Source organism: Leptopilina boulardi, unplaced genomic scaffold (genome assembly GCF_019393585.1).
Source record: "Leptopilina boulardi isolate dan_hultmark-lab unplaced genomic scaffold, ZJU_Lbou_2.1 LbouV2_122, whole genome shotgun sequence".
In the NCBI taxonomy this organism is placed as follows: Eukaryota; Metazoa; Arthropoda; class Insecta; order Hymenoptera; family Figitidae; genus Leptopilina; species Leptopilina boulardi.
The window spans coordinates 2993224-3118113 of NW_026137666.1; the positions used below are offsets into that span (position 1 = coordinate 2993224).

Here is a 124890-nt window from a genome sequence, read left to right on the forward strand (position 1 = left end):
GTGTTTCGTACCACAAGTGGCACGAAGTCCGTCCAACTTGTGGCAAGTTCGTTTGTTCGTGCCACTTGTTGGACAGACTCCGTGCCACTTGTGGAAAGTGGATTTTTTGAAGGGTCATTCACAAATATGACAATTCCGTTGGATCCTGTTGCCGTCTATTTCGTCAGTGCTTTTTATTTCAAGTATTGGGATGTCGGTTACTGTGAAGCGCTCTCTGTTGGAAAAATTTTTAACCCTTGAAAGTAGGATGTTTGTCAATTTTTGTCCAGTTTAAACCAATCAGAGTAACTTTCAGACATAGTGGTGAAAAATAGTACTACTGAACGTAGGATAAAATGCTAAGCCACGCCCCCAGCGGAATTTCATCCGGGCAAGTCCGTTTAATGTCTTTGAATAAAAATGAATTTGTTATTTTTTAATTGAAAATACATGTAAAAGATTACATTTCAGTGTAAACAAATGATATTGAAATCTTTATTAATCTTAAATATTCATAAAAATATACTTTTGATTTTAAGAAATAAAATCCTCTTCATGTATTTTAAATTAAAAAATGACAACATAACCAAAAAATCTTATTTTTATTCTAAACTAAGAAAAATTAAAAAAAACTAAGAAAAAACTTCCGCTTAATTCTTAGTGGAATCCTTAGTTTATTAATATGTACATTTACGTTTGGAAGGAGTATTTATGTGTGAACTATAAAAAGTTTGTTCGATGACATTTACGAACTAACGAACTTGCCACAAGTTGGACGGACTTCGTACCACTTGTGGTACGAAACACCACCACTTGCGTCCGAGACGCTCGTGAGCCGCACAGGCTTCCGTAGGAATGCTGTCTGCCATTGAAAGTCGCAAACCGAAAGAGAGGTCTGATTTTTGTATTCCCCTCTTTGTCGGTACAGGTCCATTAGAAAATATTTAACAGTATGTATACGTGAATAAGACATAACACAGTTAACAGTTAGTAACATTTAGGATCGTATTGTACTACGCCTGCGCAGTTTAGCAAGAGAAGGAGAGGGATACATAAATCAGCCCTCTCTCTCTCTCTCTGCTCGCGACCATTAGGCTGTGTCAGTTCATCGAGATATTTCGAGTTCAAGATATGACGTCAGAGGCTTGGAGGGACAACAAACAGACGACACAATTTTATTCTTATGGGAAAGAAAATTTGTTCCCACTCTTATAAATTTTATTCATATTTTAAACATGAAAAACGCTTGTTGACATATAATAAAATTAAAATGTGTCTTTGTAATTAATTTGTTATATATTTCATTCAATTGCATTGATAGATTCTCTCAATTCGTGATAAAATATAAATTTTTAGGTTAGGGGTGTTTGTTTACTAATCACATTTTACATTTTAACAACATTATTAAACAATATCCAGTATGCATGTTATTAAAAAAGATATAAAATATATATTTTAAGTGGGAATTACCGCAGCAGTAAAAGATTTCAAGTTAGTAAACAAACACCCCTAACCTGAAAATTTATATTTTATCACGAATTCAGAGAATCTATCAATGCAATTGAATCAAATATATAACAAAATTAATTATCAACACACATTTTAATTTTATTATATGTCAACAAGCGTTTTCCATGTTTAAAGTATGAATAAAATTAATGAGAGTGGAAACTAATTTTGTTCCCCATAAGAATAACATTGTGTCGTCTGTTTGTTGTCCCTCCAGGCCTCTGAGGTCCCACCTAGAATCGACTCTGATGTCACAAGTGACAGAGCCTAATCAATGACAGAGAGCATTCCAGATATATAGGCCTTTCTCCAATATGTTTGTAAATGTTTGCGTTGCGTGACTGACGGGTTGGTTCGCAAGCGCAGTGACGTCATCAAGGCCTTTCTCCAATAAGGCCTTTCTCCAATAGGATCCTAAACTCTTGCGTTGCGTATGCATTGCGTCGGTTGCTATTGGCAACCAATGCTAAAATCAACGCGTCAGTTACGCAACGCAAAAGTTTAGGTTCCTATTGGAGAAAGGCCTATAGGATCCTAAACTCTTGCGTTGCGTATGCATTGCGTCGGTTGCTATTGGCAACCAATGCTAAAATCAACGCGTCAGTCACGCAACGCAAAAGTTTAGGTTCCTATTGGAGAAAGGCCTTCAAAGCATTGATACCAATCGCGAACAAAAAGTTTGGTTTACATTCCTCTTATCGCTTTGTTCCAACTTTACAATTTTTAATGCATATGTTTCTCGACGGCTTTTAATAATTTTAATTATTTAAGATTTATAATTAAAAAATTCAGTGTCTTAAAATCATAAAACAAACTTTTTTTAATTTTTTAATTATAAATATTAAATAATTAAAATTATTAAAAGCCGTCCAGAAACATTTGCATTTAAAATTGTAATGTTGGAAAACAGGGATAAAAGGAACATAAACCAAACTTTTTGTTCGTGATTGGTATCAATGCTTTGATGACGTCACTGCACTTGCGAACCAACGTATCAGTCACGTAACGCAAACATTTAGAAACATATTGGAGAAAGGCCTTTATAGAGTTCAGTGGTCTACATTGGTACACATACATATCTGTATTTGTAACATATTATATTAATAAACTATATTTTAATATAATAATATTATTATCATATATCACACTTATAAATGTGAACGCGTGACGTCACAATGTTATTAAGGCCTTTCTCCAATAGGTTTCCTAAATGTTCGCGTTGCGTACACGTCGCATTGGTTCCCATGTAGTTTAGCGTTGGTGACGTCATACGTCTACGTTTACGAATGCTCTTAGGTTCCTATTGGAGACGCTCCATGAATGGGGATGCGTCTGCGTTTCCATTCTGGAATCGACCCCAGAATACGGGTCGGCGCGATGAAGGTACGGTCACACGACTTTTGGAAAAACCATTCTTGTCTTTCTCTCTCCTAAGACAGAGACATAAGATTGTCTCACTCTGCATTTTCTTACATTTCCCAAAGACGGAAAACGCAGAGTGAGACAAACTTATGCGTCTGTCTTAGGAGAGAGATAGACAAGAATGGTTTTTCCAAAAGTCGTGTGACCGTACCCTGATAGCGACGAGTCGGTCTTATGGGACATCAATGGGAGAGACAAAGATAGAATGATACGTCGACGTTCAGAAACCACTTATTCTGGACTCTCCCTCAAGGCCTTTCTCCAATAGGTTTATATATAGAGTTCAGTGACGCGTGTACTTAGTGTTTTAAAATTCTCGGTAAAATTGAAACCTGAGAATGTAAGAAAGAAAATTGCGGTAAATTACCGAAAAAAAGAGAATTTATGAGAATATTCATTTAAGTGATTGATAATTGCCTTTTTTAAATTTAAATATGTATTTTTATAGTATGTAAGTTATAAATAAACGACCGACATGTTATTAAATGAATAATTTGAACAATGAATATAATAGACTGTAAGGGTGCAGTCCCATGGAGCAGATTAGCAGAATAGATTTCAGCCAATCAAAAGTTAGTCTCTCGCGGCAAATTTTGCATTTCCGTTAGAGACTGTTTTTTTATTGGTCAACGTCTAATCTGCTAATCTGCTCCATGGGACTGCACCCTAATTTTCTCTGTGTTCTTACTGACAAGATGACAGTCGGGTATATATGCCTGCACTTTTATCATTGTCTAACACGTGCGTCGTCATGGCAACATGTGTGTTAGACAAGGATAAAAGTGCAGGCATATAAATGTACCTGATTCAATATAATAATGTAATATTATATCAATATTAATATATTAATATATATATTATATATTGTAACAAAGATATTTTTCATTATAATAATAATTGTACAGTCAGGAACATATGTCTGTACTTTTATCCTCGTCATACACGTTGTCATGACAACGCACGTGTCAGACAAGGATAAAAGTACAAGTAAAAATTCTCATAAATTCTCAGAGAAAAAACGATCCGGTAATTTACCGGTAAATTACCGTAATCTTCTTTCTCTTCTTGACGTAATTTACTGTCTTTAGAACACTACGTGTACTTTCAGTAGTAATTTTCAAATTTTTATCAATTTTTAATTTTGAATCCTAATTCCCCAAAAAAGGTTACTAGAAACGGACGCCAGCCGTCACAGCTGTTTTGGGACTGCGGCCTGAGAATTTATTATGCGTTAGCCTTAACTTGCAAGTATGCAGAAACTCCCAATTCGGAAACGGACAACATTTGTTTTCTGTGTATACGTCTGATGGTAGACCAATAACGTGAAACCACGATTGCAATGATATTAAAAGACGATGTGGATGATGGTTGTTTACAATTTTACACAACTGTTCAATTTTCGACGTCAAGATAGATTTCACTTCTAATTGTGAATTTTCTTCAAAATTTTGGATTTTAGTATCACTTGTTAGTTCTATCGCTAAATTTTTTTTTGAAGGAAGATATGTTTTACTGTGCTATATTGTTAATTTTATTAGATATAGTTTTTGATGGTTTGTATTATTAACCTTTTTAAGATTATACAATAATTAACGAAAAATATATGTTATAATGTTTATCAGTATAAGGCAATGCATTATTTTTTAAAAGACCTAAATAAATTAGATATATTCAGGAATAAAAAATTGCAATTTGTTTTATTATTTTATTATAGTTTGAAATAGTGACGTTTAAAATTTTAGCACACAAATTCAGTAATTAAATTAAAATGTAGTCATTAATTGATAAACTGGCTACTGTATACAGAGGTGTACATTTTTTAATATTTTTTATAATTATGGTGTTATAAGTCACTATTTTTCTGATATATTTTTTTATCTTAGCTGTTGGTGGAGTAAGTCAGTCGGAAGTTGATAAGCATTCAGATCTCGGTAAAGAATTTCTTGCTCAAGGAAAACTACAAGAGGCTCTTACATATTACCATGCAGCCGTAGGTATGTTCGTTTGCATATAGCATTTCTATTAATATTTATTGTTAAAAGTAGTAAAAAAATTTAAGCTTTATTTTCATTTTTATGTTATACACTCGATAAATTGAATTTCAAGGGGATTCAAAAAAAGTTCAAGTTTTATTTATCGACAGTTTTAATTTTCGAGAGAAAGGCAAGAAAAATTCAAATGAACAAGTTCTACACCTAAAGAAAATATATATATATTAAATTTTAATAAGTACAGTAAAAATTTTAGTAAATAATTTTCAATTTTCGTATGTTAACACTTTTTCCCGAAATTGAAAAATATTTACTATACTTATTAAAACTTAATATATATTTTCTTACAGTGTAAATAAAAAAGTCAGTCCAAATAGCACTTAATATTCGTGCAATGTTGCCAATGTTGCAGTGTAATATTACTGCAATATTGCAGCAATGTTTAAATGTCTTGTTTGCTGAAATATTTCGTGACAATGTTGCTGCAATATTTCTTGGTAATATTTAAGGAACATTGCGTAATTTTTCAGTAATATTTCTGCAATGTTAAAATAATTTTTTAGGCCTTTGAATCGAAGTTATAAAAATAAATTTAAAATTATAATCCAATGCATAATATTTTGAAATACCTACATTTAAAGCAATGTGAAAAATAAAAAGTTGTTTTATTCAGGAAATGCATTAAAATTTTTTAATATATAAAAAAAAAAAAACTTTTTTAATTTCTAACTTCATATTCAACAAATTTACTTTTCTGGAACCTAATATTGCGAAGACAATTTTGAAAACAAATTGAAGGGACCGGGGATAGAACCCGGACACCGCGCGCCGAAGATACACTACCGTCCGAAATTGTGCGAACGCTTACACCGCGAGTCATTGAAAAACATACTCGCGAGAAAATAAAGATAACTCTGAGAGAAATTAACGTAAAGACTTTTCCCTTATAGCGTTGGAAAGCTTATAAAATTTCGAAAAAAAATGATACCTATTTGAATGAGATTGCTTAAATAGGTTTAAATATATCATGTTATAAAGTTGAAAAAATAATTGTAATTTTTTGCTTATTTCCTACCTTGACTTTAACCTCTTGCATGGTCCAGGAAAATCGACGAAAAAAATTGTCCTTTAACATAATTATTCCTTGAAATCTAAGCTTTCCATTGACTCCAAGAACAATAAAAAATGTTGACGGGTTTGCCAGTAATTGAAAAAAAGGACGAGCGTGCACGAAAAAAAATTCGACCGTCAATCGCTCGATTTTCCCGTCTCGCTGCCTCTTTCGTTCGTGCGCCAGGGCCGAAACAGAGAATTTTGATTAGGCGCTTTCCGGGCACCATTAATTTCATTATTTTTGCCTTTTTGTGAACATAAATTATTTGTATAACGCGAAAGATATCATAATTGTGTTATAAGATAATTATACAGTTATTAAAATTAAATAAATGTAATAAAACTTATATATTTCATTATTAAAAAATTCAATTTGACCAACGAGGTTTTTGATTCTTAATAATAAATTGTTTAATGATTATAACTATATATTAATTCTTACAAAACTTTAATTGTATAATTATTTTATTATGAGTGATTAAAAAATTAATATCTTTATGTATGTGAAATATTTTAAAAATGAAATATATAAGTTTTATTACATTTATTTAATTTTAATAACTGTATGATTAACTTATAACACAATTATGATATCTTTCGCGTTATACAAATAATTTATGTTCACAAAAAGGCAAAAATAATGAAATTAATGGTGCCCGGAAAGCGCCTAATCAAAATTCTCTGTTTCGGCCCTGGCGCACGAACGAAAGAGGCAGCGAGACGGGAAAATCGAGCGATTGACGGTCGAATTTTTTTTCGTGCACGCTCGTCCTTTTTTTCAATTACTGGCAAACCCGTCAACATTTTTTATTGTTCTTGGAATCAATGGAAAGCTTAGATTTCAAGGAATAATTATGTTAAAGGACAATTTTTTTCGTCGATTTTCCTGGACCATGCAAGAGGTTAAAGTCAAGGTAGGAAATAAGCAAAAAATTACAATTATTTTTTCAACTTTATAACATGATATATTTAAACCTATTTAAGCAATCTCATTCAAATAGGTATCATTTTTTTCGAAATTTTATAAGCTTTCCAACGCTATAAGGGAAAAGTCTTTACGTTAATTTCTCTCAGAGTTATCTTTATTTTCACGCGAGTATGTTTTTCAATGACTCGCGGTGTAAGCGTTCGCACAATTTCGGACGGTAGTGTACAGGGTAAGTGTATCAATTACTGCTGGTGCTTCAATTACTGCGATTTCTATAAAATTAGTAAAATTTACAGTCAATTAGTCAACCTAACCTCTAGTAATTGGTGCATACGATGCGCAGTGATTCATGCAAACTTGCAGTAATACCTGCATATGCCATTTTTAAAAAAGTTAATATTTTTAATAATATATTTGTTTTTTTAAAAGTTTAAAGTATCGTTTCTATTTCAATAGACATTAAAGTGATTTAACAAAAAGATATAATTCATTATTTCATTTACACTTCTATTATTTTATCATTAAAGTCGGTTTTAGATTGTACATCACAGTAGTTGGGACATTTACCCTAAACGAAGCAACCTAACCAACTAACTTAAACAACGAACTGCAAATGATAATTTAAATTTGATTTTACATTTTATGTAACATATTTATTATATTTTGCTTGTTTATAATATAGTTATCGTTTTATTTTAATTTCACTTTTATAAATATTTATACTCGTTATATATTTTTATATATTTGTTGAAATGACGAGCGATTATTTAAAGTAATATATTAACCTCTTCAGTGTGTGAGAAAAATATATTATGGTCCTAAAATGTTTAAGTAATTGTGGTTGACGAATTTTACAATTGTTATATTAACAATAATTAATAAATATTTAATTAATTATTGCAATAATGGGTTTTAAATAATAAATTGTCATTATATTTGTTTTACACGATTGTATTGAATAAAATATTAAATACAGATTACACAGGCCAACAAAATTTGATTCAATTTACTTTCCAAGAATCAAACAATACTTTTCCGAGGGCTTTCGACGTGCTGATTCCGAATCCGGCCTCAGAATTCACTCTGCACGTCAGGTTCTCGAGATATTCTAACCTTAATGTGCAAAAAACCAGTTTTTTAACTGCATTTGAGGTCATGCAACATCAAGAGATAATTTTTTTCCCAAAAGATCAATATGGCATCTGAAAGTGCTATTCTTCCCCTTTAAAACCCATTTTGAAAATTTAAAAAACTTCATTTGTCTCTGAGTAATCGTTCATTCAATTTTCTGAGTATGGCGCCCTACTGAAAATCCCTGTACAAGATCTTGTACAATTTCCTGTACAGGATGAGCAACTGAACTTGTACAAGTTCTGACCAGTTCCTGTACAGGAAAATGCATACGAATTTGGAACAAGTTCATGTGTGAGATCTTGTACAAGATCTGGTGCAAGATCTTGTACAAGAAAGATGCTTGCACAAGAAAATGTTCATGTACAATTTCATGTATAAGTACTTGTACATGAACACGTCCATGTTCTTGCACATGTTAATTCATGTTTTTCTTTACTAAAAATTAAAAACTTCAAAGGCTGCGCAATAGTTTACTTTAACCTTTACAGCTGCGCAATAGTTTTTAGCATGCATGAGTTACGAATCTTAGTGGTTAAAAATTATCAAAATCTCAAATTTTATTAAAAAAAAAAATTTTACAACTATTTCATGTGCAAGAACATGAACGTGTTCATGTACAAGTACTTATACATGAAATTGTACAAGATCATGTACATTATCTTGTACAAGTATCTTTCTTGTACAAGATCTTGCACCAGATCTTGTACAAGATCTCACACATGAACTTGTTCCAAATTCGTATGCATTTTCCTGTACAGGAACTGGTCAGAACTTGTACAAGTTCAGTTGCTGATCCTGTACAGGAAATTGTACAAGATCTTGTACAGGGATTTTCAGTAGGGCGAATTCTTCGATATTTAAAAAAATCGTTCGCCATATTGAATCCATTATGAATTTTGAAAATCTGTCATCGAATTTCTGTTCAGCGACCCCAAAAACCCTCGAGTAACAAATTACGAGCAAATACAATCGATTTTCAAAAAATCATCATATTAGATCCGCAATTTTGAATTTTGAAATTCTGACATCGAATTCGTGTTCAGTTATACCGAAAATGTGCAGAACTATTTGAAAGTTAGATGTTTGTAGTAATATTCTTATGTATTATCGAAGTTTTATATGTTCCTATTCAGTTTTTAAATATCGAAGAATTCGACATTCTCAGAAAATTGAATGAACGATTACTCAGAGACAAATGAAGTTTTTTAAATTTTCAAATTGGGTTTTAAAGGGGAAGAATAGCACTTTCAGATGCCATATTTATCTTTTGGAAAAAAATTATCTCTTGATGTTGCATGCCCTCAAATGCAGTTAAAAAACTGATTTTTTGCACATTAAGGTTAGAATATCTCGAGAACCTGACGCACAGAATCAATTCTAAGGACGGATTCGGATTCAGCACGTCGAAAGCCTTCGGAAAAGTATTGTCTGATTCTTGGAAAGTAAATCTTGTTGGCCTGTGTTATAAGAAGATTTTAAGAACGATAAAAAATTATATTTTAATTATCGGAAAAAGATCAGAAGGTTATGTTTTGAGGTTAGTTTTGTATTAATTAGTTTTGAAGAATAAAGAAAATTTCTTACCATTTCAAAATTAAAAACATATATTATTAAAAGCATTTTTTTTCTTTTAAGGACAAATTTTTAATTGATTTTTCAATTTAATTAAAGAAACAATTTTTTGGAAACACATTTTTCGAAAGAAATGTGTTTCTGTTGACAGAAAAATTAGTCAAATAGGTTGGGTTGTGTAGTGAAATGGATTGCTTAGTGGGTTGCCGGTAAAGTAAGTAAAGAAGGAATTTACAAGCATCACAGTTAGTCCCCTTTTTTGGTGATTTGTCCCCGTTTTTACCTTTTTGTGATTAAAAATAAAGAAATTTTTTTTTAAAATCCCACACAGCACAACATCTTGCTGTAAGCTTTCCATGAGTTTAAACCTAAGATTCGTTAGCTTACAGCGTAAACTTGTGGTGAGGTTAAGGTAAGCTGCAAATGTCCTCTCTACCGTAATCTGCAGTGTAAGATTGTAGTTAGCTTACAGTTAAGCTTACTATAACCTTACTGTAAGCTTCCTGTAAACTTACTGTAAGTTTCATGTAGTCTTAATGTAAGCATCAATGTAAGTTTACTGTAAGCCTCATGTAAACTTCCTTTAAGCTTACACTACTGTTAAATAACTACTGTTAATAAATATTATTTATTAATATTTAACTATTTTTTTCACACCAGATGATATATATTGTGATGTAGGATATACAATCCTAACGGGAATAATTGATTAAAATCTACTACACAACCGTAAAAGATATAATAAACTAATGCACATAAAAAATTGTTTAATTTATTTATTAACATTTATTAATAATAACGTAAATTTTAAATTTAGTTTTAATTAGAACTTATTAGAATAAATTAGAATAAATAAATAAATTTATTAGAATAAATTCAAAATAATATAAATTCCTTCTTTACCTACTTTACCTGCAACCCATTTCACTACACAACCCAACCTATTTGACTAATTTTTCTGTCAACAGAAACACATTTCTTTCGAAAAATGTGTTTCCAAAAAATTGTTTCTATAATTAAATTAAAAAATCAATTAAAAATTTGTCCTAAAAAGAAAAAAAATGCTTTTAATAATATATGCTTTTAATTTTAAAATGATAAGAAATTTTCTTTATTCTTCAAAATTAATTAATACAAAACTAACCTCAAAACATAACCTTCTGATCTTTTTCCAGATAATTAAAATATAATTTTTTATCCTTCTTGAAATCTTCTTATAATCTGTCCAATCAACGGACAATGTCTGTATAATTTTCAAATTACAATTTATCCCCTGAAGAGGAACTATAATGTTCAAAACTAGTTGGGATTTCTAATAAAAAAATATATAAATCCAAAAAACCGTACTTAGGCCTTTTCATTACAAAAATTATTAATAATTAATACGGTCAATTACAAAAATCAAATTCTTTTCTTTTGTAAAAAAATATGTATTATTTTACTAATAATTTGTAGTGAATAATTATTTATTCAAATTAAGAAGACAGTATTAAGGGGTGTTTCTCATGGAAAAGGCGAATAATCAACAGTTTCGTTTTTTTGCAATATTTTTTTTATTTTTTAAAATATCGGTCTAAATCTTTTTACATATTAAAATTAAAGTATTTTTAAAACAAAAAAATATGTTTACATTTAAATTATTGAATTAAATGTTATAGTATGCTGAAGTTGACTCCAAAAAAAAGCGTTTTGTATTAATTCTTATGCTTAAGGGGACTTAAGCAATTTCTTAGCTGTAGGGTGATGTCTTCTAAAAGGTGCCTTTTTTGGTACAGGTGATTGCGGACAACCTGTAATAAACCATTTCAAATTTTAAACGCGAATTTCTTCATAAGGGTTTATTCTAGACAACAAACCTAAAAAACAATTTTTTATGAAAATTTTTCTTAAAAATTCGAAAAAACACCATGTTTTTGGGGCAACTGACCCCCTTATAAAAAACAGGGGGTAGAAAAATGAAGTTTCAAAGATTTATTCCCTAGTTTTTTAACTAAGGAATCGAATGGTTTTTAGTTTTTTAAAATCGGTTCAGTAGATTTCGAGAAAAGCCGTGTACCAGTTTGACAAATGTGTTTTCGAGAAAAACGCGTTTAAAGTTTTCATAACATAATACATTGAGCCAGGACTATCAAACAATTTTGATTACAACTTTTGTTTATTACATATTTTTTAAAAAACGTTTTGGGACAGTAATTTTATAATACTAAGGAACATTTTCAAGCAAAAAAATAGTATATTTCGATACAAGGGGCCAAACGAGCGTTTTGCTCATTACACGAGTAATGGGCATACGCTCGTGAGGCAACGAGTATCGAACCATATTTTTCTTTATAAGTGCAGGCATAACCTCGTTTAACAGCTACTTGCAGCTATTCAAAATGGCCGACTCCCTCATTGTGCGCGCGGACGATGAGCAAAATGTTTTGGCCACCGCTTAACGGTGAGCAAAATACTTTGCTCATCGTCCGTGCGTACAGTGAGGGATTCGACTATTTTGGATAGCTGAAAGTGGTTGCCAAACGAGGTTTTTGCATGCACGTATAAAGAAAAAATTATTTTTTTGGAATTGTAAACCAGAAAGTCCCCTTAAGTTTTAAGTCTGATTAAGCAAAAGACTTAAGACTAAATTTGTTTAAAAATGATTGTAAATATTGAAAATGACCCATTAGAAGCCACGAAACCCCATGATGTAGGCGCTTTGCGCCTGCTTCTCGTACTGATTTTTTCATTTAATTTCACGGGTTTTTTAAAGTATATAACTAACTTTAAATCTTTTTTTCTTTTTTTAAGATTGAAAGATTCAGTGGAAACCCTATAAAATTTGAACATTAACGTTTTAATAATAAATATTTATAGTGTGTTTGATATAATAATTTAGAGAAGTTTAATGAGTGTTGAATTAAAGATGTGATACAATTTTTTAAAGTACAATCAAATTTTTAAAAGTTCAAATTACCAAAAGATCGAATTTCTAAAATTTCAAATTTTTATTTGATGGAATTTACCAATTGTTTGATCTTTTGATACTTGAAATTTTCAAATGTTCATATTACCAAAAGATGGAATTTCTCCAATTTCAAATTTTTATTTGATCGAATTTCCAGATTGTTTGATCTTTTGGTAATTCAAATTTTTAAATGTTAAAAATACCAAAAAATGGAATTTCTAAAAGAACAAATTAAAAAAAATTAAATTTTTAAAATTAGAATTATTGTAAAATTGAAATTTCTTAAAGATTAAATTAACAAAAGATCGTATTTCAGATATTCGATCTTTTCCTAATTTGAATATTTAAAAATTAAATTAAATACAAGAAATGTTTCTTATTAAACGTTTTATTTATGTAGATAAAGACAAAAATAACTTAATAAAAATGTGAACAGAATTTTAATAAATTATAAGCAGTTCTAAATTATAGGTCGGTAATCCTGGAAGTACCACTTCCACAAAAAGAGTTTTTACATATGCCCACATTTAGGGCTCAATCAGGGCTAATTTAGTACCACATGTAAAAATTTAGGGCCCTTTACCTATTTAAAATAACCTTTGGTACTGCTAGCTTGACGTCAAGCTGGAAGTACCACACTACAGAACCTAAATATTTTTGAAAATTTCTTCCATAGGAATTTAGGGCTCTCAACTGGGACTATTTAAAATTTTCAAAAATCAACCCCTAAGTACAAAAAAACATCCCCAATTATTTAAACTCGATTTAATCAAACAATAATCATATATAGGAATTAAGAGCTAAATTAGGGTTCTTCAATATGTTTTTTTATAAAAAACATTCATTCATATTCTTCAATATGAACTATTTCGGATGAACGGATTTTTAATTAATAATAAATAATAATAATTATTTAAATAATTAATAACATTTAAAAGAGTGATGATAAAGAGTTAATTTTTTTTATTTTGAAGATCGTCTAATTGTGTGTCAAATAAAACCATTGCAAATAGCATTTTTAACAATATAAATTATTAACAGATGATTATTGAAAATCGCTTTTTAAGCACTCCACGGCACAACTTGGCGTAGGTTTCCTACCAGCTCGGCACGGTATTTTTCGGTCTTTCTCTAAATAACATTTTAGAATTAATTTTCGATTCTTAATAATACTTAATATTCTTTTCATGACACGGAATCAGATGATCTTCCAAACAAAAAAAAATTAACTGTTTATCGTCCCTCTTTCAAATGTTATTAATTATTTAAATAATTATTATTTATTATTAATTTAATATCCGTTCATCCGAAATAGTTCATATAGGGCTCATTGGATGCGGATTTTGATAAGCATTAAAGTGGCGTTTTTAAAATTATTCTAATTTTATTTGTTTGTAAAATATTTCATTTTTTATTAATTTTTGTTAATTAATTAATTATTATCTCAAAAACAAAAAATAGGGCATCTCGCCAAATTTGGCACATGTCTTTGGCTCATATTAAGGAATGTTCATGAATTTTTTCAGCTTAAACGGAGCCCGATAACAAGTTTAAAAATTAAAAACAAATTTAATTTTTTAAATAAATAAATTTAAAAAATTTAATTTTTTAAAATTAATTTTTTTTCTTAAACTTTAATATTTTCTGAGCAAAAACGTATAAGAAACTTTTTGCTATGACTAAAAGTGAAAAAGTTATGAATAATTAAAAAAAAGTTGCACTAATTGTTTAATGCAAATATCTCGAAAAATAATAAATATTTTTTTTCAAAATTGTTTTTACTCAATTAGACCCATAACCTCTACCCAAAAATGTAGTATAGAAGAAATCGGAGGATAGACCCCTCAATCTCACGTGGAATTGCTCAACTACATTGGGTGATCAAAAATGATGCAGCAACTTTAAAAACTGCCGCGGAGTAGTTCAAAATTATTTTTTTTAAAAAACAAGTACTTAGAAATTTAGGGCTTATTCAGGGCTTATAAGTGGAACTACATTATGTGTTCAGAAATGATACACCAACTTCAAAAACTACCACGGAGTAGTTTAACCCATTAACGCCCAAAAACTGAAAATTCTTTGTACACATTCAGGTTACGTTATTTTAAATAAATCGGTCAACATTTTCTACGAGAGGTACATTTCCTATAGGTCTTGAGTGTGCTCTTTCCGATTCCGGTATCAAAAATTAATTTCGTCTAAGCCGAAATTAAATATGGCGGTTTAAATATCAAAAAACACAAAAAAAGTTTCATTTTTTCAGTTTGACATTTTTTTTCAATCGGAAAAAATGTAAGAATAAAATTAAATTGTCAACCATAGGTGCATAAAAGTTGTGTACTTTCGAGAAACGTAAAGTAGAATAAAAAATTTCAAGATGGCGGACCAAATATGGCGTCAAAATCATTGTAAAATGTGAAAATTTTGTGCAATATTGGTCAAATTGACAAAATGTAACTGGATTTGCCTGAATTTTGTTACTCGGGGGTTTTTGGGGTCGCTGATTAAGAATCTGAAGTCGGTTTTCAAAAATGCAAAATGGCCGATCCAATATGGCGGATGAAATTTTAAAAATGCATTCATTTGGTCTGAATTTTCATACTCGGGGGTTTTCCGGGTTGCTGATTACGAATTTGAACTTCATTTTTAAAAATTAAAAATGGCGGATCCAATATGGCGGATGAAAATTTTAAAAATGCATTCAATTGGTCTGAATTTTCATACTCGAAGGTTTTCGGGGGGTTGCTGATTACGAATTTGAACTTCATTTTTAAAAATTCTAAATGGCGGATCCAATATGGCGGATAAAAATTTTAAAAATGTATTTATTTGGTCTAAATTTTTATACTCGGGGGTTTTCCGGGTTGCTGTTTACGAATTCGAACTTCATTTTTAAAAATTAAAAATGGCGGATCCAATATGGCGGATTTTGAAAAAAATCCATCGTATTTACATGAAATCAGTTTCTCGGGGGTTTTTGGGGTTGCTGATTAAGAATCTGAAGTCGGGTTTGTAAAATACAAAATGGCGGATCCATAACCACTATCTCCATAAAATCCAATGTTTACGCATGCGCACAGAAAAAGTTGATGAATTCGTTGAAAAAGTTTAAAAATTTACTAACTTCGTGCCCATCAAGAAGATAATATCTAGTTCATGAAAGTTTTACTAACTATTTCTTTCTGTGTGTATGTCACTAGAAATATTCAGAAATGTGAATAAATAAATTTTTAATTCAGTATTAATAATTAACTCTAAAATAAACAAATTATATTTAAAAAAATAAAAAAAAATAACATTCTTAATTTTGTCTACCTCCACGTGGTAAGAATTGGTAAACGCCTAAATGGGCTGCTAAAAAAAAACTGAAAACCCCTTCAGGCTATTTGAACGGATTTTTACATTTTTCATTTGTCATATTGGATCCGCCATATTGTATTTTTGAAAACCGACTTCAGATTATTAATCAGCGACCCCAAAAACCCCCGAGTAACTGATTTCATGTAAATACGATGAATTGTTTTTTTTAGTCCGCCATATTTGATCCGCCATTTAGAATTTTTAAAAATGAAGTTCAAATTCGAAATCAGCAATCCCGAAAACCTTCGAGTATGAAAATTCAGACCAAATGAATGCATTTTTAAAATTTTCATCCGCCATATTGGATCCGCCATTTTTAATTTTTAAAAATGAAGTTCAAATTCGTAATCAGCAACCCGGAAAACCCCCGAGTATGAAAATTCAAACCAAATGAATGCATTTTAAAAATTTTTCATCCGCCATATTGGATCCGCCATTTTGAATTTTTAAAAAAGAAGTTCAAATTCGTAATCTGCAACCCCGAAAACCTCCGAGTATGAAAATTCAGACCAATTGAATGCATTTTTAAAATTTCATCCGCCATATTGGATCGGCCATTTTGCATTTTTGAAAACCGACTTCAGATTCTTAATCAGCGACCCCAAAAACCCCCGAGTAACAAAATTCAGGCAAATCCAGTTACATTTTGTCAATTTGACCAATATTGCACAAAATTTTCACATTTTACAATGATTTTGACGCCATATTTGGTCCGCCATCTTGAAATTTTTTATTCTACTTTACGTTTCTCGAAAGTACACAACTTTTATGCACCTATGGTTGACAATTTAATTTTATTCTTACATTTTTTCCGATTGAAAAAAAATGTCAAACTGAAAAAAATGAAACTTTTTTTGTGTTTTTTGATATTTAAACCGCCATATTTAATTTCGGCTTAGACGAAATTAATTTTTGATACCGGAATCGGAAAGAGCACACTCAAGACCTATAGGAAATGTACCTCTCGTAGAAAATGTTGACCGATTTATTTAAAATAACGTAACCTGAATGTGTACAAAGAATTTTCAGTTTTTGGGCGTTAATGGGTTAAACTTAATTTTTTTAAGGGATAGTTTTAAAACTAGTGGATCATTTTTGATCAATTTTATTCAGTGCTATTTAAGAGCCCTAAAATAGCCCTAAATTTCTAAGTACTTGTTTTTTGAAAAAAATGAGTTTATAATCTACTCAGGGATAGTTTTGGAATTAGTGGATCATTTTTGAACATTTAATTTTTCTAAGTACTTGTTCACCGAAAAAAAATTCTTTTGTTTCAAGAGGATTCCTCTTATTTCAATGCATATTTTCTTCTAGTATATGCTGCAAAAGGATGTCCTCTAGGTTTAAGAGGATTGGCCTCTATGTCAAATTATTCCTCTTAATTTAAGAGGATACTCTTATTTTAAGAGGAAAATATCTTCTTAAAAAAGAAGTCTGAAATAATAAAAATGCAATCATCTAGTTTGTATGTCATAGATATAATCTATAAAATTAAAAGGAATAAAATCTATTATTACATGATTTACATCTATTTGAGTATAAATAAATTGAAATTGATTTTAATTTTTTTGAATAAATCAACTAAATCTATTTTTAATAATATTTTTATGCGCAAAACATATAATTCTTTAAATTTGAAAGTTTATTTTAAATAAATTTTAAATAAAATTAAAATAAATAAAAATCGTAATAAAATAAAATTTTAAATAGCATAACCTCAAAATTATTTAAATTTTCTTAAAAATTACTTTTAAAAATTTCTTATACCTTCAAAAATAGGCACGTATTGTGTAAGTTGCAACTCTATCAAGATATTTGAAAGATTATTATCCATTTTGATTTATCCCTCTTTTTTCACACAGAAACTAAAACTTTTTCACGCAAGATATGCGATTTATGACACGACGTAAATGATATGACGCAATCATCTTTGCGCATGAGCGATTTTCTATGGGAAATCCTCTAAGAATTTAGAGGAATATTCTTAAACATAGAAGATTATTCTAAATTCTAAGAGTATTATTTTTATTTTAAAAAGAATGTTCTGGATATAAGAGGAATGCTCTAGAATAGTCCTTTTGTTTCGATCCTTTTGAAATTGGAGGAAAATTTTGGAATTAATGGATCATTTTTGAACATTTAATTTAGTGCTATTTAAGAGCCCTAAATTAGCCCTAAGTTCCTAAGTATTTGTTTCTTTAAAAAATTATGTTTGAACTACTCCGCGGTAGTTTTTGAAAGTTGGTGCATCATTTTTGAACACCCAATGTAGTTCCATTTAAGAGCCCTAAATTCCTAAATATTTGTTTTTTTAAAATTAAGTTTGAACTACTCCACGGTAGTTTTGGAAGTTGGTGTATCATTTTTGAATAACCAATTTAATTATATTTTAGAGCCCTAAATTAACCTTAAATGCATATGTGTTGGTTTTTGAAAACATTGAGTTCTAACTAGTTGAGGGTAGTTTTTGTGGTTGAGTATCTATCAGTTACTTGGCTGGGGTGGTTGGGATGCACTTTTAAAAAGTGAATTTAGTGCTATTGAAGAACCCTAATTTAGCTCTTAATTCCTATATGATTATTGTTTGATTAAATCGAGTTTAAATAATTGGGAATGTTTTTTGTACGTAGGGGTGGTTTTTGAAAATTTTAAATAGTCCCAGTTGAGAGCCCTAAATTCCTATGGAAGAAATTTTGAAAAATATTTAGGTTCTGTAGTGTGGTACTTCCAGCTTGACGTCAAGCTAGCAGTACCAAAGGTTATTTTAAATAGGTAAAGGGCCCTAAATTTTTACATGTGGTACTAAATTAGCCCTGATTGAGCCCTAAATGTGGGCATATATACAAACTTTTTTTGTGGAAGTGGTACTTCCAGGACCTACTCTTTTTCCCGAAAGAGCCTGGGCAAGCCCCATGCAAAAAATGCCCCTTTTTCGTACCTCGAATTTTGAAACTTTCTTTATGTCTAATGGTAACATAATATGATGACGCAATAATCCCTGCAAAATTTCAAAATGAGCAAATGCCCCCTTTCGGAAATACAGGGAGTCAAAGGGGGCCATGTCAAAAAAAACGTGCAATATTATCGAATAATAATGTTAAAAAAATCAGACGAAATGGTTTCCGCAAGATTTTCGTCTGCTGGTAAAGATTTTGTCTGTAGGGTAAATGTGGGTGTTACCGCGATTTTGATGAATACCAGAGTTTGATAAAAAAAATAAAAACACATTTTACAAGATATTTGTGTAATTTTTTTTTAAATTGATCATTGAGTATACTTTGTGTTAATAAAAAATTAATAATGTCATTAATGGTATATTTTATTAAATAAAATGCATTTTAAAAGTTAATGCAAGTGCATACATTACCGCGATGCCAAAACCTTTATGACCCAAATGCCGTGTGCCAAATGCCGCGATGATTTTTGTAGAAATATCTTTTTTCGATCTAGAATTTACTGCTTTCTTTGGCCTTCTTTTGGTATTTCCCATATTTTTGTTGCTTATATTTAAATTATATTAAAAACTTTTTAAAGTTTTGTTATGATGACAGTGAGTAATCAATGTTATGTGTCGACAATTTATAGGTTAGGTGTACATGCATGTTTGCATGAGAAAGGAATAGCGGCATTTGACGTGCCTTTTAAAAACGTGTGCATATTACCGCATTACAAATCTAAAAAGGAAAAAAAAGTCGGATCTTTATTAGCTAAGGTGTTTTAATAAAAAAACTTTACTTTATCGAATAAAAAAAGAATAACAAAATTTGGAGCATAAATATCAATATAAAAGACGTTTTTTGGACAACCTTTTGGTCACAATGCGATGTAGTCCAGGCCCGCTGTAAGAAAAAGACCATTTTTGTGCCAATTAATTCGCCTGTTTAAACAATAAATCATTTGTTAGTAAATATGATTTATAATAACACTATGACATTTTCACCACTTTTCCCCATGAGATTTAATTGTCATAAATCTTTAAAATTGCAAAAAACCAACTTTTTGAGATTTTTTTGAGGATTGTTGCTTCCAGTGAATTTTTATGAAAAAAAGCTTCAAATAAAAGTTGTAGAGCTTGGAAAGACGGATAAAATGACTGGTCGAACGATATTTTTCAGTCATTTGTTTACGAATTATCGAATTAAAACCATTTAAAAAATCGTTTTTTAATGTTTAAATAATTCGTTTAATTTTTAATGAATCGGTCTTAAACTCGGTAAAAATGTTACATTCAGGACCCTTAATAAGTGTACAAAATTTGAGCCCGATTGGATTGATAGTTTTTGAACAATCCAATTGTTAATTAATAAACTATTTTTTTTATTTCTGATGTAAGATTCCGGGACCCTAAAAAAAATTAATTTTAAGGTGTCATTTTACTCTTAAGGACCTATATTATCGATAACGAGTGCCGCAGAATTAAAAAAAAAATTTAATGCCCGAAAATGACGGTTAAAAAACGATAGATTTTTTCACTATAAACAATTGACTCTATCTTAGCGAATTTTTTATTTGAGACATTGGCATAAATGCTATTCGATTCCTGTTATTTTTCTGAAAATTTAAAAAAAAATCATCAATCTAGCTCAAAGGGGAGGGGAGATAGCTTTTTTTCAAATAAGTGCAGATAATTTGTTTATTAATATTTTTAAACTTTTTTTATGGCAATCGAAAGATAATTACTGACTTTTACGGAAAATACTGACCAAGTTCGCGCCATGTATTATAAATTTACGATTGGTAGAGAGTTTTCCCAATGACATTTTTTTCCCACTGGACGTTTTTCCCAATAACCATTTTCCCAATAATAAGTCGTTTTTCACAATGGTTTTTTTTCCAAAAAAAGTGCGTGTTGATAAAGGAAAGAATAAGGGTGAAATAAATAATTTATTATTACTACATTCAAAATATTATAAAATTTATGCCAAAAACAGTTGTTCGTAATTTATTTAATACTGACGATTTTAAATTTCGACAAGAATTTAGAATTTAATATGATGGCGATTCTACAGGTCCCTTAATAAGACTTAAATTTTCTGAGTCGCCCGATGTTGTTGCTCGAGCACAACATTCACCTTTTCGTTTACAATTCCAATAAGTTCGATTTAGTTTATTATTTGACGAATGTTTGTAATATAAAAATCCGTTGATGTTTAATATGAAACTTTTATTAGTCTGAATTAATTCCAAATTTGATTCAGCCATTTTTTTACTTAAAATTTACAGGGAATTTTTTTACTTGAAATTTTGAAATACCAAATGTCAAATGAATTTAAATGGTTATGAATAACAAATGATTTATTTGCTATATTACATTGAAGTTAGTTACGTACATCAATATAAATTGTTTTTTCACTCCAAACAAAATATAATTGGGAAAACTGCCCATTGGGAAAAAAAAAATTTTGGAAAATATGACCATTGGGAAAAATATTTATTGGGAAAAAAATCCATTGGGAAAAAAACTTATTGGGAAATACGGATTGGGAAAACTGTCCCCCTACCAAATTTACGCCTGCATATGAGTCTCAACAAATAACCAGTATTACTTCTCTAGTATAGAGCGACTTTTTATCCCTGCAAGTCAGTCAGTTTAGACCAGTATAAATTATTTATTTATTTGTTATTATTATTATTATTATTATTGTAAGTTTTTTTTGTATCTTCCATCTACTTCAAATTAAATTAAATTTATTTTAAATATTTATTATATTTCAAATAATAGTAAGGATAACCACAATAGTAACGACATTAAATTTATCCTAAATAATAATCGAGCAAAGACAAATTTTTTTAACAAGAGCATTACGTTTTTGTTCTCATCATATTCAGTCAATTTCTAATCCATTTAGTTTTTTCTTTTATAAAATTTGTAGATATTTTAATTTATTAGATTTAAGATTTGAGATGAATCCTGCTATTGACTTATGCAGTTGGAGTTTTATCTTCTAATCGCTTTCTTGTAACTTCATTTAATTCATCAAGGGAGGAGCTAGTAGCACCAGGCTTAATCCATCTGAAAATTTGGAAAGTTAAACTGAGAATTCGACTGGTCACTAACTATGGGTTTTACAAAGGAACCACTGTATCCAGGAGGGACAAATCTGGGTTGATGCAATAATATATTATGAGTTAGTTTATCACTTGACCTTGAACGCGTGCAACCTCTAATATTTTCATTTTCTATTTAAGTGTTATCGAGATCTGAAAATTGAGACTGATCTTCCTCTTTTTCTTGAAAAGAATCATGTGAACTACTCGAATTAATCGATAAATCTATAGGATGAGAAGATTCAGTGTTGAAAGGGTAATTACAATATCTAATTGTTTGTTCCTTGCATATCCGATTCAGTTTCCGATAACTGTTCGTTATATTTAGCTTCCGGCTCCTGATAACCTATACCATGATCTAGGCGAATCTGCATTATTTTCTTTTCTTTAATATATTTCGGACACTCAACCGAGGCAGCAGAATGAGGGCCTTTACAAATAGTCGATCTAAATTTGTTATGACATTCCTTGGATTCATGAGATTCAAGACAAAATTCACAGCGAAAGTATCTTGCTCTACCTTGAGTTTCCACATGTCTATACCTCTGGCATTTAAAACAACGAACCAGGCGAGAAACAATCGGGACAACAGGGAATTCACTCTCTAAATCTGAATAAGTGAAATTTCACTTAAAATGTGTCAAAAGTCTTCCACGTAGAAAAATAAGTGTATATGCACTTAAAAATAAGTGAAACTTCACTTATTTTTGAGTGAAAACCACTTATTTAAAAGTGCATATACACTTATTTTTCTACGTGGAAGACTTTTGACACATTTTAAGTGAAATTTCACTTATTCAGATTTAGAGAGCAAACTAAGTAAGCTGAATTATCGATGGCAGTGTTAAACCTAGATAAGTCAATTCAATCTTATTGAGAATATATGATTGTTAAAGTTGATACTCTTCAAGACCTTCCTGGTTTCATTTTTGGATGCAAACCCTGTATTTATTCTCAGTAACTTTTGGAGAACCAAGCAACGCATTAGCGTATTTCAAACTCTTGCAAGTAATCTTGACACTATTGATGCCACTTCTGTTGGTTAGTTTCTTTCCTTTAACGACACTATGTACCAAATCGGCTACAGCTATGGGATTGAGTTTATCAATATTGAGGGATTGATTCAAGCTTTCCATCAGAACAATGAAAGACGACAGTGAATTCGGTGGAAAAAGTGGGGAGGATGGATTCTCCGGGATGTTCCATATAAGAAACTTATCACCAAAAACAATCTGTTCTCCTTCATTTTGCCTGGAATTTTGTATTTGACTTTCCATATTTTGAGTATTAAATTAAATAAATTAAATTAACTCCTTAAAACTAATTCCCTAGGCATAAAATTAACTCGTAAAGCATTAACTCCAAAAGGGTGGGACTTTTATAGCATCCCCTAGGGAATTGAAATTCAACTCCCTTTTTAACAGTGTAGATTCTAAAAATTCGATGATTCGTTTTCAATATTTCAACGATATTTTTAAGTTATTAAAGAAAGTTAACTAAAATTCTACGGAAAAAGTGTCCCGTCTCAAAGTGATAGACTAGTCTTTTAATGATTGACGAACTTATTTTTTCGAACTTGATTTTTTGATGTATCCTTATGTGTTTCGATCTCAGAAATACAAAAATCACATTTTTAAAAAATGTCGTTCGCTTGTGTGTGTATACGCTACATTTTCTTAAATATCTCGAATACTATTAGAACTAAAGAAATAATTTTTTTTAAATTGTCAGTCTCTCTGGCGGACAAATAATGAGAGTACTTTGAGCAATATTAATAAAGATTAACTATTATTTTATTGCATTTTAAAATTTTTGAAAAATTGTTTTTTGCCCATAACTTAAAAAAATGTATTGACACCAATAGATATTTATCTCTAGTTTTGTAGAGTTTTTTAAGACGCATCTTTTGACATATTAGCGAATATCCTACTGTTATTTTATTCAGAGTTATTAACATTTTGAAATTAAAAATTTTAAGAATAAATAAAACTACGTAGTCATAGTTGGAAACCCCCCCCCCTCCCCTTCATAGTTTACCGTAGAATTTCACTGAACCCCCCTTCCCTTAAACTAACTACGTGGTTTATGGACAGCCCCTATTCAAAACAATTGGAATATACAATTTGTTAAAGTATTTGTGTGCATTTTTTAATATTTTAAACATCTCATTCATAAGTTCCTTGATTTTTAAATTAAATATTCGACCAATATTTTTAATTTAGTATAATAAATTTTAATATCTGAACTTTGGTTTTGAGACCAAAAATTTGTTTAAAAATTAAAGATTATGTTTTTTTTTAAGAAAAAATTTGGTTCTTGAAAGGCTTACAGCGATATATTAAAAATATGCTACCTTTAATTTTTTTTCATTTTTTCACCAAATATTTGAACAATATTGACAAAAATTTTCAATTTTACAATGGATTTGACACTATATTATGTCTGCCATCTTGAAACTTTTAATTTTACTTTGTTTGTCGAAAGTATATAATTATTATGCATCTATGCTTGACAATAGAATTTTTTCCTAGTATAAAAAAATATAAAACCTAAAAAAATGAATTTTTATTGTATTTTTTGACATGTAAACCAGACGAAACTGATTTTTGACACCGGAATAGATAAAAACACTGAATTTATTTTCTACGCTAATAATAAATATTTGTCACTTTGGAATATATATGAATATGATTTTTTTTTACAGATAGTGATCCGAACAATTACTTAACATATTTTAAACGAGGAACTGTACACTTAGCATTAGGGAAAGCTAAATTTGCTTTACTTGATTTTGAAATACTTTTAGAACTTAAACCTGATTTTATCGTTGCGAGATTGCAGCATGGTAATATTTTATTGAAGCAAGCCTTATTTGATAAAGCAGAATTAGACTTTGCAAACGTGGTAAGTATTTTTATTTTATTAAGTTTTAAAATAATTTTAATTTTTAAGGCTTAGGGTAAGTTAGGGGTGATTAGAAAACATTTTGTTTTATGACTCTAAAATTTGTAATATTATATTTATTGATAAATATAATATGAAGGATGCGCTGTAAGAAAGCTGTATCCGCCAAAACAGCACTTACACTTTTGGAGCTAAAAATTAACTACCCAGGTGCGAGTTGGCGGTCGGCCCACCTTGGGCAGCCAGAGGACAGGACAACTAGTGAATTGATAACGTCAACCGACCTAGGGTCGACTTGGTTGCCCCAACTATGGGTACCCAAGTCGGGCCAACTGTGGCTGCCCTAGTTGGGCCAACCATGGGAGACGACGGTCGGCAGCCATAGTTGAGCCCACTATGGTAAAGATTGTCGGCCCAACTGTGGCTGCCAAAGGTTGGGCGATCAATAAAAAATAAAATATAAGAATTTGTTATACGAATAACATATATTAGTAATTATTCTAAATTCATCATACAAAAACACTAAACGCAATCTTATACACACATACATACATTTTAAAAATATTTATCGTTCGCAAGAATCGAACCCGCAACCTAACGCACCGAAATCTAACACGCTATCCATTACCCTACGCTTAAATGAGAGTCTAAGGAAAAATAAGTCTCATAAGTTGCATCTTTAAAGAAATTTAGCCGACCGTCGGCCCGACTTGAGCCGACCATTAAGAAGTGGGTTTCTTAATATTTTGGCTGCCACAGTTTTATTAATCACCATTTTGTTTAAAGTATATCCCAACTGTGATTGCTAAATCACAAGTCATGTCAACCGACTATCCCATAGTCGGCCAAACTAGGGCGACCAAGGTTGGTCCAACTGTGGCTGCCCAAGTCATGCCGACCATTATCCCCCACAGTCGGCCCAACTATGGGAACCATAGTCGGACCACCTTTGGGTGACAATATTTACCATTGTCGGTCCAACTTGGGCGACCGACTCTCGTGCAGCCCTAGTTGGGCCGACCATGGGCCAAGCAACCATCTCTGGCGGCCGACCGAAATTCGCACCTGGGTATTGATATTAATTAATCAATGAAAATTTATCGATAAATTGTTAAAAAATGATATAAAAATGAAAAATAAAAGTAAATTAGTGTTTATCTACCTATATTACAAAAAGATATCGCCGCCAACGTCGCCGCCGCCGCTGTTCCAAGACTCTGAATATAGCCGCAAGTCAAGAGAAGGGGGGTAGGAGAGAAGGGAGGGGGGGACTTGCGGCTATATTCAGAGTCTTGAAACGATCTTAACCTTTAAATTTAGGGTGGGGGGAGGGGAAGAGAGGAGGGGGGATGGGGGTTGGCGCGCGAAGCCGCTGCCGCCGCTGTTCCAAGACTCTGAATATAGCCGCAAGTCAAGAGAAGGGGGTAGAAGAAAAGGGAGGGGGGACTTACGGCTATATTCAGAGTTTTGAAACGATCTTAACCTTTAAATTTGGGGTGGGGGGAGGGGAAGAGAGGAGGGGGGATGGGGTTGGCGCGCGATGCGCGCAGGGGGCGTAGCCCCCTAGTATATATATATATATATATATATATGATTTTTGGAAAAATTGTGATAACCCTGGCGGATTGTATGCGATCGATGCGAATGCTCCACGAAATTTAAAGAAAATTCATGCAACACGTGGTTGAAATTGAAATTCTGTCTAAAATGTATAAAAAATGATGAAATTGATAGTATAATTATTAAAGTCAATAAATTTTATGCATATAAATATGATTACTGTTAAATAATTATACAAATTTAATGTATTTATTAATTTCAATCTATCACAGTTAATTATCAAAATTTGTCAATGAAATCAATAGAGACACGCTTTTTAGCAGGTATAGATGGCAGCACTCTTTTTTTCTTTTAAAATTTTTTCTGTATTTTTCTTATCAAAAGCAAAACTCTTATTTATTAAACAGAAATATTGGTAAATAAATATATTATTTTATCAAAAAAATTAATATTTTAATAAAAAATATTGGTGAAAAAATGAATTTTTTATTAAAAAAAAAGTTGAAAAAAATTAATTTTATACGGAAATAATGGTGGAAAAAATGTACCATTTTATCAAAAAAATTAATAATATATCAAAAATATTGGTAAAAAAACAATTTTTTATCAAAAATTTTTTGAAAAATATGGTTAAAGAAAGATTAATTTTTAAAGAAAATATTGATGAAAAAAATTATTGTTTTATTTATTTTTTTTTTTTACTTAAAGAAAATTGTAGCCCATAATTACAAAATTATTTAAGGGCAATAAATGCCTATACAATAATATAATATTAAATATTAATAATATAAGACCTAGAAAAAGAAAAAGAGAAATTATTAATTTCTAATTGAAAAAAGCGTCTTTTAAAATATTATTTACAAAAATATGTCTGAAAAAAATTAATTTTTTTAATTAAAAAAGTATGGGTGAATGAAATTAATTTTTTTATCAAAAAAAGGTTACAGATATTAAATTTAAACGGAAATATTGGTAAAAAAAATTTATTATTTAAACAATCTTAATGGTGAGAAATTTATTTTTTTATCAAAAATATTGTTGGAAAAAATGAATTATTTTTTCAAAAATATGTCTGAAAAACATTATTTTTTAAAGGAAATATTCATGAAAAAAAATTGTTTTATCAAAAATAATAATTTTTTTCATAAAATAATAGGGTCAGTTGGGGTAACTGGGGACAAGAAATTTGGAGCTTAATTTACAGTTTTTAAATTAAGTTCAACGTCAATATTTTAACCTCAGATCACCTGCAAGAGGTTTTGAGTTTTGCCAAGCTTTTATCTTGACAATTGGCAGCAAGATGAAAAAGTTATCGCTCAATGCATAAAGACTTGAAAATCAAAGTCAAACTGTTTCAGTATTTTGTCTCGCATTTCAAAGAAAACAGACTTCAAAATCATACCAAATTTTTTTCCAGTTTTTTCATCCCTTAATACAGTAATATACTTAAAGAAACTTTTTTCTTAAAACTTTCTTAAAAATTTTGCTGTCCCCATTTACACCAAATTTTATGAAATTTTCTAAATTTTGGGGTAAATGGAGACAGTCAGTTTCATGCGTTTAAAGTTTATCTAAATTTTTTTCTGCCGCATAAAATTAATCCTGGGAACATAAATAACAACTTAAAAGAAAATATACCCGCATATATTACCTTTTAAAGGAAGAAACTTACGTAATTTGTGAAAAATAGCGATTTTGTCCCCATTTACCCCACCTAACCATATTTTATCAAAAAATTTATATTTTCATAAAAAATATTGATGAAAAAAGTGAATTTCTTTATCAAAAATATTGTTAAAAAAATTAATTTTAAATGGAAATATCGGTGAAAAAAGATTTATTATTTAATCAAAAATATTGATGAAAATTTATATTTTTTATCAAAAATATGGGTGACAAAAATTAGTTTGGGGGACAAAATCGCTATTTTTCACAAATTACTCAAGTTTCTTCCTTTAAAAGGTAATATTTGCGGGTTTATTTTTTTTAAGTTGTTATTTATGTTCCCAGGATTAATTTTATGCGGCAGAAAAAAATTTAGATAAACTTTAAACGCATGACACTGACTGTCTCCATTTACCCCAAAATTTAGAAAATTTCATAAAATTTGGGGTAAATGGGGACAGCATAGTTTCTAAGAAAGTTTTAAGAAAAAAGTTTCCTTAAGTATATGACTGTATTAAGGGATGAAAAAACTTGAAAAAAATTTGTAGTAGATATATAATAGTTTAACCAATTGAAATTTTTTTATTTTTTTTATTTCAGTATTTTGTCTCGAATTTGAAAAAAACAGACTTAAAAATCATACCAAATTTTTTTCTTATTCCTTATGACTCCCTTAACAGAAATTTACTTGAATTTTTGATTTTTGTTAATTTGGTTAATAATGACAAGCTGTCCCCATTTACCCCAAAAATTTGAAAACTCAGTGTAAATGGGGACCGCTTGTTTATTAATTTTATATTAATTAACCAAATTGACAAAAATCAAAAATTCAAGTGAATTTCTGTTATAGGAGTCATAAGGAATAAGAAAAAAATTTGGTATGATTTTGAAGTCTGTTTTCTTTGAAATGCGAGACAAAATACTGAAACTGTTGAGTTTGATTTTCAAGTTTTTATGCATTGAGCGATAACTTTTTTTATCTTGCTGCCAATTGTCAACATAAAAGCTTCGTAATACTCAAAACCTATTGCAGGTGATCTGAGGTTAAAATAATGACGTTGAACTTAATTTTCAAACTGTAAGTTAAGCTCGAAAACCTCTTGTCCCCATTTACCCCAACTGACCCTAATACATTTTTTTACCAATATTTCCGTTTAATAAATAAGAGTTTTGCTTTTGATAAAAATAAATACAGAAAAAATTTAAAAAGAAAAAAAGAGTGCTGCCATGATAAACTGTAATAGATTGAAATTAATAAATACATTAAATTTTTATAATTATTTAACAAAAATCATATTAAAATGCATAAAACTTATTAATTTTATAATAATTATACTATCAATTTTATCATTTTTTATACAGTTTAGATATAATTTCAATCTCAACCTCGTGTTTCATTAATTTCCCGCGAATTTCGTGGAGCATTCGCATCGCATACAATCCGCCAGGGTTGTCACAATTTTCCGAAAATCATATATATAAACACTGATTTACCTTTATTTTTCATTTTTATATAATTTTTTTTAACAATTTATCGATAAATTTTCACTCTAAGCGAAAACGCTCAAAATCCGCTTTAACCAATCCGCCAGGGTAATTCATACTTTGAATGTTTATTGAAATTTCAAGAATTGTTACACGTGGAACTACACCTGTAATCGATACTTTGATATTTCTCGAATATTTTATCAACTTTTACACGTGTAATTCATATTTTGAAACTTTTTTGAAATTTCAAGAATTCGTTACACGTGGAACTACACGTGTAATCGATACTTTAAAACTTTTTCGAAAATTTAAGAATTGTTACGTATGTAATTACAGTGAATACAGATGTAAAAATTCTCATTTCACTGAAGAACAATATTTAAATTTCATAAAACATTATAATTATTCTTAAATAATGCAAATTAAAAATAGAAAGTGCATATTAGGATTAAAAATCCGGCAGCCCCCTGCGGGGGCGGCCACATTCTCATCACGCGCTTCGCGCGTAGGGGCTCGCTTCGCTCGCTAGTTTGAGCGCGCCCCGGGGCGCGCGAAGGATGTTCGTCCCGCTTCGCGGTCCGATATTGATACACGCTTCGCGCGCATTGTTTAAGCATCGCGTTACGCGCTTTGTTTGTTTATTACAATTCAAAACCTAGTAGCATTAATTACTTTTTAACTACACTGTGTAATTAAAAAATTTTTCAATTACATTCAAAAATTGTATTAATTATACTACCAGAAAGTAGTTGAATGACCCAAGAATCCATTTGGTAGAATGAGATTTTGTAGTTGTTTCAGACTTTGTAGTTGATTTAATTAATTTTGAAGTAAAATGTCAAGAAGAAAGAAATTATTTTTATTAATTTTATTAAAAAGAGTAAAATTAATTACACACAGAGTTAAAATAAGTACAAAAGTAGTTATTTTAAAAGGGGAGCTTCATATAATCGACTTGTTTTGAAAAATTTATTAGAAACAACTCATAGTCTTTATTAAAATGCGTTAAATTAAATTCTACAAATAGGTAAGTTTTAAAGGTATTAGAATACATTTTTTATCGAGCAAAAAAAAGAGAATAGCGGCACTGCAGCTGTTCAAACTTAGTTCCTTAATTTTGCGCCGTTGATTGGCCAGGTCTTTGTAATTAACGAAAATCGACAAATCAAATTATTTACTAAAATAAGATATTCCGCTTTGAACTAATTTCAATTGAGTAAAAGAAAAAATTATTTGAAAATTTAAAAACATTAAAAAAAAGAACTTTAAAGTAAATGCATTTTTAAATCAGCAAATTTATTATATGAGGTTTTGCCCTCATGTTTTTATTCATAAAAATTTTTTTGTACAATTTATATAAGTGAAATTTTTGGTTTTTATAAATTAAATTTCATTTTCTTAAAGTACTTTGACTTTAAGGATAACATTCTCATCACGACACTCGCGTTTCACGCTCGAAAATTAGAAACATACAATAGGAAAAGTAGGCATGCATTAACCCATTAATAAAATTTTTACAGGTAATTTGAAGCTATATCAAATAGTGTACTAAAAGAACCGAAAAATTTTAAATAAACAATTTACAAGCATTTTGAATATTTAAAAACTAACTTCAGAATCGTAATGAGCGAACTAAAAAACCAAGGAGTAGAAAGATTTATTTGAATTTGTTAAAAGATTGTTGAAAAATGAATTTTCTCTTAAAAAATAGCAATGTTTATACTTAGTTAAATTATAATTCTTTATAATTTTGCCTGCTACACTTATTATTTTTGTTTTATAATATTAACTTTATATTCTTTAATATTAACTTAATATAATATTAATTAATTAATATTAACTTTAATATTAACTTCACAATGCTTTCGTTATAGTGAAAAAATGTTTTATGAATACTGCTTCAAAAACTTTAAATCTATAGAGAGGAAAGTTGCTAAAAGAAAAGGTGTCAAAATAGGTTAAAACTGTGCCGCAAAAAATTAATGAGTAAAATAACACATCGAAAAAAATTAAAAATTTTTGTTACCTTAAACGTAATAGAACATAACTTTTTTAACTTTTTTGTTTTAATCTGTATCGAAAAGGGTTAAAGAAAAAAAAGTTTACTTTTGGGAGTATTTTAAGAGAAAATTAAAAAAAAAAAATTTTCAAGAAGAATTGAATTTTTTAAAAATTTAAAATTTTCAAGAAGAATTGAATTTTTTAAAAATTTAAAATTTGAATAATTTTTGAATTTTTGGGCGGATTAGTCTGTCCAACGAACTCAGGCTTCATTTTTACATGTTGAAAGCGTGTACCAAATATCAAAGCGATTCGTTAAGATATGTTCAAGTTATCGTGGGGACAAAATGAGTCCACAGACAGACTACAGACAACAAACAGACGGACAGGATTTCAAAACATACTTTTTTGGCATCAAGAGGTCTCAAAACGTACAGATTCACTAAAATTTGAAAAAAGTCAAAATCGACCAAAATGAATACTTTCTAACTTATGATGAGAATTTAAAAAATCTACAAATAAATGAATTTAAACTAATTCAAAAGTAAATAATCGAAAAAATACGAAATTGTGGTATAAACAACGCAATATAAACTATTTTAAAATAGAGGAATTTTTGAAAACAATGGCAATGTTTGGAAATGGAAAACAACAGTTGGAGTTATAAAAAAAAACGTCGAGATTCACTGGAATTAGAGAATACTCAAAATCGCCCAAATGTAATTCCTTCTCATTATGATGAGAATGTAAAAAAACCACTGCAAAGTTGAAGTTTACTTCCTAAACACTTGTAATAAAACCTTAGTCTTGAATTTTGAAACATACTTACAATTAGTTAAAAATTCCTGTACACGGAAAGAAAGTTTGTAGCAATATTTGATATTATGGTGTTACTTTTTAGTATATTTGGTTACAATTGCGGAACATTTTGGCATGATAACGATTTTCGATACTATTTTTAAGAATGATTGAGATTAAAATAAGAATATTTAATATAGTTGGAAAGAAAATTTGATATAATATTTACGAAATCTGAAATCTTTTTATTGAAACACAAAAATGTCAAATTTTAATAAGCTCTTTATCAATTTTTCTAACCAAATATTTCAAATTTCGTAATTAGAATTGTATAAAATGATATAATTATTTCAGATTTTGATATATTTGATATGAAAATTGAAAAAGAAATATCAAAGTTAACGAGATTCGACGAAATTTGCCGAAGTTGAACGTTCGGAATTGCCCGATCCTCACCGAGTGGTAACGAAGACAGACTAAGCTCTTTAGACAAGCCCCTTTTTACTATTATCTTGATACAGACCTGAATTTCTTTTATATAATTAATTTCGAATATTTTACAATAAATCAGTAAAAAAAATTGTTCTTCAAAAAATAATAAAATATTTAATTATTTCCCAATAAATAATGATTTTTATTTATATTTTTAAACATGTTTTGATATAATTTCACCTTTCTCATAAGCGGTGAAAAATATGTCTGGTTAGTATATAAGAATGGTCACATCAGTTTTTCACATGAGCGTAAATTTGTATATGAAGCGTTATTCTGCGAATGTTATACGTATTATCGTTAGTATAGGTTAGGAATAAAAATAAGCCAATCGATGTAAAACATTGCGGTGTATATGTGTGTGTGCATTTAAAAGTTCATATCCTCGTCTATCCTCGAGATGAGAAAGAGATAAAACTTTGGCGTAGAATCTGTTGGTGTTTCTGTTGTCATCTGTCACGACTGAACCACTTCGAATTTTTAGTATAGTTTTAACAAATTTCGAAATAATCTTTCCAAATTTTCATATAAATTTATCAATTTACGAAATAATAATTTCAATTTCTGGAATATATTTACTAAAAAGACTATTGGTAAAAATATACCGATTTTCGTTATCAAACCCAAATGTTCCGCGTTTGAAAAAGAGAATACTAAAATTTCCTATCAGATTTATCAAATATTGCTACTAAATTTCTTTCCGTGTATATAATCCTTAAAGGATTTCTAGAGGTTACTATATAGGATTCTTATAGGTTCCCTGAGGAATCCTGTTAAGAATTCTACACATGATCACACTAGGATCACTTGCAGGATATTGGAACAGGGGTGGGCTGTGGGCTCAAAACGGACTAAAAAAAAGTTTCCACAGAAATATCATATAATTGTATTAAAAGTTTTTGGGGTCATTGAATCCAAAAAAGTCAGATATAAAAAAATCTAAAATAGCGGACCTAATATGGCTACCCAATATGATGGAAAAATTTAAAATTGATTCCATTCATTCAAAATGCGGTGCTAGGGAGTTTTTGGGGTCGTTGAATCAAATTTAGGGATAGATTTAACAGATTCAAAATTTGGATTCATAGACGCCAAAAAACCACCAGTACCGAATTTTGAACGAATCGAATCAATTTTAAAATTTCCTCCATATTGGTTTGCAATTTTGAAATTTTTAAATTTTACCTCAAATTTGTATTCAGCGACCCCAAAAATTCCCGAGTACAAAATTTTAAACGAAACAAATCAATTTAAAATTATTCTGACATATTGGGTCCGCCATTTTGAAATTTTTTAATCTGAACTCAAATTCTGATTCCGCGAGTTAGTAATCGAAAACATAAGAAATTCTGGTATAAACAGCGCAATATAAACTATTTTGGAATAGAGGATTTTTTATAAAACAATTGCAATGTTTGGAAATGGATAACAATGGTTGGACTTATAAAAAAAAAAAAAAAAAAAAAATTATAATTTTATGAGTAAGTTACTGTAATTTGTGTTAATTTAAGGTGGTTTAAACAGAGATAATACATAGTTGCTCATATTTTCTCAAAATAAAGTAATTTCGCCCTGCATTTTACCCATTTTTCATCCGTTTTTGTCATTTTTTGTCTTTTTTTAAAAAAGTGGTATAACTTTTTTGTTTTAATCGCTATTAAAAATTGTCAAATGAAAAAAGTGTTTATTTTTAGTCGTAATTTTCGAAAAAAAATAGAAAAAATTTTTTTTCTGAAAAATGCGAATTTTAGGAATTTTTAAAAACTCAAAATTTGATTAATTTAGTTGTTTTTTGACGAAATTGTCTGCCCAACGAACTCAGGCGAGATTTTGGTGCACTTAAACTGCAAACCAATTTTGAGGTCGATTTATTAAAATTTGCTCAAGTTATCGTCGAGACAACTTTTTTGTCTACAGACATACAGACATACATACATACATACATACATACATACATACATACATACATACATACATACATACATACATACATACAGACAAACATTTTTTTAAAACCTATTTTTTTGACATCAGGAAGTCTTGAAACGTGGAGATTCACAAGAATTAGAGATTGGTCAAAATCGGGCAAATGTAATACTTTCTCATTTTGATGAGAATGTAAAAACTGTTAAATGTGATGTGAAGGACAACATTGTGATCACTTTGAAAAAATTAGTGGAAATGACCTAAACATAAAGAGACAAAAAAAATTTTTAGAAAAAAATTTTAAATCACTATTGGTAAAGACACGAAAATTGCTTCCATAGATAACGGATACCACTTAAAAAGTTAGTCCTTAACGAGAAAAGAATATGACAATAGTTGAAATTTGTCATATTAATTGCAGTAATAAAAAATTAAGGTGGAGCACGACTCTTCACGAGGCACAACTCCCCACTGTCCCCTAAATAAAAAATAAATCCTTTTAAAAAATCGTTTTTTAGGTTTATAGTCTAGAATAAATCTTTATGAGGAGATTTCTGTTTGAATTTATATATTACTAATTGTTCGGAATCAAGTGCACCAAATAAGGTACCATTTGAAAGACGCTACCTACAGTTACAAAATACACTCAAACATTTTTTTTTAATTTTCTTTTCGTGATGTGCAACAATGTACAAGAAGAATTTTTGAAATTTCTTTAGATGGTTAGTACCACATCTTTTTTCAAGAAAATCGATTTTCTAAAAACTGCATATTCTTGTAGTAGATACATATAGAAATGCTGTGGAAACTATTATTTTAATTGGAAACTTCGGTAACATATCGAAAAACGGGGTACAATGTAAAAGTCACGCGCTCATGGAGCGTACTCTTCGCGAGTACAATGTATGTTTTTATAAATATATATCAAATTACACATATATGTACCCACATAGCACCACTTTTTTCAAGAAGTTTCCAGAAAGTTTTCATTGGAAAGTTTGCATGTTTCCAGTGGAAACTTCCTGCGAATTATAAATGTCATCACTGTTTAAAGTTCATGTAGTAAACTTCCTGGAAGTTTCTGATATAAATTTGTTGTAATATTGCACTGGAAATGTTTTGCAATATTAAAGTGTATACTTCCAGGAATGTTATTTCTTATAATTTTCTAGGAAATTACAAGGAAATTTCCCTCAAAATTAATTTAACCTATAAATACATTTTATATGCATAATAATATTAATTATTTTAATATTAATATTATAATTAATTACAATGTTAATAATAATAATAATAATGAAAAAAATAATAATAATTATTATTATTATGTTTGAAATTAGTATTGATTAATAAACAAAATTTAAAAAATTATATTTTTAAAAAATGAAAAAAATCAATTCAATTCAATCATAAATTTGGAGACTTGAACATTTGATCACAGCAATTTTTAGTGGCCTACCCTACCGAAGTCAATTTTGAAAATTAATTTGGGGGGATTGGGGATCGAACGCTGGTCCGAAAAACGCAAACGCAATACCTAACTTTTTTTTTTTAAAGTTTATTGAGGAAAACAACATTAAAATATTTACATATGATGCAACAAACCAACATCGTAATAACAATAATTTAGAATAATATTTTTCTTTGTCGTTGAAACGATCCCAGCGGGATAACTCGTCACCACTCGCTTTCAATCATTATTTCAATCATTCTCTAATACATCTTTGTTTGTTTTTTTTTATCGGCGAGATAAGAGTCATATGAGACCGAGTTATAAAAAAGAATACGAGAGTCGTCGTACCAATAAGGACAAGAGTTCAACCACACACAAAAAAACACTATTTGGTCTAAATGAGTCTCCATGTACCTATCATTTCATAGTAAGAATACAATTTATTGTTTTCAGTATGCTACAATCAGTCTTTTAATCCATACACGCATACACCCCAGACATGTTCACACAGAGCGGTGTAGGGGGAATACAATAAAGACACGTTTTCCGGATTTCACACTATTACAATAACCAGTTGTACTTGTACGCAAGGGTCCTATAACTTGTGATTCTGTTCTTCGCAGGCAGGCTCGTGGAGGAGTTTAAATTTATAATATCGTCATTTTGTACGTCATCGTCATTATACAGTAATCTCCTGTCATACGCATGCCTATGAATGTGATAGATTATCGGAATATTGTTATTGTTTTGAATATATTTGTACCTGTCCAAATATGGAAATGTCTCGGGGGGGAGGTAACCATTGAAGACGAGATATTTGAGGGTCTCCTCATCCCTCGCGAAGGGAGCCGACAATGAGTGACTATACACCGCAGTGAGAAGAGAAACATTCTCATGCGAAAGTGAGAAACTTTTCTTCTCTATGAGTGAGTAAAATCAAGGTTGCCAACCTAGGAGACGTGTTGGTAAGGTAGGTATTGAATAGTTTCTCAAGAAAAAGTTAAATACCTACCTTACCAACACGTCTTCTAGGTTGGCAACCTTGATTCTACTCACTCATAGAGGAGAAAAGTTTCTCACTTTCGCATGAGAATGTTTCTCTTCTTACTGCGGTGTATAGTCACTCAATAGGGGATTAGGATGTTCCTTCCGCGTCCTCACGATATGATTTCGTGTTAGGCGCAGGGTGAACACATCCAATCTTTTATGATTTATAGATTTGTTTATTTTATAATATACTTTAAAGTCTCTCCATACTTCTTTGTATTTGTTATTCAAATCATCCACTAACGGCCTGAAAAGGACAGTCTCACATTTATCAAAATTGCAGTTCAATCTCCAGGTCGCAAAATATTTACATATATTAACAAATAACTCCTGTAGTTCTCTTTGTGCCTCATGCATACATTTTTTTTTACATATATGATTAGGTCATCGGCAAAGCCGATGGCGCTTTTATCAAGACCTTTGTTTAAATCGTATGCAGAAAGCAATTCATAAATATATATGTTGAATAGCAATGGTGAATTTACTGCGCCCTGCTGTAATCCGTTATGCAATTCATATTGCTTGCTATTATCTTTATTAGAAAGAGATACAAACATTTTTCTGTCCGTTAACATTGACCAGATTATTTTGATCAGATAATTAGGAAATTTTTTTTTTATCAATTTGAACAGTAATCCCTCCAGCTAGACGGAGTCAAAGGCCTTCTCGAGATCAATCAAACACGCCGCCATAAATTCTTTTTTAGCCAGTGTTTCGCTCGCGTCAGAGATCAGTTTGGTGATTGCGTGGACCGTTGATACTTTATATTTGAAGCCAAATTGTTCAGATGGTACAATTTGATTTTCATTGACATGCTTTTGAATTGGTAAATTTATTATGATTTCGAATAATTTTCGCAGGTTAGGGAGAAGGCTAATTGGTCTATAGCTACTGATTTTAGACGGGTTCTTCTCCTTTTTTAGTAAAGGGATAACCTTAGCCATCTTCCATGATTTGGGAAAATATCCATTATTTAACATATTACTAAATAAGATTGTGAGTTTAATTATTATAAGGTTAGGTAACTTTTTTGTGCTAAATTTGGAATTTTGTCGAATCCAGAAGATTTTTTATTATTTAATTTTTTTATTAATAAATTTACCAGTTCGACATTACAAAAGAAATGATTGTCTTCGAAGACCGGTCTTTGTTTTGTAAGATTTTTATTTCCTCATTCAAATATCTCTTGATCGTATCTGATTTCGTAATGACTGGTGTTTTTTTATATAATTCGTCAGCGATACGCAATACCTAACCGATCGAGCTAAACGAGCAACTACGGTTGGAAAAAAAATTTTGCCTTTAACTTACAAGTATTTTTATTGATTGACGGAAAAGCGCGCGCTCTATGTGAAATATTAAAATTCAATTTAATAAAAAATTTCATTATTAATAAATTAATATATAAAGTTTCAGTTATTTTATCATTCAAGAAAGGAAATATTAATAACATTAATCAAGTTTCATTTCAAAAAAAATATATGTATATTATATAAAAAATATATAAAATTTCTAATATAAAAGTACCTATATATTTTATTATTTTTTAATGTAAAAAAAGTAATGCAAAATTAAAAATAATAATAATAAATAAAAGTATAAAAAGCATAAGCAAAAACAACTAACTTCAAAAGTGTTTACGGACTGAAAGAATATGAAAATTATTATTGTAATAATAAAATAGTTGTCTGAAAAATGATATTTACACCAATCTAAAAATTAGGAACAACATTGCCGATATAAAACAGTCAATAACGATCAGCATTTTGCACATTAAATAAATAAATAAAATACAATGTTGATTTTAAGAACATTAATTAATAATAAAAGTAAAGCTGATTTATATGTCTTGATATTGTATACGCATCCTGCAATGGAATTTAGGTTGAGAACCTCTTGTCGCCTCAAGGCGTTATAGGGCTTGTTTCTCGTAAACACCCATCAATGTATCAAATACACGTGTAATTACACGTGGAGTTTCATTGGAAAATTTTAATTTAAATCAAAGTATGAATTGTTCATGTAATTACACGTGTAAAAAGGTCATAAAATTGTCGAGAAGTATCAAAGAATCAAATACACGTGTAATTACAGGAGTAAACAAGTTAGATGTCAGATGTTTACTACATGAACATTTTGCTTCCTCTTTACAATCAGCAAAAAAATTTGCTTCCTTGTGGAGAAAGCATTAACATTGAAATAAACATACAAAAATAATATAATAATAATATAAACATTTGAGTACCTATAGATTTGAGTTAAATTTAAAGAATTAATGGAAGTTAAAACATCAAAAATTTACATTTTAGCTGAAATTTCTGAAAATTAAAGAAAAATAATATATAATTTATAATTATTTACAATTATATCGGTTAGTTTCAATGAAAGGAACACAACTATTTTATATTTAAACTTGAATTTAAATAAATACAAAATTTTTCAGCTAAAATGTGAATTTTCTATTTTTTAACTTTCATTAATTTATTAAATTTACCTTAAATGTATACTTTATATATACCAATCAATTCGTTTTCATGCAAGGTATACAATTATTTCATATATAAACTTCAATTTAAAAAATCACAAAATTTTATTGCCAAAATGTGAATTTTTGATTTTTTAACTTTCATTAATTCTTTAAATATAAATTGAAACTATACTTTATATATAACAATCGATTTCTCTTGATGTAAGGAATACGATTATATTATATATAACTTTAAATTTTTTTATTTAAAAATTTTGGAAAAAAGACGATAAAATTTTTTTTTTGGGTATTTTTTAAAATCCTTTGGTCAGATTTGAGATATTAATATTATAAATGAGCCTACCAAATTTTATCTAAATCCATTAAAACCTGTTAAAGTTATCGTCTAAACAAAAAAGGGATCCACACACACACACACACACATACACAAATCCTGACAATTGATCAGGATCTCATATAACATGTTTCTATATAGAAAAAAATTTGTTTCCTCCACTTTGAAAAATTTTATAAACGAAAGGACTACAAAGCTTCCTTCACGAGGAAGCAAAAATTAGTAAAATTTTCGAAGAATAACAAATTATCTATTACACGTGTAGTTTCACGTGTAACAATTCTTGGAATTTTAAAAAAGTTTCAAAGTATGAACTACACGTGTAATTACATGTGGCCAAATCTACACGTGTAACTACACGTATTTTTTCAATAGGGAATTAATAAGAATAAAAGATTGTTTATAATTATCGTGAACTTTGTCCAAGCAAGATTTTTTTACTGTTTCTAGAGTATATTAGATGATAAAGCATTTAGGACGTTAAAGGCCTGAGAAGAATAGAAATGTAACCGTAATCGTAAACAGAAGAATGAGTTAGAGAAGGACAAACAATATGTTTATCCTTCTCTAACTGATTCTTCCGGTTGCGTTTGCGATTACGATTGCGGTTACGTTTCTATTCTGCTTACACTCTAAATCTGAATCAGTAAAAATTCCACTGAATTCAAATCAGTGGCTCAGTTTTCTTTAATTCACCAGTGGAATTTCACTGGGAATCAGTGGTTTTTACTGATTGTGAAATTCCACTGGTGAATTAAAGAAAACTGAGCCACGGATTTGAATTCAGTGGAATTTTCACTGATTCAGATTTAGAGTGTAGGCCATTATTATCATGCAAAACTAACCTATCAAATATTGGCGTTTAATTCTTTCTTACAGAGCACCCTTCATATTTTGTTTGAAAGCTGTATCATGTGGAATAATTTTGATAAAAAAAAGTTTTATTTTTCACTAAAAATAAAGAATTTACAAATAATCCAATGGGTGTTTTAACACTGAAAAAATTATATCCTACTTTTAACTATAAGGTCATTTGGGGTAAATGTAAACAGAATGGGGCGCATGAATATTCCTGAATTGACATTTAACCGAAACGCATATAACGGAATTGTCATTTAACCAACCTGACATGTAACAGAATTGTCACTTAACCGACCTTACATGTAACAGAACTGTCATTTGACCGACTTTTTTCGGCGCGATTTTCAAAATTAACCAATCGCAATTTTAATGATAATTTTTAATTGGCCTATTTTGAAATTTGACCCGAAAAAAGTCGGTCAAAAGACAATTCTGTGATATGTTAGTTCGGTTAACTGACATTTCTGTTATATGTTAGGTTGGTTAAATGACAATTCTGTTATATCCGCTTCGTTTGAATGTCAATTGGGGAATATTCATGCGCCTCGTTGAATTTGAATCTAACAACGAAAACCTCTCATAACGTCAGGAGTTTGAGAAAAGTGGGGGTAAAAGTCCCAAAAATCACGTTCTTGTCAGTTTTTGAAAATTTCTACCGGGTAAATCCGACGTGCTACAGACTTGGCACAGGAATCAAATTAAAGCTTGAACCCTGTACTTTACGACGATATAGCGATATTGACAACAACAAAATAAATTAGCTGTCAAAAATGGTTTTTTTAAGTTGTCAAGCATAAAAATTGACTCACAATTGTTCGTAAATAGAACTATTTTAAAAATTACTTGGATTAGCTTTGAATTCGTCACTCAGGGGTTTTTGGGGTCGCGGATTACAGATAGGATGTCAGATTTTTAAAATTAAAAATGTCGGATCTAATATGTCGAATTGAATCGAGTTTTAAGAAAGTCGTCCGCCATATTGGATCCGCCATTTTGAATTTTGAAAATCTGACATCATATCCGTAATCCGCGACCCCTAAAACCCCTGAGTGATGAATTCCAAGCGAATCCAAGTATTTTTTAGAATAGTTGTATTTACAAACAGTTGAGTTTTGGAATTATTAGTGGCTCGAGTAAATACACAACAAGATGTAATTTACGTTATTTAATAAACCATAAAAGGAGATTACAAATTGTCACATAAGTGGTATGTAAAAGACTAACCAAAAGCGGCACCACGACAAGAATGAAAGCGGGAAATATTTCAAAACCAACACTCCCACTAATTATTTTAAGTCTTTCATTCCCAATATCTCGATATTCTTTCTAAACTTTTGAATAGTCAATATGGTTTAGTAAATATCCGTCCCCCAGCTGATCTTCACTGCGCACGTAGTCAACTCGAATTGCTTTTGATTCATACAGTTCACGAATAAAGTGTAGCCTACGTCTATGTGTTTGGTCCGTTGATGCAATTCGAAATTTTTGCTGAGCCTACACTGAAAAAGTCTTGGGAGAGAGTCTGCCGTAAGCGTGGGGGTATAGCCTACCACGTCCTTGGCAAATCAGCAACCCCCCACTTGGAGGAAAGAACTTATTAAGTGTTCGAGGAGCTGTCTTCCTAATTGTTGGGGATGCTGTGGCTCAAAAAAAAGTCTATTTGCCAGATCAATGTTCGCTTTCTTTGCACATCAGTTAAAAGGTTAAGGGGAGGCACCGTTGAAATTTTAATCTATCGAAATCATTGTTGTTAAGGGTTGTCAATTTTTTTTTTGATAATATTGAGTCTGTAAATATGAAAATATAATTCAAGAGTTGAAGCAATGATTCAAAATATAAAAATCTGAAGACAAAAAATAAAATTTCAAACCTCATACACCAGAAATTGACAAAAGGCCCATTGAGTAGAAGAATTCGTGGATAATGACATAGAATATGAAATTTTGGCTTTAAATTGTCAAACAATTTAACATAAAGTTGATTATGTTCTTGAATTAACCGTTTCAGATTTTTTGCATCCGATCGAATTATTCTTGGTGAAGTGACAATGTCTAAAATCTGTCTTAATAATTTATAGAGTTGCCAACATTCATTGTCAGAACGAATTAAATGTCCAATGACTAGTGGAAAACACCGCATGAAACAAAGAGTTTCAAATGCAGACATTTTAATTTTTTTTCTTTGGTTAATATTATTGTCGGTAAAGCAGTAGTAAGACCCAATTGAACCGCCGGATCGTAGAAGGGCATACGCGTGAAATCCAGCGCTTTAAGTTGGCCCCTGACATGAAAAAAAAAAATTTTTTAATTTTGATTTTTGAATATTATATCCTTGTAGAGAATAAAATTACGCAACTTTTTTCTCAATAAAGTTTTTTCTTAAAGTGAATTGTTTTCAAAATAATTGCAAAAAACTTGATTTTTTTATACCGTAATATTTCATTCAATTTTATGTTCAACTCGTCATAAATCCGAAGTTTTTTGACTTTTTGACTTCAGATTTGGAGGATTTACTCATCAAAGTGTCCCAAAAGTGTTAGATGAACAATAAATAAATTAAAATAATAACTAACATTTTTATTAATTTATTTATGTTAAAGGCCAAAAAAAATTATTTAATACTTTCAAATGAAAAAAGTCTGTGACGAACTTTCGAATTGGAAAAACTTCCAGTGGAAGAATTGTTTATAATAGTTCAATAAAGTTTTTCCAAAAGGTTTTAAACTAATTTGATTAAACATTTAGAATTTATAACAGTTTTACTTTTTGGTACGCCGCGCGTGGACCGGCCGTGAGTATAGTAATAGTGGCGTGATGCTTTATATCCTGGATATTTACTTATTGTAAAGACTTTTAGTTTTTAAAAAATTATTTGAATATTTTTGAATATACATTTTTAAACAATTTTTAAAAAATATAATTTTTATTTTTTGTATGTATTATATTTTATTAATGTTTCAAATTCAATATTTATTATTTTAAAGTTTTTGATGTTTTTCTCTCGCTATGTTCTTTTACCCAGTCCGTATTGTTGACTGATTACATGACATTTTGAATTAAACCTTCCTTTTTAGAATACTTTTTAAATAATTGCATTCTTAAAAAACGAATTGTACGTAAAAACTATTTTCTATAGACACTCAACAATATAGGAATAGCTATGTTTATGTTTACAAATAGAGGACGGACTGGGTAAAAGAACATAGCGAGAGAAGAACATCAAAAACTTTAAAATAATAAATATTGAATTTGAAACATTAATAAAATATAATACATACAAAAAATAAAAATTATATTTTTTAAAAATTGTTTAAAAATGTATATTCAAAAATATTCAAATAATTTTTTAAAAACTAAAAGTCTTTACAATAAGTAAATATCCAGGATATAAAGCATCACGCCACTATTACTATACTCACGGCCGGTCCACGCGCGGCGTACCAAAAAGTAAAACTGTTATAAATTCTAAATGTTTAATCAAATTAGTTTAAAACCTTTTGGAAAAACTTTATTGAACTATTATAAACAATTCTTCCACTGGAAGTTTTTCCAATTCGAAAGTTCGTCACAGACTTTTTTCATTTGAAAGTATTAAATAATTTTTTTTGGCCTTTAACATAAATAAATTAATAAAAATGTTAGTTATTATTTTAATTTATTTATTGTTCATCTAACACTTTTGGGACACTTTGATGAGTAAATCCTCCAAATCTGAAGTCAAAAAGTCAAAAAACTTCGGATTTATGACGAGTTGAACATAAAATTGAATGAAATATTACGGTATAAAAAAATCAAGTTTTTTGCAATTATTTTGAAAACAATTCACTTTAAGAAAAAACTTTATTGAGAAAAAAGTTGCGTAATTTTATTCTCTACAAGAATATAATATTCAAAAATCAAAATTAAAAAAATTTTTTTTTTCATGTCAGGGGCCAACTTAAAGCGCTGGATTTCACGCGTATGCCCTTCTACGATCCGGCGGTTCAATTGACTGTAATCGAAAGACTGTAACAGTGTGTTTAAAGTTTGTAATGTAAAAAATTTGTCGACAAAAATAAAATTCCATATTATAGATTCTAAGACGTACAAGCAAACACCTTCTAATAAATCGTGCATAATATCTACAGTTATATTTTCCGTAATATGAAAACCTGTGATTTTGTGGAAAGTACATGGTTCTTTAATTCCGGTTTCAGAAAATTTACATTGTTTAGCATCTTTTTCGTAATTTTCACGTGTCCTTAGTATCTGTTCATTTTCAGTAAATAATTTTTTAAAATCTTCTGAAGAAATTGTGCAAATTCTGCAGAAGTGGGTAGAAGTAAAGGACTCAACAAATCCAAAAATACTATTAAGGCCCAAATTATCTCCAAGAATTAAAACTAATTCAAATTTAACGCGTTGTAAACATCCATTGATTTTAACAAGAATCCCTGTATTTTTCAAAAAATTTATCTCCTCTATAATTTTTTTAAAAACATTATCATTTGAACTATTTTTTTATCAGCAGTACGTACTAAAAGAGTCAAAAATATACTACTCAATCGAGATGAAATGTGCGGTGGAAGACATGCGATGGACGCATGTAAGACACCAAATTTGTTTTTACCGGCATGGCTACCCAATGGATTACCCATTTCTAAGTCATCGTAAAGCAAATAAAGGGGCAAAACAATTTCACCAACATTTTTTGAATATTTCTTTAACCACATGTCAGCCTGCATAATATTCGTGATAATATTCGATTCTTTTTTTTAAATTTGTAATATATTGAGTTATTTGCTTTAACATACCAGGAATTTCTAAAAACAATTTTAATGTTTTTCTTAATGGGATGTGTATTGCGTGTAAAGTTTCTGAAACAAGAACTATCTCATTATTCACAAGTTTATCTACAAAATGTTTACCAATACTAAATTCTTCAAAATCAACTAATATTCCTCTTTGTCTCAGTAATTCAAATCGTTTACATTCTGTTGAAACATCATTAAACACTAAACTGTATTTTTTAAAATATTCTTCAACTTTCAATAAAGTACTATCAGCAACATTGTCGTGTTTCAATATTGATAAAATATCATTTAACAAACAGGGTAAAAATACGCTTGCTATAAAATTTCTCGTATAGTCTATAACAATTTGAACAATATTTCGTGGAAGTGAAGGATTTCCGTATAATGCCAGAATAAATGTTAAAAGAAAATTGATCATTTTCTTGCGATCCATTCTACACGGAAAGAAAGTTTGTAGCAATATTTGATATTATGGTGTTACTTTTTAGTATATTTGGTTACAATTGCGGAACATTTTGGCATGATAACGATTTTCGATACTATTTTTAAGAATGATTGAGATTAAAATAAGAATATTTAATATAGTTGGAAAGAAAATTTGATATAATATTTACGAAATCTGAAATCTTTTTATTGAAACACAAAAATGTCAAATTTTAATAAGCTCTTTATCAATTTTTCTAACCAAATATTTCAAATTTCGTAATTAGAATTCTATAAAATGATATAATTATTTGAGATTTTGATATATTTGATATGAAAATTGAAAAAGAAATATCAAAGTTAACGAGATTCGACGAAATTTGCCGAAGTTGAACGTTCGGAATTGCCCGATCCTCACCGAGTGGTAACGAAGACTGACGAAGCTCTTTAGACAAGCCCCTTTTTACTATTATCTTGATACAGACCTGAATTTCTTTTATATAATTAATTTCGAAGATTTTACAATAAATCAGTAAAAAAAATTGTTCTTTAAAAAATAATAAAATATTTAATTATTTCCCAATAAATAATGATTTTTATTTATATTTTTAAACATGTTTTGATATAATTTCACCTTTCTCATAAGCGGTGAAAAATATGTCTGGTTAGTATATAAGAATGGTCACATCAGTTTTTCACATGAGCGTAAATTTGTATATGAAGCGTTATTCTGCGAATGTTATACGTATTATCGTTAGTATAGGTTAGGAATAAAAATAAGCCAATCGATGTAAAACATTGCGGTGTATATGTGTGTGTGCATTTAAAAGTTCATATCCTCGTCTATCCTCGAGATGAGAAAGAGATAAAACTTTGGCGTAGAATCTGTTGGTGTTTCTGTCGTCATCTGTCACGACTGAACCACTTCGAATTTTTAGTATAGTTTTAACAAATTTCGAAATAATCTTTCCAAATTTTCATATAAATTTAGTAAATAACGAAGTGCGCGTCGGTTTAACTTACTTCTGGTTTTTCGTATAAATTTATCAATTTACGAAATAATAATTTCAATTTCTGGAATATATTTACTAAAAAGACTATTGGTAAAAATATACCGATTTTCGTTATCAAACCCAAATGTTCCGCGTTTGAAAAAGAGAATACTAAAATTTCCTATCAGATTTATCAAATATTGCTACTAAATTTCTTTCCGTGTATTAATGTATAAAACCGCGATTTAATTAAAAGTTAAAAAATAATAAATTATATTTTTAAAACTAAATAAATATTAAATTTTAATAAACTATTAAAATTGTTTTATATTTAGATCCTTGTAATGGACCAAGAACTTTTAAAAAATATATAATTCAATTTCTCTAGTTCCATTAGTGACTTTGTAAAAGGCACAAAACTTTTCAATCGATCTTATAACACACTTGTAACTTTTAAAAAAATTACTTACATCTTTTCAGTTCCACTAAAAACTTAGTAACAGGCGCACAACTTTTAAACAGATCAAATCCATAGACTAACTTTCCTAAAAGTCCCCAAACAAAATCACAAATAGTGGGCCATCTATCTAATGCTTTCAAACATTTGTAGCATGATTCGACAGCTTTTACGGGATCTACATGAGGATATTTTTCGCCATTAAAAATGACATACGATTGGTAAATCCTCCCAATTTCTCCACACAAGACGACGTACGGAAGAATAGGTAGATTCCTCTGCTGTAACCAATTCTCGTATTCCTTTACTTCTGTGTCTACATTTTCAGGATCCTAAAAAAATTAAATTCACAAATGTATATAACATAATTAAATTATAAATAACAATATATAATATATAAAAAAAATTAATTCAATTCAATTTAATAAAATACGTAAGCAAAGTATATTTTTGAAATTCAAATTAATTATTCTTACTTGCACGTTTAATATAAAACTCCTGGAAATCTCTTCTTTGGAATAAGAAATCGTGGCATTTCCTTCTTTGAAAGTCTTTGTTACTTTAAAACAAATTGGCAACAAAAATAATGCTACTACATCATTGTGAGTCCCTGAAAAATTTATACACATATAAGTGACAAACTTTTACTTTTTTTTAAGTTTTCTTAATAAGTATGTTAATTATATTAATTTAGAAAAATATTTTATATTAAAATTTAAAAATTAAAAAGAAATAGTAAAAACCTTTTTCTATGGTGTCCTTATGCAATTGAAAAAAGTGCCTCACTTCTCTTGTTTTTGATTTTTTAAAAAGTGAAATCAATTTTCCTGAATTCCTGGACCAAGTATTCGAAAAAGAAATCGTAGACTGATGTAGGCCATTAATTGTTGCAGGAAGACTTTGAGTTGTATTGAACTCATCCAATTTCTTTTCAAAATCTGACTCGAGCTAATAAATTAAAAATTGTATCTATATTTATAAACGTACCATAAAAGAATTAAAAGTTTTTTGTATAATAACAAAATTTTTACCAATGTTACTCCTAGAGACGTTTTTAAACAAGAGAAACTTCTCAGATATTTCTGCAATATTTCGTTTTTCGGGTCATTTACGTTGATTTTTTTCATCCGTTGATCAAATGTACTGGTCCACTTCAAAATTATTTCTGATTTGGAAAATTGGGATTATTAGTGGCTCGAGTAAAAACACAAGATGTAATTTACGTTATTTAATGAACTATAAAAGGAGATTACAAATTGTTACATAAGTGGTATGTAAAAGACTAACCAAACCTGAGCAAAATAAAAGGTAGTTATTTTATATGCCGACAGGCGGCACCACGATAAGAATGAAAACGGGAAATATTTCAAAACCAACAGTGAGTCAATTTATATGTTTGACAACTTAAAAAAACCATTTTTGACAGCTAATTTATTTTGTTGTTGTCAATATCGCTATATCTTCGTAAAGTACAGGGTTCAAGTTTTAATTTGATTCCTATGCCAAGTCTGTAGCACGTCGGATTTACCCGGTAGAAATTTTTAAAAACTGACAAAAACGTTTCAATATTCATCTTTATTTGTAACTGTTCTGGTAGACTAACATTATGCCCTTCGGACAATTAAAATTATAAAGGTAGTGGATCCGTCATCTACCATATTATTGTTCAATATGTCGTTGAGAAATCGTATTGTTAGTAAAACTCTTCATTTGAAGGGTTAGAATAAGAAAAATGAGAATTAGTTTTTATGAATAAAAAAAAAATACATAGGTTAGAGTGGGGTGAAACACGCAACTTTTTATTCTTGTTTGGATGTTGTATCGATAATATTATAGTTTTTATGGTAATTTTTATTTTTAAGTTGCTTATTTCGATAACTGTGAATTTATTTGCCATGTATATAAAAGAAAAATATAAAAAGAGAAAAATTTATAACTAAATATTTTGGCAAAATCGCAGAAAAGCCACTTGCAGTGCTTTCGTAAAGCTCTTATAACTTAGTCCTTTCATGGAATACAAAAAAAAATGTCCTACAAGAATTTTGAAGCTTAATAACTAAACTTTCAGTACCAATAGGAAATTTAAAAAAAAAACTTTTGAATTTCGATTTCATAACGTAAAAAGTAATAACGTGGCTTTTTCACCTCACTCTACTCTAGATAGAAAAATGTATTCAATATGTGCATGTGAGTGTGTATTGTGTGTGCATTTAATACACAGAAAACTTACCAAGTTTTATTAGTTTAATTAAATTCTTTTTTAAATCCGTTGGTAAGATTCAGTTAGACATTTTTTACTACACATACCTGATGTTATTTTTCTTAGACAGATAAGGCTTTAATAATTTATTATTAATGCATAATAATTTATTATAGATTAATATGGAACCAAACAATAAAGAAGCATTAGACGGAATTTCTAAGGTGAAAGAATTAAAAGAACATTTAGAAAGAATAGAGTTTTTAGTTGATAAGCAAGAATATAGTTCAGCAGTCGAACATATTACAAGTATTATTGAAGATTGTCCATGGTCTCCTTATCTTCGACAACTCAGATCTGAATGTAACGTTGCTCTGGGTGAACATATCAAGGCAATTGCAGATATTCGATCTACAACCAAATTAATATCTGACAATACACGAGGTTTTTATAATCTTTCGTTATTGCTGTACCAAGTAGGAGAAGTCGACGAATCTTTAACGTAAGTAAGATTTAACTAATTTTTTGAATTTTTATTAGAATCTCCATATTTTGATGCTCTAATTTTTTCTATTGATTGTCAAGTTTTTCAAGCATATTTAAAATAAATATGGATAGGCGTAACCAGCATGCACACAACCATTACATTTGACAATACTTTATGAAATGAAACCAATAGCTCGTTTTTAGGTAATGAAAACGAAAACACTTCCAATTGATAAAGATCATTTAGAAAAAGGAATATTATATAACATATAAACATTTTATATGCTATCTGATTTCAAAATATTTTATAACACTTGTCTAATCGTTTTTGATATTTATAAACTGTTTGAAAACCCCGACCCGGTGAACACATAACACGGTGGGCTTTTGAAGCAACTTTAGGTTGCACGAAAATGACGAAAAAAAAGTGGAAACGCCACTGTTTTCAGGGTTGATCATACATCAAGAAAATGCTTCAACCGAAACCCTAGCTGATCTATTTTGGAAAATATCAACATTTTTCATTTTTATATCGCATAATAAGCATTTCTTCAGTATTAGCAAGGTACATTTGTTACAGAAAAAAACTGAACCCAGAATGTGCCGTGTAGGCGGCTCATTTTGATGTGCAACAAAAATGAAACAGGTTGGTGGCGCCACTGTCTATGTCGTTTACCATTGGCTCATTTTGATTTGCAACAAAAATGAGACTAGGTTTTTTCTGTGTATATATGGGGTAAAATTCCTGTAGCATACTGAGAGAAAAATAGTTGGTCGGATCGGGCTGTAACTTGCACACAGTTTAGCCCTATGGGTGAGTACTTTAAACACGAACACGGTGAGCTTCGTTTTGGTTCAACCTAAACTGCATGACCCTTCTCAGGTTTTTTTTTATATCAATTCGGTGATGCCTCACGATAATTCTAAGACGAAAATTAAAATAATCGTTGGAGGGAAACTCAAATTATATTGATTTTTAAATTTTTTTTCTAGATTATTGAAGATATTTTCATTAAAATACCGTTTGGTAAAATACTTATTGCTTCAAAAGCTACAATTTAACATAAAAATAGATTATATATAATAATTAAACCATTTTGATACATAGAATTAAGAAACTGTTTAAAAATAGTCGAAAAAACTGAAATTTTTCTAATTTTTTAAACTTTACTCCTTTATTTAACGTTATTTCAATAAAGTCATGTAGAAGTGAATTAAAGTACATAAAATTTCCTGTAAATCAAAAAAAAACTCTTCTATCTATTATTGTTACAAAAATATGGTCATTTGAATTTTAAATTTAATGGATAAATAGTTAAAATTTACCATTAGGTCTAGATTATTTGGTAAAATTGTTTTCGCAGAACCTCATCTCAATTCCATAATTAAATCGCGCTCTTTGTGAATACAACGGCCTTCACGCATTTTAAAAATATCGTGGTTGTTACCAAATATTTGTACCTTACCATTTACTTTTTAAAAAAGTAAATATTTTAAATATGATTATGTTGCATTTTTCAAAATAAACGGATTTTTAAAAACTACTCAAATCTCTCTTATAGAAATAGACATTCTTTAAACCAATGTAACTTTCGATGTAAGTGAGATAAATCAGTTTTTTCAATTTGAAACTGTTCAAGATTAAACCTTCTTATACGTATTATATTCTGGAATTGAGATGAGGTTCTGCGAAAACAATTTTACCAAATAATCTAGACCTAATGGTAAATTTTAACTATTTATCCATTAAATTTAAAATTCAAATGACCATATTTTTGTAACAATAATAGATAGAAGAGTTTTTTTTTTGATTTACAGGAAATTTTATGTACTTTAATTCACTTCTACATGACTTTATTGAAATAACGTTAAATAAAGGAGTAAAGTTTAAAAAATTAGAAAAATTTCAATTTTTTCGACTATTTTTAAACATTTTCTTAATTCTATGTATCAAAATGGTTTAATTATTATATATAATCTATTTTTATGTTAAATTGTAGCTTTTGAAGCAATAAGTATTTTACCAAACGGTATTTTAATGAAAATATCTTCAATAACCTAGAAAAAAAATTTAAAAATCAATATAATTTGAGTTTCCCTCCAACGATTATTTTAATTTTCGTCTTAAAATGATCGTGAGGCATCACCGAATTGATATAAAAAAAACCTGAGAAGGGTCATGCAGTTTAGGTTGAACCTAAACGAAGCTCACCGTGCGAAGTATTGTTAAGTTTTTTCAAAAACTGTAGGAGAGGGATGAGGTTGAATTTTTCTTTTAAATTTTATCAGAGAATTTTTAAAGAGTTATAACTTTTAAACAGAAAGATGAAAAAAATTTGACCTATATGTTTTCGAAAGGTTTTTTCCTGCTCTTTCGAATGGTGCAAAATTTTTTTTAAAAAATTAAAAATTTGACCCTTTTTTGAAAATCAAAATTTTTTTTACTTTTTTTTAAGTTCGGTCTTTTTTATTTATTCATTATTTTTTTTTAAGTTAAAAATGTGTATTTTCACCACAAAAAATATTGAGTTGTCCTTTTTTGTTATTTTCCAGATATTAATTAATTAACTAATGTTAATAAAAATGAAATATTTCACAAATAAATAAAGTTATTGCAATCCTGAAACATCTATCATCTACCAAAAAAATTGGTAATTTGTATACATTGACCAACGTCGCTTGTTAAATGCCGGAAAATCTCTTATGCAATTCTAACAAGTAAACCTACCCTAGTGTTACTCTCCGATTTGGATGAAATTTGGCACACTTCAAGAACTCGACAAAATAATAGATACGTATTTTTTTTTATCGGCAAAGAAGAAGGTTTAAGGGTTGAAACTACCCCCTCAATAGCTCAAAAACCCCCAAACAGATATAAATATATAAAATACGCAATTAAAGTATAAAACTTTTTAAAGACTTGTATTTAGGGGTTTTCGGGGTCGCTGGTTACGAATCTGATATCAGATTTCAAAAATTCAAAATGGCGGATACAAAATGGCGGACCAAAATTTTCAAAAATTATTACTTCTTCCCAAAACTTGGTATCTAGGGGTTTTCGGGGTCGCTGGTTACGAATCTGATATCAGATTTCAAAAATTCAAAATGGCAGATCCAAAATGGCGGACCAAAATTTTCAAAAAGTCTTACTTCTTCCCAAAACTTGGTATCTAGGGGTTTTCGGGGTCGCTGGTTACGAATCTGATATCAGATTTCAAAAATTCAAAATGGCGGATACAAAATGGCGGACCAAAATTTTTAAAAAGTCTTACTTCTTCCCAAAACTTAATATCTAGGGGTTTTCGGGGTCGCTGGTTACTTATTTGATATAAGAATTACAAAAAATATTTATTTCATATTATTACTTTTGTATTAAATATAATTGAAAATCCTTGTGCCTATTTTGAGATTTTAATATGAAAAGTAAGTTACCGATATTTACTCTAATGAAAAAATTAAAATATTTATGCTTTCAAAAGTTTTTTTCTGTAAAAGTTTCTTTAACAGTACTGTATACTACGTTTTCGGGGTCACTGATTTCAAATCTAATGTCGATTTTGCAAAATTTTTTAAACTTCAAAATGGCGGAACCAACATGGCGAACAAAAAGAAAAAAAAATTCCATTTAAGCCCAATCTATTTTAGTCTATTTTTTAGATTTTTGTGTAAAAGGGGGTGGATTTTGGAAATTTTTTTAGCCTTACATTTTTTACAACATTTTAAGAATATGGAATAATAAAAGGTGGGAAAAAAATTTTCTCAAATTTATACAATTAAAAATTTCTTTTTTTTATTTTTGCCCTTGTTTGAAGGGGTATATTTTAAAAAGGGTAGTACTTTTTAAAGCGTCAGACTTATAAATTTGTTACTCTGTCCGACTCTTTCAAAATGAGCTCTGTTAGGATTAGATTTGATCAGTTTAAAGAAAGTTATGCTTTTTTGAATTAGGTGTGAAGTGTGTGTCACGCGGTGACTCAAAGAGTTAAACAAGTGCTTTTTAATAAATAATTTATAAACTCATGAATTATTATATATTAAAAATCCACTTATTCAAAATAATTTATATTGGACTTGTTGGGTGAGTATTCTGATAAGCTATATATAAAATGAAGCAATTAAAATTAGTTGAACTTCATTTGTTTGTAGAATACTTTATTTGATATTAATTTTAATAAATTAAAATTAAATAAATTTAATAAATTAAATTGTAGTACTGAACTTGTTGGTAGATGGATGCCTTTCTCATAAGAGTCGTGGCTTTACAAGCCTATAAGTACAGCTACCTGTGTTTCTCTTCTTTGCTTTACGAAATTGATTTTCGAATTATCGCTATAAAAAATAATATAGCAGGTTTGTATTTTTCATTATTATTCATAAGTTAGTTTCCTAGGTTTTTTCAGGTTCGTATTTTATTACGAGTTTTAGTTTAATCTATGCGTTTTTTAAAATTTGACAATTCTATGAGTAATATAATCAAATTTAGTTTTAGTTCAACAGAAAAATTTTTCGAATTTTTGAAGTCAACTAACCTTAGTTTGATGTTAAAATCCGAAAATTTTCTGTTTTAAACAATAAAACACCTTTGGCTGAAATTAATAGTTGTATGGTATAACTATGAGTCATAATATGCATATACGTATAAAGCTTACAACTTTTTGTTGTCCTTTAGATGCCAATTTACGACTAGTGTATAGTTCTAAATTAAATCCAGACTGATGAGCATTAAAGACATTAGCTTCTCCAATATTACAGATAAAGTACTTTAATTTTTTTGCATGTAATTTTTAGCTTCGGTTTAAAATATATTTATCCCAATTACTGATTTTTGCGTAATAAATTTTTTTTTCTAAAAACAATTCCATCCGTTTCTTTAAACGTATAAATTCATTTTTCAGAATCTCTAAATAAATGAATATCCACATCATACACTGTCAGTAATTTATAAGTAGCTTCCTTAAATTCATTGAAGGTGTATTTAGAAATTGATGAATTTTTTCGTCAAGTGCCATCCTCAGAAAGTTGTTCTTCCCAATGATGTAACTGTAGCTTATGTTTCAAACCTCTTAAACCTCGTCTTAAAAAACTCAAATTATAATTTCCTTCTCCGAAGTTCAAAAGTCAGCAATCAGTTTTCTATTCTCCATAACAATTACTTAATCTTCTGACAAATGTGAATGTGAATTTGTTTTTACTTGCCAGTTGCATACTCCTGGTTTTCATTTTTAATAAGGCGTAAAGATAGTTATGAATTTAGATAATAAAACTGCAGTCCCTCACAGACTTACAAAATTAAATGACCGTTGATCTTATCATTTATTGCGATCTCAATGTGTAAATAAAAAATGTGTAATTATATTACGCTTGGTCGAAAGCTGTTCTTAATAATTTTATAATAAATATCTCTGGGTTTAATAATCATATTTAAAAAGAAAAATAATGGAAAAGTTTGTCAATGAAACTAAATAATTTTTAAAATGTATTTTCAGTTGTGGAATTATCAAAGTATAAAAAATTATAGATTAAAAAAACTTGCAATAATACACAAACCTGCAATAAAAACCTGAGAAAATAACTTATTAATAATAAGGAAAATAAAAACCTGCTATACCAATTTTTGTAAATAATTTTAAAATCAAATTCGAAAATTTAAAATCTAATATGTTCGTAATCAGCGACCCAGAAAACCCCTAGATACCAAGTTTTATAAAAAAGTAAGAATTTTTGAAAATTTTGAATCCGACATTTTGAATTTTTGAAATCTGATATCAGATTCGTAACCAGCGACCCCGAAAACCCCTAGATACCAAGTTTTGGGAAGAAGTAAGACTTTTTGAAAATTTTGGTCCGCCATTTTGGATCCGCCATTTTGAATTTTTGAAATCTGATATCAGATTCGTAATCAGCGACCCGGAAAACCCGTAGATACCAAGTTTTATGAAAAAGTAATAATTTTTGAAAATTTTGGTCCGCCATTTTGTATCCGCCATTTTGAATTTTTGAAATCTGATATCAGATTCGTAACCAGCGACCCCGAAAACCCCTAGATACCAAGTTTTGGGAAGAAGTAAGACTTTTTGAAAATTTTGGTCCGCCATTTTGGATCCGCCATTTTGAATTTTTGAAATCTGATATCAGATTCGTAATCAGCGACCCGGAACACCCCTAGATACCAAGTTTTATGAAAAAGTAATAATTTTTGAAAATTTTGGTCCGCCATTTTGTATCCGCCATTTTGAATTTTTGAAATCTGATATCAGATTCGTAACCAGCGACCCCGAAAACCCCTAAATACAAGTCTTTAAAAAGTTTTAAAATTTAATTGCGTATTTTATATATTTGTATCTGTTTGGGGGTTTTTGAGCTATTGAGGGGGTAGTTTCAACCCTTAAACCTTCTTCTTTGCCGATAAAAAAAATACGTATCTATTATTTTGTCGAGTTCTTGAAGTGTGCCAAATTTCATCCAAATCGGAGAGTAACACTAGGGTAGGTTTACTTGTAAGTGTCATGACAGTGGCCTTTGAAAAAATAAAAAAATAAATACTTTTTGTCCGTAGGCAAACCATACACGGAGAAACTTTACTTTATAAAATTTGATATTATAATACTAAATTTTACAAAAAGCCAATAGTAAACGACGATATAGCACTACCTTTGTGAAAATTACTACTTAAATATTATACTGCGCGAGTATTCTTAATTTGGAAAGAGTAATATAATAATTATGGATTTATATTTTTAAACAGTAGGAAATTTTTATAAAAAAAATAGGAAACTGAAGTTGGTGAATCGTTGAAAACGAGCTTTATAAATATATTAATAACTGAAAAAGAATGATGAAATATACAAAAACTATGGTAAATATCCATCCCGTGTGAAAATAAAATAATTACTATAGTGTTTTGGGAATATTGACATAAAAGTTAAAAAGCCCTCCACAATAATAGAAAAAAATTACTACTACATACTAAATTTTACCATAGTCGATATTAAATGTTCCAACAAATCCACTGCTCGTCTTTAGGAATTTGTCAACCCGCAATTCTGGGTTGCACACCTTGATGGCGGCTCTCTTCGCCTTGTCCTGATACCAGGGAGCGAGATCGCTTCCTCGATACTGCTCACTGCAGAACAGGATATTGATCTCATTTTCCCTGGCTGTTTGCATCAGGAGAACCTGTGCATCCTTACTGTTATGCAGGTTGACCTGAAGAAGCTTTAAGGATTTGCCCTTTTAAGCTTCTCCAGTTCCTCCTTGTAAACCGGGTAAGAACTTCTCCCACCGACATGATTCGTTTCTTCCTTCCCCAAATCGGTACACGTTAAGCACTGCGGTCTTTTTTCATTGGGGCAAGTTTTCGCAAAGTGACCCCCTTTGCCGCATCTTCGACAGTTGTTAGTTCTATCGGGGCCCTTGCATGAGCGAGTCACACGTGCCCATAAGCAAGGCACTTTAAGCATCTTGCCACTTCTAAGTGTTCCCGAATTGCTGCGTTAATCCACCCAATTCTTATTTTCCCTAATTTTATTAGAGATTCGCTATCTACTTCTGACAGACGAATCAGTGCCACCTTCGTTCCGCTGAAACGTGGCAAAAGTTGACAAGTCATTTCTATATTCGACTTTTGCAATGTTTTCTTTGCAGCAGAAACCACGTCCTCTTCGCTTGTGGATTCATCCAGTTCCCTTATCGCTATGGTCTTTCTGGTAATAAGGGCCGTAACATCTGCCTTGTCATGCAGGACGGAGGTAAGCTTTTCAGCGAACTTGGAGGTTTCCCTCCTTTTTCTTACAACCAGAAGAACCTCCTTTTTGAGAGTTCTTCTGATTTCCACTTCTTTTCCAGAAGTAGCCTCCGCAAAGGATTTTTTGGCGGCTGTACCCAAATTATTATTATTATTATTATTATTATTATTAACATTGTAATGAATTATAATATTAATATTTAAATAATAAATATTATTAAGCAGATAAACTGTATTTATAGTTTAAATTAATTTTGAGGGAAATTTCCTAGAAAATTAAGAAATAACAGGTAACTTAAAGTTGCTTCAGGCCCACCGTGCCAGCAAACACGTTTTATAATTGTTCTGTAAAATTTAAAGAACTTTGTTCTAGAACTCTTGTTCCAGCAATGACGTGTAGTAGTTATAGAACAAAAGTGTAACAATGCTTCTAATTTATTACATAACTGACTTCGTTTTTTGATATAGAACTTTCTTTCAAATACACAGTAGCACTTTCATGACTGTACTATTCTGATGTACATCTGTGAAATGTATTTTTTTAAATTTTAAGATGCATGTCGCCCAGCAAACACGTTCTATATAATTGCTCTAGAACCATGCTGAAAGAATATTACATAACATTTCTAGAACAGAATGCTTGTGTTATTCTAGAAATTATTAATAACTATCTGTTCTAGAATTATAACATTATGTCATATCTACAAATGTTCTGTAATACTTCTGTCACAAATGTCATTAAATGTTTGATCCTTTTTGTTGTAAGATTTCTATTTGAATTTTTTTTCATTAATAATGCCTTGCAATGTAATTTTGTCAATTTGTATGCCAACATCAATTTTTTAAATATTTGAATATTATATAACATAGAATTTCAATAATATTGGGTATTGAAACTTGCCCGAAACATAAATTATTTGATTTTTAACAAAGCGTGCACGAAGTTTTCTAGCCGATAGGAAATCTTCGTGAATTTCTGTTGCAAGGGAAACAGACATAGGCTGGTTTGCCCCACAGGTCCATTTTGACAATTAAGACCTGCATAAAAAAATGCTTAGTAAAATCATTAAATAATATATCGATAAATTTAACTGAGGCATGCACCTTTTAAATCTAAAAAACAATTTTAATAAATATTACACGATTTTCCCACAAATTGCTTATGAACAGATCCGTAAAAATTTCTAGCAGAAGCGAAAAAACAAACTTTTGTTTATAAAATTGCATAAACACAATTAAAAAATGTCAAACTAAAGAAATAAGTTATTCTTTATATTGTCTTTTCAAATTTATAACTGACATATTTTAAAGTTTGACCAATTCCGAGAAACTAACACCTGGCCGGTTTGCCCCAGTCTCCCCTATATTATATTGAATTTTTTATAAGAATATATTATTATATATATATATATATATAAATTGGTAATATTAAATATTAAATAATAATATAAATCACTATTATGAGTAACATGAATTATATTAGTTAATTAAAAAAATTTACTGTATCAACATTGTTACTTAATTACTTTCTTGGAGAAAATTGAAATTTATATGTACTGTCCACTTGACTGAAGCAAAGATTTATTTTCTTTCAAATTAAAAAGTAAAAGGTAATAAATTCTAAAATACAATAATTAAAAGATTTATTAATTTTTACATTTATTTTAATTAACATATTTAAGAATTAACAAATAAAAATTATTAATATTTTAGAAATGATATCCTATTAATATACTCATTGCAATAAATAATAAACAACTGAAAAATTGTTTGATGGGTTTACAAAATAATAAACCTATCTATTTCATGTGTTTGTTACAAGGAACGTTTCCTAAGAAACCTTCATAGTCTCCCCTTGGTCAAGAGCGTCTAGGCCCAGCTCCCAGTACGGTTGAGCCCTGCAGTGAAGGTACACTAGTGATGGTCGAGAGCTCGAATCTCGGGAGTCAACTGTTTAAAAAATTTCGAGAATGTGTTAGGATTACTAATTTTTTTTATTTTATTAACATTTTCAACATAAAATTAAGATAAAACATGACATACTCTTTATTTATTATATTAATTTTAACTGTATTTTTTTGTGACAAAGTTCTATATTTGTTACATATGTATTATATAAGATGTTGTTACTGGATTTAAAAAATTTGTAATTGATTTATATAATCGTTACATATCTGTTATAAATCACTAGTAACAGTGTTATGTATTTGTTACATATCTGTTACAGAGATCAGAGCTGACATTTATCGTAACCTGCTTGTAACATGCTACAAGCTTGTGACAGAACGTGTTACATCTTGTTATATAACTAATATATATTCATTACGTATTTGTGTTTGGTAGGCAAGAACTATAATTTCTTTTTCGTATTTAAATTTCACAATTTCGATAAGTGCAAAAAATTATACAAGAAATTATTATAAATTGTCACTCCACATATTTCGTTCTGAATAAAAATAAAATTAGACAAGTGCGAGTGTAAAAATTTTGAAAAAATTATATAATATACAATATATAAATATATGTATAAATATATACAATAACCTTTTTGTGTCTTGAACCTAATTTTTTTTTAAATTTCAAATTTTGTTTTATCTTGCGAATATGATTCTTAAAGTGTACGATCTAAGCTTTCATTTAAGTCTATATAGAAGTTTCTATCACGTCAGGTTAAGGAGAAAAAAAATACTAAAAACCCTTAAAAACGCAGTTTTTTGGAAACTTTACCCCCACTTTACTCAAAATCCAGACGTGATACACAATTTTTAAATCTGGGATCCTTTTCAGGACCCAAAAATACATTGGAAACTACTCTGATATCTCAAAAAATACCTTGTAGACCTGAGTAATTATTAGCAAATTTGGTGAAATTTTAGCAGTCTATAAAACCGTGAAATATTTTATATCTGTCAATTTTTGTTCATTAATTTTAATTAACTGATTTATCATATTAATAATTTTTTAACTCCAAAACGATTAAAAATTTTTTACAACTGCAATTAAAAAATAATGTAAACTATTGAATGTTTGATAGAATAAAATTGAATTTCCAGAAATTTGAAATAAAAAATAATTAACAAAAATCTCAAATGGAACACACTAATTTAAAAGTATTAAAATGAAACCCAAAATTTCAAATTGATATAAAATTTTTTATCAATTTGATACTTTTAAATTAGTGTGAAATTTAAAAAAATAATTGAATTAAAGCTGCAGTTCAGATTTTTTTCGTTAAAAGCTGTGTTAAATTTTGATTAAATTGTTTATTTGACTATTTTTGGGGTCGCTGATTACTCAGAAAGAAGCTGGTGTTATTTTTGTTGCGGGTAATTTTCTCCAATGCTAAAACCCATAAGATTTAATCCAGATTTAGGCTAAAATTTGTTGCGGGTTATTTTAACACCAATTCTGGTGTTAAAATAACACTTTGTTTTTCCTGTGTACGAATCCGATATCATTTTTTCAAAATGATGGATCCAATATGGCGGAATTTTTTTTTAAATTTGCTCACATTTACCTAAACGTTGTACATTAAGATTTAGCATTAGAAAAATAAAAATAATTTTTTTTATAATTCTATACAAATAAATACTACCTGAGTTTAATTCTACACAGCTATAAAAAATTAAAAATTAAATTCGATACAATTAAATTCTACACATGAAAATCATCTTTTCTTTATTTCGGATTGTTTGTAAAATTCTACACAATTAAAGTCAACATTTATAAATTCTACACATCAAATAAAAATAATTTAATCCTAGACAAATAAACTAAACACATTAAAAATTCAACATATTAAATGAAAATAAATAAATTCAAAACGAGAAAACTCTACATAAGAATGTACTGTACCGCTAACTGTACACGAGTAAATTATCACCAAATTAAAAAAAAATATTTTCTACATCGTTAAACCCTACACAATAAACTATCAGGCGAAATAACTTTTAATCAGTTGATTTTACAAAAAAATGTTTTAGATAAAAGTTATTGTGCTCAGAGGGGGACATCCAGTGGTAAACTTGAATTTGTCCTAAATGACCTAATTTAGGTCATTTCAAGGTCAACTCATTTTTTTAAATAGAACCACCTACTTTTTATGCCGGAAATCGATAAAGCAGGAAATTCCACGTCGAAATCGTTGATGCACTTTTTTGTAAAAAAATATTATTGTATTTGGGGAAATAACTTTAAACTAATTAATTTTACAAAGACATGTTTCAGTCAAAAGTTGTTGTGCTTAAAGGGGAATATTCAGTGATGACCCTAAATTTGTCCTAAATGACCTGAATTAGGTCATTTCAATTTCAACTCATTTTTTTTAATGGAACCATCTACTTTTCATGTTACAAATCGGAAGAGCAGGAAATTCCACGTTGAAATCGTCTAAGTACTTTTTTCGACGGGTCGACCTATCCAGGTCAAATAGGTCATAATCAATTTCACCTACAAAGCCTTGGTTGGGTCTATTGTTTTTTACATAAAAATTCTTGCCCTGACAATTCTTTGCATAAAAACTTGATCTTTCTTCATGAAAAATTATTTGACATAGACTAGATCTAACCAAGGCCTTGTAGGTGAAATTAATTATGACCTATTTGAGCTGAATAGGTCGACCTGTCGAAAAAAGTACTTAGACGATTTCAACGTGGAATTTCCTGCTCTTCCGATTTGTAACATGAAAAGTAGATGGTTCCATTAAAAAAAAATGTGTTGAAATTGAAATGACCTAATTCAGGTCATTTATGACAAATTTAAGGTCATCACTGAATATTCCCCTTTAAGCACAACAACTTTTGACTGAAACATGTTTTTGTAAAATTAATTAGTTTAAAGTTATTTCCCCAAATACAATAATAATTAAATGACCTATTTGTTCTAAATAGGTCGATCTATCGAAAAAAAAGTGCATCAACGATTTCGACGTGGAATTTCCTGCTTTATCGATTTCCGGCATAAAAAGTAGGTGGTTCCATTAAAAAAATGAGATGACCTTGAAATGACCTAAATTAGGTCATTTAGGTCAAATTCAAGTTTACCACTGGATGTCCCCCTGTGAGCACAATAACTTTTGTCTAAATCATTTTTTTGTAAAATCAACTGATTAAAAATTATTTCGCCTGATAGATTAAAATGGGACACCCTGTATAGTACTTCCAAAGAGCAAGATGTCTGAAACAGACTTCACATGGCTAATATAACCTAACTTACCTGCCCATTTGACAGACTGTATAACCCATGAAGTAGTATAAGGAGCACTCACTACCGTTAGAGGGGTGGCCTATTGTAGTATAGAAAAAAATGTTAGAGGCTTGAATAAGTCAACAATGACGCCTCTAGCGGAAAAGCGAAATACTGTAGAGTTTTCAATATTGCTGCGTCCATTGACGTCTGCTCGCGAATAGTAAACAATCGTAAAACAATCTCATAACGCAATAAAAGTTTAAATTTTTACAGAACATTAATATCGTCATTAATATCTGGATAGTGTGAAAGCGTAGTGCAAACGTGGTAAGTTTGTGTTTATTTATATGAATATATTTTTGAGTTAGACTGTTTGAAAATTTCTAATTACGTTTTATTAAAGAAAAGTGTATGTAGTATAAGTTATAAATTATACAAAAATTCATTGATTACCATATGTATTAAAAAAATAAATACTTTATGTCAATTGTATTGTATATATATATATATACCACGATGAAGTACACCCTTTTATAAAACAACTGCTCATTTTTTTTACATTATTTTCTCTCAAAGAAAACGGCTTACGAAAACACGTGGAAAACACGAACTGACAGTCGTGCACATACGTACATATGAGGCATTTCATATGAGAAGACGGGGTCATGTCTCGGATTTTTCTCAAAATTCGGTAAATTGTAGTGATAGTGGTGCTAAATAAGTGTACAAATTTTGAATTTGAAATTTTTAATATTTTTCGAGATATTTACAATAACAAATTTGAGCAATATTTTTTTGTTTTACTTATAACTTTTTTCCTATTAAAAATAGAGAAAAATGTTGTAAATGTTTTTTACGCGGAAGATCTTAAGCTTTTAGAAAAAAATTATTTTTTTAAAAAAATATTAATTTTTAAACATTTTGTTTAAAAAATAAAATTTGTTTATAACTTTTAACCATGTTCTCCCTCATTTAGAAACGCTAAAAAAATCATGAATATTGTTTAAGTCATAATAAATGGATGGTTAAATTTTTGAGATGGCATTATTTTTTGTTTTCGAGATATTAATTAATTAACTAACAAAAGTTAATAAAAAATGAAATATTTTACGAACAAATAAAATTAGAGTAATTTTAAAAACACCATTAGAATGCTTATCAAAATCCGCACCCAACGAGCCCTATATGAACTATTTCTAATAAACGGGTGTTAAATTAATAATTATTAATAAAAATTATTTAAATAATTAATAACATTTGAAGAAATGAAGATAAACCGTCAATTCTTTTTTTATTTGGAAGATCATCTAATTCTGTATTAAATAAAACCAGTGTAAATAACATTTTTAACAAATCTAAATTATTAACAGATGATTATTGAAAATTGAGGTTTCAGCACTCTACGACACAAGTTAAAGGGGGCTGCCTACCTATTCAGCATGGTATTTTTCAGTCTTTTTTTAAATAACATTTTATAATTAATTTTTGATTCTTGACAATACTTAATATTTTTTTTTTGACACAGAATTATATGGTCTTCCAAATAAAAAAAGAATTGACGATTTATCTTAATTTCTTCAAATGTTATTAATTATTTAAATAATTTTTATTATTAATTATTAATTTAACACCCGTTTATTAGAAATAGTTCATATAGGGCTCGTTGGGTGCGGATTTTGATAAGCATTCTAATGGTGTTTTTAAAATTACTCTAATTTTATTTGTTCGTAAAATATTTCATTTTTTATTAACTTTTGTTAGTTAATTAATTAATATCTCGAAAACAAAAAATAATGCCATCTCAAAAATTTAACCATCCATTTATTATGACTTAAACAATATTCATGATTTTTTTAGCGTTTCTAAATGAGGGAGAACATGGTTAAAAGTTATAAACAAATTTTATTTTTTAAACAAAATGTTTAAAAATTAATATTTTTTTAAAAAAATAATTTTTTTCTAAAAGCTTAAGATCTTCCGCGTAAAAAACATTTACAACATTTTTCTCTATTTTTAATAGGAAAAAAGTTATAAGTAAAGCAAAAAAATATTGCTCAAATTTGTTATTGTAAATATCTCGAAAAATATTAAAAATTTCAAATTCAAAATTTGTACACTTATTTAGCACCACTATCACTACAATTTACCGAATTTTGAGAAAAATACGAGACATGACCCCTTCTTCTCATATGAAATGCCTCATATATCTATGTACCACGTGGCCTGTATTGCTTTTCCGCTAGGGCTGCTACTTTCGACTTATTCTAACGTCTTTACATTTTATCCTGAAAGTTGGGGAAGGATTTCCAGAAACGGCCTATAGAGTGGGTGCTCCTTATACTACTTCGTGGTATAACCAATTCAACCAGAAATCTCAACCATAAGTTTATGGCTGAAATTTCGATAGCATTTCTTTCCGTGTATGTCAAATAATATAAGTGATACAAAAAGGAACAATTTTGTAAAATTTAAGAAAATTTCAATTTCATTTATTAACGGGACATGCCCTTTCGTACGAAAGTACTCCTAAATTCTAATAGTTACGTAAGTAACAATACAAAATATAAAATATTAACTAAATCTAGGTAGGCGCTATAATGGTTAAAGTTCAGTATAAGTTTATACAGTAAAGAATAACATAAATGAAATTACATTATTATCAAAGGAGAAGATTAATTTTTGATAAATTGAATCTGCTTTACCATTATATCAATTAATTTCAAAAATAATTGTTATTGTTCAATAATACTGATTTTCTCTTAATCATAATGTCTACATTTAGTTCTGTATGTATTTCCTTAAATCACTTTCATAGATAGAAATAAAATAAGTTTCTCTAGGAACGGACACAACCTTGGGCACCAAGTGGGGAAATCACTACAGATTCTCCTTACACGCATCTATTTGGACTGACTGTATTAGTGGATGTGCGATTTCTAGGGGTGATTTTAATTATGGTAGGGATTCCACGCCGGTAGACCATTGACACATTCATTTCTCCGTCTAATCGACGGGTCTCTAGTTCCTCCCTCACTCTCTTAATCTCCTCCCTCTGCATAACCGTCCTGTCATTCGACATCCAAAGATCTTCCAACTCCCTTGAACGTGTTGAGTCTCTTTTGACACTTACAAATTTTTTTATAATTACTTGTGCCTTCTCTTCCGTCTCACATACAATCTTAACAGGGCGAGGCTTACGAGAAACCTGCGCATTAGAACCAATTCTAAATGTGCGTATATTTTCAAGATCATCTGTTTGAATGAATTTTTTTAATTTAGTCGTAACCACAGATTTCAAAGAACAACTATTATTTGACGAAGTGTCAAATTCTGGAAGATTAAATAAACAAGATTGTTCTTTCTTTCATTTCGATCAACAAGTTCATTTATACAGACATTAGTTACTGAATTAGAATCAATATTTGTAGAACCATTTGCCTCAGATTTATCAAGTCTCTCTTCGACAACATTAAGACGCTCTGTCAAATCAACAACTCTGCTTTCCATATTACTTAGCCTACACAGTGTGTCATCGAGTTTTTTGTTGATATCTGACATGTTTTCAGTCATATTGGCAAAATTATCAGAAACTGTTGTTGATAAAACCTTAATAGCTCTCAAAATACTATCCAAGTTAACAGAGGTTTGTGAAGATTGAGAATTATTTGAAGGAGACAATGACCTAGGTTTACAATATTTGGTGACGACCCATCAGGCAAAGTAGACAGCTGTAATGCACAGCTGGGATGATAAGGAAGATTACACTTCCTACACAAAGTAGGAATAGCACGTGTAATATCTTTACCACATTTTCTACAATTTTCAACACTAGAGTCCATTTTTGCACACAAATAATCATTCAAATAAAAATAAAAAGTAAATTGAGCGAAAGCAGTTCCAATTTAAGTCACATAAACAAAAAACTTCACACAAGTATATCAGTCCAATGTTAGGTTAGAAAAAATCCAAATCAGAGAGCCAAGTTACGGCAATTGGTGCAGATAATAAAAAACTGTCACTAAAAACCAGCACAAAATAATGTTTATAACTATAAGGTTGTAAAAGAACAGACCAAACTTAAACCGTTTTATTTAAACAAAATCAACCGAGACACATGTGAACACGTGTTTAGTAGCTGCCACCTAGCGGTAAATTGGTTCTCATCGTATCACTTACCTATATCATTTGACATACAACACATATTTTATGCACTTTAGATAAAATTTTCTTCATTTTTGGGAGAAAATTCATGATTTTTTCTTTTATTATCAGTTCTTTCCTGACAGCACCAGGACCATCAACTCTAATCGTCCTCGCTATATTTTTTTTGTAATTTTCACGTAAAAATACATAAGCGTACCAAATTTGAGATCGTTATGTCAAAACATGTGGCCGCTAGGGGCGGGGTACATAGTTATTTTTATGTATTTTTCGTAAAAATTCATGGTTTTTCCTTGACAACGCTATGATAATCAACTCCAATCATGCTCACTATATTTTTTTGTAATCTACACATATAAATACGTCAAAATATATAAGTTTGAATTCCTTTATATATAAAATTTTCTTCGTTTTTGGTGAAAAAATACATTTTTTTCCTAAAGTTGTTATTTTTCTTGAAAAATTTGAAAAAACGTTAATCATCAACTCCAATCATGACCGGTTTTTTTCCCTATATTTTTCACGTAAAAATACTTTTATACACCAAATATGAACTGTCTGGGTGGAATATTGTGTGCGGTAGGGGGATTAAACGTTTTTTTTTGAAATTTTTTATTTTTCCTTGACAATGGTATATAAATCAATCCGAATCAAGTTCGCTATATTTTCCCTGTAATTTTCACGTAAAAATACATAAGTGTATCAAATTTGAGCTCTCTATATCAAAAGATGTGGCTGCTAGGGGGCGTACATAGTCATTTTTCTTAAAAATTCATGGTTTTTCCTTGACAACGCTATGATAATCAACTCCAATCAGGTTCGCTATATTTTTCCTGTAATCTACACGCGAAAATACACATGTGAACTAAATATCAGCCCTCCAGATAAATTTGTGGCCGCTAGGGGGGTGGGGGGTACACGATTTCAAAAAAACCGATATTAATAGGGTTCCGAACCGAGTACGGAACCCTAAAAATCATCCGAAATAAAGAAAAGATTTTTTTCAATTGCTGAATCAGTTTTTTAAAAATCAAAATGTCGGATCCAATATGGCAGACTTTTTTTTAAATTGTTCTATCTTGGACAAAAATGCAATAAAAGTAACAATTCCCCCTTTAATTTCTAATGTCTATAGTATACAATAGAAAGGAGATTCCTGCTCTTTTAAGAATAACTACATCATTCTGACTTGTAGGTGAACAAGCTTCCGGAGATCTAGCGGCAAACATGAGAACCCTAGCGGATTGGTTCATATATATGATTTGTGGAAAAATTGTGATAACCTGGTGGATTGTATTTGATGCGAATGCTCTACGAAATTCGCGGGAAATTCATGGAACACGAGGGTGAAATTGAAATTCTGTCCAAAATGTATAAAAGATGATGAAATTGATAGTACAATTATTAAAATCAATTAGTTTTATGGATTTTAAGATTATTAGGTATTGTTAAATAATTATAAAAATTTAATGTATTTATTAATTTCAATGTAGGCGAGACCGGGGCTGAAAGTGCCGATTTTGAGAAAACTAAATAAAATGCTAGAAAAATGAGAACTTTTTGTTTTAATCTATAGTCTATTTATTTTAAAATTTAATGTAGTTTTTAAATCCATTATAATTTTTTGATAATTTTGAACAAATTTTTTTGTAAAAAATGATTTTGTGTAGCGAAGCAACACGGCACGTTGACTTCCTCGCTGGGGAGTGTTGTGCCGACGCCGGGGTCCGTTGTGCCGCTCAGATTTTTTAGTTGTTTCAGTTGAAGCAAATGATTTAACGCGTAAGAAATAAAATAATTATTGACAATATATGATTTACTATTATTTATTAATCATTTGTTATAAACTTTTAAAGGTTTTTAGGAACAATCTTAAGATTTCTAGATTTTAGTAAGTACAAATAAACATTTTCTGACTTATATTCTATAAATGCATAGTTAGTCAGTCACTTAAAATATAGTTTTCGTAATAAGTATTTTTCTTATAAACATTCAAAGGATTTTTCCAACAATCGTAACATTTATAGATTTTTGTAAATAAATAAACATTTCTGACTTAAATTTTACAATTACATAATTAGTCAGTCTTTTAAAATATTTTTTGAAGTAATTATTTGTATCGTTAATTAATTGTAAAAACTATAAAATAGTTGCCAAAGATACGCATAAGTAAAAGAATACTTCTCGCACTTCCACTTTTCAAAAAAAAATTGTTTTTGAGATATTCCTATCGGCACAACTTACCCCCGGCACTTTCAGCCCCGGTCGCCCCTATTACAGTTTATTATCAACATTTGTCGATAAAATCAATATATACGCGTTTTTTAACAGGTAGGTGGCAACACTCTTTTTTGCTTTTTAAATTTTTTCTGTATTTTTTTTATTAAAAGCAAAACTCTTATTTATTAAACGGAAATATTGGTAAAAAAATGTATTATTTAATCAAAAATATTGGTGAAAAAAAAATTTTTTTTATCAAAAAAAGTTGAAAAAAGTTAATTTTAAACGAAAATAATGGTAAAAAAATGTATTACTTTATCAAAAAAATTAATATTTCCATAAAAAATATTAGAGAAAAAAATGAATTTTTTTATCAAAAATATGGCTAAAGAAAGATTAATTTTTAAAGGAAATATTCATAAAAAAATAATTGTTTTAGGTATCAAAAATATGTCTGAAAAAAATTAATTTTTTTATCAAAAAAATTAGTGAAAAAATTAAGTTTTAAAGGAATGAAAGAATTTTAAAGGTTGAAAGAATGAGTTATTTCTATAAAAAAATATTGTTAAATAATGAATTATTTTATCAAAAACATTGTTGAAACAATTAATTTTTTTTATCAAAAATATTGGTGAATGAAATTAATATTTTTATTCAAAAAAAAGGACAGATATTAATTATAAACGGAAATATTGGTAAAAAAATTTATTATTTAAACAAACATATTGGTGAGAAATTAATTAATTAAGTAACTAAATTAATTTAATTAAATTATTCACCTTAAAATTAATTTTCTTTCAATATTATTTAATTTTTAACATTTAAAAAATGTTAGAACTTTTAAAAAATATAATAAAAAACATAAAATTCGTTTAAAAATATTTACTTGATATTTTATTTTTATTTTACCCGTTTTTAATGCATTTTATGAAGGTGTCCATCTTGGGGCCACTTTTTTCAAATCGAAATTTACAACAATTTAAAAAAATTCTTTAAAAAATGTTTGTTTTCAAAATAAAATTTTTTCTTTATGGCCAAAGGATACCTTGTTTATTGTACTTTCATAAGGTATGCACTATTTTTAAATATCCTAAAACGTTTGGATTCTAGAGTACAATATCAAAACTATGTCCATCTTTGGGACCACTCCCATACATTTTTTACCATTATTTCTGTTTAAATATATTTTTTTCACCGTTATTTTTTGTTAAAATATTAATTTTTTGATAAAATAATACATTTTTTTACCAATATTTCCGTTTAATAAATAAGAGTTTTGCTTTTAATAAAAAAATACAGAAAAAATTTAAAAAGAAAAAAAGTGTTGCCACCTACCTGCTAAAAAGCGCGTCTCTATTGATTTTATCGACAAATGTTGACAATAAACTGTAATACATTGAAATTAATAAATACATTAAATTTTTATAATTATTTAACAATACCTAATCACCATAAAATGCATAAAACTTATTGATTTTAATAATTATACTATTAATTTCATCATTTTGCTTCCTCGTGGAGGAAGCTTTGTAGTCCTTCCGTTTATAAAACTTTTCAAAGTGGCAGAAACAATTTTTTTTCTTTATAGAAGCTCATTTGTCATATTAATATCTCAAATCTGACCAAAGGATTTTGAAAAATACCCAAAAAAAAAAATTTTATTGTCTTTTTTCCAAAAATTTTTTTTTAATCAAAAAATTTTTAAATAGAAAAATTTAAGGTTATATATAATAAAATCGTATTCCTTACGTCAAGACGAATCGATAGATATATATAAAGTATACATTTGAGGTAAATTTAAAGAATTAATGAAAATTAAAAAATCAAAAATTCACATTTTGGCAATAAAATTTTGCTTTCTCCACGAGGAAGCAAATTTTTTTGCTGATCGTAAAGAGGAAGCAAAATGTTCATGTAATGAACATCTGAATTTACAACTTGTTTTAAACATTTTAGACAAAATTTCAATTTCAACTTCGTGTACCTAAACATCTTAAAATGCATAAAACTTATTGATTTTAATAATTATACTGTCAATTTCATCATTTTTTTAATACATTGTAATGATAGAGTATCGTAGTATAGCGGCGCGGCGAAAAGAGAAAAAGTAGACAGCGTAAGTAGTAGTGTCACTCTCTTCCCCCACCACTCGCTGTCACCTAGCTGCTAGTGATATACCTTTCGTCTCGCACCTTTTTCTTCAGTCTTCTTCCGACTCGTCTAGAGGTGCTTCTCTGACGATTGGAAGCGACTCACTCCTGACTACCTGGTACTCAGTAGAGGTGCGTCTCTCTGAACACCAGAGCCTTCCTCACTTCCTAGAAGGAGCTGTACTTGTTCCTGTAGGCGCTTCTGCGGAACAGTAACACCCTTCGCCCTCCTTCTACCTGGTGAACCGGACTTCCTATGGGCGCTTCCGTGGAAGACTGGTGAACCAGGTTACGCACGTCTACCAGGACCATCCTTGTCCAGTAGAGGTGCTCCTCTCTTGACAAAGATGATGCACTAGGTCGATTCCCCATCTCGAGGCGCTTCTCGGGTGGAGGAGACACCTAGTGAATATTACTTTGCACTAGCTTCGCGTCGGGCATGAATATTGGAACCGAATCCAATATCTAGCTTCTTCCCGATTGCGAATAATAATCGACCTAGCGTGCACGACCCTAGTATCCGTCCGTACCGTTGTCTAGGGGGTAAATTCTAGAAAGTACTCCACGTGAAGTAATATGCGTCGTCCTGACCAACATAATCGCGAACGTGGTAAATATGTTTAAATCCGCTTTATTCTGGTTTAATGACGCGAGCGCGATCGGAGCTCAGCGAACGCTCCTCTAGAATAGCTAGTTTTTTATCGTTATGTTTTCTAGAGATTAGTATCTTATTTGCATTGTATAGATTCTTTTGTTCTTTATTATTTTATGTAATACTTCATTTTCGTATATTTTATTGTTCTTTTATTTTAACAATATATTGTCTTTCGAAGGTTTAAATAAAGACTCGTCAATGACTACACCTGTCCTCTACATCATAGTAAGAAATAGTTCCGAAATTAATCGAAACATAGATGGCGCTTCACGCCATCTACCGAGATTTAAAGTAACTAGTCAAAATAGGTGCCCGGACTCCATTCGGCGAGCAAATCCTTTGTCAAATAAATTCAGATCATTACAACATTTTAGACAGAATTTCAATCTTGTGTTCCATGAGTTTTCCGCGAATTTCGTGGAGCATTCGCATCACATACAATCCTCCAGGGTTATTACAATTTTTCCACAAATCATATATGTGAACACTAATTTAAATTGCTTAAAATACGCTTGAACCAATCCGCCAAGGAAGCTCATACTTTTACCGCGAATTACTTATCAATAATAAGAACCGGTGCTACATGTCAATGCACAATGCTGAATATAATGCAAAATTGAACTACACGTATAGAAACAGGATGGTGGATCTTTCCACTAAATATGTCGAAGTGTATAAGATTAATTCACAATGATAAGCATGCCTCTTTAACAATCAGTTAAGTTCGCATTGCTCTTTTGAATGTTCAGATTTTTCAGTTTGAAACATTTTTGGTTAAAATTGCCATCAAATATGGCTGTATCTATTCCAATGATTTTGTATGGTAAGCATACAAATTATTTTAACAGTGCTGACATTAGACTATAATAACAGCAGATCCTATTTTCTAGACAATTATAACATTTTTAAATTTCACATTAGTATAAACAAACAAAAATATACAATGTCTATTTTGAAAAACTGACATCGGATTTGTAATCAGTGACCCCAAAAACCTTCGAGTAAACAATTTAATCAAAATTTAAGACAGTCTTTAAAGAAATGAAAAATTTATTAGGGGTTGTTCACAAAATACATAACGCTTTTTTTTGAAATTTCAACCCTCACTCCCCCATGTAACGCTCAGTTATATACATTAGCGCCATTTTTTTGGCTGTCCGTAACATATAGCTTGACCCACCCCTCCCCTCTGGAAGCGTTACGTATTTTGTGAACAGCCCTTTATAACTTATATTATTTATTAACATTAATTTGTTTAAAACATAAAAATTTTGACTTGTGTAGTTTTTTGCCATTGAGGGAGTACCACAGCATTGTTTTTAAACAGTTTTTACCCTGTGCTCCTCACTTATGGTTTCAGATGATCGGTTTTTTTAAAAATTGCTACTTTTGTTAAACTTTTCAATAAACAAATTAATTTAAAAATTAAAAATCAGGCTCGACAAATCTCTTCTAAATTTTATAATCTTTTATTTAAAAAATTTTAATTAAATCGTTTCAAAAATGAAGACTCTGGACGTTTTTGAACAGTAAATTCCATTTTCCTCCCACATGGGATTTCATGTAGATTTTAAAATATCAACTTTAATGATCTGGTTTTTATTTGCCTAAGGATTTGCTCACCGGATGGAGTTCGGGTACATATTTTCTCTGGCGGATCTCGAAATCGGAATGTACGCTGAATTCGTTGTACATTCGTAACACATTGGTTAAACATTTAGTTGGAGTGAAAATTGTGTAGAAACTGTGGAAAAGTGTAATTGAATTGAATAATAAAAGTATTTAGTGATAGATTTGTGCTGTATTTGTGATAAATTAACGTGTTATTATTAAATAAATAAAGTTTAAAGTGTAAAATGTTCGCGTAAGTGAGTTTGACAGGCTAGGGAATTTTGTAGTGACATCCAAATTGATAGTCGATAAAGAAGTTGAGCCGCCGACTTTGCACGGTAGGTGGCAGCATTCATACTTTCTCCTTTTTAAAAATTCTCTTTTTCAATTGTAAATAGAAAAATTAATTAATTAATAAGTTATATAGTTTCTATGTTGTCATTTTTTTAACAATTTAATTTTTGAAGATTGTTTAATGAGATAAATTAAACTTGTATAAAGTTTTTATCTTTCTTTATTTTATTATTATTTATTTTTAATATAAATGTAATTAAAAGAAAAGATTTATTTAAAAGTATTTAAAAAACAACAATTTGCATCGATTATACAAGTTTAATTTATCTCATTAAACAATCTTCAAAAATTCAATTGTTAAAAAAATGACAACATAGAAACTATATAACTTATTAATTAATTAATTTTTCTATTTACAATTGAAAAAGAGAATTTTTAAAAAGGAGAAAGTATAAATGCTGCCACCTACCATGCAAAGTCGGCGGCTCAACTTCTTTATCGACTATCAATTTGGATGTCACTACAAAATTCCCTAGCCTGTCAAACTCACTTACGCGAACATTTTACACTTTAAACTTTATTTATTTAATAATAACACGTTAATTTATCACAAATACAGCACAAGTCTATCACTAAATACTTTTATTATTCAATTCAATTACACTTTTCCACAGTTTCCACTCAGTTTCTACACAATTTTCACTCCAACTAAATGTTTAACCAATGAGTAACGAATGTACAACGAATTTAGCGTACATTCCGATTTCGAGATCCGCCAGGGTTGACTAGTATCTGTAATTCTCGATAGATGGCGTAAAGCGCCATTTATGTTTCGTTAAACTTTGGAACTATTTCTTACTATGATCTAGAGTAGAGGCGTAGTTATTAACGAGTCTTTATTTAAAACCTTCGAAAGAGAATATATTGTTTAAAGGAAAGAATAATAAAATATACAAAAATAAATTATTACATAAAATAATAAATGAGTCGGAAGAAGACTGAGGAAAAATGTGCGAGACGAAAGGTATATCACTCACAGCCAGGTGACAGTGAGTGGTAAGGGAAGAGAGTGACACGACTAGTTACGCTGTCTACGATACTCTATCGTTACACAACCTAAGATTTCACATGGATTTATATATAGGAAACAATATAGGATCTCATGTGGGAATTTTTAATTGAAAATCAAATAATATTACTGTAATTCATCTGAAAAGAAAAAAATCTTAGCTTTTCAATACACCTTCTGAGTTAGAATCTCACCTTTATACACGGAGAGAAATCTGGTGCGATTTACGCATGAGCATGTCCATAGGAATATAGCATGGACACTTCCAAGCAAAAACCATAAGATTCCATCTGAATATCAGGTGAGACTCATACAATAATACCTCACTCACTTAGGATTTTTGCTTGAAAGCGTCTGTTACTATATTCCTAAGGACATGCTCATGCGTAAATCGCACCAGATTTCTCTCCGTGTAATAATATTCAAGACTGATCTCAACTGTGAAAAAAATCTTGGTATGACCGAAGATAGAATTTCGTTAAGAGAACTTTTAAACTATTCTAATAATTAAAAGAAACTTTGATTAAATGTTTTCAATAACTATTAAAAACTATTTACCATTTTTAAATTTAAAAAAACCTCTTTACAGTTTTAATTTTTCATAAAGTACTAAAAATATTCTTTCTACACCAAAAAAGTCCACGTTGACAGTTATAAGAGGGCGGGGAGTTCGCCAAAAGTCCACGATTGTCCACGATGGGGGTCAAAAAATGTTTAAAAACTGTCCACGTAGTATAAGGACGATTAATCTCACATGAGTTAATGAGTTAATAAAACTTCCTTACTTATTGACGAGTTACTACATGAATTTATCATAAAGCCTCATATGAAAAATTACGGAATTATTTCTGAAAATTCTTAGCTAAGAAAGATGAAAAAAATTTTATTCTGTTTCTCCTTTCATCACTCACATTTTTTTGTAAACACACGCGTAGATATAACTATTACGCCACAGGTCACAATTTATATATAGCTATCAAATACAAGCAGAAAATTAATTTTAAAGAACATTTGACTGCAGGCGGGCTCAAACTCTCTTCTCTAGGTACAGAAATCGGATGTGTATCCTGTGAGCTAAAAGAGGTACATAACTTCTTTTTTTTAGTAGAAATCTATAAGAAACTGCATGCCGAGTGTATACACACTCATACACAGTGGCAATGGTTAACTGCGTATCAGAGTCAATTTCGAGTTCCGTAATTTTTCAGGTTCAAATCCTGAAGTGTTCTATAGCGAGCAAAATGAAAAGTTATGCATGTAAATAGAAATATTTATTCGAACTTTTCAGAAGAAACTACTAAATTTATTTGAAGAATGTACTGAAAAAAGATGCAGAATTATTTTGAGATTTTTCTGAAATTTTTCGGACTTTCAATTGAACATTCATGAATATCTCTGAATTTTTTCCTCGTTTTCAGAGTTACTGAATTATTTCAGAACTTTTTCTTTCCGTGTACTGTTTATATTTCACCAAAATTTTAATCTGCTCCCCCCTTTACAGTTTTAATAAAAAATAATAATAATTTATGGGTGAAGTACTTACCCATAGTACTAAATGTTATGCAAATTGCATGTCGATATAAGAAATTATATTTTTTAATTGGATCACTTCAGAAATTTTACCTCTTATAAACCTATGACTGTCCGAATTTGTATTTACTTTATGAAATAAATGTGTTATTTGCAGGGAAATTAGAGAATGTCTCAAGTTGGATCACGAACATAAAGATTGCTTTCCGTTTTATAAAAAAATAAAAAAGATTTCAACATTATTAAACAAAGCGAAAAATGCACAAGAAGTAAACGACAATGAGGATTGTATTAATTTAGCTAATCGAGTACTTAAGGAGGAATCTAAAGTGCTGGATGTACGATTTTTGGCTGTAAATTTACTCTGTATATGTTATACTGCTGATAACAAAGTTAATAAAGCAATTTCAAGCTGTGATGAAGCGTATAAAATACGAAAAGAAGCTGAAATTCTTTGTAACAGAGCAGAAGCTTACCTTGCTGGGGAAATGTATGATGATGGTAAGTGTTTTATTTTCAGAAAAAATGAAACTTCCTTATATATTTTATTCTTAGAAGTTTTCAAGCAGTTAAGCTGACAACATTATGTTTTGGGAATTTATAATGAAATTAGATTTGCATCGAAGAACATAGTTACCAAAAACAGACTTTTCGAATTTGAAATGAGGGGCTGATAGTAAAAATGGTTTAAAAAAACATTGGGAGCAAAAGTGGGATAAGTGACTTGGGAGCAAAAACGGGTTAAAATGATTCGTGTAATTTATTGATAAATTCATTATATTATCGATTAAAAAATATTAATTATAATAAAATATGCATTTTTTCCTATTGTTAATATTTTTTAATCGTTAATATAATGAATTTATCAATAAATTACACGAATCATTTTAACCCGTTTTTGCTCCCAAGTCACTTATCCCACTTTTGCTCCCAATGTTATTTTAAACCATTTTTACTATCAGCCCCTCAAATATGTTTATACATAATAATTTATTGCAGCCAGGTGGTGCAAAAACATTCGCGGAATTTTATTTTTTCAATTGAGGGCCCCGATCAAATAACTCGACCGACGCGCAGACGATCGCTCTAATGGTAGGCAAGACCGATCAAAAGTGAAAAAAAATTAGAAATTAAAATTTTTAAATGTACTACCATGTAGAGAACCGAAACGCGCAAGTTTTTTGTTTTTGCTTCCTCATGAGGAAGCTTTGCATTCGTGACGTTTTTCGATTTTTTAAAATTGGGTTATATGGACTCATTTTCATCTAGAAATAATATATATGAAGTCCTGAGCAAATGTCCAGATGTATGCATGTGTGTGTATGTCACAAAATATTGTGTACAAATTATCTCAGAAACGTTTTAACGGATTGTCCTGAAATTTTGTATGCTTATTGTAATCATTAATACCTAAAATCTGACACAAGGATTTCCGAATATATTCACAACATTTTATTTTTTACAATTTTTTCAAAATTTAAAAAAAATTTTTTTGTAAATTTAATTTGTTTAGTAAGAAAACTTATTTCTTGCATTAAAACGAGTCGATTAGCCTATATAAAGTTCATATTTTACTGAAATCTATAGATTAAATCATTTTCTTGAATTTTTGAAAATAATCGTTTTTTGTATTTTTTGAAATAACTTTTTCTGATATAAAAATTTTAATTAATTCTTGTCAAAATTGTATTCCTGGCATAAAAATGAATCGATTGAGGTATACAAAGTTTATATTTTACTAATATTTATAAAAGTGATTGCTATTTTAATTGTAATCCTTCTTTTAATCTTGAATATTAGTGTATCATGATGAGGAAGCTAAATGGTCATGAAATGAACACCTAGTTGAAATTTTTTTATAGGATTATTATTTTTAATAATAATGAATTTTCACTAATAAAATAAGCTTTATTATGACTTGTAATATCATTTTCAACCAGTGGTTTCAGTATGTCGTGATTTAAGTACTGCTCATTAGTAACTTCAGGTATCAAATCCATTTTCTTGCTCAAATGAATAATTTTCATTAGAAGAATCAATACTTTGCTCTACAATCATTGGACTGTCAGCGTCGTCAAGAGGGTTTTGAATTGAATTAATCGTATGATTAAAGTGTTCAAATTCCGGAAATAATATTACCAAGTTATTTTTTAAAACCTCCATATTCTTTGCAATAGGTCTATCCACTCTGTCACAATCCCCTCCCTATAACCGGAACTACCCCTAGTAGGACCGTAAACAACAAAACAAAAAAAATAATAGATAAAAAAATGTGATTCTTACCAATTCAAGTCCAACCGAGGTCGGCTCCTTCCACTACCCTCTGGCCACAGTTCAACGGTTACATGCCTCTTTGTTCACTGTCCATCCTCTCCTTCTCTGGCCTAACTCCTCCCTTCTCTCTGGCCAAGTACTCCTGTTCTACTTCTCCAACTTCTTCTTTCTCTCCTCCAGAAATTGGTTGAATGCCCTATCTATTGTTGAGGCTGTCAGCCCCGCTAGGGCTCTAGTGATCTCCAAGATATTCACAATCAGACCTTCGTTGTTAATTTTCTCCTCCTCCACTTTTTTGTTTGTTTGTTCACCCCAATCGACCACCTCAAGTTCCCGAAGATCACCCCTGAGGTTTTTTATTTTCAGTGGTGCCCTTTTTATCCTCGTCTCTTTTGTCCTTCTCTCTTCTACTCTCTCTGGCCATTGGGTTCTGGTCTTTCGAGGGACATCCGACTGGTGAACTCGACTGGCTTGGGCAGTCGGCTGGACTTTCAGCATAGTTCCAACATGCTTCTTGGGAAGTTCTCGTTGAGTTGGTAGTCCGTGATGCGGGGAGTGTGAGCGCGCTACACTCAGAGTCGATACCGTACTTTCGAGATCCTCCTTTCTCAGCACTGGTTTTTGTCTGGCCGAAATGGCCTCCTTTTGTCGACGTTTTAAGTTTAATTGCTCCCTTTTCGGATATACAGATCCGTGACGGAGGAAGCTTTCTAACTCATGCTCAACTAGACGGCTCTCATAAGCCTCATCACTCTCCCCTTTTATTTCCTCCGTTGGACCACTATCTTTGTTTGGTTTCTTTTCGGAACGGATGCACTGAATTGTTGTTTCTTGAATACATCAATTTCTACGAAATCCTTACGTATGCTCACATCTCTCTCTAGCCCCTCTATAGTGGTCTCGTTTTGTTTGACCGGTTCCAGAGGGCTGGGAAGCATATCGTTCTTATGTGGGATTATCAACAAGGACGCCATTGAAAATCTCTTTCTGGTCTATGAGCAGACTGGCTTCGACTCCTCGTTATTCGTCCCTGGCCTTTTGAGTCTACCCCAAAGTCTGAGGATGAGCGGTGCCGGTTCCTCGCAGCCCCTCTATCTCCAAACCGATTGTACGGCATTATTCTCTGGCTTCTCCTTCTGCTTCTCTGGCCTCTCCGCTCTCTGTCACGTCTCTCTGCAAACCAATAACACAGGCCTGCAAATTTTGGGTCACTTCCTCCAAAGAAAGGGGAAGGTGATTTTTATAGGTTTTTTGACGTATAATACGAATCCTACCTCCAAAATGGCCCATCACGTCAGGATTTTTTGTAATATTGGCTTATATGACTAAAAATGGCCATTTTGACCATTTTTGGGAATTTTTTGTGGCTAACCAAATTTTTTTTTCATTTTGCGAAATTGTATCGTATAGTACTACATCTAAGCTTTAAAACCATTTTTAAAAATCGCTCTACGATTTTTAAAAAAAAGTTATGCAGTTTTGAAATTTTTTTATTTAGGCAAAAATGTATATATAAAACTGTAAAGGCTGAGGTAAATAAGAAACGGGCTAGCAGTAAAATAATAATATAATTTTCATCTAAAACACATATAATCATTTCTTATGTTGCAAATTAATAACATAAAAAATTGTTTAAACTATTATTTTTTTAAAAAATTTGTCAAAAATTTGTTGTCAAATTCTGACTTGTATGAATAAACCCCAAATTTCATTTACCATAAATATTATTTGCCATAAAACTCATATAACATAAATTCCATTTGACATAAATTTTATTTAATATGAATTTCATTTGACATAAAATTCAAATGTTATATATCTCATTTGACATAGAACTTTGATTTCATTTCTACCTTGAAAACAAATCTTGAAACACGATCAAGTGTTTACACCTACTGTTACTAGGTGGAAACTCCATAGTGTCCGCTATTACTACAGACCATGGTCTTTCGACAATCCTCTAGCCCATCAATCTAACTGGTCCGACTTAAGAGACTTTGTATAGTTAACATTGCATACAGTGGGTCACGAACTTATGGACATCATTCCATATGCCTGGCCAATAATACTCTCGCGCCACACGGTCATTGGTCTTCTGTTTACCTTGATGACCAGCTGACGCTTACACAACGGCATCCTCTAAGACTCTCTCTCTCTATACTCCTCTGGTTCGACCAATTTCCACGCGTCTTCGTCTCCGACTATCGGCATTAGAAGTGGTAACCTGGACAATGCATCAGGGACGTGATATTGCGCACCCTTTCTGTGAATAATATCAAAGTCTTATTGTTGCATCTCCAGGCCCCATCTTGCTAACCTCTTGTTGTTCTTCTTCCCAATCACACTTTCGGCCTTTATGCAATATTCTTACTAATGGTATCTTGATATCGCTGTCGACTCGACTGACTCGGTCTACTTTGGGTCTGGCCTTAGTCCTTCACTGTCCCAAAGGTATCCTAGATAGGTGACTCTTGAGCATTTAAACTCGCACTTGTCTGGATTCACTACCAATCCGACCCCGTTGAATAGTGCTTCATACGATTGATCTCCAATGGACATCTTGAAGAAATACCTATTTTCTGTCCTTGCTCCATTTACTTTCTCACTCGGGTCAGCTGTGCCCGTCACAGCCTCTCCCCTCCCCTGGACTATAGGTACTGGGGTCGCTCCTGTACTTTAGTCCCACACTTCCTACTCTCTGGCCTCTGATGGAGTGAGTTCTTCTCACTCGATCTGCCATTATCTATTTCACGCTCTATCTCTGTTTTTACCCAACTACAACTCGCACCGTTGTTAATTGGGAATTCTCTCATCTCCATTTCTCTTCTCTCTATTTTCCAGTCGAAGAGTGGGGGGTACAAGGTGGTTTTGCGCCCCCATGAACTGTTTCCCAAGGCTGTTCGAAGTGTTAAGCAATTTGTGCACGTAAGGAAATTTATTTCGCCATAGTTACAGATTCTATCGTGTTGGGTGCAGTCATGACCGATGATGTCGCTGTACTCATTTGTGCTAACGAGGTGGTAGGGGAAACCGTAGTTAAGCTTGTAGTTGTCACCATTGGTGATCGTGACGTCACGTGATTTGTAATCTTTACCGCAAATTCCCGACCACGTTTTTACCACTTTCAAATTTAATCAAAAAAAATATTGGTGAATTTGGACATTATTCTTTTACAATAATTTTATCACATAAAAAAAACTAGCTTGATTCTAACACTCGCGAAAAATTCATAAATAATAGTGTTTCCCGTGCAATTAAAGACGTAAATTTATGATGCTAAAGATTATCTAAAAAACTTCCCTCAACGAATTAGAAAATTATGAAAATTTAATATAGTTCCGAAAGTAAAATAACGGAAAAAACAGTGCACATCATAATTACAAAAAAAAACCCCGCACAATTATATGGGTTATATGGGCCCGGTGAAATTTTTTTATAACCTAGAGTAAAAATTCCTGAAGTGGATCACCCAAATTAAAGATGTACTGTATTTGCTTGGAAATATAGAAAATTAAAACATTATTGTGAGTTGAAAAACTGCCTCAAAGGGTTTCTCAAAAAAATTAAATTTCTCAAAGTTATAAACAATTGAAGTTTTTTGTAGTCTTAAGTTAAAAAATGAATACCTTAAGACTAAGTGAACAGATCTTTATAAAAATTGGTATACTTACACAGAAAATGATACAGTTTTAGTTAAAAATTTTAAATTCAAAATTTTTTTATTTTTAATGAATGTCATTGTAAAATTAATTGTTTATTTAAAAAAAAAACCATGTTCTCGTTGTCGTAGAAAGTTGATCCAAAGTTTATTGGAAAGGGAATTTCATAAGGATTCGAAAACCGTTTTAAAATTTCGTGGATCGCAATTATCAAGAAAGTTATCGCGTTTTTTGTGCGGCGCTGCGTGTCTTTAGCGCTAGCATGCAGAATGTATTTTGCTTAAAAAGTATGGAAACTAGCAAATATTTCGAAAAGTACGAATTTTTATCAAAAATGTTAAAGTCAAAAGTTGTTCCTAACAAAAAGATCTACATTGGTTGGTCTAAATTGGTTGTTTTTGTTAAATAAAATCATCTAATTTTCAAAATCAAATTTGTAATCCCTATGAAATTATGTGTTGTAACGTGTCAAGTATATGACCAAAATATTAGGCTGAGGAATCTTACATTGGTCTTTAGTCGTAATTCGAAAATTAGCTTCAAATTTCTAATATGTTACCCAAAAACCCCATATTATTCTAGACATGAATTTTGTTAAACGGAAATTGTATTATTTGAAAATTCGATATATTAGAAAACCTGCTTTATCAAAGTTGAGGTAAATAAAAATTCTATAAAATAATAATTTTTTTAAATAGGTATTTTTCAATATTAAAATTGGGCTCACTGTAAAATCTTCTTTCTTAAAATTCTACTAAATGTAACTTTGATAATTTTTAATTCGACACAACAAATATTTCGGCAAGTATAATTTGGGGAATACTCATGCGTCCCCATTTTTTAACCCAAAAAATTAGGACCGGGGCCCAATGTGAGGCCTTACAGCGAAAAAAGTAGTCTTTTGAAATGAGACCACTAATATTGTGTATAAAAATCGTAATCCTCATAAAATTCTGCGTTCACACATGTAAAAATGCACAAAATATTAAGCCGAATCCTAGACATTGGGCTTAACATTTTTCTTCAAATAAGTGAATTTAAAAAATCGCGGCTTATGGGGTTTTTAGGGTAACATATTAGAAATTCGAAGCTAATTATCGAATTAGGCCTAGAGCCCAATGTAAGATTCCTCAGCTTAATATTTTGGTCGTATACTTCACACGTTAAAACACATAATTTCATAGGGATTACAAATTTGATTTTGAATATTAGATGATTTTATTTGAAAAAAGCAACCTATTTTTTGGGTTCACAAATGTAGATCTTTTTGTTAGGAACAACTTTTGTCTTAAATATTTTTGATAAAAATTCGTACTTTTCGAGATATTTGCAAGTTTCCATACTTTTTGAGTAAAATACATTCTGTATGCTAGCGCTAGAGACACGCAGTGCCGCACAAAAAACGCGATAACGCATTACGCCTGCCAGTTGTTCATCATGTGAAATGGGGCCCTCCCAGTGCAAGGTGGCCGTGGAAGTTCGGCCAGAGAACTTGTCTTCCCGTATCCCATCGCGTGTCGTACGAGGCGATTAAAGTCGGCTCTACAATGAACGTGTACGTGAACGCGACGTGCTGACGTCACAATGTTAATCAAATGGGTGACGTCAGCATGTCGCGTTCACGTTCGCGTACCATGGATTGTAGAGCCGACTTAAAGAGGGAATTTGAACGCATTACGCCTCCTCGTCCGGAGGCAGGGTAAAACCGTTGTGGTTTCAGACTGCGGTCTGGGAGCGGATGTTCCACGTGGTCCCCGTTGGAATTGCAGGATTCTTGTCCTCGCTAACTCACGCCCACTCCTGTTGGGGTGTTATCGGGTCCAAAATGAATGTTACTATCCGTTCCGACATTTCATTGGGCACCCTATTGTATGAGTGTGTGTGTGTGTGACTTACCAAACCATCGGTGGGTGGAGCTTAGCTCGGAGACGGAACCTCCACGAGGTCCCCGCTGGATAATATAATTCCCTTCCGTTGAAGATTTTCTTTCACGGGCGAAGGGAATCAATGCTAACCGTCTCTTCCTAGAAGGGCACCCGGTCTTCTTCGCCGTTTTGGTTCTTAAGGACCTTACAACGGCAATTTTTCCCTCCTCTTTCCCCATGGTGCATCGGTAGCGAGGCCGCTTGCCAAATCGCCGCCGTTTCAACATGTCGGTAGTTCTTTCGTTAGGGGGTAGATATGCTTATTTTAAGATCGGGAGTTATAGCCCATAAGGAGCCAGGCATCCCAGTCGGCCTTGAGCGCGACGATAAGCAGAATTCTGTTTACTTTCAAGTACCAAATTTTTCTGTAATTATGATGTGCACTGTTTTTCCGTTATTTCACATAATGTATTATGGGTTTTTCTCGAAAATAACCACTTTTGGTAAAAAATGCATAAACAATAAAATGTGTGTTTTTTTGAGTCCTACGACTTTTATTTGAAACATTTTTCAAATTTTTCGTTTTTTACGAGATAATCGCAAAAAACCATGATTTCATTAAGATCGGAGGTGAGACGCTTTCGGAACTTCACCCTAATGTAAGAAACTTTCGCCGTCAGGTGCCAATTAATTTTAAGGTTAATTAATAAACTTTTACTCAATACAAAATTTTACCAAACATTTACAACTCCTCTGAGACGCTCTTAATCTCAAAATGAATTCTGCCGGACACTGGCAAGCCGAAAATACCAGCGGCGAGCCCGGCTGAAAAACCTTGTAGAGGAAAATGTACAAGTTCTTGTACATGTTTATTAATGAACTAGTACAAGATCCTGGATACGAAAATATACTTGTACAAGAAAATGTACATGTTCTTGTACATATTTTTTGTGCAGGTTTCATGTACATCTACTTTTACATGAACACGTTTATGTTCTTGTACAAGAACATTTGTTTAAAAATGTTTTTGAAAAAAATTTGAAATTTTAATAAGTTATAATTATTAAGACTCTTTACTTATGCATGCTAAAAATTATTGCGCAGCTGTTAAGGCTTAAGAAAACTACTGCGCAGCCTTTAAAGTTTTTAATTTTTAATTTAAAAGCCATAAATGAACATGTACAAGAACATGTTTCACATCTGGTACAAGAAAATTTACATGAAACCTGCACAAAAAAAGTATGTACAAGAACATGTACATTTTCTTGTACAAGTATATTTTCTTGTTCAGGATCTTGTACAAGTTCTGGTACAAGAACATGTCTCAATTCCAGATGCTGAACTTGTTCAAGAACATTACATGAACATGTACAAGAAAATGTACAAGTTCATTAATGAACATGTACAAGAACTTGTACATTTTCTTCTACAAGGTTTTTCAGCCGGGAGACTCGACCTAGACAATGTTTAAACTTACCCACGATGACAACTCGGCCACGTGGTTGAAAACCCGACTTCCTCGAAACGGGTCTCCAACAAGGAAATAATCCACCTCTACCTTGAAACTAAAAGGAAAAGTGATTTGTGACGTCTGGCGTCTGCTTCTTAGTCCAGTCTGTGGGGCGTGAAAAAGACCAAATAAAAACAATAATTCGGAAGTCAAAAATTCTTTTTGCAATCGATGGGGGGCATTTTACTGAATATAAAACCAAGTTTTCGAATTTGGGGGGTGGTAAATTTTTCCGCCATCTTGAAAAAAGAGAAATTTTTTAAATTGCAAATATTACAAAAACTATCACTTTTACGTGAAAAATTGTAAACATCAATTTTGTAGAGCTGAAAATTGCCTACAAAATTTGTTTAAACAATTTTGTCATATGATGAGTAGTTTTTATGTTATATTAAAAAAATCGAAATTTTTAATCGCAAAAACTCCATTTTTACCATTTTTTGCAAAACTGATACAATTTATCGCAAAATTAGTCCTATTCAAAAATAAAGGCATTATAAAACTATGCAACTTTGAAATTAACTTTTTTTCCATACAATAATTAGGAAAGAGTGGGGAACGCTTCAAAGTGCGCAACTACCAGATGTGCGTTTAACATATTATGTGACGCTCCACGGTGAAAGGTATCTATCTCCCCAAATGCATTAGGCTCAGTTCTCCATGTACGTGTAAGGAGAAATGAGCCTAATGCATTTGAGGACTAAAACTTTTAATTGCAAAAATTTCTAAAATTATCACTTTTACGTGAAAAATTGTAAATATAAATTTTGTAGAACAAAAAAAAACCTACAAAATTTTTATAAACAATTTTTTCATGTTGAATATTTTTATTAAAAATTAAAAATTTTTTTATTGTAAAATATCAAAACTCATTTCCGCACCACCTTTGAGGTATAGTTTTGGCGAGTTTTTTTTAAATGTGGTTTCCCCAATAGGCCTAGTCCACAAATGAAAAATTAAATGATTATTGCAAATTAAAAAAACATAAAATTAAAACAGACACAATATGTTTGATAATGCTGTATATAGTTGTTAATCATACCACATGTGCAAAAATGGTAACAATTGATATTTTACAATAAAAAATTTTTAATTTTTAATAAAAATATTCAACGTGAAAAAATTCTTTATAAAAATTTTGTAGGTTTTTTTTGTTCTACAAAATTTATATTTACAATTTTTCACGTAAAAGTGATAATTTTAGAAATTTTTGCAATTAAAAGTTTTAGTCCTCAAATGCATTAGGCTCATTTCTCCTTACACGTACATGGAGAACTGAGCCTAATGCATTTGGGGAGATAGATACCTTTCACCGTGGAGCGTCACATAATATGTTAAACGCACATCTGGTAGTTGCGCACTTTGAAGCGTTCCCCACTCTTTCCTAATTATTGTATGGAAAAAAAGTTAATTTCAAAGTTGCATAGTTTTATAATGCCTTTATTTTTGAATAGGACTAATTTTGCGATAAATTGTATCAGTTTTGCAAAAAATGGTAAAAATGGAGTTTTTGCGATTAAAAATTTCGATTTTTTTAATATAACATAAAAACTACTCATCATATGACAAAATTGTTTAAACAAATTTTGTAGGCAATTTTCAGCTCTACAAAATTGATGTTTACAATTTTTCACGTAAAAGTGATAGTTTTTGTAATATTTGCAATTTAAACATTTTCTCTTTTTTTCAAGATGGCGGAAAAATTTACCACCCCCCAAATTCGAAAACTTGGTTTTATACTCAGTAAAATACCCCCCATCGATTGCAAAAAGAATTTTTGACTTCCGAATTTTTGTAAGTTGAAATGTTTAATTTGACTGGACTATCTAGTAAAATTTTCTAGGGAACTCGAAAGTGAATGAAATGAGTCGAGAAATTTCAATCGAGATTCAAAAATTTAGACTCAGATTAAATTTTAAATTATTTAATTGAAATATATTTTTTCTTTATTTTTCATTATGAAATATATAAATATATGTATATAGTAATTATTAATATGAAATTGATATTTGTTGTTATTTAACAAAAAGAAGATATACATTTTGAGAATTGTTAGAATCAAGAAGTGTTGCGCGTAACTTCTGATTCTCAAACTAAGTATTGTAATTAACTTAGAGTAATTACAATAAATATTATATTGTAAATTATTTCAATTAAGTATTGTGAACAACATTCAAACATTTAAAACGAATAACAATTCTTTAATTGTTATAATAATTAACTATTGAGAATTATCAAATAAATTGCAATTTTATTTAAATTAACAAAACAATAATGATAATTCTACAATTCAACTGAAAATTATTAAATTTGTTAATTTTTCAATCTTCAAACTGAATAATATTGGTTTTTTACCTGAGAGGGATTTTTCCAATCAAATAAATGTTTTTTATTTAATATCCCACAATTTATTTATTATTTAAATAAATAATAAAATAAAAATTCAAATTTAATTTGAATTTAAATTCATTGCCCGCTTTTAAGCGGATAATAAAGTACAAGAATCCAGCTCATTGGCGATTTCATGGATCTAACGGAAATATAGTTCCTTTAAGTCTAGGACGTGACACGATTCGACCGAGTGACACACATTTCGTTATTCCTAGTGTAATTAAAAAATTCATATCTTAGAATAGTATGAATGGATTTTAATAAAATTTGGCGTTAAAGACGAATTTTGAAAATGAAAAATGAGTTTTTAACTGTATCAATCAAAGATTGATATTTTCAAAAAAAACTCCAAAGATCTTAATTCCTTAACTAACGTTGCTCTTCGGACAATTAATTTGTGAAGGTAGAGGATCCCCTACTTACCTCACTATTATTCAGTTAATTGGTTAAAATTCCATATTTGTTAGAACAATTGATTTTAGGAGTATTTGAAAGAAAGGTGAAACAAATAATTGAATAGTTGTCCATAAATATATATTGTGTGACAAACTTTACATGATACATAAATAGAATATTAACAAGTGTTTAAGACAATCAAAAATTTTAAACAAGTTTCTTGACTCTTATGATATTTACCTGAGGAATTTCTTAAAATTTATATCTTTGAATTCACTCGATAAAACTCAATTTAAATAATAAAAAATGTTTCAACACTACGTTCACTAATGTGTAAGATGCCCAAATGATCTTGCTTGCAACCGGGACACCCCCTCTTTTCATCCTTCTATATGTAGCGAGAAATTCAAATTTAAAAAAAAGTTATGGCATTTTTTAATAGTAATAAATTTAATTCATAATATATTTTCTACGTTTATATACATACAATATTATTCCATTCGTATCTTTCAGCATTATACTTTTCTGAAGATCCGATTTTTCTTACCAATGTTAAATTTTCTGGTCGCATTAAATAATTTTTAAAACTTTCGCAAGAAAAATCAGAGAAATTAAATTGTACCATCATAAGATGCCGAATATTTTCAACAGTGAACCGATTTCTTTCACTATTTATAAGAGAAAAAATCCGTTCACAGTTAGCATTGTGTGCAGGAATTGCGAAAATTTAACTTCCAACTCCTAGTGCCATCAACTCCCTAATTTTTTTACAGTGCTTCATTTAGAAATCTTATTAAAATTGTTTTTACATTTAAAGGTACAAATTTTGATTTTATCCTTTCGCGGAGAGATGTACAAATTTTTTCGATGATAGCATCAACTTCTAAGATACTGTTATCATTCCGAAACGAAAGTATTTCCGTCCTAAGAGCAAGCACACGCGTTTAGACAGACTGAGATAGACATGTTGAAACTTTTAGAAAAATGCGCAGTAAGGTAGAGTTCACTTTAGACATGCGCAGTAAGATCAATTAAATTTTTGACATGCTCAGTAGAGTCCGGAATGTTGCATTTCTGATCCTTGACACAGAACAATCTATTTATTTCTTATCTTTCTGGTCTTAGAACGGATCGAAAATAACATCGACTTTCGTTTCTGGTCTTAAAACCGAACGAAAGTCTCATCGATTTTCGTTTCTTATCTTGGAACGGAACAAAAGTCCCATCTACTTTCGTTTCGAGTCTTGAAACGGAACGAAAGCACCATCGTCTTTTGTTCCGTGACGACAGCACGGAACGGAACCGAAGTTCCGTTTCCGGACACATCCCTGGTTTATAACCAGAAATATGACAATTCTTGGTTATCAGAAAATTTTATATTACATACACAAAAACTTTTTACCTTTGTATTTTCTATCGTTTCAAAACAAATCTTTGAATCAATAAGGTTTTTTAATTTTGGTAGACGAAAATAAATTAACACACAGTTAAGTTAATAAACAGTTTTAAGTAAAGAAACAATAATTCTAACCAAAGGTGGGTAGTAATGCATTACTAAAGGTTTTTATGTGAAATATTAGAAGTTTTGTGCCTACTCAACCTTGATCTATAAGGCCTAAGCATAGCTTCGCGAAAGTCGTTCGCGAACGATATGCATGTGTTAGAAAAGGACACAAATATATCTCTGTTCTTTTTCAACTCATGCGCATCGTTCGAGAACGACTTTCGCGAAGCTATTATGCGTAGGCCAATGCGGTTCCTTTTTATCTCACACAGTGTGGTCAATAAAAACTAAAAAAATACAGTAATGCCAACCTAAGGACCAAATATTGCAGACTAAGGGCGCACTCACGCCTCTGGCTGCCTGCACAGGCAGCCAGTGAGAGCAAATCAGAGAGTCCGTAGATTTAAATTTGAATTTCCTGTCTCTCTTACTCTTGTACGTTTTCTGCGTGGTGGGACGCTGCCTGTACAGGCAGCCGGAGGTGTGCGAGCGCCTTAAATTGTGACATATTTCATTCGAAGTTTAAATTAAAAGAAAACTTTGAACAAGTTTATTACTATAAACCAGGACATTTTAAATAAAAACCGGGACTCTTGGTCACCCTATTAATGTGCAATATTTTACAAATTATTTAAATAAAGTATTCAAACTGTTTCAAAAGTTTACTTTTTTGGGAACAAATCTCCAATTTATTTACTGTATTTTTTTAAATTTCTTTTATCTTAACAATTACTTCAAACAACAAAATATATTTCATAAAACTCAATATTAAACACAAACTTTTATCTTTCAAAACTATTTACTTTTCAAGCAAAACTTAAAACTAAGTGCTGTTAAATAAAAACTCAAAACTATTCACTCTTTTAATAAAAACTCAAAACTAAATACTCTTTAATCAAAACTATTTACTCTTTTAATCAAAACTAAAAACTCTTTAATCAAAACTCAAAACTATTCACTCTTTAATCAAAACTCAAAACTAAATACTCTTTAATCAAAAATGAAAACGGAATACTCTTTGATTTTAAAATTGTTTGTTTCAAAGAGTCTCAGACTCCGAGACTCCAACTCTAACTCCAAACACCCAACTCCAAAAGTGTTGTTTCACCCGTCTCACTCGGAGATTTCACTTGGAAGTCTTCAATCTTCGTGTGTTAACTGATTTTATCCAGTTGTTTTTTGGTGGGGAAAAAGTATAACTTATTTGGCAACTTTATTGCTGTCAAAGGGTTTATTGAAACCTTGCAATATTGGGGTAGTGTTTCAATTCAGTTTGAATGGTCACACCTCGAATTTAGCAATCTTTGTTGCTTCATCTTTTATAATTGTGCTAAATTAAGTCACTTAATTTCTCAATTTCATCATGCAAATTAAATAGGTCTTCCTTTAAAATTTATGTCATTAATTGAATATTACCATTTATTTGTGTAACTGTTTGGACAGCTCCAAGAAATTGTAAAGGCATTTCTTTTACATATAATGTTTTTAATTTGATATTTGTTTCTGTTTTATTGTGTTCTATATCGCAGAATATGTTCTCGTTTTAATGTATTGTATAAAGGAATTATTAATATAACGTTGCGAAATTCATCCGTAACAATTGGTATTAGTACACATGCAATATTTCTGTTTGAAATGAGATTAAAAAAATTTTATTGCTTAACCTTTTCTGTGCGTAGGTAAATAAAACAAAATGGTCGGGGGTTTTCGAGGTCGCTGATTACGAATTCGATGTTAGTTTTTAAAATTTCAAAATGGCGGATCCAATATGGCGGACGACTGTTTATAAAATTTATTAGATTCGCTTTAAATTCGTTCCTCGAGGATTACCCATTGTTTATGCAAAATTAATTGATTAATTATAAAATTAATAATCGTCTCAACCTCTTAGAAAGTTCGTTCAAAATTTATTGGAAAGGATATTTTATGACGATTCGATATCCGTTTCCAAATATCGTGGCCCGCAATTAGAAACAAAGTTATGACGTTTTTTGTGATGCTTTAAGTTAAGCCTGCTTTATTTTCATCACTTATGTTTCTATTATTAATTAAATATATGTTTCAAAAAATATTGGTTTCATTTGAATGTTTAAAATTTGAATATAAAGGTTTTTGGAAACGGATATCGAATAGTTGTAAAATACGCTACGTCTACACGACCGTCTAGCCGGATAAAATAATTTTGTCTGTCTACGTATATTTTAAGGAAACCTAGGAGGAAGGGGGAGTCGGATATACCCTAAAGTATTGTGCGGACAAAGTCGGGTGGCTATAGACGGAGGTTTTTTAATGTCTGTCTAAACGGACGTTTGGACACTTTGTGTAAAATATTCCTTCCAATAAATTTTGAATGAACTTTCTAGGAGGTTAAAAAAATTATATATTTGACAATTCATTTTGCATAAACAATGGGTAAATTTTGTATTTGCAAACGAGTTTTGAACATTTTCTGAATTTCAATTATTGCATTAAAATTCATCTGAACTAGAATCTGAGGTTTAACCAATTTTCTTCAGATGATCACCAATTTCTTGGTCAATAAGCTTCGTTTTCCGTATATAATTACGCACCATTATATATATCAACCTAAAAAGAACAATTAAACATTTTTTTATAATTTGCAGTCGCATTAGCAGGATTTTATCTAGCCGTAATAGCTCTATCCTTGCCCCATGAGCCCATATTTCAGTTTTTTCTAAATTTTAAGGAACGACGTGAATTAATTTGAAAATAAATACGATATTCGTGTTCAGTAGGAAATTCTACTCCGGAAAACATTTACGGAAATAAATATTCGGAAGCACTAATATAGAAAACATTATGATAAACACTACGTTGACATTTTAGCAAAACAGACTTTTTACAAAAAAACTCCTGACTTCGCAAATGGTGGCAGATTAACTTTCAACTTTACTGTCATCTGTTGGTGTTAAGACGCAAATATATCATGAATGACGCGATTTTTGAGCAAACCGTCTAAGCATAACAGCAACTAACTATCGTTACCCCTTAACTATCCTTGCCCCCTACTCTCCTACGAATTGCTATTAAATTCCATTCATTGTATTCTAAAATATGATTTTTTTAATTAAACGCTGTAGAAAACTTAAATTGTTTATAACCCAAATAATTTAAATTAAAAAAAATCAGTTGAACCGTGTAATAAACTCATAATAACGTCTTTATTTCATATATTATTAAATGAATACAATGAAATCGAAAATTGGCTGTTACACTTCAGTAATTTTTACTCGTTTATTTATAATATCTTTAAAAATTAGCAGTTACGATTTAGGTCAAAGTATCATTTTCATCGTAACTGTTTGTTGAAATATAAAATATGTTCAAAAGGTTGCTACAAAGAAAGTTCATAATATCGTCCTTCCAGCACACTTTTGAAGGATCAATTAATGGTAGATTTATTTATAGATTTATTCTCAGATCCAGGATTCAAAGATGACCTCTTCGGCAATTCTTTCTTTTTGTAGTGGCTTTTTTGGACTCTACACTGATAAAAAAATGCTGTTGAATCAATGACATATGTACTTGATTCTATGAATAGTGTCATACCGGGCTGCCTAACGTATATGTCATTGTTTTGAAAGCACCGATTTTAATGATTCGATAGTGTCACTGTCATTGAAACATAAGCATATTTCTTAAATTGACAGAAAACTATGTTAATGTAAAGGTATTTTTACTGAGTCAACAGAATATGCTTTTGAATCAAAGAAATAAGTTTTTAAATTCAAAAGTATATGCTTTCGAATCTATAGAATATGCTTTTGAGTCAATGAAAAAAGTTTTTAAATTTAAAAGCATATGCTTTAAAATCCATAGTATATGCTTTTGGGTCAATGGAAAAAGTTTTCTCATGTTCCCACTTCTATATATTTATTTTTTTTTATTTCGCACTCTCACATACACACCACACCTATATATATTTAAATCGAATGAATTTACCTTTCCATACACACACACTCACACACATATATATATTTTTTTTGAAGCCTGAAAAACTTGGTATTCCTTAGTGGTCACCCATCAAAGTACTAACCGCGATCAACGTTGCTTAACTTTCGTGATTGACTAGAACCACCGAAGTCCAACGTGAAACAGTAGCTTCATAGCGTTGAACGATTACTTTACAGTCAAATTTCGTCCTTAAGATTTTTTCACATTAAGTAGATAAAAGAATATTATTATTAATATTAATATAATTTAATTGATAATTAAATATTTTTAAGTTTTATGTTTCGAAAAAATACGAAAAATTATAAAATTATAAAATAAATTTTTTTATAATTCTAAACATATCATATGGGTTTTTAAAATTTGTAACTTAATCAAAAAATAAAATTTTTATGAATTTATAAATTTTTATTTATAAACTTTATATTATGAGGCATTCTTTGTCAACTGAAGCCCCCCATCTCTCCAAAATTGGTTTAGATATAAAAAATCGGCCAAGTTCTTAAAAATTCTATAAAAATAAATACTTTTTAATGCCGAGTGGCGTTTTTCAAAATTCAAAATGGCGGATCCAATATGGCGTCTAATTTTTTAAAAATTTATTGGATTCACTTGAAAATGGTTACTCGGGGATTTTTGGGGTCGCTTATTACGAATCCAGTGATACTTTTTAAAAATTCAAAATGGCGGATCCAATATGGCGGACTTTTTTTAAAAAAAATCATTAGATTCACTTGAAAATGGTTACACGGGGGTTTTTGGGGTCGATGATTACGAATCTAATATTAGATTTTCAAAATTCAAAATAACGGATGATTTTAAAAAAAATTTATTTCATTCATTTTAAAATTGAACTAAAAGGTCTCTGTGTTTTACAGGGTTGACACTGTCACCATATTAAGTATATGAAGCCCACATTACTTTTGTTTTTTCTTTTTTTTCACTTCGAAAGTAATTTTTCTTTTTTATTTTTTTTTTTAAATTTTTTTTAAATTAAATTTTTAAATTATTAAAAACGAAAAAAAAATAAAAAAAGAAAAATTACTTTCGAAGTGAAAAAAAACAAAAGTAATGTGGGCTTTATATACTTAATATGTTGACAGTGTCAACCCTGTAAAACACAGAGACCTCTTCAATTTTAAAATGAATGCGAAATAAATTTTTTTTCAAATCATCCGTTATTTTGAATTTTGAAAATCTAATATTAGATTCGTAATCATCGAACCCAAAAACCCCCGAGTAACCATTTTCAAGTGAATCCAATGATTTTTTTAAAAAAAGTCCGCCATATTGGATCCGCCATTTTGAATTTTTGAAAACTAACACCGGATTCGTAATCATCGACCCCAAAAACCCCCGAGTAACCATTTTCAAGTGAATCCAATGATTTTTTTAAAAAAAGTCCGCCATATTGGATCCGCCATTTTGAATTTTTAAAAAGTATCACTGGATTCGCAATCAGTGACCCCAAAAACCCCCGAGTAACCATTTTCAAGTGAATCCAATGATTTTTTAAAAAAAAGTCCGCCATATTGGATCCGCCATTTTGAATTTTTAAAAAGTATCACTGGATTCGCAATCAGTGACCCCAAAAACCCCCGAGTAACCATTTTCAAGTGAATTCAATGAATTTTTAAAAAAATAGGCGCCATATTGGATCCGCCATTTTGAATTTTGAAAAACGCCACTTGGCATTAAAAAGTATTTATTTTTATAGAATTTTTAAGAACTTGGTCGATTTTTTATATCTAAACCAATTTTGGAGAGATGGGGGGCTTCAGTTGACAAAGAATGCCTCTAGGTATACATATATAAATAAAATTTTAGAAAAAGGGAAAAAAATCTTTTTATAGTTACATTTAAAAATCTATTATACAGATTACCCGCAATGACGCCATTTATTACAACAAAAGTACACGATTAATAAATTAAAAGTTTAGTTAATTGAAATAATAAGTCATGTCATTATTTTGATGACAATAGTTAAGAATGTTTTAATAAGTTGGGTATCAATGTCTCAAATGCATAGTGTCACGATTTTTATAGCATCTGCTGTTGGGATCTGACATGGGGGCGGGGCCTAAAGCAATATGGCGTAAATTGGGTAACACTTTTAGTGAATTTACATGGGAATAACATGAGATGCATGTTTAAAAATCGTTTTTAAAATCGTTTAAAAAATATTGCTTAATTTAATAAATGTATAAGTGAATTTTTTTAATACAAAATTACTATTTACATTCCTATTTACAAACATGAATAAAAATATAAAAGAAATCTTATTTTTATACAAATTATTTTCTCAAATCCAGCGATACATGTGCAAGAAAAATATTGTATTTTCCTTTATATTTCATGTAATTATATGAAAATTTATAAATGTATGTATTTCATTTTTCATTGTGAAAGTTTGTTAACAAGAAGTGAAAAAAAAATTTATTTATCCGTTTTTACAGTGATAAATTAACTTTCAAAATGTTCACATGCACGGGTAATATGAAAGATTATATAACCTCCAAATTTCAAAATCTTAAACTTACATGGCAAAATGTAATCACTTCTTTTGAAATGCAGAGAACATACTCTCATAGAAGGCTTTATACTGTTTATTTTTAAAGCATTTTTCCAGGCCTTTAACCCATTAACGCCCAAAAACTGAAAATTCTTTGTACACATTCAGGTTACGTTATTTTAAATAAATCGGTCAACATTTTCTACGAGAGGTACATTTCCTATAGGTCTTGAGTGTGGTCTTTCCGATTCCGGTATCAAAAATTAATTTCGTCTAAGCCGAAATTAAATATGGCGGTTTAAATGTCAAAAAACACAAAAAAAGTTTCATTTTTTTCAGTTTGACATTTTTTTTCAATCGGAAAAAATGTAAGAATAAAATTAAATTGTCAACCATAGGTGCATAAAAGTTGTGTACTTTCGAGAAACGTAAAGTAGAATAAAAAATTGCAAGATGGCGGACCAAATATGGCGTCAAATTCATTGTAAAATGTGAAAATTTTGTGCAATATTGGTCAAATTGACAAAATGTAACTGGATTTGCCTGAATTTTGTTACTCGGGGGTTTTTGGGGTCGCTGATTAAGAATCTGAAGTCGGTTTTCAAAAATGCAAAATGGCCGATCCAATATGGCGGATGAAATTTTAAAAATGCATTCAATTGGTCTGAATTTTCATACTCAGAGGTTTTCGGGGTTGCAGATTACGAATTTGAACTTCTTTTTTAAAAATTAAAAATGGCGGATCCAATATGGCGAATAAAAATTTTAAAAATGCATTTATTTGGTCTGAATTTTTATACTCGGGGTTTTTCGGGGTTGCTGATTACGAATTTGATCTTCATTTTTAAAAATTCAAAATGGCGGATCCAATATGGCAGATAAAAATTTTAAAAATGTATTTATTTGGTCTAAATTTTTATACGTTTCTCGAAAGTACACAACTTTTATGCACCTATGGTTGACAATTTAATTTTATTCTTACATTTTTTCCGATTGAAAAAAAATGTCAAACTGAAAAAAATGAAACTTTTTTTGTGTTTTTTGACATTTAAACCGCCATATTTAATTTCGGCTTAGACGAAATTAATTTTTGATACCGGAATCGGAAAGAGCACACTCAAGACCTATAGGAAATGTACCTCTCGTAGAAAATGTTGACCGATTTATTTAAAATAACGTAACCTGAATGTGTACAAAGAATTTTCAGTTTTTGGGCGTTAATGGGTTAATTGATCGACTTTTTCAAAATTATCGAACGTATTTTTCACATCCACTACTCATTGTTTTGGTTTCGGAAATTTATGGAAAATTACGCTTAAATTTTTCGCTACAGTACTGCCACAGCCTCTCACAGAACACTTAATTCTGCAGGAAGATTTCTCACGCGGTAAAAATGTAGCTTCATTCATAATGATAAAATAATTAACAATGACAGCGGAACTACAATTGAAAGTGACACAAATAGTTATCCAAAACTAGTTACATTTTTCAACACCAGATGGCATGTGTACGAATGTCAGATCCCAATAGGCAGCCCGCAATAACACCATTCATTCCAAGAGCTCGCTTCTTTGAAGTAAACAATTTTTCGTATGATTCAAACTTATACACATTTTCTTCAAATTTACCTTTTAGATGCTTCAAATGAAAATTGTCAAAGAATTAATAAATTATTCTGTTGATATAAATAGATTAACTATATCATCAATTTACACAATGGCATTAATTTTACATTACCATACTTTTGATTTAAATAGTTTCGTTTTTTCATTTTATGTAATATACTTTTCAATCAATAAAATTGTTATTGAATCAATAACGGGAAATTCAATAGCATTGAACTATTTGATTCAACAGTATTTTTTTCTCAGTGTACTATCCCATTCGCATAGGAACCATGGTTATTTCGCAAATCAGGATTGTTGACCCTATAATTAGGTATTTAACTCAGGAATTTCGGCGGAACTGTTTTCCTGATGAAATAGTGTTTACATACACTATTATTACTTATATACATATTTTTTCATATTTTCAAAACGTATAGAATCAGTGAAAAATTATTTTTTCGATTATTTAAAACTAATACTAGTACCTATCTAAATGAATAGATGTAAATTAGAGGTGGGTTCTGAGGGGGTTGTTTTTTTATTATTATCCATATCTGTGAAACTTTGATCATTGTATTCAATTTTGAAACAACTGAAGAATATTTACAAATAATAATAAAGCAGATAGGATCTTAAAAATATTTAATTTATCACTTAGATTAAGTATCAGTTTTTTTTGGATAGTAATATACCTTAGAGTTGGTTTTAAGGGATGAAACATGTTAAAAAAATTGTTTTTTCATAATAATATTAGAATAATCAAATTTAATAAACATTCTACTTTTAATGTAAAGACTAAAAAGTCGACTATTTAAGGGTTAAGCATTTTTAAATGGCGTTACTAAAACACGGTTGTTACAACAGAATAGAAAGTGGCAATCAATTTGGAAATTTAGTTGGCTCTACCAAAAAATATATTTGAAACATTCATGTTTACGTACTATAAATAGTTTGGTTCCCAGTACTAAATCGCTGGCATGCTGAATTGCGCACACGCTGTTCTCGTAAATATGGCGTTGCTTGACATTCACGGGATGTCATCATTACCCATGCGTCGTTCGAGTCGTGAAGTTTCGTTTAAGTGTTAACGTTTTTATGTTTTTTAGATATATTTGTTTAAAAAAGTTTGTGTAGTGATGCATATCGAGCAATATGATGGAGAAATTGACAGGTATACGGAAAATATGTTCCTTTAACATGTGAAATTTGTTTTGAATCGTTGAATCAAATAGAACATCTTGTTAGAAAATATTACAAATTACTAATTTTCGTGATTAAAGTCATATTTTTATTGTTTGACTTACTCAGTGAAAAAATTTTATACAAGAAAATGGTTAATATTCTTTGTAAAGAAACGAGCACTTGAATCACGAGATTTTATCGGTTCTATATGCATCACTAAGTGCTTACAACAAAAAAGCTATATTTTCATATATGAAAACATGGCTGTCCAGAGAATAAAACTTGTTAAAAGAACGAAAGTTTTTTCCAGCCTTTATACTTTGTTAAAATGATTTAATCTCAAATTGTTGCTAGTATTCGTAGAGAAGTGGTCAGCGTTCTCGACTTGCGTTGCGTAGTCTGATAGGGTTTGAGCCCCAGCAGTGTTAGGTTTTTTCCGTGATAGAAATTAATTTAAGTAGGCGTAGGTAGATTATATAAATCGAAAAGGGTAAGCTAAAAAATAATTTGGTTGAGAAAACGAAAAAAAATTTCATTTAACATTTTTTGATTGCTTAAAAACAATAATTTAGTTGTTCGAAACGAAAAATTTGGTAGACGAAACAAAGGGATTCAACAAAAAAATTAAGTTTTTCCAACCAAACGGTCTAGTCGCTACTATTGTAAATAAAAAATTTTGTAGAGAAAACCAAACTTTGGTAGATGATACTAAACATTTTTCTCAGTGTACCCTTCCATAATAAACCACATATATCTCCTCCTTAAAGTTCCATTTTTAGAATATTCTGCTATATTAACTTTCAGATTCTAAGCAATGCAATGTACAGACAAAGTCTGATTGTACACTGTGCTCTTGAACTAGTCGGAGGTTCCGACAAATTATCAACCAAATCTGACCATGGGATCATGGTTCTTCTTATTGGCATTAGATTTGATTTTCAGTTTAAATTAAAATCGTACCTTTTTAAACATAAATTGTATAGTGTAAACCACATAGTAGTCGGCCACTTTATAATTTTAAATAGAAACAAAACCATATGAGATAGAAACAATTTGTTTGTTCTCATAGCAATATTTGGTTGACAATTTCTTGGAATCTTCGACTCATTCAAGAACACCGCGTGTAATTATATAGTTTTAGTTTGCTTAAATATTCTACTTTTTTATAGCTATTCGAGATTATAAAGAGGCTTTAGAAATCGATTCAAATCTTCAGAGAGCAAGAGATGGACTTCAACGTGCACAACAACGGCAAAAGTTGTCAGAAACTCGAGACTATTATAAAATCCTTAATGTCCCGCGAACAGCGTCAAAAAGAGAAATTATCAAAGCTTACAGAAAAGCAGCTCAAAAATGGCATCCGGATAATTTTCAGGATGGCGATGAAAAGAAGCAAGCAGAGAAAAGATTTATAGATATTGCTGCAGCTAAGGAGGTTTTAACAGATGATGAGAAGCGAGAGAAGTTTGATAGGGGCGAAGATCCTTTAGACCCAGAGTCAGGAAAACACCAAGGTTTTAACCCTTACCGTGAATTTCATCAGTTTCATGGTTCACCATTTCAGTTCAAATTTCATTTCAATTAGATTCATTAAATAATTTTAATTTTTTACTGATGACTATAAAATAATAGTGTTAGTAAATGGTAGAAGCATTTCGATTCCTCTTTTCCTTCCTCCCTTCCTAAACTTAATAAAGATGAACAAAAAGTTTAATCGGAATTCTTTCACAATCTATTAACACAGTTATATCCATTTAACACACAAATTTGTTACGAATGACAATAGGGCACGATTTATTTTTTAACATACATTACCATTGCCATCGCGAGAAGATTTTGTCATTTATAGCAAATTTGCGTGCTAACAATTATCTAATTGTAAGAAATAGACATTTAAAATCTAATACGATTGTAAAAATTTATTTTGATTTTAGTAGTTATGTTTTTAATTTTAAATAAACGAATGAATCGAAAAAATATATATGTATTGTATAGAAATGAAGAATATATCAACACAAATTATTCATAGGTATCCATAATGCTTTGTAGCATTATTTCAAGTAATTAGAATTTTATATATTTATCAAGTTATTAAAAAATGTTCCCTTGTTTAATTAGCAATGTTAAAAAGACTACCAAAAATTTGTAATCTTACTAAATAGGAGAGAGTGAACTACAATGTATAATTTCAATTTTCTGGAAAATAACTTTACAAAACTATACTAAACTCTAAATAAAAATAAGATTTATGTACCTACACTCACTAAGTCCAAAAATCTCATTTTTAAAAAAGTATTTTCCGCGAGCGAGCGTGTGTGTGTATTTATATGTAGGTATATATGAGGCATTCTTTGTCAACTGAAGCCCCCTTCTGCCAAAAAATAATTTAAATATGGAAAATCAAGTATATGCTTATTACTTCAATAAAAACAAATACTTTTCGATGTCGTGTGGCGTTTTTGAAAATTCAAAATGGCGGATCCAATTGGGACTAAATTTCATGAAATTAATTAAATTCACTTGAAAATTGCCACTCAGGGGTTTTTGGGGTCGCTGATTACGAATCCGATGATGGTTTTAAAAAATTTAAAATGGCTGATCTAATATGGCGACTAAATTCCATAAAATTAATTAAATTGGGGTCGCTGATTACGAATCTGATGATAGTTTTCAAAAATTCAAAATGGCGAATCCAATATGGCGTCAAAATTGATAGCAAATGGTTTCTCAAGCAAAAATGTCTATTACTTCTAGATTAACACCAGATTCGTAATCAGCGACCCCGAAAACCCCCGAGTGGCAATTTTCAATTGAATTTAATTAATTTTATGGAATTTAGTCGCCATATTGAATCCGCCATTTTTAATTTTTGAAAACTATTATCGGATTCGTAATCAGCGACCCCAAAAACCCCCGAGTGGCAATTTTCAAGTGAATTTAATTAATTTTATGGAATTTAGTCGCCATATTAGATCCGCCATTTAGAATTTTCAAAAACGCCACGCGACATCGAAAAGTATTTGTTATTATTGAAGTAATAAGCATATGCCCGATTTTCCATATTTAAACTATTTTTGGGCAGAAGGGGGCTTCAGTTGACAAAAAATGCCTCATATATATATCACGGTGGTCTTGAAACATTTAAATGCTTTTGACACATGTCCTTTTCAAATTTTGGAAAAAACGTTTCTGTACCACCTACTGGATTAATTTTAACTAACATCAAAATCGCGTATTAGGCCGCTTTTTTTAAACTGTACTTTTTTTAAATAAAAAAAAGGTGAAAAATGTTGGAAAACTATAAAAATTATATTGCTCTGAGCGTTAAATTTGCTCAAAACAGAATTATAGTATACGTAAGCGATTAGAAATTTTCAGTGGAGTCTATATTTTTCTTTAATTAACCAAAGCAATTGTAATAAAACCTATTAATATGTGAAAAAGCAAAAACGCCATCAATGACTCAAAATTAAATAAATGTGACGCGACGCGAAGAAAGGGACCTAAGCGTCCAAACGGCAATTTCACAGGAGAGAGAAAAGAGTAGGCAAGAACGTGGCGAAGAGTTTCCGATATCTCTTACTCTCTCTTGCTTCCCACTACTATTTCAAGTTGGCGTCTGTGTGTTCGGGCGTCTTCGGAAAGTAAAGAGAGATGCACCTCGTACACGTGCTTTCGTAGTGAGAGAGAACGGTGTAGTCAGCGCATCTCTCTCTAAATCACGAATACCGACCCGAACTTCAAGTGACGCATGTGTGTGTGAGGAGAAAGAGAGTCAATTCTCTACACGAATCGCTCATGTTTAAATCGTTATTGCAAAAAAACTATTTGATAAATTTTAATTTTGACTTCACATAATTAAAAAGCAATCCTTAATTTATCTGAATCAATCATAATCCGAAAATCAAAAATTGGACTCTTAGGTCCCTTTCTTCGCGTCGCGTCACAAATTTATTCGAAAATTCAATTCCTTGAACAGTAGAACCTCGACAAGTCGAAAACCTCTATTAGTCGAAGTAATTTTTATTTCCCTTCATCAGCTTTTCCATGTATTTGAACCTTGAACACAGGAAAAAAAGTCTTACTCCAAACATAGTCTAATTTTTTATTTTGATTAGAAAGTAGCCGATAACTAATATTAATCACAAATAATGGTCTAAAAATAAGCCGTTGAGATCTTAATGAAGAACGAGATATTAATATGAAAAATATTTAGTTCTATTAGATTCAAAACAAGCCTTTGTAGTCTTGGACTCAATACAAAATTTTATTTGCTAGAAATGAGACGTTAAATATCTTCAATCAAGCCCATGAGGTCTAGATACTTTTGAGTTGTAACTAGACGTACAACGAAAGTGCCCGAGTGTAAAGTGTCATGGACGCCTCTCCAAAAATGTGCCGCGTCTGTAGTTAATCGGAACTAAATGAATTAATTCAAAAGACTCACATCTTCATTCCTGTATAAAAAATTTAAAAACTATGTTTATAAAACATTTTCATATCATAAATTGTTTGTGTCCTATAAATTCAGCTTTAATTGTTATAAGTGTGAAAATAATGTTATATATACAACATAATTTTATTACAATTTTCTCACAAATATAAAAATGTATAAATTATATACAAAAAATAAATTGGTCTCTTTATGTTTTATGTATATATATATATATATATATATATATATATATATATGAAGTATGATTTATATCAATAAGATGTTGTTTGATGTTTTAAAACTTGTATAAAATTTCAATAATATGGCGTTGACAGGTTTCATAAAAGTTTAGGTTATGTTAGCTAATTTTTATACCGCGCAGTGGCTTGATTTAAGCCCAGGTTCGGGCTTGTGGCTACTTTCTATTTCGAAAGGCAGCTTATTGTTAGCCCCTACAGTGGGGCTAGCCCCTACAGCTTAAAGTAAGACTTATTCTATGAGTGAGTTAGAAACTATATCAGTCTAGTTTGTGACCCATATTGAAACTAGCTTCTTTTCGGGTTTGAAACAAAACTTATTTTTTCCTGTGAAATTACATTATACGTCGAATTATGTTTTCAGAAAGCTCTATAACTCGAGGTTTTCAGCGTTTTCCTTCAGTTTCGACTTATCGAGGTTCGACTGTATAACAGTTCTTATACATTATCATTAAATGAACTGTTTGACGTTGTATATTAAACATGTGAGCTGTTGTATTCACAAACAGCGTTAAATAGTGACATAAAATACCTCCCAGTTTCGCATTTAACTGTGCACTTTATCTATGTTTTATTGAAATCAAAGTGAAGAGATTCTATGGATTATTCTGAATAGTACCCAAAACCTTTTTGTGTCTCGGTACAGAATTCCATGGCGTGTTAGTAGAGAATATGAATCTTTTGTCAATTAACGTAAAATATAGCACGGTGGTCTTGATGGAAAAAGAAATGCAATGAAAATGGATCTTAATTCGGGTCGTTGGGGGTTTTTCTAGATCGTTTGTAGGTTCAGAATATGCAAAATTTGAAATCCTAGCTGCTCCCTTTTTCGAGAAATCGACATTTTTGTGTTTTAAATGTAAATTTGGTTTTATCAAGTAAATCAAAACTTCAAGGATTTATTATTAGAGAACAAATAGTAGGATTATTGTATAGCAAACAATTATATTTTTACTATTTTTTAGTTAGTTTTGACCTTCATTTTTACTATTATTATTTTCTAAATGTTACTTTCTTTAATGTTTATTACAATTTTTAAGACTAGTTCAACGATTTATTACGTACAATAATATTTCACTTTGAGTAACACGCCTTTGTAGTATGCATTTAATACTTAAAATGCATAAGCGCTACGCGTAAATTGTATAAAACCAAAACCTACTACTATTGCAGGAATCTCATGCTTTTTCAGTATTAGAGTCCTGCAACTGTCGATCTAATACCGAAAAAGCATGAGACTTCTGCAATAGTAGTAGGTTTCAGTTTCACACGATTTGAGTGTGGATTTTATGCATTTCAAGTATTAAATACATACTACGAGGGCATGTTTCTCAAACCTTTTAAGCATGGACATCAATCATACTAATAACCTATGAATTCTTACTAATATTACTAGAATTTATCTACTATAACAGCATGGAAAAGATTCATGCGTTAAACGTATGCCTTACCATGCTATAAAAGCTAAATTTTTCTCTCCGTGTACTATTACAATTAAATTGTTGTATAACTTTAGTTTTTTGAGAAATTTTTTTAATTTGTATAGATAAATAAAGCACTGAGGAAGGTTAAGAATTGGGCCGAAACGTTTGCTATAATTTTAGCATTAATTATTTGGATCCTAAAGCCCATTCAACAAAATCCTATCATATAATTTTAATTTTTTTACCACATGGAGCTCAATCTTTTTTCCTGTTCTCATCATGAGAACATTTATCTCGAAAGCTCGTATTGAGCAAAAGTCTACTTGATTGACCAAGTATAGATTCTAGGAAAAAATGTTATTTCAATAAAGTAGTGACTTTGCTTAGAAGTATGGTAGGGAGACGCATTAATGACAAACCTACTACTTATGAAGTATCAAGAAGAAGACAAAAAATTGAACGAAGACTGAAATAGAGGAGTCAGGCTATATGAAGTGGCCTCCTGTTTTTCCAACTTTTATAAAAATTAGAAGTAAATGTATTTTGTTGTAGTATTAATAGTATTAAATGGTATCCTAAAAGGGTTTAAAAAAATTTTTTAAGTTAAAAAAGTTATAAACAATTTGAGTTTTATGGGCGATATTTTTAAAAAATTCACAGTTTTTTAAGTTTACATTGAAAAAATATTTTATGACCGGGATTTTATTATTAAATATATGGACTTTTATAGATGTAATGTTAATGTAAAAAATTTTATTTTTTAATGAAAAATTGGGTACTTTTTTATAAACAAATAGAGATATTTTAGTGTTCCAAATCGAAAAATAAATTTTTTCTTTTATATTATCAATCTTCAAACCCTCCAGAAGAAGTACGAAAAAAAATTTTCAGTAATCTACAGTTTTGAGGAAATGGCAAGAGTTTTTGTTGCGTGCCGCGCGTCACTGTAAACCTTGGCGCGTCGCACTGATAGGTGAGCGCGCACACATTTCGCGCTTTTACGATTTTTATAAGGTTGGGATAATTTAAAATTCGCATTGTACAATGAAAATTTTTACTTTTAATTAAAAAAATATATTATTTATTATTAAAGAAATTTTTTTTAATAATTTGTTATTAAATAATTTAAAAAATCAATTTGTTAATAATATTATTTAATTACTAATTAAGTAAATATTAATTATTAAATTATTAAGTTAAAATTTGTTACTAAAATATCTCTATTTGTTTATAAAAAAGTACCCAATTTTTCATTAAAAAATAAAATTTTTTCCATTAACATTACTTCTATAAAACTCCATATATTTAATAATAAAATCCCGGTCATAAAATATTTTTTCAATGTAAACTTAAAAAACAGTGAAGTTTTTAAAAATATCGCCCACAAAACTCAAATTGTTTATAACTTTTTTAATTTAAAAAATGGTTGTAAACCGTTTCAGGATATCATTTAATACTATTAATACTACAAGAAAATACTTTTACTATTAATTTTTATGAAAGTTGGAAAAACAGAGGGTCACTTCATAAAGCCTGACTCAGAGCTAATAATAAATCCTTGAAGTTTTGATTTACTTGATAAAACCAAATTTACATTTAAAACACAAAAATGTCGATTTCTCGAAAAAGGGAGCAGCTAGGATTTCAATTTTTGCATATTCTGAACCTACAAACGATCTAGAAAAACCCCCAACAACCCAATTTTGGATCCATTTTCATCGCATTTCTTTTTCCATCAAGACCACCGTGCTATATTTTACTTTAATTGACCAAAGATTCATATTCTCCTCTAACACGCCATGGAAATCTGTACCGAGACACAAAAAGGTTTTGGGTACTATTCAGAATAATCCATAGAATCTCTTCACTCTGATTTCAATAAAACATAGATAAAGTGTAAAGTTAAATGCGAAGCTGGGAGGTATTTTATGTCACTATTTAACGCTGTTTGTGAATAATACAGCTCACAAACAAATCCTTAAAGATGATCTATGAAAAAAATGTTTAATATATTTTTTTTGTTTCTACCTTTTTTTGTTTTCTTGTGTGTTGGTGGTTCCTCGGGACTCAGCTTGAATTTCACATATCTTCCTTTAGTATGGAGTTGATGAATTTCTTTTCACCCACTCGCGACTGATTTTCACGGTTTATTACTCAAACTTTGATTAATAGTTACTGCTGACTACTGACTGCTGCTTGATGATTACTGATTTTCGTGTGTTTGCATCAGCCTTCTCTTGTGTTCAGCTGGTCCCATTTTTCTAAATTTCCAAGAATTTTCGGTAGTTCTGAGTAGGCTGATACCGAATTGCATGCGCTTGGTTGAATTGCGTCACAAGGGATGGCAGGTATAGGTTGAATTGCGTGCCATGGGTAACCCTAATATAGTCGAATTGTGTGCGGTGGTCGTTGTCCTATATATATCATTTTGGGTTACACATTTCCCTTCGTACTCTACAATCCAACGCAAAATGGATGGATGGATTCTCTGTTTACGTTTTGCAAGGTTCTTTTGCGTTAGCCTTATCCAGCAGGGTTTCTACAAATCATGGAAATTCATGTTGGATCATGAAATTATAGAAATCTCATAGAATTTTTTCAATTCCATGATCTAAGACTCGAATTTACACGTATTTTAATCCATCATAATTTACATTTATAGTGAGTTTTAAAGTATCGTGGAAATTTTATCATTTATCACCTGGAAATCATGGAATTTCGCGAAGAGAAATTTGTAGAAACCCTGTCCAGGCTTAGAACTGGCAGCAGTAATGCAATAATCCTTTGTCATTTGTTAAATAAATAAATGAATAAAAGCAGTAATAGCGCCTTGCGCCTATAGCTATACGAAGGCGATTTGGGAGGGAACGGCACGCAATTCAAACACAGAGAGGGACGGATCGAAACGCAATTCTAACAAAAATGGATCATACCTGAAAAATCGCACGCAATTCGAAATCACCGTCTGAGTATATATGTTAATTTATTCATTAGAACACATGTACGTTTAAGCGATGTATTTTAGACTTGTTTCCAAATTGTAATCAAAATTCACAATTGTAAAAATATTATTATTTAATTTTATCTATAAATATCAAGTATTTATTTCTTTAAAAATACCTGTTCTTTTATAAATAAATCATTCAAAAATATTATTGTTTATAAATAATTGTTTATTCACAAATATTTGTTTATTAATAAACAATTATTTATTTGATAAAAAATTATTTGTTTATAAGGTTTTTATTTTTTGATTATTTTTACAGTTTGAATATAAAAATAAGGTTGGGTAAGTATTAGAATGTATAGAAAAATTGTTCATGAATCAATAAATGCCCTATTTATATTGGATTATTGAAAATTGAGTGAAAAAAATAATTTAAAGTAAAGTATATTTTTGTGAAACTTGTAAAGATTTTGCCTGTATATAAACAAAAAGAAAAGTAAATATAGAGAAATATTATTGTCCAGTAAATAGTAGATAAAGTTTGTTTCTAGCACTATTGTTATCAAATGAAAGCGCATAAAAAGTACCGTCTTGATTCATGCGCATTACGCTAATATTTATCTTATATATTTTTGCAGCAGCTCGACATTCTAACATAGATCCGTAACATCCTGCAAGTCCCATTTTAGATTTGTATGATCGTGGCGTATTCACATTTAATACATGTTTGGCTTCTTCACTGAATTCTTCCCCATTAAAAACAACGTAATTAACAATGTCTCGACGAAACTTAGCATAATTGTTATCTTTATAATATTTATCGATACATCTAAACAAACAATCACCATTACTTCCGGCGTCAGTTGCAAAAAAATCACGATTTTTAATTGTTATTTTTCCTGTCATATTTAAAGGTTATATATAATTATAAATAAAAATAACTTCCTAAAAAATTTAATTCCACAATGAACAATTGTCACTTTATATTTCCAGCACATAAACACAGTTTCATGAACCACAGTTCGAAACTAACTAAACTAAGATTCTTAAAATTGTACAATGTGCAAAAACATATTTCTCACAAAATCGTCTTTCAAAGAAATTGAACTTCTTAAAAATTCATTTAAAACTAATTTTTAAAATAGTATTATAGCTACCCGGACAGCACCGAAACTTCCCTGAACCTTGACTGAACCTCGCTTGACGAGGTTCGGGAACTTGAGTCGCGAGGTCCAAACGAGGTTGAGTTGATGTTTAAATATCCGCGCATAATAAAGGTCAGTCACAGAGGTTGGCTGAATATTGGATTTGAATTTCTGTTAAATATTAAAATTAAACATTCTTGGCATATTAATTAAAATAATTATTAAATTAATTATTACATTCATTAAAAAATAATTAAATTGAAATAAAAAAATGGTCATCAAAGTATTAGTGAAACCATTTCTTCCAAAAAAGAATTTGTCTCAAATCCAATAAACAGGAGAGACATCGGGCAGAAAAAAAAATTTCGACAAGAAAAAAATTTTCGATTACTGCTTATATACCAATCTAATGGCACCTCAACTGCGAGAAACAGTTATGATGTTCGCCCTCCCTGTGGCGTTGAGCGAACTAAAGTCCAGAGCTGAGCCATCAGCGCAGCGCGGGAACATTTGAAAAATTTGATTTTATTAGATATTTGGTTCTATTTGGATACTTAAAATCGGTACTGTTTTAGTACTTTTCTGTATTGTTTTAGTATTTTCTTTTTACAGTGTAGCACGTAATAGCACTGTAATATTAAAATGTCCGCCTCATGGTAATATTACTGTAATATCGCACTAATATTACTGAAATGTTGCAGTAACATTACAGTAATATTACAGTAACATTCAGTAATATTGCAGTAATATTACTGTAATATTACAGCAATATTAACCTGTAATATTATCCGGTAATATTACGTGCTACTTGGGTATTTTTATTAAAAGTATACATTTTTACTTTTATTTTAAGAGGTAGAAAAAACAAAAAAAAGTCAACATTATTTTTGATTTAAAAAAAAAGTTAATTTTGAATTTAAAAAAAAAATTGTATTTTTCGAAAGATCAGGAAAAAAGCTTTTAAAAATATATATGTAGGTCAAAATTTTTTCACATTTTTATATAAATGTTATGATAATAACATAATAACTATAATAATAGGTTATGTTAATTTTTTTCTTCACTTTTTATTGAAAAAAACGAATTGAGCGTGTCTATATTCTATTGTGGTAAAACCTCCATTGTAAGTTATAGGAAGTATGCTTTTCGTATAAGTCTGTCTCCCTCTTACTCATGGATGAAAACTAACATGGAGGTTTTCTGTGGTATACCTGCGTAGGTTATAAAAAAATGGGTTGCTCAAAATTTTAAACTTCTACGCCTGTGAGAAATAGATTTATGACCGCCTGCACCTTGCTTTAATGAGGTATTAAAGCAAAAAACTGAATATATTTTTATAAATAATTCTTTGAAAAATTTTTTTTCAATATTTTGTTTATTGTTTTTAAACCATTTTCATATTTTACATAATTTAAATTTTGTCTCAAACCTGTGCGTTTATTTTTGATAGAGATAGCTTTTTATCTTTGTTTTAATTAACAGCGAAAAGTTAATAAAATAATGACTTTTTATTTATACAATATGTTTAAGAAGGAATCAAATATTATTAAAAAAAATTGGGTTAGGGTAAGTCCGGGGGAGTTGGCCATGCGGGAGAGATGTCCAATTCAAATATTTTATAGAATTTGCTGCTGGGTATCGCTTATTAAAGATTAGTTCGCTTTGTTTTGTGGCAAAACACAATTAAAAGAAAAAACTTCACGAAAAATATTGAAAAAGTATGTAAAAATCTGATTTGTTATTTTGACTAGTTCGGAAAAAAAGTGATGAGTTTACGTTTCTTACTGGTGTTATGTTATTTTATAGAATAATTTTGAATTTCATGTTTTTTTGTAAAGTACATGACCCAAGCTTTGTCATAAATTTATATTTATTCAAAAAATTTATTTATTTATTTAAATTTTAGATGTGTCAATTTGTCTCTTGACATTAGGTGAGATGGCCATACTGTTTAAGTTATTGGCACCCTTGAGATTCGTGTGTTCGCTAAAAAAACATTAATTCTGCGGCAAATTAAATCTTAAAAACGTTTATAAACAATCATAACACAGGTCTAAAAAGTAAGACTTTTTTATATACAGCGGAGTGGTTTTCAATGTATTTTTGTGTGCTGAACCGGATTCCGGGTTCCAAAATTGCGTATCACATCAGGATTTTGAATAAAGTGGAGGTAAAGTCTCCAAAAACAGTGTTTTTGAGGGTTTTCATTATTTTTTTTATTCCTTAACCAGACGTGCTAGACACTTCTATATATGCTTAAATTAAAGCTTAGATCGTACACTTTAAAAGACTCATTTACGCAGGATTAAAAAAAATTTGAAATTTTGAAAAAAATGGGGGTAAATACCCCAAAAATCTTTTTAGGTGACTTCAAACTAATTTTTTTTCCTTGCGCATATGAGTCTTAAAGTGTAAGATATAAGCTTTAATTTAAACCTATATAGAAGTCTCTATCACGTCAGGTTAAGGAGAAAAAAAATACTGAAAACCCTCAAAAACACGGGTTTTGGAGTCTTTACCCCCACTTTACTCAAAATCCTGACGTGATACGCAATTTTATAACCCGGGATAGTTTTCAGGACACAAAAATAAATTGGAAACCACTCTGATATCTCAAAAAAATACCTTGTAGACTTGTTGTGTTGGTGAGACAGACAAACAGAGAGCGCTTATCGAAGACTGAATTCAGTGTAATGATTGTCACCTTTGGCTTCATGAAAATTGCACTGAATTTAATGATAAATGTTCGAAATGTGGTCAGAAGAAGAAAAGAAGACATTAATCACTTTAAATTAAGAATTCTGATAAAGCGGAAAGCCAAAGAATGATTTTAAAGTATTGGCCATCTCTCCCGTACGCCTATGGCCATCTCCCCCGTACATTCCGGGAGAGATGGCCAAACGCGTTTTTTAGAAAATATTAATTTTAAGATTGTTTGCATTTAAAAAATTTCTCATTTATATTATTTTTTGTAAGTTAAATGTTCAATGTTTAATTAGCAATAAAAGTTAATACATAAATCACTTTCTTCTTACTTTTACATGCCTTTAAAAAAACTATGGCCAACTCCCCCGGACTTACCCTAAAGATATCATATAAATTGAATGAGCTACAAGCTTTCAAAGTTGCCCTTTGTTAAAACCATGCAAAAAACCATGTATTTTTAATCTTTAAAAATCTGTAACAAATACAAAAAATTTTTTGGTTATTTGCAATTCTGTATAGAAACGTAGGAATAGTGTAGCTACTGATTCCATGTTGTCTTAATAACGTACGATTTTTTTTATCCAAGTTATGAGCTTTCAAAGACAGGGGTCTTTACATTTTGAACCGATAGTACTCTTCCGGATGTGACACGGGAAATTCAACTCATTGATATCAGGTTGTGCCTGCATTAATAGAAAGACTAGTTTTGACACTTTTTACATCATCTAATGCGGTACAAAATAAGGAAACAACTACGTAAGTAACGATTGTATTGTTCCTTTTTTTATAAAACTCATTTTTAAGGAAAAACAAACTACGACAAACTTAAAGCATAATGTGTTGTTTTGGCCTATCCCTATTCTTGGCTTTTATTTGAAATAGAATTGTGTATTGAATAAAGACAAAAAGAATTTGAAATTACAACCAAACTATAATTCAAAACTAAATTCATGTTTAAATTCTTAATGAACTGATAATTGAAGGAAAAACTAAATTGTAATAGAATCTCTGAAAAGTTAATTTTTATGTAATAAACACAAGTGAATTTATAGAGTTGTTTAATTCAGCCTATCCTTAATCATCAGTAGAGATAGACATATGAGAAATGATAATGATATTCTTTCGATCCAGGAAACGATCTCATAAATAAAAAAAAAACTTAATAAATATTAGATTTGATTTTCGTTGTATTTATTTTGGTTGTTGTGACCGAAGAGAAGAAATTATAAGAGAAGAATAATTATAATAATATAATTGTAATCAATTAAATTATTATAAAAATAGAAGGATGTTTGACTTTCTGATATTACCTTGAATGAAAAAGTTTGTTTTCTTTTGTCCTAAAACAAATAAGTTGTTGAACAATTATTATTATTCTAGACAAATTTTTCAAATAATGGATTATCATTCTTCTAATTGAAAATTTTTTAAATTATATCCTTTCTTTATTTTGTTAAAACTATCTTGTTCTAAAGTTATGTTTTTTTTCTTAAAAAAAATAATAATAATAATAATTTGTGATAAACAAAATAAATTTGGTAAAAAAAAAAAATTATTCAAAGTGAATAATAAGCTATTGTATTATTTTATGATAATTGTTATAAAAACAACAATCATTATTATATATAATAAAATTAAATAAATATCATAAAATTATTAAATAATTAATATTATAAACAATGAAAGAATTAAAATAATTTTTGTCTGAAATTGAACAACTGTAGTGGGATTAAGAATAGCAACAGCGCTGCAAGGATTTCGCTACCTAGCAATTTGAAGCTACATTCACTTAAAAAAAAAAAAAATTTCTAGCTATCGAGTGACTCAAAAAAAATGGTACCATTTTAATAGATTTAGGATGGTACAATTGTTTTCCTGGTAAAACTCGAAGCTAAAATTTATATAATGTGTACTTTTTAAAACGGAAACTTTAAAATTAAAAGTTATGGCTTCAGGTTATATTTACTCGAATAATAAAAATGATTAATCAAATAATTGTTTATAATTGCAAAAAGAAAACCAAACGAATAATTTGGAAGAACTTACTGAAGAAAAACTTTATGAAAATTATTGTTATAAGTAGTTTACACATTCATCTACAAATAAAATAAAGTGTATACAATATTGCAATGGTTGAAATTAAAACTTATATCTCATTTATTTTTAATCACTATTTTATTAACTAAAAATAAGGTGGCCACAAAAAAAATTTGCAAATAACATTCACGGGTTTAAAAAAAAGAGCGATTAGCGCTATTCGTAATCCTACTCCTGGATCATTTAAAATTTCGTACCATTAATTAACATTATAGTTATATTTTTGTTTCTGTTGAAAATCGAATTAAAAATTTATAGAATCATAATGCAGTCATAATATTTTGACATTGAACACTTTTTACTGAATCCAATTACATATTCTAAAGTTTTATTAAAACCTAATAGAATTTAAAAAAAAAAATTGTTGTAATTTGAAATCAGTAAATATTCTATTTTTATTTCTATTAAACATTGTCTTTAGATAAATATATAGAACAAATATTATTAATAATTCCATAGTAAGAATAATTGAATACAAGTTAAGAAAAATTGTTATTCGAAATATATTCTAAAAACAGATTACCTTTGCAACTGTTTTTGCTAAAAAAAATGAATTTTTGCTTCTTACAAAGCTCAATTTTAAAATAAATAACAACCGCGTAATAAAATACCTACTTCTTAATTCAAAATTTACATGAAAATAATAAGTTATTTCTATAAGGCTTTCCCCAGAGCAATCATTTTTAATTAAGATAAAATACTTAAAACCAAGTTAATATACTTTTCTCATCTTTCAGGGATTCTGTCAAGAAAATTGACCTATTCCTATAAATTCATAATAAATATGGTCACATGCAAAACTACAGCACGAATTAAAGAAAATTCTACTTCAATATTTCTTCGCTTACATTAAAGGATTTTAATTACCAGTATGATTATTATTGTTATATTTAATTCAGGTTATTAATTTTGTTATCACTGGGTGTTTTCGGCATTCACTCAGAGTTAACTCTAGAGTTAGCAGTGGTGCTCAAATGTAAATTTTGATTTTCAGTTCGTCTGTTGGTTGTGAACGTTGTTGATTGGCAATTTGGCATAGACGATTCATTTTGATTGGCGCAGGGTTTGCAATTGTAACAACATGTGAAACGGGCCTTTTATTCTAGTAATGCAATGTTAAAATAAAATTTTTTGTTTCTAGATTTCATAAAAGTCCCCAAAAATTTATTACAAGATGACCCAGAGTTAACTCTGTTTTCTTGCGAGAGTAAAGAAAAAGGGTCAGTCCTAACCTTTAATGGCCGACAAAATTTGTGAACGGATTGTTTGTTTTGAAAAGTGTAAATTGAAACATAATAATTTATTTTTATTAAAAATTATTTTAACTTTTTATTTATAAAAAACAACTTTAATTAAAATAAATAATCTAGTTCCTTAAACAATTCAGATTAATTAAAGTTAGGGAAATAATGAAAAATTTGAAAACTATAAACTTTAAAAAAATAACACGTTTATGGGTAGCAAAAATATGTTCCATTTTTAAATGAAAAACAAAAAATCGGACAAGTGCGAGTTACACTCGCACTGAAATCGAGGGTTCCGTACTCGAAGCGAACTTATTTGGTATAAAAACAAATGTTTAAAAAATATGTGTTGTATGTTAAATAAAATAAGTGATACAAAAAGGAACAATTTTGTAAAATTCAAGAAAATTGTTCCTCTTCGTATCACTTATATTATTTGTCATACAACACATATTTTTTAAACATTTGTTTTTATACCAAATAAGATCGCTTCGAGTACGGAACCCTCGATTTCAGTGCGAGTGTAACTCGCACTTGTCCGATTTTATTTTTTAAAAAATATTTTACTAAAAAAATATAAGAAACATAATTTTATTTCAACTCGCAATATTTTTATTGTATTTACATTTTAAAAATATATTGAATATTAAATTTTATCTTTCTAAGTTAAAAAGAGATAAAACTTAAGATATTGATATAAGGCTAGTAGCTGCTTGTCAAGGAAAAATCGAAAGTTATCTAAAAAATAAAATTTGTTTATTAATTCCAGAAAAATCAACTCCAATCATCCTCGCTATATTTTTTTTGTAATCTACACGTAAAAATACGTCAAAATATATAAATTTGAATCACTTTAGATAAACTTTTTTCGTTTTTTGCAGAAAAATACATTTTTTTCTTAAATTTATCATTTTTCTTCAAAAATTTGATAAAAATTGATCATCAACTCCAATCGCGCTTACATTTTTTCCCTGTATTTTTCACGCAAAAATTGAGTTTTACAGCAAGTATGAACAGTCTGGATTGAATATTGTGTGCGCTAGGGAGAATAAATCATTTTTTTCGAAATTTTTGATTTTTCCTTGACAACGCTATGTAAATTAATCCGAATCAAGTTCGCTATAATTTTCCTGTAATTTTCACGTAAAAATACGTAAGTGTGTCAAATTTGAGCTCTTTATGTCAAAAGATGTGGCCGCTAGGGGGGGGGGGGTACATACTCATTTTTAGGTATTTTTCGTAAAAATTCATGGTTTTTCCTTGACAACGCTATGATAATCAACTCCAATCATGCTCGCTATATTTTTTTTGTAATCTACACGTAAAAATACGTTAAAATATATAAATTTAATTTCCTTTAAATAAAATTTTGTTCGTTTTTGGTGGAAAAATACATTTTTTTCCTAAAATTGTCATTTTTTCTTGAAAAACTTGATAAAAAGTTAATCATCAACTCTAATCGTGACCGCTTTTTTTCCCCTGTATTTTTCCCGTAAAAATACATTTGTATACTAAATATGATCTGTCTGGGTTGAATATTGTGTGCGCTAGGGAGAATAAATTATTTTTTTCGAAATTTTTGATTTTTCCTTGACAACGCTATGTAAATTGATCCGAATCAAGTTCGCTATAATTTTCCTGTAATTTTCACGTAAAAATACGTAAGTGTGTCAAATTTGAGCTCTTTATGTCAAAAGATGTGGCCGCTAGGGGGGGGGTACATAGTCATTTTTAGGCATTTTTCGTAAAAATTCATGGTTTTTCCTTGACAACGCTATGTTAATCAATTCCAATCAAGTTCGCTATAATTTTCCTGTAATCTACACGCGAAAATACATATGTGTACTAATTTTCAGCCCTCCAGATAAATTTATGTGGCCGCTAGGGGGGGGGGTACACGATTTCAAAAAAACCGATATTAATAGGGTTCCGAACCGAGTACGGAACCCTAAAAATACGTATAAATTAAAAAAAGTAAGCAAACAAGGACAACTAACTTCAAACTCAGGGTGATGAAAATAGAAAATCAATTATTTTATTTAGGTAAATAAATTTTCAAAGATAATATCATTGAGCACCACTGTTAACTCTAGAGTTAACTCTGAGTGAATGCCGAAAACACCCATTATGTAGTGATAGTCAAAATTTTTGTAAGTACAGTTTTGGGTGGTTTAAATTGACAATATATTTAATTTAATCTTGGTTTTGATCGATTAACTATTAAAAAATATATATATATATATATATATATATATATATATATATATGTATGTATGTATGTATGTATGTATGTATATTATTAACTAAATAATTATTAACATTCAATTTCTACACTAAACTAAACTACTCAATTCTCGTCGCATTCACAAATCAAAATCATTGTTTAGCGCATTATTAAACTGTCCTTTTGTTTTAGGATATTATTATTCTTTATAACAATAAAGATTCAACACTGATGTGAAGAAATAAATTAATTTAACCATCTTATTAAAGGTTGAAAATAAACCGTTTTACAAAACAAAGTGTGTTATCAAACAATATTTGGCATGTGTCGGTTCTTTTAAATAAATAAAATAATCCCTCGTCATTCCTTGCTTTTCACTTTCATTACTCTCTAAATATGAATCAGTGAAAAAGTCACTGGTCTCAAATCAGTCGCTAAATTCTAGCTATTTGAATCAGTGGTTTTCACTGACAGTTAGTGACGTTTCACTGGAGAATCAATTACTTCGACTGAAAATCAGTGAAATGATACTGATTCAAATAGCTAAAATTTAGCGACTGATTTGAGACCAGTGACTTTTTCACTGATTCAAATTTAGAGAGTATTATCACAAATGCAAGTCAACTCTAACCTGCTGAATTAATAGAACTACACACGTACAACAATTAGCAGAAACAAGTACCAAGAACTCATATTCGGTCAATGACTTAAAATGCAGTTCGTTGGTAAAATAAAAGACTTTAAGTTTTCATATAGAAAACTGAAGGTTCTAACACCTTGTTTCGCAACCATAACAAAAGCTAAGCCTACTTTATTAAGTAAAGTTTAATGGCCTTAAATAATTTCTATAAAGCAGCAGAGATTGACAAATGTATTGAGAAATACATTTCCTCATACGAATTTTCAACTCATCAAAGTATCCTTTCAAACGTCCTAAATTTCATGTATTAAAACCGATGCACGCCTTGTACAACTGCTTCTTTGCGATTGTAAATCCGGTACAAGGTGTATCGTGATGTCGCCCGTCCGTGAGATTCGGCCGTTCCAAAAGTTCTCTAAAAATAATTGTGATTGGGCAGACGTTAAAGGCATGAGATTCAATCGTAAGAATCTCATGAAGCCGGTATCAAGGACTAAAAGTTGAACGAGTACTGTGATCGTCTTCTGTGAAACTAGTGACGTGCTTCAGTTATACAGAATTTATACAGAATAACCATAATTTCATCTTTAAGCAATGACGCGATCTTACAAGTAGTGTAGCCCTATTGAAAAAAAACACGTATAATTGTACGTATAATAATACGTATTATTATACGTATAATTATACGTATTATTATACGTATAATTATACGTATAATTATACGCATAATTATACGTATTATTATACGTATAATTATACGTATAATAAGACATACGAATTTGAAACAAGAATTATACGTATAATTATACGTATAATAATACGTATAATTAATTATACGTATAATAATACGTATAATTATACGTATTATTATACGTATAATTATAATTCTATTAAAAATAGAATAATAGAATAGAATAATAATAGAATAATTAGTAGCAAAATTGCGCTGAAAATTTTTAGAAATTTTAAAATGCAAATTAAATTTCACGAAAAAAAATATCGTCGAATGTCAATTCAAGCAGTCACCCATCCAAGTACTAACCGCGTCCAACGTTGCTTAACTTCCGTGATCTGATGAGAACTTGTTCCTTCGCCTTGGTGTTTCCGCTGTCTTGTCTTGATTAATAACTTTGTCGTATAAGTATTGTATCGCACCTAACCTCACTTTTAGTGATACTTATACGACAAAGTTATTAATCAAGACAAGACAGCGGAAACACCAAGGCGAAGGAACAAGTTCTCATCAGATCACAGAAGTTAAGCAACGTTGGACGCGGTTAGTACTTGGATGGGTGACTGCTTGAATTGACATTCGACGATATTTTTTTTCGTGAAATTTAATTTGCATTTTAAAATTTCTAAAAATTTTCAGCGCAATTTTGCTACTAATTAATCTATTCTATTCTATTATTCTATTTTTAATAGAATTATAATTATACGTATAATTATACGTATAATTATACGTATTATTATACGTATAATTAATTATACGTATTATTATACGTATAATTATACGTATAATTCTTGTTTCAAATTCGTATGTCTTATTATACGTATAATTGTACATATAATAATACGTATAATAATACGTATAATTATACGTATTATTATACGTACAATTATACGTGTTTTTTTTCAATAGGGAGTCCTTTCGTCATGATATGATCTATATAGACTATTTTACATCATGCAAATGTAAAAGTTTGAACTCAATATAGTGAATGACGAATTAAATAACCTTACAAAAGTTACAAGAACAGAAAATTGGAAGATGAAATTTGGTAAAAATATGTACTTACTTATTAATTGTAACTCGTCACTACTCTTCCGGATGAGACACGGGAAATTCAACTCATTGATATCAGGTGGTGCCCGCATTAATGGTAAGACTAGTTTTGACACTTTTTACATCATCTAATGCGGTACAAAATAAGGAAACAACTACGTAAATAACGATTGTATCGTTCCTTTTTTTTATAAAACTCATTTTTAAGGAAAAACAAACTACGACAAACTTAAAGCATAATGTGTTGTTTTGGCCTATCCCTATTCTTGGCTTTTATTTGAAATAGAATTGTTTATTGAATAAAGACAAAAAGAATTTGAAATTACAACCAAACTATAATTCGAAACTAAATTCATGTTTAAATTCTTAATGAACTGATAATTGAAGGAAAAACTAAATTGTAATAGAATCTCTGAAAAGTTAATTTTTATGTAATAAACACAAGTGAATTTATAGAGTTGTTTAATTCAGCCTATCCTTAATCAGCAATAGAGATAGACATATGAGAAATAATAATGATATTCTATCGATCCAGGAAACGATCCCATAAATAAAAAAAAAAAACTTAATAAATATAAGATTTGATTTTCGTTGTATTTATTTTGGTTGTTATGACCGAAGAGAAGAAATTAATAACAGTAGCTATTTTTTTTAAATAAACATATTCAAACATTCGCTGTACAGTTTCAACATATTTTAAAAACTTTAAATGTTTCAGAATGAAAATAAACTTTTTTCGACGAAAGTGTCAAAAAAGTAGATAAGGTATTATAAAGCAGGAGGCATCATTTAATATAAATAACATTCATTTAAACCTAAAAGTAAAATTAAATCATGCTCTCAATTAATGCAATATATTTATGGGTGATTATCTCAAAAAGGACAAATCACGCTTTCACAGTAATTTGTTCAAAAATAATAAAATTGATTGAAATTATTAAAAATTCTGTTAGCCATACGTTAAGATTTACCAATTTTCAATCGGATCACTAAAGAAAAATTCAAAAGGCCAAATAACTGAAATATTGAATAAAATCTGATGTTACGGAGGGGAGTTTTAATACTACTTTTCATTCAATAATTCAGATATTTGACCTTTTTTTGAAATTTCCATTAGTGATCCGATTGAAAATTGTTAAATCTTATCGTATGGCTGGCAGATTTTTATTAATAGAAATTAATTTTATAATTTTTTACAAAAACACCGACAAAAATCGTGCACGCTTTGATTTTCCCTTTTTAAGACAATCAACCTTATACGTCGTAGTAATATTTTAATTAAAAAAATTGCACTTTTTTAAATGATTTTCAACAGTTATACATTTTTTTAGATATTGTATAAGTTGTACACGGAAAGAAATCTTGTTAGAATATTTAATAAATCTGAATAGAAATTTTGATATTTTTGTTTTTCAATTGCGAAACATTCTGGTTTGATATTAAAAGTTGGTATAGTTTTACGAATTCCTTTAACTGGAAACATTTTACGAAAACTGAAATTATTATTTCTTAATTCAAATCTACCATTTTCGAATATTGAAAAAACTATAGGAAAAAACAGTATAGGAAGTAAACAGTCTAGCACTTTGTTATTTACTAAATTTATACGAAAAATCAGAACCAACATTTCGTAATTTGCTAAAACTATACGAAAAAGTAAGAGTGGTGTTATAAAATAAAGCACATTTCAATATTTGCTAAAACTATACGAAAAAGCAGGAGCCGTGAAAAAAAGAAGAACGTCGGAACCACCAATGGCTCTTTTCTAAGATTTTCTCTCCTTTTCTATTCGAGGGTAGTGGGAGTCTTTCTTAATACACACACACATAACTGGTATGCTTTGATTGGCTTAAAATTATTCCTAACACATCCTAACTTCAATACGAATACATAAACGCAGAATAACGCAACGCATATAGATACATAATTCACGCTGAAATGAGAAATTTTGAACTTCTTTATATACTAAATAGACAGATTTTTCTGCACTTGTGAGAAGCTCAATATTACATTCTTAAATATTTAAAAATAAAAATAGAAATAATTATTTATTAAGAAATAATAAAATACTTTATTACCTTTCAAATAACAATTTTTATCATAAAATCATTTAATTTAATTATAGAAGCAAACTTATAACAAATATTCAATAATTATATTTAGAAAAAGAAATATAGAATAATTAAAAACAATTATTAATCAAAACTTTTTCTAGTCTATATTGCAGAAATAAAAATTATATAAAAATTATGAGCAAACAATTTTTTTTTCATGACTACTCGTTAGTGATCGGTCAAACCCGATCGGACTCACTCGTTTAACTTCGTCAAACTTTGGTGATTTTATATATTTTTCTATCATTTTTTGAAATAAAAAGTTTCTATTAGTATTATATGCAAATATAAAGAATGCAACTATTTTAACACCAATCTACTTTCTTATCGACTACATCAAAATGTAAAATGATTATACCAGTTAACGGAATTCTAAATACAGAAAATGAAATATTTTATTTTAATATTTGTTACAGGGCGTATTAGAATTTAACATTTGGAGTTTTCATAATACAATTATGAATTTCGCAAAAACTATTCTAATTTTTGTTTCTAAATATATTAAAATTTATTATTTTTATTTTAGGCATTCTTAAAAAAAATGAAATCTATTACCACCCCAAAATCTGCAAAATCTTCCGCAATTGTAACTTAATATACTAAATATGAGTGTCAAAATATTAAATATTCTAACAAGATTTCATTCCGTGTATTAAGATTTTACGATGACTAAATAACAAAAAGTTTATGTTTTATGAATTTGATACATTCATATATTTGGAAGTTTCTTGCTATTAAATACAAAGTAAGTATTTATATGTAGTATTTTTCCAATCCTCATAATTTTTTAATTTTCAATTATAATACCTATTTTGAAAAAGAAGAATTAAAATATTAATTAGTTTTAAAATAAATTTATATATTTTTCAAAGCTTAAAACCCCGGTAAGAACCCACATAGCACGACTTCTTGCTGTGAGGTTACTGTAAAGATATCTGTAGGGTTTATAAGGTCTACAGTAAACTTGAGGTCATCTTAAAACTTCCGCCATTACAGTAAGCTGTAATGCTGTAAGCTGTGAGGTTACTGTAAAGATATCTGTAGGGTTTATAAGGTCTACAGTAAACTTGAGGTCATCTTAAAACTTCCGCCATTACAGTAAGCTTACCCAGTAAAGCTACACGGTGAGCTTCGTTTTGGTTCAACCTAAACTGCATGACCCTTCTCAGGTTTTTTTTTATATCAATTCGGTGATGCCTCACGATAATTTTAAGACGAAAATTAAAATAATCGTTGGAGGGAAACTCAAATTATATTGATTTTAAAATTTTTTTTCTAGATTATTGAAGATATTTTCATTAAAATACCGTTTGGTAAAATACTTATTGCTTCAAAAGCTACAATTTAACATAAAAATAGATTATATATAATAATTAAACCATTTTGATACATAGAATTAAGAAACTGTTTAAAAATAGTCGAAAAAACTGAAATTTTTCTAATTTTTTAAACTTTACTCCTTTATTTAACGTTATTTCAATAAAGTCATGTAGAAGTGAATTAAAGTACATAAAATTTCCTGTAAATCAAAAAAAAACTCTTCTATCTATTATTGTTACAAAAATATGGTCATTTGAATTTTAAATTTAATGGATAAATAGTTAAAATTTACCATTAGGTCTAGATTATTTGGTAAAATTGTTTTCGCAGAACCTCATCTCAATTCCATAATTAAATCGCGCTCTTTGTGAATACAACGGCCTTCACGCATTTTAAAAATATCGTGGTTGTTACCAAATATTTGTACCTTACCATTTACTTTTTAAAAAAGTAAATATTTTAAATATGATTATGTTGCATTTTTCAAAATAAACGGATTTTTAAAAACTACTCAAATCTCTCTTATAGAAATAGACATTCTTTAAACCAATGTAACTTTCGATGTAAGTGAGATAAATCAGTTTTTTCAATTTGAAACTGTTCAAGATTAAACCTTCTTATACGTATTATATTCTGGAATTGAGATGAGGTTCTGCGAAAACAATTTTACCAAATAATCTAGACCTAA

At 29.7% G+C, this 124890-nt stretch overlaps 2 protein-coding genes across 2 annotated transcripts; one reads left to right on the forward strand and one right to left on the reverse strand.

Moving 5' to 3' along the window:
• Positions 1 to 4163: 4163 nt before the first annotated feature.
• Positions 4164 to 109071, forward strand: LOC127287011 (dnaJ homolog subfamily C member 3). Its single transcript, XM_051313709.1, has 6 exons — positions 4164 to 4463; positions 4794 to 4904; positions 24708 to 24907; positions 50061 to 50386; positions 77149 to 77492; positions 101033 to 109071. The coding sequence occupies exons 1-6, from the start codon at positions 4415 to 4417 to the stop codon at positions 101446 to 101448; spliced, it is 1446 nt and encodes a 481-aa protein (XP_051169666.1). The 5' UTR covers positions 4164 to 4414; the 3' UTR covers positions 101449 to 109071.
• LOC127287081 (uncharacterized) lies at positions 47617 to 48841 on the reverse strand. The gene is made up of 4 exons (XM_051313814.1): positions 48716 to 48841; positions 48428 to 48632; positions 48161 to 48294; positions 47617 to 48016 (listed from the first exon to the last, which is right to left on the reverse strand). Exons 1-4 carry the CDS (start codon positions 48809 to 48811, stop codon positions 47690 to 47692), a joined length of 762 nt encoding a protein of 253 aa, XP_051169771.1. The 5' UTR covers positions 48812 to 48841; the 3' UTR covers positions 47617 to 47689.
• Positions 109072 to 124890: the final 15819 nt, after the last annotated feature.

Excerpts from the sequence above, each read along its gene's own strand:
- LOC127287081 (XM_051313814.1), bottom strand. The coding sequence starts at position 48,811 with ATGAAAAAAATCAACGTAAATGACCCGAAAAACGAAATATTGCAGAAA. Across the intron at positions 48,633-48,715 it reads CGTCTCTAGGAGTAACATTG|CTCGAGTCAGATTTTGAAAA; the intron begins GTAAAAATTTTG and ends TTAATTTATTAG. Across the intron at positions 48,295-48,427 it reads TAAGGACACCATAGAAAAAG|GGACTCACAATGATGTAGTA; the intron begins GTTTTTACTATT and ends TAAATTTTTCAG.
- LOC127287011 (XM_051313709.1), top strand. The coding sequence starts at position 4,415 with ATGTTTTACTGTGCTATATTGTTAATTTTATTAGATATAGTTTTTGAT. Across the intron at positions 24,908-50,060 it reads AATTAGACTTTGCAAACGTG|ATTAATATGGAACCAAACAA; the intron begins GTAAGTATTTTT and ends AATTTATTATAG. Across the intron at positions 50,387-77,148 it reads GAAGTCGACGAATCTTTAAC|GGAAATTAGAGAATGTCTCA; the intron begins GTAAGTAAGATT and ends TGTTATTTGCAG.